The sequence below is a fragment of the Callospermophilus lateralis genome, chromosome 15 (assembly GCF_048772815.1).
Source record: "Callospermophilus lateralis isolate mCalLat2 chromosome 15, mCalLat2.hap1, whole genome shotgun sequence".
Lineage (NCBI taxonomy): Eukaryota > Metazoa > Chordata > Mammalia > Rodentia > Sciuridae > Callospermophilus > Callospermophilus lateralis.
The window spans coordinates 19,726,405-19,870,583 of record NC_135319.1 but is presented as its reverse complement, the minus strand read 5'-3'; the positions used below and the strand labels follow the sequence as shown (position 1 = coordinate 19,870,583).

Genomic DNA, 144,179 nt, shown 5'->3' with positions numbered 1-144,179 from the left:
AGCTGTTGAGGCTCCTTCCTCCAGAAGTGGCTGCTCCTTCCTACAGCTGTAAAGTCATCCTGTTTGCAGTTTTCCAAGACCTCTACAGCCAGCCTCCTTGGTGAGCCCAGTACACTCAGGCCTCTCCTCCAAGTTCCCAATTTTAATTAGCCTAGACTCTTCTTATTCTTTTCCCTAGCCTTAACATGAAAGCTACCTCCCATGTTTCATCCCTATGTGACAGTTTATTCTGTTTTTGCATCTTTGCACTCACCTAGACAACAATTTCAGAACAAGTTCATTAGTTTTTTTACACTAAATTTCCTTGAAATAACTGATGGTGTTTCTCCTTCCTGAGTGATAAAGGGCTTAACATTATTGTTACTGTTATTAGGCCTGGACAAATGGCTTATGTTTACCATGGACATGACGCCCTATGCTATAGGGATACTACCTTGTTTAATCCGCTCCAGTTGCCCATGAACTCTCTGTTATTACTGCCAAATTTCAGCCTCTTTGTGGAAAAAACCTCTTCCCCATCACACCCTCAGACCACTTGGCTAAAGAAAGGGCTGCAATGTTTTTATAAAACCCCACTTCTCCTTCACCTCCATTAAAAATCCAGCTTCTGAAACCTGGCCAGTTGGAGGCCTTTCTTTAACATTTCAAATGGGAATTGAATAAAAATAGCTCATCTTCAGTTGCAAAAGTCATGAAGTGTCCAGCTCAGGGAGAATTGGTAACCATATATGCCTTCATGGGAAATTGGCCAGTCTTTAATGAGTCCAAACTACAAGGAAGTTACTTGTGAGTGGCTCAAGAACTGCTTGTTTCTTCCCCATCGTCTCACAGTATCATTGTTCACTCATTCCGTTCCTTGGATTCTTAAATGGGCTGTGGCTCAGTACAGAGCACATGCCTCACACATGTGAGGCACTGGATTTGATCCTCAGCACCACTTTAAAATAAATTTAAAAAAAAGAAAAAGGATAAATTTTCATTACAAAGAGAATATCATTTGCTATTTGTTTTTCCAGAGAAATGAAAAGATAGGCCATGAGTACAGTTTCTGGGAGGTCAAGAATCAAAATGGTGGAATGGAGCAATTTCCAGACAAGGAGGATGCTGGGATACAGGAAGAATAATGAAGGATTAGTGTCTCTAGCTCCATATTCAGGTTATTTATATCTTGCTCTAGAAACTGTCTCTTTCCTTCTTTCATTTTAAATTTGTTTTAAAGCTATATTCTGGACAAAAGGTAGAAGAGGCCATTCCCTATTAAACATAGCAATGGGAAAAACCTAGTGGCTGGGGCCCCACTGACATGTGGCAGCACACTCCGGAACCTGGGGGAAGAGATCAGTGCTCACAGATGTCGCCTGTTATAAAGATTTAAGAGACAAACTCCCACCTGCTGAAGGGGTGAGGGTTGAAGAGATGATCAGTCCATAAAACAGAAGATACTTTAAAAAGGCCTTCTCTTGGGGCTGGGGTTGTGGCTAAGTGGTAGAGCACTGGCCTCGCATGTACGAGACCCTGGGGTCCATCCTCAGCACCACATACAAAACTAAACAAGTGAAATAAAGGTGTGGTGTCCAACTACAACTAAAAAATAAATATTAAAAAAAAACATTAAAAAAAAAAAGGCCTTCTCTTTAGGAAAGCCCAAGTAGATAAACCTCCCACACAAAACCAAGAAGGGGCTACACATGACATTTACAAGGTGGCCCAGGCAGCTGGCCATCACAAAGCAGACTACCTGTTAAGGGAGATATGGTATCTCCAGGTTTTCATCAGTGAGCTGGAGTTATTTGTTCTGAAAACGTGCCCTATTTTCAGCCTGGTTTCCTTGGCAGTCAGAAGAATAACTAATCAAATGCCTCATTCAGAGCTTTATGAATGAAAGAATATGTATTTTAAGAGCTTTGGCCTAGCACACAATTGCCCTGATAAACCTTTTCAGAGTTGGAGGGAATGAGTTTTAAATAAGTGGTGACATTTAAACCAGGAGGAACTTCCAGGCCATGATTACACAGCCACACTCCCAAGCACTCTCCTCAAGCTCCAGAAGACAGGTGAGGGGCAAATTACCTGGGTGAGAGTTCTCTAATATGGATGGACATTCAGGTTCCCCACTGATTGATCCTACACAGTTCATGGAGAATCTTCAGACTAAACAAATAAGCTTCTTTAAAATTAATTATTCACTTAGCACATGTTAGTTGAGTGCCTGCTTTATCCAAGGGCATATGGTAGGCCCTTGGATAAAGGGATGTTTTATGAGCTTCTTGGGTTTTGCCCTCAAGGAGCTTAGAGATCTGGGATGGTGGATGTGTCCCTTCAGACACATAACAGAGTAACGCTGCAGCCCATCGCTCTGTATCCATCCCCAGGACCAGTTATTACAATTACATTACATGAGTTAAATTTCCATGAAAAGTAGAATTTTTTCAGTCTTGTCTACCACGTGCCTGACACATAATAAGCTGTCACTATTTTTTGGATGAACATGGTAACAAATTGTGCTAGTGGAGCTGTGTTTTGAAGGAAGGGTAGGATTCATGGTAACATAGACAGGTGAGGGGGCATTACAGACTTGGTGGGAGATTGGGGGTGGGTGGAGTGAGGAGATAGAAATGGCAGGAGCAAATGTGCAGAGAGAATAAAGCTCAGGTATGAGGATGAACTGCAGATTCACTGTGATTAGACCCTGTGATAGGGTCAGGATGCAAAGAAACTGTAAAGGTAGGTGAGGCCAGACAATGATAGGTGCTGAATTTAATCTATATAAAGAGATTAGGTTTATCTACATAGGATGGCCTCAAGTTTCAGTTTCAGGGGTGGTTTTGCCTGTTGTTCTAGGGTGATTATTGATAGCGTGCCTTTCATACTCAAGTATCCTTGTTTAGATGATGTTTAGACCACAAGCTTGGCTTGGGAAGCTCAGTGCCCACAGTGCTTTGCGGAACTTGGGGACAGGAAACGTGACATCCCCAGTCCAAGTAATTCAGGACAGTGACTTTTACCTAATAGTAAATCCTTAAGAGTGGCCAGGGTACAATGAAATTGACATTAGGGAATGCAAATTGTTCCAGCCTCTTCAGAAATTAAAAGCCTTGAAAATGTCTATGTCTCTTAGCCTATTCCACTTTTGTAAATCACTCCTAAGTAAATCATTCCAAATGCAGAAAATGTTTTCTATGTAGACATTCATCACAGAACTACATGCAGTAGGTCTAGAAAACACTCAATCTGGCATAATGATTGATGATCAAGAACATAAGACCTATCTAGTCAATGGGCTATAATGCCTATTTTATTTACTACTGTATCTCCAGTAGATGGAATGGCATCCGACATATTTGTTTAGTAAATGAATAAACAAATAAAATGTCTTAGAGCTTGAAACAAAAAAAGCATAAAATAATTTTTAAAAATTATATATAAACGCCAACATACACACATGAGCTCAACCATATTTTTAGAAAGAGATGCATATATAATTATACATGTACAAACTTTTAAAAAATGAATCCTCAAAATGTAAATAGTGATTATTTTTGGATGGTGGAACTACTGATAATTTCCTTTTTAAAAAACTTTATTTCTGTATAAAAGCATATTTTCAAGAATGAATATGATTACTTTTATACTGGAGAGAACAAGTCAATATCATTTCTTTAAAAAGGAAGGGCTGGATTTAGGCAGATTTACACTTTCACAACCAGGATTCTGTAAGGTGATGCACTCTGAGGGTTCCCAGGCAGTCTTGTGGGTGTGGGTCTCCAATCCCAACCATGATGCTCCTCTGTAGGAAGGTTAACTCCCACTGCAGTTGGCAAGGATCAATTATCTGGCCCCTCTGGAGTTAGAGAGAGATGCTGAAAGGTACCAACCTTCACACAAGTATTTTCTAAACTTCAAAAATGATACCCAGCAAGGTGGAAAACTGTTGATATATTATTTTTAAGTGAAACAAAGCAGAATGCAAATGGGCACATTTCCTCTGCTTGGAACTACTAAAATATGCATTTGGCAAAGAATGAAAAGGCTTCACAAGCAACACATCCACATGCAACCAGAAATAACACGAACAACAAAAATTGAGTCATTTTTTTCAGTAATAACAGGTAATAACAAATCCAATAGTAGGTGTTTTCAGGTGCTCATCCAGTAACTCTAGGCTTCAGGTCAATCTGTTCTAGAGACCAAGACTCTTAAATTTAATGTGCATGAAATTAAGCTGCAGATCTTAATGAAATGTGGATTCTTATTTAGTAGGTCTGGAGTGACAACAAGAAATTGACATATCTGACAGGTTCTGAGAAAGGCAGAGGCTGCTAGTCTTCTGACCATACTTTGGATAGCAAGTGTCTATGGTCTGGTACATAAGCAACTGGGATCATTAGGAATCACGAACAGGATATAGCCATCCAGATGAGTTGTTCCACATTAAACAAGGGAAGAGGAGCACAGAAGATTCTCAGTGAGGCTTCCACCCACCACCCAATTCCAAATACCAAGCACCTTCAGATACTAAATCTGGTGCCCCTATTCCGAAGTATGTCAGCACCCTATAGTAAATTTTTTCTCAAGCATCTCGTACCATTGGGATTTATAAAGAGAAGCAAACTTCAGGCACTTGCATGGTATCTGGAGAGGACTGAGGCCTCAATTCCTTGGAGAGCTTAAACAATGATATCTTACCAGGATGGATACCAGAGTCTGGGCTTTCTGACAGATGATCACATGAAACAATCAGCAACAGATTGCACCAGAGGACAAGCACAAGCTGTGTCCAAGAGTGGCTCCAGACCTGAAATCCAGGAGTGATGGGATGCCCCGCACAGCTTACAGCATGATAATGTGAAAAAGAAAATTGAATGAGAGATGTGACCAAAGTTGAGACAAGACAAAAAGTTCCAGGAAGGGAACAGATGACTCAAACAGCCCTTGTCTCAGCAGTCAGTTGCACAGGTTCTTTGGTCAGGACAAAAGATACCGTGTGACTGCTCAGTCTGCTACTGCCTGACCCTTTTTCAGATTATCCGTGTAGTGCCAATGCTGGCCTTCTCAGAGGACCCTGGCACTGAATACCCTACCTCACAGGACCATGGTGCATCCAGCCATGTCCATTCCATTGGAGGTCTAAGTAGGAAGAGCCAGGCTGGGACATCACTTCCAAGGCAACCCAGGGGCAATTCTGATATGTCTTTCTAAGAACAGGATGTAGGTCCACATACAAGCCTTGGATGGGTTCAAGATGAAGGGAACTGGGCCTTGACCTCCATAGGGGCGATAATAGCAAGTGCTTTCTCCCTGGTCCTGTCAGTCAGGGCCTTATTAAGTGGGACTCAGGAATTCCTGCCCCTACTTCTGTCAAAGGCCACTGGGATGCTAATGTCCTGGGACCACTTTGAAAGAACCATGGTTTATCACTCAGAGCAAGTCATCTCAGTGGTCAGGGCGTGGATGAAGGAGGCTACAGACACAGCCTTAAGGACTGTAGGCCTCTGTAGTGGGTTAGCACAAGGGAGGGCCACAGAGTTTATGTCCACTTTCTTTGACAAGAGAGGTCCTGGAAGGCAGGAAGGACTATAGGTACAGCAGCCTGACCCCTGACCCCTTTCTATGCTGGACCATAGGCAAGTGACCTGAGCTATGGTCTAACCCTCAGCAGCAAGTGGCACTGTACCATTGATTTGCAATGGAAAGCTTTTCTGGAGCTGTCTCCCTATGCCAAAGCCCATCCTATGCATGGGGGATATGAGTTCTAAGGAAATAAAGATGTCATTCACAGGCTAGGGACATAGCTCAGTTGGCAGAGTGCTTGCCTCACATGCACAAGGCTCTGGTTAGATCCCCAGCACCACACACACACAAAATTGTCATTCACAATGTGCTGACAATTTCATCAGAAAGAGATGCTTTCAAGCTATTGTCCATATAAGGTAGCAGATGCAGTGAAAGAACAAAAGAATAGAGTAGATGCAAACTGTGGAACTCCTTCTGCAGAGGACCATGAGGACTTAAGACAAGATCCATCTTTTTTAGCTGGATTCGGGCTGTGCTAATTATATGACAACTCCACTGTCTTGACTCTATGGAAGTCTTACCACTTGCAAAGCATATTCACACACATCTCTCCCAGGGAGCAAAGGTTAATCAAAGTTCAGAGCTCTATCTCCAAGTGCTACTTTCCTCACTCCACAGTGGCCTCAAGGTTTATGGTTGGAAAAAATCCCTGGTTTCCCAGGACAGGCATCTGTTACAGAGTTACTATAGTGAACCCTTCCTGTTATAGCCAGACATCTCCGGCTCTGGCATCCTGCAGCTCAAGTCACAAGGTTCACTGTGATCTGTAGAGTTTAGATTCAAAATTCTTCCAAAAACAAATAGCTGAACTATCTGAATGTCATACTTCACAATGAAAAGGATGCAAAAACAGGTTCTTGCCAGACTATTGGGACCTGAAATCCAGGAATGATGGGATGCCACCCACAGCTTGCAGCATGTGCACTTAGTTAAATGGAAAGTCCTGGCAAGAAACATGGCAAAGAGAAGCCCATAACCTGGTTACATGGGGATGGACCTGCCACTTAGCCTCAGAGACCCTTTGGAGACTTCTGTGTGTACTGTGGACAGGGGCAGATTCTCAGACTCCTCTAAAGGGGAATTCTGTTGGCAGGTCAGCACCAGGGCCTTGACTTCCTTCTTGAAGTTGGTATTAAGAAAGCCATAAATGAACGGGTTGACACAGGTAGAGGCCATAGCAATCAGGTGGCACACCAAGAAGATGAGGTTGCTGTGGCAGACAGGGATGACTTCATGATGCCAGTCCTCCAGGGTATTGAATACGTGGAAGGGCAGCCAGAATATTGCAAAGGCAGCCACCATTGCCATAAGCATCAAATTGATCCTTTTCATCTGCCCAGCTTGCCAGCTGTAGGTGCCCTTACGGAACACACGCCCCTGCCTCCGCAGGCGCTGGTAGATGCGCACATAGCAGATCAGAATAAAGCCCAGAGGGATGCAGTACTGGAAGAGAAGCAAGAAGGTGGTATAGATAATGCGATGGTGGTACAGGGGCCAGGATTCAGTACAGACCACCTTGTCCACCAGAAAATCCAGAGCCTTGGAGTGGTTGTTGTGGAAGACGTTCTCCAGGATACTGTTAGTCAGAAAGGGCAAGGAAAGAAGGCAGGCAATGAGCCAGATGGCCACAATTCCCATGTAGGCCTGGGAGATGCTGGGCTTCCAGCCTGTGGGGTTGATAATGAGCTGATGCCTCTCCAGGGCCACAAGGACAAGTGAGAGGATGGAGACTGTCACTGACATACACTGGATGAAGGCTGACATCTTGCAAAGGACCTTGCCAAAGATCCAGTAGTCCATGATGGTGTAGATGACTGTGAGTGGCTGGCAGATGAGGCACATGAGGAAGTCAGAGAAGGCCAGATTGGCAATAAGAAGGTTGGTAACATTGTTCTTCTCCTTTTGCTTCAGGGTCACACATATCAGGCAAAGATTTCCTAGGACCCCCACAATGGTCTCAATGCTGTAGAAGGTGATGATGAAAGCCATCGGGTTCACAGAATCCTGGCAGTGGTCAGAGAAGTTATACAGAACTCCATTGAGTTTGCTCCTGTTTTCACCATGTGAGGATCCTGGGAAGAGCAAGGCCAGGAAGTGAGAGGTGTTCATGGTGGATTCAAGAAGATTCCAGGAGCTCTTGAACTAAGGGGCCCACTTCACAGGTGATGCCTGCAAGGAAAACAAATAGAACTCAGGGAACATGCCTCCAGAATGGAATCCAGGGAGAAGGTTCTTGCTGCTTCTCTCTCCCATGGCTATCACCTTGGGACAACAGGAGCTGTCACCTAAGGCTCAAGGGAAGAGACTGGCATCTAATAAACATTACGCTATAGGAAGCACTTTTGCATGTTGGGGATCACATGGTGTTTTGCATATGTTAGCTAGTTTATTCTGAAATGTAGGCATCAACCCATTTCAGAGATGTGAGGCAACTTGCCTCCAGCCACACAACTAATAAGTAATGGGTCCCAGATACAAAATGATGTCTGTTTGATGCCAGAGTTTATTCCACACATTCCCTCTGACCTCCGCGTTCCAATTTGTTTTGATGATAAACAAGTTAGAGAATCGTGTGCAGAGTTTTCAGAGGCAGAATTGTTCAGGGAGTAAATTCTACCCAGAAAACCCTTTGTTGCATTTTAGCCAAGTAGAGATAGCAATAAATGTTGCTGTTCATAGTGACTTTGCGAGCCTCCCCTCACACCTCATGCCCTTTAGGGTAGAACCACTCCTTGGAGCTCAACACAAAATGCACCCTCCCAGTCTCAGTCCCTACCTTCTCTGGCAGCCTCATTGCTCAGGTGACACTTGGCAAAGGTGATGACTTTCAGGTCTGCAAAGACTAGCTCACCAGCATACCAGATTCTTCCTGCTGCCACCATGTGTGCACACAGTCCTGGCCGAGGACATGAGCTGCCTATCACTCTCCCTGGAGCCCACTCCATGTGTATGCTCAAGTCACCTGATGCAGTTTGCAGTTCCTAAATACACCAAATTGTTCCACACTTCCACGCCCTGCCACAGGCTATTCATTCCCCCTGGGGCCTCCTCAGCACAAGGGACCCCTGCCAAGATTGAGTTGGAACTTGTACTCCAGAGCCTCCAGGAAGTAATGCCAATGATGGACATTTTGACATGTAGAGTCACCCACCCTATCACAACTTATATCATTACAATTTACCACACAAGTTCACAGGTTCTCTAGTTGACACAGGCTCACAGTTCTCAATCTTCGTTAAATATGAAAATGACTCTGGGGGCATACTAAAAGTACAGACTCCAGGGCCCCTCATTCTGGAATGCAGTGAGTCTGAAATGGGGCCCAGGAATCTGTAGTTTAACAAGTGCATTAAAAGATTCTGATGCACATGATTGCCAGGCCCTATTTTGAGAAACACTATTCATAGCATAAATTCCTATTTAAGATGTTCAATAATTCCCATATATTAATCGTGTTTAGTTTTGAGCATAGCGATCTTCTTCATGATCAAGTTCCAAGTTAAACATAATTCTTACAGAGTAAGGCCAGATTAACCAGAGATCAGCAATTATTTCTCAGCTGTCATAATGTTATTCAATATACATTTGACTTATAGAGTGAGTCGTGTTTGACTTACAGAAATGAGCCATTTTATAAGGTCAAGTCAGGAAGTTTCCTGACAGCTTACAGCCTGGTTATTTGGGACCCAGATCTCAAGATACATGATGGTTTTGCCAGTACCATGATTTTTTTTCTACCATAAGGGCCATTTAAAGTTAATTACGTGACAAAATAAAGTTCACAGGACCAAACACATGAAACAATCCACAGCTGCCACTGATGTACTGGCCTTAGATGCAGCAAATGGGATAGACATCCAAGGATCTGATCTGGATGACCATTAGCCAGAGCAGAGCTAGATCATCAGTGAGGGGCAACACCAGCAAATCAAAATTACCAGCTGCTCTAGCATGATCAGAAGGGAGTTATTGGGTAGAGAGGGATCCAGAAAATAGTCACTGCTTCATTTATTCATCTACTCAATTAACATGTGTGAAGCCCTAGTCTGAAGGCAGCCAAGGGCTGCAAAGATGACTCATATAGCCATGGCCATCCCAGACCAGGAAAACTGACCTCTAGGAATGCAGATGGACTCTCAAGGACACATTGCTATCACCAAAACCAGTATGAATGGGGTGCCTGTGAATTGGGAAATGAGAGAAGGAACAAAGAGATGAGAGAAGTGGCATTGATCTTAGGCTCCAAGACTGCAGACAAGTCACCCGTACAAATAGACAAAGAAGAGGAGGGAATTCAAAGAGCAGAGGCAGAAAAGAGGAGAGCCTCCAGGGGAGGAGTTCAGAATAACTGGAGCCACGGTGTGTGGAAGGGAGTGGCAAATGAAGAGGCTGGAGAGACAGAATGCTAGGTAAGACGGGGATGCTAGATAAGCCACTAAAAAGGTGCCAGCAAGCTAAATGCATTCCAGAAAGATCATTTGGATGCACAGAACAGATTGATGGAGAGGGCTATGACAGGAGAATAAAGGCTCTGAAGAAGGCAGAATTGGGAGTCAACCTGGCTTGCAACTCCTTTCTCAGAGAACTGATGAAGAGTTAACTTGCAGATGTTAACATACCATTCCAACACCACTGACTAGACTGCATGGATGCCTGAGCCCAAATCAGCTGTTAAGCCCTTTTAGCTGCTTCTGGAAACAGGACAGAGGGTTTGAGAGAGCAATAAAGTAGGATGCACGTGACTAGGGGCCAGGAAAGAAGTGAAACTATCCATTGGTCCTTGCATCTTTCCCCAGAGCTGTAGAGGCTAGGAAGAGCCATCCTGGAGCAGACTCTACAAATTTATGCAGGAGGGGCCCTGTGTGCACAGGGACTGCAGATTTCCAGAAACACACTCCAGGAGCAAGGCAGCAGCAATTCAAATCCTTGAGCCCCTGGTCAGCAAGAAAGCTGACTTTTTTTTCACAGAGTGTGCTGGGAAATGAGGGAGACTCCCACACAGAACCAGAAAAGGAGGGAAAAAGGATCCAGGTGACCCCAGGGACTTGGGAGACAATCATGGCACAGAGTGAGACCATGTGGCTATAAAGGGAGTGGGTCACCTAGCACCTGAAGCCTTTACACCAAAGAAGGGACTATGGGCCTGACTCTCAGATCACCTCAGGGTCTCTTGAATCAAGAACAAGTTCCCCTATAACATAGACACAGCCATCCTGCTATGTGAAAAAAAGGGAAGAGTATTGCCCAATGATCCTCCACGTGCCAGCAGAGTGCATAATTGCCCTGAGTTCAAGTCCCAGCTCTGCAATCTATGAGAGGGTACATATGCAAGGATTGCTTAAACTGTCTGAGCCTCAGTTTCCTCAGCTGTACAGCAGGCAAGGTGAGTAATACCCATGTTGCAGAGTTGTCTGGCTCCCTCCCAGGTCAAGGATGAAGAGACAGATGGAAATATAAATATATATATATGAATGATTTGGGGCCCCCACTTTTTGGTCCAGTCTCCATCTTGGTTCTTTGAGCAAATGGGTGTAATTGGATGGGCCAGATCTTATTAAGGAGCTTTATTAGCCACCTGACAAGAAGTATAGTTCTCCATTTTGTAACCAGAGCAACCTGGCACATAGTAGGTACAGATCAAATGTTAGTTCCCTTTCTACTCATTCCACCAACCCCACCTAAGAGACCTCAGCACCCCTAGGAAGAGCTGGACAGCAACCACACAAGTCCATTCTCCATCTTGGAAAAGAGACCACAAGGGGGGAGGGCTCTCCTCACCCTGGAGGGCTCAAGCTTTCCCAGGAGACCAAGGGCAGAGGAGACAGCAGCTTTTACTTGCCATCCCACTGCATGCTAGTTCCCACCATAGTCCTATTATGAAGGACTTTTTATGTTGATCCAGATAAAATTACCAGTATCTGACCGAGTCTGATCACTCGTAAAGTTGGCAAATTCAACTGGTTCAATCAGCCTCATGTTAAAAAGCAGAACATTGAGGCCCAGTGAAATGAAGGGTCCTGGCAGAAGCCCCACAATTTATAAGGAACAGAGCTGAAGCCGAAATCCTGGTCAGTTTGGCTCTGAAATCTTAGGTTCTTTTTCCCCCCTCCCTTTTAAATATAGATTTTGAAGGGGGAAAGGGGAGTTTGTACCAAAGCAAGAGACAAACTGTTGCACAAAAGTGACAGGGTACAACTGGAGATTGACATCTCATCCTCATGGAGCTCAGGGCCCAGCTGAGTGTCTGAAGGTACTGCCATGTGTCTTAACCCAGATCGAAAACATTCCCAAAGCCCAGGATCTCTGTTGGCCAGGTGGAATGGAAGCCTGCCCAGAGTCCATTGGCCTGTAATCCCCACACACTGGCTTAGAGCCCCGTCCACTAGGGGGCAGTCCTCTACCAGATGCCTAGGACAGCACAGCCTTCTCCATTCCCTGGTCCTTCCCCAGGGCAGACCCAAGTTTACAGTCCCCAATGTAATGACAACCTTAGAAAGAGATATCTCCCTCCTAGCAGGGCCCTGGGAAGGCTTCTGCACACGGCAAAGCCAAAGAGTGCAGCTGCCAGGGGGAGGGACACAGGAATGAAGTGATAGGAGAGCACCTCTGTTTGTTTCTTCAAAGGTCCCCACCTGTCCTTCCTTCCTTCCTCTTGCAGCCTCCAGCCTGGACACTCAATTCTTGGATCTCCTCTAGGTGATCACATACACCACTCCCCAGGGCAGCTGGGCTGGGGTGCCCCTGACCAGTGTGGACCAAAGGGCCTCAGGAACTCCTGGCACACCTCAAGGGGTGACAATTCTGGGAGAAGAGGCAGATTATTTTGCAATTGCTGAATTGTGTGGCCTGGCAGCTCTGAAGACACAGAGGGAAAGACTGCAACCTTACCTACTCTGAGAAATGCAGTGCAGCCTGTTTTCCCAAACAGAGGAGGAAAACTAATGAACAAAACCACGTCAGTCTCCCAGTGAGGTAAAGATGAAGAAGGCGGTTTGTCTTGTTTCCTGCAATCTCCGCAAACAGCTACTATCTCCTAATGCCTTACCTTCTCTGATAGCAGTCACGGGTCCAGGTACACCCCCCACACACACCACCCCCCCACCACCCCTCACCCCGCCGCCCAATTCTTCGGCCAAGAGACTGAAGCACCCCCACCACCCGCCACCCCGGGCCGCCGTCCAGGTCCACAGCGGGGCAGGATGGCGCCCCCTACCGGGGCTGTACAGCTCCGACCCCCAGGCTCTAGGAAGCCCACCTGAAGCCCAGCCCCAGGTAAGGGGGCAGGGGCGCGGGCGAGCAGCAAACTCTGCTTCCGAGAGGCTCAACGCCTCGTCCGCCCCGCCTCTGTAGCGTCCCTCTCCCTTTTCCCGCAGGATACATGGCGGGGGGCGCATACCACACCTTCTCCAAGGGCAGAAGCGCTGTCCCGGTGCGGAACTTAACCACCTTGCCTCCAGCTTGGCCACAGCCCGCCCGCACCGCCGCGGCCCGCCAGCGCTGCCACCACCGCAGCCAGCGCCCGCCCTCTCCGCCGTCTCCTGGAGCCGCACCCACCGCGAACCTCAAACTCCGGGGCTGAAGTAAGGCGCGCCAACCTCTGCTTTGCGGGACCCACCCAGCCCTTGGTGCCAGCAGACTGGAACTACAGGGCTTGCCGACACGTGCTCCTTCTCCCTCTCAACCTTAGTGTCCTCATCCGCCGCGGGCTGTGGCCAAGCTGGAGGCAAGGTGAGGAGCTGTGCAGGCGATAACTGACACTGTCATCTCCTCCTTGTAAGGTGGCTGTGAAGGACCTGAAATGACTGTTGCCTCTGAGGTTTTGCTGGGAGAGCCCTTCCAGGCAGACTGCCACAGGAATACTTCTGAGAATAATTGCCTGAGATTCATGCGGTCAGAGAACAGGGAGCTGAGAGGCTGGAGAAATCAGCAAAGGGCTCCAGCACCCGGAAGAGGTGCATTCATTCTCATGCCTACCTGGTAGGTGTGATCATCCCATTTTACAGATTAGAAAATTGAGCCTCATAGAAGTGAAGTTATTTTTCCAGTCGCCAGGCTCATAGATGGCGGAGATGGCATCTGAACTCCAAATTGAAGCTCCTTCTCCAAGATCATACTGCCCTTGAGAGGGGTAGGCATCTCCTCATCTCCTCATAACAGACGTTTTTGGTGAAACCAGCAGGCCTCACAGGGCCTGCTAGACTCTGTCTCAGTTGGGGAGGGAAACAGCACCCTCTACTGGCACTAGAGCCCGGGCACTCAGGTACGCTCAAGCCCCTGAAGCTCCCCAAGAAAGTAGTCAAGGATGAGAAACAGGGAGCCATCCTTCATCACTCTCTGGGGTTCAGGGCTAGAAATGAAGCATATGGAGCTCTGTGGGCCAGAATGCATTCCACAATCACTGGGAAAGGGGCTGGGAAGGATTTTTCCTTCTGCCATAAAAGATGGTTGGCTTCTCTGACCTTCTGGAAATTGAGATTGACCCTCTTTAATAGCTTGGTAATGGACCTCATTTCCCATCCCTCATTACTGTTTCAGAAAAATCACCTTGGAGCACTAATATCTCAGCTGTGTGCCACCTTCTCCTGCTAGTGAAGAAGTTTCATGATCCGTGACCTCTCTTTGACCTCTCCATCTTCAGCAAGGTCTGTGTCCTCCTTGATCCAAAGAGGAAGCTGACCAGAAGAATAGGGAATAGACCATGAGCACTCTCCTTGCACCCAGTTTCCTAGGATTTGGAATCAGGTCTACTCATTCTGACAGCTCATGTGGGGAGTCCTCACAAGCTTAGCCTCCACGCCATCTCCCTGAACCTCAGATTTCCATTTACAAACTGGAGCTAATACTTAAATCCACTGTGGGCATGGCTGTTAGCAGAGAAGAGATGAGAATACTTCTTAGTATGGCCATTGTCAGATTTCTGTGTGAGTCCCTTTTTGGTGTCCACTCCCTTCCCCATTCGTGCTAATGAGCAATCTCCTTCATTTCTAGTTTGAACTTTCTCCAGCCCATGTTATAACCCATGCTTCTCACCTTTAGTTCAACAAGGTCCCACAAGACTCTATAAGCTCAGCCAGGATGAATTAAAATTAGTCTGAGCCTATTTTTTTTCTTAAGCTGTTCTGCTGCTGCCTCCCCAGAGGTGTTCTGTTTAAATATCATCGAGTGGCAAGTGTCCAGGATTGTAGATGTTGCTTCACTGAGCTCATTTTCCACATGGAAAACTCCTGTTTATTCTTGGAGACCTAGCCCTCTGTGAAATGTCTCTTCACCCCCACTCCCTGCTCATTCTTTTTTTTTTTAATTAGCTCATTATACACATATATAATGTTGGCATTCACTTTGACACAATCATATGTGCATGGAATATAATTTGCTCTAATTCAGTCCCCAGTACTTCCCCTTTCCCTCCCCATCCCCAGTTCCCTTTCCTCTACTCTGCTGATCTTTCTTCTATTTATTTATAATTTTTTTCATTAGTGCATTACCAATGTACATAAAGATGAAATTCAACCTATATGTACTGAAGAAAGTCAACATATATGTATATTCACATATGTACATAGGAACGTTTAGGTCAGATTCATTCCACCACTCCTCCCTCTTCCAGGCCCTCTTGCTTTCCCCTCAATCCCTTTCCTCTATTCTACTGATCTCTCTTCTTCAAACGATTCCCACCCACTACCATTTTTCCTTCCTTCTTTCCTTCCTCCCTTCCTTCCTTTCTCTCTCTCTTTCTTTCTTATTTTGGTCTAATTTCCACCTATGAGAGAAAAAAAAAAATGACCCTAGACTTTCAGGGTCTGGATTATTTCATTTTACATGATGTTCTCCACTTCCATACATTTACCAGAAAATGCTATTCAATTCTTCTTTATGGCTGAGTAAAACTCCATTGTGTGTATATACCAAATTTTCTTTATCCATTCATCTCTTGATGGACACCTGAGCTGATTATATACCGTGGCTACTGTGATTGTGCTGCTATGCACACTGAAATTGCTGTATCACTATAGTATGCTGATTTTTAGATCTTTTAGATATATACAGGTGAGTGGGATAGCTCGGGCCATAAGATGGTTATATTCCTAGTTTTTTGAGGAATCTCTATGCTGCTTTCCAGAGTGATTGTACACATTGGCAATCTCTCCAACAATGTATGTTTACCTTTTCCCCCACCTCAACAACATTTATTATTATTTGTATTATTGGTATACATAATTCTGACTGGAGTGAGATGAAATCTCAATGTGAGTTTGATTTGCATTTCCTTAATTGCTACAGATGTTGAACATTTTTTTCATATATTTGTTAGCCATTTGTGTTTCTTCTCTATATATTTGGCCCATTTGGGTTATTTGAGGGGAGGGTTGGCATTATGTTTTCTTGAATTCTTTTTACATTCTGAATATTAATTCCCAGCTGGAGGAACAGTTGGCAAAGATCTTCTCCAATTCTGTAGGCACTTTCTTCACATTCTCAAGTGTTTTCTCTTCTGTAAAGGAATTTTTAATTTGATATCATCCCACCTGTTGACTTTGGTTTTATTTATTGTGCTTTGGGGTCCTGTTAAGGAAGTCAATGTGTGTGCCCTCTATGTTGGAATGTTGTGCCTACATTGTCTTCTAGCAGTTGCAGGGTCGAATTCCCAGGTCTTTGATCTACTCTGAGTTGACTTTTATGCAGAGTGAAAGGGATCAAGTTTCATTCTTCTACATTTGGATATCATGGTTGGCCAATTTCAAATGTTAAAAAGGCTGTCTTTTCTCCAGTGTATTGTTTTGGAATCTTCTTTAATATCAGATGACTCTATATATGTGTATTTGTTTCTGTGACTTCCGTTCCGTTGGTCTTCATGTATATTTTGGTGCCAATACCAGGTTGTTTTTGTTACTATAGTTCTGTAGTACAATGTGAAGTCCAGTATTGTGATGCTCCCAGACTATTCTTCTTGCTCAGTATTGCTTTGATTTGTCTAGGTCTCTTATTCCAAATGAATTTTAGATGTTTTTTTTTAATTTCTATGAAGAATATTATTGATATCATAATGGGATTGCATTGAATCTGTATAATGTTTTGGGTAGTATGGACATTTTGATAATATTAATTCTGCCCATCTAGGAGCATGGGAAATCTTTCCATCTTCCATGGTCTTCTTCATTCCTTTCTTTCTTTCCTTTTCTTTCTTTTTTTGTGTGTGTATGTCTCAGATACTATTTATTACAGAAAAATTTTAAAAGAGGTCTGCTGGCATAATATAAGTATGATGGATTCAGTGATGATTGTTAAAATGTACCTTTATATAATGATATCATTTCCAAGGAGCTCTTTAATACAGGAGTTTGATTGATCCTCAAACAAGTGAAGAGGAGGACATGGGAGGTATAGTACCTGGCGGGGGACTGTCTTCTTCCCCATGATACCATGGCCAGTGAATGGCAAATCCAGGACCAACACCCCAGGGCATTCTAGCATAGGTCTTATCACCATGTTCCTATTCATCACAATGACTTGTAATGTTCTGTTTTCTAGTCCTCCTTCTCCACTCCTCTGTGAAGTCTTTAATTGCGTCCACACTGCTGGAAAAATGTCTGACATAGGGAAAGAGGTAAGTGAACATTTTTTTCAGAGAATAAATAAATGAAAGGATGGATGGATAGATGCATGTGCGTATTTTCCCTCTAGAAGACAATGGTAAGCCTAGTGGTGAACTAGGCGAAGTTTGACTTGGGACACCTGGCATCGCCTTGTACCATGATCTTTGCTTATGAGTTACCCAGGGCCACAGCATATCAGGATTCACATTCTCCATTCAATTGCCATGATCCCAGTCCTTCAATCAATCCTCTCCTGTCCATCCAATCTCAGCCCGTATACAGCCCATATCTATCATTACCTGCCTTCAGTGTTTAATTATTTTCGTTATAAAGGGCTTTTGTATCCTTAGATTTATTCCTAGTTTGTTTGTTTGTTTGTTTTTTAGTTTATTATGAATGGGTTAGTTTTCCTCATTTCTTTCTCAGAGGAATCATTGTGGAGTACAGGAAAGCAGCTGATTGTGTTGATCTTGTATCCTGGTACTTTGCTAAATTTGTTTATCAGCTCTAGAAGTCTCCTGGAGAAGCATTTTGAGTCTTCTAGACAGAGAATCATGTTGTTAGCAAGCAAAAATAATTTGACTTCTTCTTTTACTACTTGTATCTCTGTAATTTCCTTCTCTTTCCTTATTTCTCTGGATAGAGTTTCAAGGACTATGTTGAATGGGATTAGTAAGAGTGAGCATCCTTCCTGTTTTTAGAGGAAATAATTTCAGTTTTCCTGTGTTTAGTATGCTGTTCACCTTGAATTTGTCATATATAGTCTTTATAATATTGAGGTAAGTTCCTCTACCACAAATTTCTCTAGTTTCTCACACAAATAGAGAAAGTGTCAAGTGCTTCTTCTGCATCTATTGAGATAATTGTGTGATTCTTGTCCTTAACTCTATTTACATGGTGAATTACATTTATTTATTTGTATATGTTGAGCCAACCTTCACCCCTTGACCATGGAATACTATTTTCTTAATGTATTATTGAATGTTCTTTGCAAATATTTTATTAAGAATTTTTTCATCTATGTTCATCAGTGTTACTAATCTCAAGTTTTTTTTTTCTTTGATGTATCTTTGCCTGATTTTAGAATCAGAGTGATACTAGTTTCATAGAATGAATTTGGCAATGTTCCCTCCTTTTTTATTTTGTGGAACGCTTTGAGGAGTATTGACATTAGTTTTTTTCCAAAGGTCTAGTAGAACTTGGCTTAGAATCCATCTGATGCATTCTTTTTTGGAAGCCTTTTAAAACCTGCTTCAATTCCACTGTTTAATAGTGGTCTGCTTATGTTTTCTTTTCACTCATAATTCAATTAGGTTAGATGGTAAGTTACTAGGAATCTGTCAACATTTTTGAGATTTTTCTAGCTTATTGGAGTATAAATTTCCAACTAATGTCTAATGATTCTCTGGATTTTGTTTTTGTCTGAAGTGATATCTCCTTTTTCATCTCTAGTTTTGTTAACTTGATTGATATGTTGAAATGTACTTTTATATGATGATATAATTTCCAAGGAGCTCTTTAATACATAAGTTTGATTTTCTCTTTTGGTTATTTTGGCTAAAGCTTTATCAACAATGTTTATCTTTTCAAGGAGTGAGCACTTGGTTTCATTGCTCCTTACTTTGTACTTTTTTTATTCTCACTTTCATTAATTTTGGCTATGATTTTAATTACTTCCTGTCTTCTACTGATTTTTGGTATTAGTTTGTTCTTCTATTCCTTAGGTTATTTATTTGGTATTTATTTTTTTAATGTAGGAACTCAATGTTAGAACTGAATCCATACTGTCCCAGAGATTTTGATATATTGTATCTCTATCCTCATTGATTTCTAAGATTTTTTTAAAATTTCTCTCCTGATTTCTTCTGTGACTATGTCCACTTAAAAGTGAATTATTTACTCTGAAGTTATTGGGATTTTTTTTAACTTGTCATTGATTTCTAATTTTATTCCACTGTGATCTGATAAGATACAAGGAATTATATACATTTTTGTATTTGTTAAAATTTTCTTTTGGTCCTAATATATGATCTATTATAGAGAATGTTCCATATGCTGCTGAAAAGAGAGTAAATTCAGTTGTCAGTTGATGAAATATTCTATAGATGTCTGTTAGGTCAATTTGGTTATTAGTATTTTTTATTTCTGAAGAGTCATTTCTTAGTTATGTCTGGGTGATCTATCTAACCATGAGAGCTGTGTGTTGAAATTACCTAATATTAGCATATTGTGGTCTATTGCATTCTTTATATTGAGAAGGGTTTGTGTACATAGAAGCACCATTGTTTGGAACATAAGTATTTACAATCTTCATATCTGGCTGTTCCCTTAACCATTATGAAATGATCTTTGTCTCATCTGATTAATTTTGGTTTGAAGTGTACTTTCTCAAACATGAGAGTAACTATCCTGCTTGCTTTGTTTTTATTTGCATGTATATCTTTTCCCATCCTTTCACCCCAAGTCTGTGGATGTCTTTGTCTACAAAATGAGTCTCTGGTAAACAACATATAGTTGAGTACTATTTTCTAACCAATCTGCCAATCTGTGTTTTTTGATTGAAGAGTTTAGGCCATTTAATTCAATATTGCTACAAATTATTTTTACTTCCTGTCATTTTGATTTATTTCTAATGTTTAAATCAACTTGACTCTCATTTAATTGAATATTCTTCTAGTGCAATTCATCCCTCTGCTGGTTTTCATTTTTATTTTTCATTTCTTCTGCATGAAACATTTCATTGTGCATGTTTTGTAATGCAGACTTAAATGATCTTTATTATAAAGTGTCTTGGAGTGGTAGTGCCTATTTGGAGTTTTATGTGCATCAGGTATTTGGATTTCTGTCTCATTCCTAATATTTGGAAAGTTTTTAAACATTATTTCATTGATGAGATTGTGCATTCCTATACTTTGTATCTTGGGGTCTTCTTAAATCACAGTTATTCTTAAATTTGATCTCTTAATGTTATCCCAGATTTCTTGAATATTCTGGACGTTGCTCAACATTTTTTCTTTATTACTGACTTTATTTTCAAGATAGTATAATTTATCTTCAAGGCCTGAAAATCTATCTTCAAAGTGGTCAGATCTATTGGTGATGCTCTCTATTGAATTCTTAGTTCCTTTTATTGAGTTTTTTCATTTCCATAGTTTCTATTTGGTTCTTTTGCAGAATCTCTATCTCTTTATTGAAATAAAGTGAAACTTCCTGTATCTTACCTTTAAGTTCATTTTTAACATCTTTCTGTAGCTCATTGAACATATCAGCATGAACTTTTAAAATTCTTTCTCCTACAGTTCCTCCACTGTGGTGTCCATGGGATCAATTATTGATATGTTGTGGGCTCTTTGGGTTGATTTATTCCCTTGCTTTTTCATACTGCTTTTATGTCCTCTCATTTATACGGATGATTTTCATTTTTTCACTTTATTTTATATAAAGTATTATTTAGTAAGCTTCTTTCTCTTAAGAGCATTGGGCTGTACAAATATCCAGGTTACTGCTACATTCACTCAATGTGTGTCTTCTGCTGTTCTCGTTCTTAGCACTATTTGAAGAGCAGACACAGAATTCTGTTTACTATAACCACTTCAGAGCAAAGTCACATATATTTAACCTTAGGAAAACCCCAAACCTTTCTGATATTGTTCTTCACAATTATTCTAATGCAGATGTAAAAAATGTAGTAAAATTCTGAAATAGGTTGAAAAATTAGTTATTAAGAATAATAAAATCGTTATTACACTATAAAGGAGTTAAAAAGAGAGAAGAGAGAATTGGACCAAAGAAGAGAGAAAAAAGAAAAAATATAAAGTGATAACACTTACCAAGATAGAAAGAAGATAAAGATAGATTGGAGGGGGATTTGAGGCTGTATCAGGTAACATAAGAGGGAAAGAGGAGGCAAGAGGAGCAAATGTAAGCCTAACCTAAGAAAACAGAATGATTCTAATTCATGCTTTTTTAAAGAAGAAACACAATCAAATGGGTTGAGGGTACAATATAAAATAGTAGGCTAGCAACTATCCAACCAAAATGAAGTCTACATTATGGCTATTTATAGTAAACCATGCCAATATGAAGAATATTCTAGAGTCTTTATTATGGTTTGGATGTGAGGTGTCCCCTAAAAGCTCCTGTGTGAGCCAAGCAAGAAGGTTCAGAGGAGAAATGATTGGGTTATAAAAGTGTTAACCTTATCAGTGAATTAACCCCAATGGGATCAACTGAATGGTAACTGAAGTCAGGTAGGGTTTAGTTGGAGAAGGTGGGCATTGGGGCATGTCTTTGGGGTATATATTTTGAATCTATAAAGAGTAGTCTCTCTCTTTCTGCTTTCTGATCATTATATAAGATGCTTCCCTCTGCTTACTCTTCTGCCAGCATGTTCTGCACCACATTGAGTCCCAAAGAATGGAGCCAGCTATCCGTGTACAGAGACCTCTGAAACCATGAGCCTCCAAATAAAATTTTCCTCCTCTAAAATTGTGTTTGTCAGGTCTTTTAGTCACAGCAGTGAAAAAGCTGACTAAAACAGTCAATTTGGATTTCATCAGGATTTGGGACGTTTAGAAGGTGACCATCAATTTTCTACTTCGGATCCCTCAGAAGTGTTGGGGCAGTGTTAGTAGGAGCCACTCCCCTAGTTGCTATGGACCTCCCATCAGCTGGTTTTTAGTTGTCAGCCCAGTGCTGTGTCTGTTGGCTTTTACTATTGGATGCAGGAGCTCAGGATGTTAGATGTTGTCACTCTGACAGCTGCAAGTCACTACATAACTGCTTCCTTTCAAAGGGTCCTCTACAAAGTAGCAGAAAGCCTGGTTGCTGTCTGCAAGCACAGAACCTGTGGCTCTGGGTTCTCTGTAGGTAGTCTGTGGTGCAGAAGCATCCTCCCTGACCAAAACTTATCACTGGGGCACTGTCCCTATTCTGTGAAATAGACTCAGTTGATTCACCTGGGTTCTAGCCCCTACTACCCATGGTTGTGAATGATGGGCACTGCTCCACTCCACCAGTGGGGAAGAAGAAAACCTGTCCTACCCGTGTGCAAAATCCTACTGGCTGCAGCCACATATCATGGGGGCTGTCCATTTCTCTTTCCCGGAACAGAGACTGCTTTCTTGTGTGGTTCTGAGCTCTCACTTCTTACTGAATTGTGAAGGTTCACTCCTTCTCTACCCAGGCTCCCACAAAGACTTTGGAGAGTGCTGGTTCAGCTGGTACTTAGAAGGATGGGTCTGCACCACTCAACTGCACTCATTCACTACAAGGTGAAGGGGTTTCAGCAACTTTTGGCTATTTACAATCCCTCTACAAATTCCTTTTATAGGGATTATTGAGACATTCCACCACAGAATTACTACCGCTGGTTATATTTGTTGCTACCTGAAGATGGGAAGATGCTGTGTTGACTCAATTTCTTCTAGGGTGGCTGGCCAACAGTAGGTTGGTTGCCAGGTCTGGCATGGCTTTCTGTCTACAATTTTGGTTAAATGTCTTGATCTCTTTCAATGACCTTCCTGGTACTCTGGATACAGGCTTTAGTTCTCTAAGACTAAATATAATGGATACAGACTGGATTGTAGGCAAAATATATACCAGATTTCAGTCTATTCCATTCCCTTGTCACCTTGTGCTTAGTTGTGTTATCCTACCAAATTTGTCTGCAACTGTGATTTATTGCTCAGCAATTGTGAAGCAGCAAACAACAACAAAATCTCAGTGACATGGAAACATCACTGCTTGTCAGCCAAAGGTTAGCTCACCCGGGCTGGCACAATGGGGCAGTTCTGCTTCCAGCTGTGAACCCAACTGAACTTGACTTCTCACTGAGATTCAGCTTTCTCTACCCATGTTCACTCTGAAGCCCAGGCTAGAGATAAAATTTAAAAGAAGTTTTACCCATGGAGATGGCAAAAGAGCAAGAGACTAAGCCCAGGCATGCAAGGTCATTTCTAGACCTACTTGAGTCATATCTGCTAGTATCATTGGCCAAAGCAAGCTGCAAGGCAGAGAACAAGGTCAACAGGCAAAGTGCTGCACCCAACCTACCCCAAGGCCAAAGCACGAAAGCAAGTCACGCTGGCCACCGGTGGTTCTTTTTAAAACTGACATATCTTTTTTCTCTAAAAATGATGTGTTCCCCACCACCTGTCTCTCTCCTTCTTTTTTCTCTTCCGCTTCTCCCCTTCTGTAACTTTGGGAGAAGCAAAATTAACTTTCTACCTACTACTGGCCAGTTTATCATGCCCTTCATTTCACTGACCACAAGAATAAAGAAACCTGTGTCAGCAAGATGTGCAGACCTGGAAAGTGGAGCCAACACCTCTAAATAATGGCCACCTTCAGGTCAGCATCTGGTCTTGAATCATGTCTTCTGACAGGTACACCAGAGCCTAGTCCCTGAATTTCCCTCTTTTCCTGCCCTTATAAGGGGTCAGTAGCTCTTTAGTCACTAGTCTGCTACTTTTTTATTTGCTAACAAGTAAATAAAACTTAGTGTTCTTTTATTCAAAATCTTATCCTCATTATTTGAATCAGGACCTGGGACAAGAGCATTTGATAACCTTAGTTCCAGGTTGTGACAGTTACATATTATATAATCAATACATTATACTGACAATATTGCAATAATTAATTAGAACTATTAGGTTTTACTGGTTCACTCTTCATATCTTTTCTTTTATGTCATCTTTCTTGGGTTCACATTTTATTTTAATGAAGTACATCCTCTAATAATTCTTTCAAATAAGATTCATAAAGTAACTAAGTTAGTTGTAAACAGAACTTTTTGCCTTATGATGTTTCATATTTTCCTCACATATGCACTTATATATTGAGTATAGAATTAAAAATTTGCGTTAGTCCATTTGTTACTAAAACAAAATTCCCAGAAGAAGGCTGATTCTATAAAGACAAGAGGTTTATTTAGCTCACAGGTTAGGAGACTTAAATTCAATGTTAGGCAGCCCCATTGATTTAATCTCTGAAGAGGGCTTAAGGGTACCATGCTGGAGTGTATGTGAGAGCAAGAGATCATGTCACTAAACAGGAATCCAGAGAGGAAGTGAGGGATCATGCTGTCTTTTATAACAACTCACTGTTGCTAGAGCTCAGAAGAGATTCCACAAGAGCTACCTCAATTCCTTCTGAGGGCAGTTTCCAGTGACTTAAGTTTCTCCTACAAGGCTCCAGCTCTTAAAAGTCTCTCTGCCTCTCAGCACCACCCCAGCAGGGACCAAGCTTCCAACATGTGTACCCTTGATATCCAGACTCAAATCGGTTTCATGCCAAGATTTCAAAGATACTGTTCCCTTGTCTTTTGAATCAGTGTTGCCAAATGAGAAATCTGTCAGTTTAATCTGCTTTTATTACTATTGTTGCTGTTGTATACAATTTTCCTCCAATTTAGACTTTTAGGATTTTCTCTCTGTGCTTGATGTTCAGAAATTTCAAAACATGGATTTAAGACTAGACTTCTTGTGTGTTGTTTTCTATCATGTTATATTAATTATACGTAGCATATTTTTAGAAGATATTTTAATTGATTTCTCTACTTTCTGATTTTGAGTTTGGATTTCCCTTTAGGCTATTGTCCCTGTCTGGTTGTATAAAGATTTTCTTTATACCCCAGGGGCCAGGAGGTAATGTTGTATTTGCAGAGTTTTTATAATCAAATGGTTTATGTTAGATTCTTGGCTCATATTTCTGACTGTTTTGAGATTAAATAAGTATTTTTCTCTTTTTTCATGCACTAAGGATGCGTTATAGTGTATTTCATTGTGGCAAATTTGTACATGCGCATATAAAATAATTTGATCAATTTCACTACTAATGTCTTCCCTTACCCTCTCCTTATTCCCTGACTATAATCTTTTTTAAAAATATATTTTTAAGATGTTGATGGCCCTTTATTTTATTCATTTATTTATATGTGGTGTTGAGGATCAAACGCATATGCCTCACATATGCTAAGCAAATGCTCTACCACTGCACAACTCCAGCCTTGTAGTCTTTTATTGAATAAAATTATCCTTTTTTATGCTTTGATTTTTCTCTAGATAGTTCTTTTCTTTCTTTCTTTCTTTCTTTCTTTCTTTCTTTCTTTCTTTCTAACAAATTCAAAAGCACAGAAAATTTCAGGATTTTAAGGAATCTTAGCAACCATTCAAAGTATCCTTTAGTACTTCAAAATGTGTTTAAAGTCCTGTCCAAATGGTTGTTATGAACAACAACCTATGACCTACAGATATTAAAGTGATTTTCTGAATATAGTAAGTTGCCACAGTAAGATCTGAATGAGCTCAGGTTCCTTAATTGAAGGCCCAAGACGATACACTACTACTATTTTGTAGGTGAGTGTTTTAATAGAGTCAGAGATCAAATCCAGTGAACCTTAATGCAGAGGATCAAAATGAAATTAGTGCATAAACCCTGTGACAGAGAACAGAATGGAACTAACAGAGGAAGAATAGGTTTGAAGAGGAACAATGCCAGGTTTTGTAGTAATGGGGAGTTTAGAAAAGAGATCAGAATATTAGGATTTACAACCAGTTTGATAAAGGCAAGACAGGGATTAAAGACATAGGATATAGGGAGCTATCTAGAAAGGCATATTAAGATAGGGAGTTCAAGGTGACTTGAACAGGTTTTTGCTTCCTTGGAGGAATTGACCAATCTCCAGATTTTAAATAATATTAAAATAATTTCAGATATTAAAATAATTTCAGCTATGGGAAGAATCTCCAGAGAACATAGAAATATGAGAATGGCTTATAAAACCTGGAGCATCAAGGAACTAGAAGTTGCTGAACCACCTCCACAACTTTTGACAACTCATTCATATCCTACGTAATGTAAGGTAGGACAGGGGGTGTGTATAGTTGGAAAAGCTATCATGGATTTTCAGTTAGGTTGTTGGTAACATGCTTATGCTGAGATCAGTGACTGCTACTCCATTTAGTTTTCCAGGAACAGGGAGAGAGAGAGTTCCCACTCTTGGTCCTCAAAACCAACCTTGTTTCAGGAAACTGAATCTTTATAGGATGAACATTAAAAGGTTGGAGACTGCCACTTGATTCTGAAGAAGAGAGATGTGGGAGTGCAAGCATTAGGAAGGAAGATATTTAGATAGTACTTAGGGAAATAGAAGTAACACTTCTAGTACTCTACTATGTAGGCAATCATTCCCATTGAGAGAGAAACTATGAAGGGATTGTTAGCTTATGTGAATAATTGGATTTTGTAATTTATATTTTTTGTCTCTGAGAAAAGTACTACCAATAACAACACATACATTTGTTCTTTGACTTTCATACATTCAAACGTTTCAAATGTTTTGGGGAAATCGCTATGCTATTTGGAGGTAAGGGAAAGCAATATGGCCTTTTTAGTAGGTGTCTTCCACCATGCTGAAGTACCAAGACTGCCATTTTTGGTACTAGATGTTAAACCGAGGGACACTTAACTACCAGGCCACATCCTTTGCCTTTTTATTTTTTTATTTTGAAATGGGTTCCATTAAGGTGCTTAGGGTCTTGCTAAATTGCTGAGGCTGGCTTTGAACTTGCCGTCCTCCTGCCTCAGCCTCCTGACTCTGGGATTACAGGTGTTTTCCACCACATACCTAGCTCCCAGCTTAGTCTTTGATCAGTGAATAGAGACTGGAGAGGGAAGAGTGTAACTTTTTTTTTTAAAGAGAGAGAGAAAGAGAGAAATTTTTTTAATATTTTATTTTTCAGTTCTCAGTGAACACAACATCTTTATTTTATTTTTATGTGGTGCTGAGGATCGAACCCAGTGCCCTGCGCATGCCAGGCGAGCACGTTACGGCTTGAGCCACATCCTCAGCCCAAGAGTGTAACTTTTATCTTGACTTGGGTCAGGTTTCTGTCAGTTCAGGTAAAAAGTTGTGTCAGCCATTAGTTGGATTTTCAGTTCAGCCTCAGGACAGGCAAGTTATGAAGATAAATTATTCTTACACTCTACCAGTATATATATCATTGCTCTTAAATAGCAAGAAGTGTGCCTTCATTGAGTATTTCACAGAAAGGGAAAAGTGGGGCAGAAATTGGTTAAAAAAACTTTCTTAAAAAAAGGTAATATTTTAAATATATCAATCAATCAAGAAATGCCATTTAATGAATGGAACTGGAGACTATCATGCTAAATGAAATAAACCAGTCCCAAAAATCCAAAGGCAGAATGTTCTCTCAGATATGCTAAATCACAATAAGGAGGAATAGGATAGACAGTAGAATAAATCAGATATAACTTTCCTATGTTCTTATATGAACACATGACCAGTGTAACTCCAAATCACGTACAGCCATAAAAGTGGGAGGTTCTGCTCCGTATATGTTTGATATGTCAAAATATATTCTACTACAATGTATAACTATAAAGACCAAATTTTTAAAAAAAATTTAAAAGAAGCATCATTTAATATACTAGTAGTATAGAGAGCTTTTTCTCTATTTTTATCTTTTTCATATTTAATTTTTCAAAACACTGAGGCTTTCCCTCTTGTTTTAATTGTCAATGGACCTTTATTTTATTTGTTTATATGTGGTGCTGAGAATCAAACCTAGTGCCTCTCACATGCTGGACAAGCACTCTACCACTGAGCCACAACCTCAGCCCCTGTTATATGATTTTGCTCTGAAAATTTTCCAACAAACTTGGCCCTGGTGATTTCTGGTCTGTATCAGATAAGGATGACAATAAATCTGATACCAAGGTCAAGTGTTCTTTCATGAAATTAATTATCTTGCTCTGAATTTTGTTTTATGAAGTGTTTACTATTAAAATTTAACAATGTTCTCCCTGTCATTTTGTATAAAAATTTGCCCAGGAGAAATAATTCTATAGGATTATGTTAAATTTTTAAAGTTTTATTTTTGTAACTACCAGTAGTCTTCAAATACTTAAGATAAGTGTGTTCTAGATAAAAGAATGGGCAGTAGCAACAACAAAAAATACATTAAGGAAAGCATTCCAATGGAGGAGGAAATATGAAATTTGGTCAAGGATTATTTGGATGAATTTATTTTATTGTGACTTTTAAATCATGCTCTCATGACTTGCAATTTGCACACCTAAATATATCTTAAATTGATTGAATTAGCTTTTATAGTAATCATGGAATTTGAAAGTTTGAAAGCTATACAGCACATTGAAGTTTTTTTCTAGAGCTTTTTATTATCTTTGGTTCTGTATTTACACTAAAATAATATTAGAAATTGTAAAAATTTAGAAATTTATGTCTGTTTCTCAACATTTCGATTACAAAGAGCTTGCCCCATGTTTTCTGAGTCTTTCCTTTTAGAGTACATTTAAATCTCTTCATGTAATTGAAGAATAGATGTTTTGTGCAAAAGTCTGTAGATACAGAGACTTTCAGTAATCATATAGTAAGATTTTTATTGAGGAATTTTTTGCATTGTGGTTTTAAAACAGCCTCTCAAAGTTCTTGTTACATTCTAAAATTCCAAGTTTTAGAAGATTCTATACATAGTTATTTAAAAATTCATTTTAAAGCTCTTCTATTACTCTAAGCTATTGGAGGTTAGGAAACATATTTGTGTGTATCATACAGGATCTAGAATAAGGTATTAGATGGAAAAAAATTCTTAATTTTTTTGAACATCAGTAAAGTTAAGGAAATATTTCTATATAATGAAGTGTTCTAAGCAATATAATATGTATGAGATAGGTAAAAATTGACTATTGAATTTCTAAAAGCATGACTTAATTTTATATTCTCTTTTAAGGTTTAGGGAGTAAAAATTCAAGTGAGTTATCTTGAAGTGATATTGTAAATAAGAGGCAAACAAATGAGAGAAATTTCATAAATATAAATATAGGTACCAGAATATCCTTAGCATCTTTCAATTATGAGCTTAAATTAGAACTTTCCATTAAAATCTCTTAAACTTCTTTTGAGCTCCACCTCACATGCTTTTAAATGCATCTTTCCAAACTGCACATCCTCTAGAATTCTGATTACTAACTCTTTCTTTCAGAGGAAAATGTATGAAACATTTATTTTACACTTTTTCTTTTTCCCTGAGGAAAATTTTACAGATTGCAGATAGTGGTGTATAACCATGTTTAATGAAATGAGTTACTCATCTTAGGGTAATAAACCAAATGCTTTATTACAGAAATAATTAGAAAAAAGCAACTGTTCTGTAATAGAAATCAGTTTTATCAGTGTTATTAGCATGAATAAAAGTTTGTGTTGTTTCTTTCCATACCTTACTCCTAATTCCTTTCCTTTTGTTCTTCTGCTTAAAGTTATACTCTCACCTCTCTCTTTTTGTTTCTACCGTCGGTCTTACCTTTTTAAAAATTATTTACCCCTAGAGTCAATATTTCCTTGCAAAAACTGTTTTTCAGCGCCTTTTATTCAAGCAATCTGTCTTCGTTGACTTATTTAGTTTCCTTTCTCGTTGCTGTGTGTCCATTCACCAATCATTGCCCAAAAGGATATATTCTTTTCTTTCTTCACTTTCTCCTGGGTGGAGCTGAATTTATTGATCTATTTTCTTTATGTATGGTGATTCCAACGCAACATATCTTATAAGATATTCCTAAAATCTCTGCTCTTGTATTTTTTCCTTTCAAGAGGTCATTCATACAAATATAAATCATGAAAACACTTTCAAATACCACAAGACATTATTTCAAATTATTAAATTTAAAATGGTAATTTTTTCCAATGTGGCCCAAACTACAGGTGGATAAAATGTGCATCCAAGGTTATTTAGGTTAAAAAATAATCTCATATATATCTTGTCTTTGTGCAATCATTAATTAGATGAAGGAAGTAATAATTTGGAGATCTATCATCTCTCATAATCCTCACCCCATAAGCAGAGGTAGGTCACTAAATGGCAAATTGAAGTTTGACTCTTCTGAATGGCTCAGAAATCTGGTTTTCTCTTAAATCATGTAGTATGTTGAATATTATAATTATTTTATCAAATTTGATGCTTATTATTATTTTTCTTTCCAAAATGTCTCAGAAGAAATAAGGAACTACGTGAATGTTCTCAGCAATTCAGGAAAGATGATAAACTACTTAAAGACTGCTTGTTCTTACGCTGCTCATTGACTTGAAAGGACAAGAACTTTTCATGTTCATTTTGTTTTTATTGTCATAGAAGCAAAATATAACAGTGGAAAATCAGAAAATTGAACCCTGCCTGACAACAGTGGTGCTAATAGTTCAAAGTGATTGAGACCACTCTTGTATGATCAGTCAAAGTAAAGAATGTTTTCATTATCTTACCTTAAAGGAAGTGGGTTTTTTTACAATTATTTTCCTATATTTTTTTCACATATCACCTTCCAAATCCACATTATGATGACAAAGATCCTACCTAATAATAATAATAATAATAGTAATACAAGGCCACAAGGTCATAATTTTAAAAATCAGGTACATAACAGGAGAAAGGTATAGATATAGGTTTGAGATTTATAGAAATTAGTGAGAGTGACCACTATGGGAGAAAGAATTAGAAAGCAAATCAAAAGAACAGCTAGATGTATAGTAAGCTGAGAATGGGCTTGAATTGGGAACAGTTTTTTTTTTTTTTAAGAATGACAATACAAACATCAAGATTGAATAAAAGGGTCAAGATGAAAGATGTTATAAAAACACAACAGAAACAGTGAAGTTAAGGAGAGTAGGAACTCTAGCATAAACTAGATTGTTCTGAAAGACTTAGAATTATTTTTAATGAAATGAAAAAAAAATGTAACCCTTACCTCTTTTGCATTTAAGGAATTTGCAGTTCCTATGGGGATAGGAGTAGAAGTGGAATTCTGGAGTCAGTATAGTGTGAGCTGACAACTAAAGGGAAAGAGTCAGACACATAATTGGTAATATTTTCTTCCTTCCTTTCTTATTGAGGTTTGTAAGAACTTTTTAAACTTAGCAATAATGTAGGATAGACTTAAAATGGTTAAGATGGTAAAAGTAAAAGTATTTACTTTCTCAATCATCTTCTTGCACACTAATGGTCTTCCTTCCGTTTTCATGAGGAACATTTTTCACCCTACTGGCTTCCACATATGGAGAAAACATATGATACTTTTGTTTCTTAGTCTGGCTTATTTTGCTTAGCATTTTGCTTTCTAGTTCCATCTATTTTCCTGTGAATGATAAAGTTTTGTTATTTTTATGGTGGAATAATGTTCCTTTGTGTGTGTGTGTGTGTGTGTGTGTGTGTGTGTATTTATCACATTTTCTTTATCCATTTATCTGTTGACATACATCTAGGCTGATTACATAACTCAGCCATTGTGACTAATGCCATGATAAACATGGATATTTATGTATTTCTAAATTATGCGGACTTCAGTTCTTCAATAAATGCCAATGAGTGGCATATGTATAATATATGGTAGCTCTATTTTCATTTTTTGAGTATCCTCCATACTTATTTCTGTAGTGGCTACAATAATTTACAGTCCCACCAGCAATGTGTAAAAATGTCTTTTCCTTACCACCTCCCCAGAATTTATTATTTGTGTCTTGATGATTGCCATTCTGAGTGGGTTAAGATGGATCTTAACTACTTAAGATGTAGTTTTGATTTGCATTTCCCTAATGGCTAAAGATAGTTGATATTTTTTCATGTAAGAGTTGGCCATTTGTACCTCTCTATTTTTTTAAAAAAGAGAGAGAGAGAATTTTTAAATTTATTTTTCAGTTTTTCGGTGGACACAACATCTTTATTTTATTTTATGTGGTGCTGAGGATCGAACCCAGGGCCCCATGCATGCCAGGCGAGCGCGTTTTCGCTTGATCCACATCCCCAGCCCCTGTACCTCTCTTTTAAAAGCTATCTATTCATTTTATTTGCCCATTAGTTGAATAGTTTTTTCTTTATTTTTTTCTGGTGTTGAGTTTTTAGTTGGTTACCTATTCAAGATATTAATCCTTTCTCAGAAAAGTAACTGGCAAACATTGTGTCTCATTCTGAAGGCTATCTCTTCACATTGTGAGTTGTTTGCTTTGCAGAAACTTTCTAATTTGATACATTCCCATTTATCTATCCTTGCTATTATTTCTTTTTTTTTTTTAGAGAGAGAGAGAGAGAGAGAGAGAGAGAGAGAGAGAGTTTAATATTTATTTTTTAGTTTTTGGCGGACACAACATCTTTGTTTGTATGTGGTGCTGAGGATGGAACCCAGGCCACACGCATGCCAGGTGAGCACGCTATCACTTGAGCCACATCCCCAGCCCTTGCTGTTATTTCTTAATTATCATCTTCCTATTGAGGAAGTCATAGTCTGTTTATATACTGGAATATATAAATATATTTCCCTTATATTTTCTCCCACCAGTTGCAAAGTTTCTGATCTTCTACCTAGATCTTTGATCCCTTTTGAATTTAATCTTGTGCACAAAGAGAAATAGAGATCTTGTTTCATTCTTCTACACGTGAGATTCAGTTTACTCAGAATCATTTTTTCCTCCAATGCCCTTTTGAGAAAGGACAATGAATGGTTTCATGCCTTGTAACTAAACTCAAACCACCAATTTTAAATGGGCAATGCCCTCAATTCTCTCCAGAATATAGACTGGCCAACCAGCAGATCACACCTCCTGCTCATCTGAATTTTCAGTAGACCTGTGTTAACTGTCTTCCTCCAGGTTCCCATTAAATTTCAGAATGGGTATCCAATGGATATGGGGAAGGAGGTGACTTCTATGTCTTGTGACATAAAACATGCAGAGATTTTGATCTCCTGCACGAGTCCCAGCAATGGATCCTTTCCAAAACTGGCCCCTGTAACTGCTCTACATGAATCTGCAAGGAATTGCTTGGCTTCACCTCAGTGGTGGAGGTAGCTATAACTCCTCCATGTGCTTTTCATCATGGTGGGTTGGCTATACCTGGGAATTCTGCTCTTAAGTGGGGAGGTGCAGGAATCAATGTTTCTACCAAACCCTACTTTGGCACTTACTGTCACTAAGCTCAAATAGTCACATTTAAATAACTGTACACTTGGCTTCTTCTGTCCCTTAGGTTGACTCCCTGAACAAGCCTCTAGTCACCCAGAGTCTTGGTGTGAACATATTTTATATACAAACAGATATATAAAAAATTGTGCTCTATATGTGTAATAAGAATTGTAATGCATTCCACTGTCATGAAGTTAAAAAATAAAATCAATTAAAAAAAAATGAGTGCCCTCAACCTAGAAGGATGTGAAAGAGAAAACCAACTAAGTAAACACAAAAAATTTACACTATGTAGATCATCTGACATCTTATTTGATACCTTTTGTAGTTATGAGCAGCGTAGTTTTCCAGGGACATGGATTTGTACATTTATTCATTTAATAAGAATGCATTTTACATTGTGCACAGGAAATACCCTAAATATTTCTGGAGTAATTAGGCCTACATAATCTTATTTTGCACTGTTGCCTTCTATGTATTCATCTCCTTCAGCTTATCTGTGTGTCTCTCATATTCATCCTACCCACGGCATTGAGACTGCAATTGTGACCAAGAACCACTCTTTAAAACATTAATATCCAAGCATTTTATATATACTTTTAAGGCTTTCACAATATGACTTCTGCATACCCTCTATTTTCAGTTTTTTTCCCTGTCTGCCTTTTCCTCTGGCATGAATCCTCACCAATACCTATATGTTTGGACAAGTACACACCCCAAGTAACACTCATCCTCCTCTCTTGCTACAGCCCGCTATGCTCTCACCCTTTCCTGCATGCTGGCTGGCTATCTTCACCCTTTAAGTCTTAGCTCACGCATTACCACTAAAGAAATCATCCCTGACACTTTTTAGTCACACTAGCACATGAGGAACTCAGTAAGTACTTATGTGAATCAAATAAACAGAAACCGTTTACACAAAGGTGATTTAAAAAATTTTCCCTTTCAATCCAGGAGTATAAGGGAATGACACATAAAGAAATGATTTACTTTTCAAGTGGTAAAGATATAGTATCAAAATTGATAAAGTTCTAAGGTAGCCCCAAAGAATGAAATACCTGTTTATCTTGGGAACAGAACAATACCCATAATCAAGGAACACTTCACATAGCAGACTGAGTCTAAAATAGAGGAAAGGAGTTTGACAAAAGTGTGGACAAAACCATTTTGAATGTAAAGAATGGGGTGTTCATTGATAAAAGTGTAGAACATATTAGTGGTTTTGGAAACCACTGATGATCAGTTACAATTGTGAGGCATGAAATAATGTACAATGTGAATTTTTAATTCTTTTACATTTCTTTCCTGAGGACTTGTTCATTTATATTGAGTGATGAATTTGTGGATGAGCCTTTGAGATGCTTGCATGCACTGAACCTGGTGACATTTAGTGTTTCTCCAAGTGGTTTGTTGCACTTTGGGGTAAGTAGAAGTATTTCCTAGAGATCAATAGCTGGGTGCAATGGAGCACAGCTATAATCCTAGCTACTTTGGAGGCTGAGGCAGGGAGATGGCAAGTTTCAGGCCAGCCTGGGAACTTTAGAGAGACCTTGTTTTTAAATAAAATTAAAAAGGTCTGGAGATGAAATTAGTGGGTAGAGTGCTTACCAAGTATGCACAAGGCCCAGTTCAATCCCTAGTAACACACACACAAATAAAATAAAATCAGATAAAATAAAAAGAAGCAAATATTCACCTAAAGACTAAGCTTAATTTAAATTCTTAATTGGAAAACAACAAAAATTATTATTATTATTGCTTTTTTATTTCTGTTTTGTTTGGCTATTCCTTTCTCTAGCTATTATAAGAAGTTTTAGTAAATATTAGCATTTGTCAGCAGAACCCCATTTAGAAGTGAAATCAGAAGATAGACAAAAGAAGGCTTTATGTCACAGAAAATAACCAGCCACAGTTATGTAAACATGTACATTTAAATTCCTGGTTTTATATTGTTTACCTTGCTTTAGTAAGGTAGATTAGGCCAGATATAATCACCTTTCAGTATAGGCTTTTAGAATCAACAAAACATCCTGAAATATTTAATTTTGTTTTCAGGGCCAAGGACTGCATGTGCTAGGCAGGCCCTCTGCCACAGAGCTAAATCTCAATCCCTAATTAAAAAATAAAATAAAATAAAAATATTTTTAACTGGCCTATTATTTGTACTTTCATTTGCATAAACTCTTTAATTGATAAATACAGTAAGATCAGATTTGAGTCTTATAAATAAGCAGTTGAAATTATGACAGCTGTTGCCACTAAATTGAATTCATATGGTCATTCCAGTGGCTCAAAAGTTTTAGCCTCAGATTACATGCCATTAATGCCATAGTTAGAGATTTCATTCTGCCTTGGCTTCAGTGTTTATGTCGAGATAGATTATAAGGTCATAATAGAACCCACCTGCCTATTAGGGGAATGATACCTTCCAAAATGGGACCTTTCATGTTTGGGTACAACAATAATTTTCCAACTTATTACCTTTCAATGTAGGAGATCAATAAATATCATTAAACATTTTTATCTACTGATTTTACTGGCATTAGAATATATTAGAACTGATTTAATATAGATAGTGTATACAGATGCATATTACTATCACAATATATATTTCAATAAAACTTTTAAAATTTTTCTTTTTATTTCTGATTGACATGATTTGATTTTGGCTTTTCATGATTTAAAGTGTGCCTTTTCTCTGGATATTGATATTTAGAAAAAAAGAACTTATTTGCACTGTAAGGGCTCCCTATTTAAGGTATAGGGGGGTAAAATTTTTTGTGTGAGGAAGAATTTTTATTGTTAAAAGTTATCTAATTAATTTTTGGTAAATTTTACACATAATGAATTAAGTTTGATCTAAACAGACAGTGACCAAATTAAGTTTTCCAGTTCTCATTTTTCTGCAAGTCATGCTGCAAACCCTGCTGCGGAAGAAAATCAGCACCCAACTCTAAAGTCAATGCCTGGAACCTGTCAGTCCTACCAGGGAGACAAGAAAGTAATTTAGTGTGGTTCTCTTATGTCAGCCCCAGAGCACAGATATAGACAAGGTGCTCTGCTTCTTAGGGTGTAAACACACAGGAGGACGACAACACAGTCACACAAAGCCCTGGGGAGAGACGGGCTCTGTCTGAGCAGTGGAGGATGTCTTCCCAGAGGTGATGGCATTTGGGATGTGTTCTGAAGAAAGAGTGAGAGCAGTCTGGGAAAAGAAGAGGAAGAAAACACCTCCCTTTCATATAGACCTGGGGGGGCAGGCTTTTGCCCACATAGAATCACAGAGAACATAGTGCAGGCACACATGTATGCATGAGGCGGAGGTGGTGCCAGAGGTGGGGGTAAGTGAACTGTTTGGAGTGACTGGAATATATCATGTGGAACAAAACCTGTTTTAAATAAGAACTTTATTTTTATGGCCACCAATTCTTAATTCATTCAACAAGAAGTTATTTGGGCACGTAGTAGTTAGGTGCAAGAAATTAAACTAAGTAGCACAGAAATTCCCCATCTCCAAAAAGAACAGGCATAGGTTATTCTGATTTGCTGTCACTCTTAGCGTGGAAGGACTCAGCTGAGCATGGGCAGGAGTCTCTGCGGTCCTCTATACAGGAGGGTCCCTGGAATAACGTATGGGATTCTCTAAAGGTGAAGGGATAAACACAAAAATGCACTGAAGCTTTGGTACAACCTGATCCATCCTGGAGGAGACTTTGGTTTGTAGCCAGCTCATCAGAAAACCAGAACACACTTGCTGGGCTCCATGGAAGAGAGGTGAGCTGCCAGGAGGCCAGAGCCTGCCACATGAGCTGGAGTCTGGCTGGCCAAAGCAGCTCGGGAGACTGCCACAGGCAAGGTTCAGATGGCCACACTGTTTGGTATCCGGTCTGGGGACAAGTAGTAATAGGGCAGCTTTTTGTTCTTGTTGCGCTCAGCAATGACGCTGACAATGGCCTCCAGGTTCTTGCGGAATCGGGCCATGGCCTCCTTCACAGGCTTCTCAATGAAGTGCTCTTCTGGGTACATGCCTAGGAACAGCTGAGGGCACAGACATGGGCAGAAAGCTTAATCTAAGATAGGACCACACAAAGTGACAGGCCTTGTGCCACCCCTGTGGACCATCACTTGAGAGGACAGAGAGGGAGCATCTGCTCACCTCCCCTTTTCCTCTACCTTCTGCCACCTGCTCTGATGCAGATGTAGCATATGTAATCAGTAAAATACTATTTAGTCATAATGAAGAATGAGATTTTGTCACTTACAATAACATGGATGAAGCTGGAGGACACCATGTTAAATAAAATAAACCAGGCACAGAAATTCTAATAGTGTATGATCTCACTAATGTGTGAAGCCTCAAACAGTTGATCTCATAGAAGTTGACAGAGAATGGTGGTTAACAGAGGGGAGGGAAGGGGAGAAGGAGAAAAGAGGAGAGGATGGTCAGTGGGTACATAGCTACATACAGTTAGGAAGAACAAGTCATAGCCTGCGCCCTCACTAGCCCCACCCACTCTGAGATCTCTCTAGGCTTCGCTTGAAGATTTGGTAGCACCTGCAGCTGATTCTGGGCCCTCCAGTCTTGGAGGTCAGGATTCCTTGCTGTAGGTTCCATTCCCTCCTTCATGGTCCCCACCGCCCCACCCCCCTTTGTAACAAATAAAACCTTGAACTTGAGAAATGGGTTAAACCTTGGGTGATCTGCCAGTTTCCTGTCTTCTCACCTCATTCTCCTGAAACTGGCTCAGCGCCCACACTGCACCCAGATGCCAGCAAGAGCGGCCGCGGTCCGGCAGAGTATCCACAATCTGTTCTATGTTCACCACTCCCTTGGCCGTGGGCGGTGGGGCACGCATGGTTGGGGGAGCATTGGGGATCCAGGAACACCAGTCGTACTGCAGAGACAGTACCCACAAAAGTGGGCAACCTGGAAGTCCGGCCACCTGCCCACCTGCAACCCACCATATCTGCAACTTCCTGACCCACAGAGCACTGCCCATTGGCCTTTGCTCCTCCTCTTGGGTGTCACCATCCCTCCTAGGGTACTGCACCTGCTCTCCAAGGTTCCATTCCCTCCTTCCTGATCCCCACCCTATTCTCCCTCTAGCAGCCCACAGCCGGATCCTCCTTCACTGAACTGGTAGAATAGGTGCCTGTAAACACTGATTCCAGGTCCAGAGTCTGTCAAGGGAAAGGCTGTTAAGGCCAGGAGGAAAAGACGGTGCCCAGAGCAGAGGAGGAGGCAAAGGTGGGCCCAGCTTCACCAGCCAGCAGTGGATGAAGGGATTCTGAGCGAGTTCCCGCCCTGAGGGTTCCCCTTGTCCAGCTTACCTGGCCAAAGTTCACCGCTGCGTGCTGGGCTGAGGCCGTAAAGATCACTACAGTCAGGTACTCAGACAGCTTCTCCCGGGTCTTGATTGACTTGGGGAAGCCTGAGGAGAAACCAAGGCTGAGCTCTTCCCCCCCGCCCGGGGAGGGACCCCTGACACTGCCTCTCACCTTGCCCCCTGCCCCACAGCCCACTGCTCTCAGCGTCTCTGCAAGTGCTGGGGAAATTGTTGTGCAAAATACTCTAGCAGGGGACAACCTTTCCAAGCACACCACTGAGAGGGATCCCACCAAGTCCCCCAGGGCAGTCAGAGACACAGAAGAGCTGCTGTGACCCACCTGAAGCCTTCTTGCCCCGCATGCCATACATGTAAACATCCTTCACGAAGTCCTGAAGCTCCTGGTCCTCTTCTACCACCTGGTCACTCTCATAGTAGATGCTCACCACTTCGGATGTGAACCTGGCTCAGAAGGGAGCCGGCAGGAATAAATGTCCCATCGTTGACCTTCATGTCACTCCTTAATGCCAGGACTCCGGATCCCCTCAGCCCCTCCCTCCATCAGCGCCTAACCACTGAGCCAGATCACTCCCCACTGACTTGTCCTGGGGCCTCCTTCCCAAAGACACCTGCCATTACTCACGTCTGAATGGCATCCCACACCAGCAGCCCATCATCTCGGTAGAAGTAGTAGGGGATGTCTTCAGTGCTCTCCATGCCCCGGGCTTTGATGGCCGCAGGAAAGCACAGGGAAGCATAGGTCAGGTCCTTCATGGCCTTCTGTACCATCTGCACGTGCCCGCCACCTCCGGTGGCATTGGCCTGGATAGGAGGAGAGAGCCCCTGATGGAGGGTGGCTTTCCTCCTGCCCAGCTGCCCAGCCCAGGAGTTCATCCCTGCATCCACGAGAAGGTGGGAGGGCAATGGGGTGGCAGAGCAAGAAGGGCAAACCTTTTGCCTGCGAGGTGGGGAAAATGAGTGATGTCTAATTTGTAGAAGGCCTAGCCTTCCAAACCCCATGATGAGGTAACAGTGAGAAACCCCTCCCCACCCATTGAAAGCGACTGAATACTGTGTATTGCAGTGCTGCAGGAGGGAGGGATAGGCTGCCACCTGCAGGAAGTCAGCCAGGCAGCTGGCAGATGCGTAGGCACCTACCAGTGGGGGACCGGCTTTCCTGATGCCTTGCTTGGGGGAGACTGGGTTATGGGTCAGGTACATTAAGGGCATGGAAGGAAAGAGGGTGGGAGGCTGTGCTCAGAATGTTAGGCAGGTCCCAGGCAGAATGGTAGGGGTGTGCAATGTGGGAAGGGGACACAGATATTTGGTGTGTATGAGGTCAGTCGTCTATGAGGAATGAGGCTCTGGGGCCTGGAGAGGGGAGGGGTGATAAGAGGTGACAAAGAGACATCACAAGGAGGAAGACCTGGTGATATCCTGAGAAGAGGAGAGGGTGCCTTGACTGGTGGAAAGGCCTGGAGGTTAGTCTTAGAAGCTGGGAGTTAGCTTCAAGTACAGCCTCCAGTCTTCTGCCTTTTCCAAGCCTCCACCCAGTGGCCCAGTCTCATTAAAGGGCATCTAACTTCAGATGGGTTGTAGAGACCAAGCAGGGATACCACAAGTACCAAGCGTGTCGGAGAGCATCTACCTTGTCAAAAAGGCCATACTCGCAGATGAGCTGTTCGCGGGCCTTGGTGTTGATGGCGATGGTGAACCTCACGTGTGCCACCAACAGCTGGGCAGGGAAAGAGGAAAGACCTCAGAAAGGGCCTCCTGGGTGCTGAGCATCCCCACCCCAGCTCATGATCCAAGGGGTGATGCCGAATACAGTGAGGAAGTGAAGGTCTGGGTGCCCATCTTCTTGCTAAGTAATTGCTAGAGGCCTGGAGGACACAGCTTAATGCTTAATGGCAATGGCAATGACAACGATGATAAAAAGGATAATAGTCAACACTTTTTTCTTTTTTAAAAAAACATTTATTTTTTAGTTATAGGTGGACACAATGCCTTTATTTTATTTTTATGTGCTACAGTGCCTCATGCATGCTAGGCAAGTGCTCTTCCTCTAAGCCACAACCCCAGACCCAATAGTCAACACTTTTCTAGTGCTAAACTATGTGCTAGGCATGGCTTAAGCTCTCTGAATTTATTAATTCTTTTAATCCTGACCGTCATCCTAAGAGGCAGGGATGTTAACTTTAACTTTATAGATGAGGAAACTGAGGCATAGAGGTACTCTTTAGCCTTCCGTTTCTCTAGCAATCATGCTGGCAGGTTTCAGGAAGATGGAAGGAAGATTTTCAACCTCTACTTCCCAGCCAGCCAGGCTCTGTGTCAGGTCTAGGCCCTGGGCCCTGTCCTAACTTTACATCTGAAGGACCCCTCAGGATCCCAGCTGCTTTCTTCCATGTGAGGCATTGCTGCCTCCCTGAGCATGTCTCCCTGCGTTCCTTTCTGCTACTCACCCCCAGCCACAGACCCCCTGAGGGGTTGTCAGCTACCCTCCCCAGTGCTCTTCCTCTTCCGGTGGGGCAGTAACTGGCATACCTTGAAAATGGGGTGCACAGCAGGCAGCTGGCGATACATGGCGATACCAAAAACCTCAGATATCAGGTGTGTGCGCAGAAGGTGGGTGATGGTCTGGTGGACGTGGAAGTCACTGGAACGCACCCAGATTTTGGCTAAAAGCCAGTCATATTTGGCATCCGAAGGGAGAAAAATAGGATTCTCCTCTCCTGGGGTTTGGTTGAGCTGATATGTTGAAGAAAGACATCACATTGTATATTTTGCTCTAGACTACAAAAGAATCTAAATGTCCTCAGTAGTGACTTTCAAATCACAACACAAGCATGGAGGGCCTCCAGGGACCCAGGGTCATGTTTCATGTCCTAGCGATGACACCTATAACCTGGACAATCCTAGATGACCAAGTCTCTCTGCACCCCAGGGACAGTAATTCCTCATGGAGTTGTTATTAGGCCATATGGAGACATCGAAAGAAGAGGGAGGTGCAGATGGATGTGACCTCTGCTCTTGACCTTTTCCCTCCTGGCTTCCTACTAGTCTCCCACTGCTGTTTCTTGAACTTCCATACCCTTCTCTCTGGGTCCGGGGCTCTGGGGCCCTCACGCTGCCCAATCTCTTAAGATTGAGCAGTTTGAGCCCTGCCCTGGGCTCTAGACCTATAAGTGGATGTAGCCTGTAGTACAGGCCCAGCTCACCTTCTCCTTCCAGTTTGAACTCCACACTGGGGCCAAGGTGATTTTTCTCTAAAGGACAAGTCATGTTATATGGATCTCCTCTTGAAAAAAAATTCAGTCATCTCTTAATGCCAGAAAAATGAAATCCCCAAACTCCTTAGTGACGTGGCCTCCAATGTCTCCACATTCTGGTCTTTCCACCCTTTCTGCCTGGCCCACCACTGATCCCTAGCTTCACCTGTGACAGCATTCATCCTCAATCATCCCTGTTTTTTTTTTTGTTGTTGTTTGTTTGTTTGTTTTTTGGCTTTTTGTGGGGGGAGAGGTGGGGAGGTAGGGAGAGCGAAAGAGACAGAGAGAGAAAGAGAGGGGGTGGGTGGTGCTGGGGTTCAAACTCAGGGCCTAATGCATGCTAGGCAAGTACTCTAACACTGAGCCACACCCTAACTCCACACTTCACTCATGAAATACCAGCCTCACTTCAGCACCCAACAGTGAGATCTCTGGGGAGTCTGGATGGCAGATATTAGGGCTACCCCATCTCTTAAATGAGGACAGGGAATCATGGAGAGGCTGGCATTTAAAGTGACTTGGGGGAACAGTGTGGCCAGCAGCAGCTGCCGAGGCTAAGAGCAGGCTGGGAAGAGACTTGGCTGGGCTTTGTGCAGTTGGAGAGACCAGTGTGGTTCCAGCAGAGATAGGGAACTGACCCAGCTGAGGGAGGGACTCAACTGTGTCCCACTATTTTGGAAAGTGACTTCCTTGTCCGTTTCTTCCTCTAAAACAGGACTATCCTGTAGAATTATAATGCGAACCACATGAGGAGTTTCAAATTTTCAGGAAACCACATTTTAAAATATAAAAGGAAACAGGTGAAATTTAAGTTAATGACATAATTTTATTTTACCCAATATATTCAAAACATGAAACCAATCTACAACTATTAAATATTTCATTCCCTGTCCCATTTTAAGTCTTTGAAATCTGGCATGTACTTTGCACCTATAGCAGTTCTTGGTTTGGACTAGTTGAGTTTCAAGTGCTCCAGAGCCATGCAAGGTCAGTGGCTTCTGTACAGGCTAAGGGACAGAGCTCCTCTAACATCTACTCCAGCTGCCTCTGGTGGAGAGAGACAGGTGGAAGGAGAGGAGAGCAGAGGTTGACCTTGCATAGTATTCTTGTTTTTTTTTTTTTTTTTTTAAATGGGATCCATTGTCCGTCTTTATTAGATAATTTCAGCTAAAATTCAGGTTTTCTAGAAAATTAGGAGGTTGGGAGAATCTTGTGCCGAACAAATTCTTGCCTTTTGAAATAACCTCCAGGGCTCAAAGTCCTCAGGATCTCCACCTCTCTGATGATTTACTCATTTGCATTAGCTGCCTTGGCAACAGGCACCTGCCACTGTGCCCTGCCTCCTAGATGTCCTCTGATAAAGTCCTGACATTCTCTAAAACATTCCTAATATGCTCCCTCATAGGCTTAGGTACCTGGAGACTCTCTGCTGTGTGGAACGGGTTTTACCTGTACTATCTCACTTAATCTTCATCGTGACTCTGCAAAGCAGGTATTCCTTATTATTTCCATTTTACATAGGGAGAAACTGAGGCTCTGAGTGGAAACAGTAGCTCTCCCAAGTCACATAGGAGGTAAAGAGCTGATCTGGGACAGTTCCACTTTCTGCCCATTTCAGATCTACCACACCACTTTCTCCCTTCTCTCCTCTCTCTGCAAATCGGCACTGTATTTGCATTTCTTCAATGAGTTCTTAGGCCCACTTTGTACTTTCTCCTCTCACATATACTTCACAGCCTCCCACTCCAGTCCAGGGTCTTAGTTCACCATGGTACTCCAGAATGTCCCCTGGGCAATTTGCTTGTGTTTTTCAAATTTGGGGGGTGGGGGAGTGGGAAGTGATAAGGAAGTAGCTGTTTGTTTTTGACTACAAAATCTTATTTTCTTATTGTAAAAAATAAATTGGTTATTAAAGAAGAGCTCAAGAAAGAGAACATTTCATGATCCATATCTAAGAGCTGACCACTACTTTCTGGTAAGCCTTATTCATTAGGTCTTTGCATATGTTCATATTTATCTGTTGAATTTTCCATAAACAGAATTTTATTAGAAGAAATATCTGTCTCTTCTTCCTTTGCTCAACTGACTCCTAGCACACTTATCCCCAATGTTCCCAAGTGGGTGAGCAGGAACCCAAGTATACGGTGTCTTGTGTCTTTGTATTCATTTTATATAAATGAATTCATAGTATCTATACAGTTTTGTTTTGCTTTTCCACTTTGCTAATGCATTTCAGAACCCCACCCCCCACTCCCAGGACATCTGGGACATATCTAATATGCATTGTTAACTTTAATTAGCATCCCTAACTGCTGGTGAAGCTGGGAATTTTTCCATATGATATTTGTCCACTTACATCTCCTTTTCTGTGAATAGCCTATTCATATTCTCTGCCCATTTTTTTTTTAATTGTGGGATTTGTCTTTTCCTTATCTCTTTGAAGGAGCTCTTTGTATACTATAGATTTTCATCCTTTATCTGCGATTGGTGTGGCAGCTATCTCACCTACTTTATTTGCCTTTTGACTTTGTTTATGGTGTGTTTTACTATTCAGTTTTTAAATATTACATAATCAAATATGTCAGTCTTTCCCCTTATAAATTCTTGGTTTCTTGTTTTCACTTTAAAAGACTCAATCCTCACAGTATCCATTGTTTTTCTACATTCTCTTTTACTTTTTTTTAATTTTATTTTTTATTTTATTTTGAGTTTTATTTTTGTAAATAGCACAAAGGAGGGGTCCAGTTTGTTTTCTCCCTATGCAATGGCAGTATGATAATACCATAAAAATGCCATTCCCTTCCCCTGAGTTGAAAACCCATCTTAAATTCCTCTACATGGGGGGCCTATTTCTAGACTCTGCACTGTCCTCCCACCCCCAATCTGTCCTCATGCATAGCATCTGCTTTAACCAGTGACCTTAAAATATTTCTTCATATCCATCAGGGAAAGGTCTCTCTCTGTTTTTCTTTTTTCAAAAATTTGTTCCTGACCTTGAAGATTTCCTTTCCTATATGAATATTTAAGTTATTTTATTTAGTTGTCCTGTGTGCTTTTTTAGTCTCCCCACACTACGCCCAATAAAGAACTTGATTAAGATTTTAATTGGAAGCACATTAAGTTTATATAATACAATTTGATAGAATTGGCCTTTTCTTAAATGTTTATATTAGTGCATTATAATTATACATAATAGTAGCTTCTTTGTATCATACAAGTTGGATAGAAATTCAATGTCAAGGGGCTGGGGATGTGGCTCAAATGGTAACGCTCTCGCCTGGCATGCACAGGGCATTGGGTTGGATCCTCAGCACCACATAAAAATAAAATAAAAATGTTGTGTTCACCAAAAATTGAAAAATAAATATTAAAAAAAAATTCTCTCTTTCTCTCTCTCTCTTCTCTCTCTCTTTAAAAAAAAAAAAAGAAATTCAATGTCAAATCATTGTTAAGATTTATTTATATACCCTTTAAAATGATCGCAGTTTTTCTTGATATTGGCATTCCATTTTGTTGTTAGCATGAAGAAAGGCTATTTAATTTATTGGGAATATATCTGTCTGGACACTGAGCTAAACAAACTTATTTACTCAAGTAGATTTTTAAAAACTGAACATCTCTTGTGTTTTCTAGATTCACTGTCATACCATTATTTGCAAAGATAATATTCCCAGTTCTCTTACAATTTATTCATTATGCTTTATTGAATGTGATAGAACTTCTAAAATAATGTTGAATAACAATGGTGATATCAGTATTTTTGTTTGTTTGGTTTGGTTGGTTTTGAGGTGCTGAGGATGAATTCAGGGCTTCGAGTATGCTAGGTAAGCACTCTGATTTAACTATATCCCAGCCCCATAATCGACATTCCTGTTTATGATTTTAGTGGGAATACCTTTAGGGTTGTATCTTTTTGAATGATACTTGTTGTCTAGGTTCTACATAAGTAATTTCATTCTATTACTATTTAATTTTGTTGTTGTTGTTGTTACTGGGGATTGAACTTGGGGGCTTTAACCACTGAGCCACATCCCCAGCCCTATTTTGTATTTTATTTAGAGACAGGATCTCTCTGACTTGCTTAGCACCTCACCATTGCTGAGGATGGCTTTGAATTCTCTATCCTCTGAGCCACTGGGATTACAGGTGTGTACCACCAAGTCTGGCCTATTTTAACTTTTACTAGTTATGATTACAACATGTTATTAAATTCCTTTTTGGATCAATTGACATAAGCTTTCTCCTTATTGCTATAATGCATTGTTCTGGGAGCTCTATTGATACTGAAATACCTTAAATAAACCCTACATGGTTGTAACATATTAGTCATCATTACACTACCGCAATCACTTCGCTAGTATCATTTTTAAAAGTTTCTTTTTCAATCTTGATTACTAACTTGGATTAAATTTTCTTTCGTAGCTTACTTATATCCAGTCTCAGAACTAAGGTTATGCCAGTTGTGAAGAATGAATTTGAGGACATACCAATACCTCAAAGAGCTTTGTAAACATTTGTTGTTTAAAGATTTGTTAAACCCTAGGTGCTCAGCATACTAACCTTGCACCAGTCTAGACATTTAATCTAATTCCTATTGATATATGGAAACTGGGGTGTTTTCTAGTTTCTTCTAATTTATATTTCCCAAGCTTTCTATGAATTTTCTGTAGTTTTTCTTTCCAGATTTGTTGTCATACAATTACTCTTTCTAAAAAAAAATCTATAATGACAAATATTCTTTATTTTATCTCCTTTCTTATTTCTACTCTTGTATATTTTGCTTTCTCTCTTTTCTTTTTGTTTTTTGGGGTGGGATAGAAGCCAGGAGCTCTACTACTGTGCTAGCCCCTCTCCACTTTTTTTCCATCAGTCTAATGATAAGGTCTTTAAAAAGAAAAAAAAACTCTCAGAAAACCAGATTTCATATTTATCGTTCTTTGGCATTCATTTACATGGTTTGTTTTAGAGCATTATAAGTATACATAGTATTTAGGTTCATTTTGACAAATCATTCACACGTACAAAGAATTTTATTTCAATCCCATTTCCCATTCTCCTTTTTTCCCCTCCTGTCTCCCCATATTTTCCCTCCTTTATTCCATGAAACTTTCTTTCTTCTACATTTACATAAAGGTGGAATTCCCTTTGGTACTTTTATGTATCACTTGAGTCTTTATAGTTTGCAAAGTTTGCAATTTTCAGGAGAGGAGAGAAACTCAGAAGCTCCTGTGACTTGCCCAAGGTCCCAGGGTCTGCAGTCAAGTGGCAGAGCTGGGATTTAAGCCACTCCTCTGACTGGACAGGCTCATCTGGAGGTGTATGTCAGTGGCACCCAGCCCCTCTTCTGGCTTCTCCCAGTGATGATTTCTTCCCTATGTCACCTGTCCCTTCATTTTCTGCCTCTCTTCCTCAGGCATAGAGCTTCTCTCTGATAATACACTGGGGGCTTCTTGGGGTGGAGGTTGTGCCCCTGGGAGACTGGGGGAGCATGGCTTGAATCCCAGCACTCTGATTGACAGTGTGCATCTGTGCCTCAGTTTCCTTATTTGAGGAAAATGATTGATATGGATGAAGACAATTCCCTATCTGAAACCCCAGCGGCCAAAGTGTCTTAGAATTCAGAAGATTTTAGGATTTTAGCAGTGTGTATATTTCATTAGGTGACTTGCCCCACTTTCCTGGGTCTGGGGCAACATAATAGTTTATATTACAATTCAATTTCTGTAGTGATCCATTTGCATATCACGATGAATGGGAGGAACTCTAAATAGCTTTTCTTTTTGCAGCCAATGAATTTGCTATAAGGTTTTGAAATACATGCAGCTTCAGGATGTTTTAGATTTCTAAATTGAGGGTAAGGGTTTGAGGACTGGGCAGGTAACCCCTAGATAGTCTTGGAGTGTGGTTAGTGCATGACAAATCCAACTGCCATAATGCTCTCAGCATCCAGTGTCCAGTGCTCAGGCATTGTTTGCTGAATGTGCATCTTCCCATCCCCATATAGGGCCCTGTACAGTCCCTCCCCCAGCTCCCAGTGGCCAACATTTAGTCCTGTCCTGCATGTGCTGGGCCTGATCCCTGCTGTCTATGTACTTGCTCCCATTATGCAGGGCAGGTGAAACCGTGTGCAGAACTGCCTCTTCCCCAGACTGTTTCCCCCATCCTTCACTATCTTTGAGAATGCAAGAACCCATAGGCATCAAGGAAAGTGTCCCAGGGCTGTCCCATTTCCTAAAAGTCGTGCCCATGGTGCCTATTGGTGGCCTCAATCTCCAGATCAATTCACAACTTCACCTACATGACCCCCATGGGCATCTTGATTTGGGGGCCCTGGCTAGGGGCTGTCATTCCAGGGCAGATCCTCAACAGCATATCTCACCCTGCCAGAGATTTCTCAAGTATACCTGAGAGAATGGAGCCCTCTCTCTTCCTCCCTGGAGGAGGCAAAAAGTTCTAATGTCTTATTTTTCCTTCAGCTTCAGCACCTTCCTTAGACCACAAGGCATAGCTGTCTTCCACTCTGGAGATGCACAGGAAGCTGCTTAGGAAATCCCTTCCCCAGGTCCCGCATCCCCACATCCACCTCCGAGGGCAGAGAGGTCCAAAAAAGCTAGAGATAAGCTGCCTACCTGGATGGCAATGGGGACAATCTTGTTGGCCAGGTTCTTATACAGCAGGCAGACGGGCGCAGCCAGGAACTGGTGTGTGCAGGGGTCAGTTTTGTTGGCATCAATTCCATCCAGCAGCTCATAGTCCACAATGAAAATGTTCCCTTGCTGCGGGAGGCAGAGGAGTTCAAATCACTATCAGCAGAGTTGAACACAAGAGTCAGATTGGATTAGGGGTAGGAAATGATGGTCTTTGGGAGCCCTTTCTCTTCCCCGAAACTCGGTGGAGTTCACAATTTATATTTCTTTTGACCTCTAATTCAAAGGTTGATGCACATGGAGCATATTCCCAGGTAAGATAAAGGACTGGCAGCAGCTAATTATGCACTCGTTCTACCTGAAACCAGCTTGATCCTCATGAAAGTGGGTCAAAGAGCACCCAGAATGGCAGGTAATAAAAAAAAAAAAAAAAAAAAAAAGGTAAAGTTTAGATAAAATAGATGAGAGAAGTCATATACCAAAAAGTGGCACATAAAGTTCAAAACTGGGCAAAGTAGTAATTGTGGGAGCCCTCCCCCACCTTGCCACCCATCTCCCTCCTGCCTCCCTGCCCCGCAAGGGTCCCCCTAGAGAGGGAGAAGTAGGTAGGAAATGGAAAAAAGGGGTTGATGCGGTGGGAGGGTCTGCAGGGTTGACATGTTTTGTGACATCCTGGTCTGAGGCTGGCGACATGGTGAGTACTTGGTGGAAATTCATAGGGCTTCCTGACTCCAGATGCGTACCCTTTTCGGGCAGTTCTGAACACACCCCAGTACAAAACTAGCGTTCCTGTGTTCTGGGTGGTGGACAGCCGTTCTGCACCAGGAGTCCTCTAGAGGGAGCCAGACGACAGCGCAGAGGCCAGGTGCAACGGGTTGTTGTCCGCAACAGTTGCAAGGCGGAGTTCAGCTGGCGGCAAGGGCGTTCGTTGCAGGTGGGAAACGGTTCAGGGCCTGAGACGTCTGGAGACATCAACCAAAGGCCACCGCCTGCTCTGGAGGCTCGGCGGATCCACAGCTCAGCCACAGAAGAAGCTGCGCCAACTGCGCATGCACCCAACACCCAGGCTGAGGTACCTTAATTAGGCACCAGAAGGTGCCCCAGAGCCAGCCACTTCCATTGCCGCTGCCCTTCTTTTCTCGTCTGACATTAGGAATGCGCTCTGGGCATCCCAGCCTAGTATTCGCAAAATGGGGAGGGTTGGTTTTGGAGGTCGTCTTCCAGGACCATCCGGACATCTCGTCAAGGAGTTGGGCCCAAGGAACTGTGGGGAGCAGGGCTGGCTGGGCTACCAGGACGGGCTGGACACTTTAATGACTGCCCAGAAGGAATAGTTGCAAATCCAACCTTGAGACAGATAACCCAATAAGATACCCAAAGGGAGGTCCCAGGAACTCAGGTCTGGGAACCAGCAGTTCCTGGAATCTGGGACATTTCTGTTAACCCAAGACATCCTTTTGGAAAACAAGGCCCATCTCAGTTCTGAAACACCAGCATTTTTCCAGAGACATAGATATTCTGGCCTCCCTAGGTTTTGAGTCCTCTTTTGGTCAGCAAATTCCATTTTGCTGGCAGTGGTGATTGACTCAGGGGATTAGCTTAGCATTCAAGCTTGGACATTGGGACTGTTGGGAAACGGGGCCTTTGTGGGTGAGGTTGGGAGGGGTGTATGTACTAAGTTGGAAAAAGCCAAGTCTGAAGCTGTGATCATTTTTAATCCAGCTAAGGAGACCATTCTAAGAAAAAACTCCACCAGAGGCAGAGAGTTGAAAAATGTACATCACCTGAGCTTGGTCCAGCTATGCCTGAGCCCATTAGCTCTGCTTTGAGCCAGTACAATTTTTGGAAAAAAACAGATTGAGTTGATTTTTGTGACTGATATGAAGTCCAAAAATTAATGCAATCTTGAAGAATAATGAATCAGAACCAACAGCAGGAAAACACATAAACACACACACACACACACACACACACACACACACATTATTATCAGAAAACCAACCAAAACAAAAAACCCCAACAACAGGATAATATTTCTATTTATGTTCCAAAAATAAATTTCACGGAAGATTCTTAAAAAGAAAGAATTCAGGAGTTTTCATAGTTCACAAGCTTACCATAGATCATTAAGAGTCTGTCAAAGAAAGGTGGCATGAATGTGGGAATTAACAATTGTGTTGCTTTGTGGAAGATGAGGACAGTGTAAAAAACAGAGGAGTGAGTATACATAAGAGTCTAGTTGCTGGTGGCTATTAGATTATTGTCTCATAATTCAAAACACAGCTGAGTGACCAGCTCAAAGGAAAGATGTCGTGTAACCACCTGACCTGGAGGCAGCAGTGGGAGGCTGTGACCTTATTTGGCAGGTCACAAAGTGTCTCTTCTTAAGTGGCCAGGGGCCACAGTGGCTGCTGAATCCGTTTCAATTTTAGGATTTTCTGACTTTTAGAAATGTATGACTTTCTGATTTAAGGTGTGAGAACTATAGCCTGAGTCAACATTACCACATCTGGCAATTAAATCTACAGAGAAGTAATGTGCTGGTGTATGTGGTGGATTGTGTGTTGTTATTGTTGTTCATATGACCAGGTAAGTGAGACAGTCAGCACCACCGTAGGAACAAAGGGAAAATGCACTCCTAGACTTTGGCTTATGACAACCAATAAAAGATCCAAACTTAACCCACATTTTATCAGTTTCCAAGCAAGCCTCATTTATCCACCCTCAAACAGTACCAGGTGCATCGTTAGAGCCAGGTGCTTTCACCAAACTCATCTTTATCACAAGGCAGAGATGGTTGAATTGAAGCACCATCACAGGTCACACCTAAAGGCCATTAATGTCCTATTCCTCAGCCCACTGGTGCAAGCAGCCATTAAAATCAGCTCCCTTCTTTTGTTCCAGGGAACAGCCTGACACTTTCTTATTAAAGTTGTGTCTCCCTTCTCACGCAGAAGCCCTGTAAAGGCTTTGCCTATTTGTACTTGTGTGACTCAATTTTGTTTTTATCATCATCATATCAAAGTTCTCAGAGTCCAGAATCAGTAATGTCTGGGGGCTCAAGCAAATCCAGGAGGAGGGGGCTGGAACTGTTTGCACTGGGGCCAGGGCCTGCCCAGGGACTTTGGCAGGGTAGGTGGCCCTCCAGAGTAAGGTGGGCAGGATATTGGGGATGAAAGATTTGTTTGTCTAGATCTCCAAAGGGAGACAGGCACACAAGACAGGGTAACCACAAGCAGCAAAGGCCAAATTGACAGCTGGGGACAGGTAGCAGGGGCTGGTGGTAGGAAACCCCAGTGTGCCAGAAAGAGGCAAAGGATGAGATTGTTGTGACCAGCAACCCACCTCATACAAGGTGCCTGATGCTAAATTCCACCAGATTCAGGTGGAGTGGTTTGAAACCTTTCTGTCTCAAGACTATGTCAGCCTCTTGGAGCCTAAGGTGGGGAACTGAGCCTTCACCTCCTCTCCTGAGGACCTGGAGAAGACTGGGGAAGGATGAGGCAGGAGCAGATGGCACTAAAATTTCTAATTAGAATGTAAAGAATTATTTCAGCCCCCACCTTGTTCTTAAACACAGCATGCTTCTTTCTCCAGTTTTTTTCACTTTGCAAGGTGGGTGATCATTTGAGTAAAAACATCTGTCACAATGCTTGGCCTAGCACAGGCCCCTAGTCAGTGGTAGGTTTTGTAATTATTGGTATCAAAGTTGACAATATACTCCCAAATGTGAGCATCCTGGAGAAACATCACCTTCGATTCCTCTTTTGATCTTACCCAAAACAGTGAGCACAATGGCCAGGACTCTCATTAGTGCTGCTTCCAGGAAAAGGAAGAAGCCATTGGCTGACCAGACAGGTCTGGAGATTATGGTCCGGGTACCAGTGAGCACTGGTCAGCAGGAAGTGACTTCTGCCTGACAAAGTGTGGCCTTGACAGCCTGTCCCTACCTGCACCTCCTGCTCCAAGCTGAGCTGCCGCTCTAAGCTGCACTCCACCATCTCTGTGGTCACTGGGAGCTTCTCAGGCAGCTCCGAGCAGCGCCTGATGAGCACAGGGTTGCATCCATTTAGAAACTGGTAGCCAAACATGAGGTCTTCTTGCCAGTGTTTCATGACCCGTTCTGGGAAGAGAAATGAGGCCCAACATGAGCCTTGTGCGGAAGGCCGCGAGGGCTGTGGTCCTCATGACCCTGACCTAGAGCAGAGTATCTGCTGGGTCCCCTCTCCTGGGCACGACTGAACAGCTTGTTGGCCACAGGCATCACTAGCCACACCCAATGTGTGCCCCTGCCAGCCACTGGGTCAGACTATGATGCCATCCTGTCTTCCCTGAGCTGGCTCTTAGTGTGGCTCACACACCTCCCAGAATACCCACCCCTCTCTAAAAGAACTCAGGTCCTTCAGCCCATCATGGAGGGAGATGAGGGGAGTAGAGGGTAGTCCTGGGGTGATGTTAACGCAGTGCTGATTTCAACTGTTCTTTATCCAACCACTCTTGTCTCCTTAATTTTCTGTGACTGTTTCCTTCCCATGTCATTATTGCCAATTACCATGACCAGTGTTCCAACAAAAATGCATCTTGGTTCAAAGGACCTAACTTCACTCTTTTTTTTTCTCCTTCCAACTAGCTTTGCTTTTATGTAAATGCTTAAAAAAACAAAGCTAAGTCTTGACTTCATTGAGTCCAGACGCACCATGAATTATTGATTTCTGTAAAGAAAAAGTTATATATCAGATAAAGAAAAATATCATTTTTTTGAGACTTTGGATGACAAAATGAGGTTGAGGGTATAGAAGCTTGAATGTTTAAGCAGGATATGGGTAACCACAAGTGAGGCAAGTGGTGTGGGACAAAGCAGGTGGCTAGCCTGAATGATTGGTGGCAAGTCCCCTTGACCTGCTGAGCTACGACCCTTGTTAACTTCCTGGTACATCTTGAACAGAAAAACAGCATCCCCCTCCCCAGTACTGCAAAATCCCCAAAGGTACACTCACCAGAAATAGTGTTGCTGATCTTGACAAAGATTTTCTCGAAGTCAGCAAAGTCACTCCAGGATGACTGGAACATGTGCATGAAGCGGTTGATGAACAAATTCTCCATTCTGCAGACCAGGAGACAGGTCATCCTCACACATGCCACTGCACATACCTTTCAGGATCTTATGATACCCCCAATCAGCTCCCAGCAGCAGGATATGGTTTTGTGGAACCAGAACAGAAACTGGCCCCCAGACCTGATGCTCTTCCTACTGTACCTCACCTATAGAAGAGACCAGACCAGCTCCCTCCTGAACAGCCTAGTGCCTTACATCTCATCCATGAATGTGTTCATGCATTCATTCATCAGGCATTGGCTGCTCCCAACTCAGTGAGTCAGTTTCTGAGCAAGTTTTCAGGGACAAAATGTTCTACCTACTATGCAGCTACTCAATCTAACAGTCTGGATTTGGAGGGATGAGTTCAATTGAGATGATCCTTATTTACCTTCTGCCTAACACTGGCTCTGTGCATGGTACTGAGAAGGACACAAGTTCAAATGCTCAATACACAAGACAATAAAATAAAAACCCAAGACAAGAGCTTAACTAAACTCAAAATGCAAATTTTAGGTAAAAGAAGGGAGATGTGAGTGGCTGGAGCAATCCCAGAGGCATTAGTGAGGAGGCAGTGTGTGGAAAGCATCCAGAAAGGTGAAGAAGAAGAAAAAATCTTCCCTGCCTTCCTGTATGACCTAAGCAGGGTGCAGGACCGAGCCTGGGCGTTTTGTATGCTTCTCACTGTGACACACTCTGCCTCAGTTACTCTGGCACACACGGCTCAGAGTAATGAGGGCTTTCTTCAGCATGACTCTGGCTGCCTCTCAGGGGTCAGGTCTCTCTACCTGCTTTGTCCTTTACTTGAAGGGTTCCCCCTGCCTGGAATGGTCTGCACTTCTCTTTATTCTCTACTATGGACTGAACTGTGCCCTTCCTATTCCTTTGTTGCGCCCCTAACTATCAGTTTGATAGTATTAAGAGATAAGTATATATTCACAAGACAGGGGTCTTAATTAGAATAAAAAATATTCCATGCTTGTATAATTATATCAAAACGGTCTCTACTGTCATGTGTAACTAAAACAAACCATAAAATAATTTTAAAAAGAGATGAGTGAGACCTTAGAGAGGTAATTACATTTGGATGGGGTACTTATAGGAGATTAGTGCCCTTATATAAGGACACAACAGAGACTTTGCTGGCTTTCTCTCTCCCTTATCCATACCATGTGAAGGTTATTATCTGTAAGCCAGAAAGCAAGCCTTTGACAGAACCCATGTCTGTTGGCATCTTCATCTTAGACTTCCAGCCTCTGGAATTGTGAGTGCCGTGCTCTCTCCCCTGTGCTAAGCAGCATTCCTCACAGTTTAGCTGCAAACTCAAGACCATTAATATTTGCCTTAGGCACCCCAAGGGTGAGGACATGTCTGCATTGCTCAGCACAGATCCCATGCCTTCCGCATGCAGAGGGGCTCAGGGCACATTGCCTCATAAACTGAAAAGTGCCCTAGATGCCTGGTGGAGGGAGCCATGCAGTGGAGCTCTCCTAGTGGGTTTTCCTACCCACCACCCTCTGTGGATGATGGGTAGAGCCAAGTCCATCCAGAGCAGCAGCCCTGAGCACCAAGAGCCCAGCACCATGCTTGGACTCAGCCCTTGGGTAGTAATTTCTCTAGGGCTGAGCTATCAACATATAAGGTGTTTTTGTCAGGGGCAAGGTTAGGAGTCTAGCAGCCTCCTTGAGCCTCCTGATCCAGCAAAACCCAAGAACTGAGGTTGGAGTATTCTGTCCAGGGTGAACCTGGTTGATGGGATAGAAGATTCAGGGATGTCAAGCTCTGCTTTCCCAAGGGAGACAACCTATGGACATGCATGAGGCAGTCAGTTTCAGAACCACAGAAGGAAAGAACCCTATGGACCAGCAGGGGATGCTAGGGACTCTCCTGGCCTTACCAGACCCAGGAAAGCCATGTGAGGGCTTTTTGAATCCTTCTGCAGTTCAGCAAATGCTCTGCTCCTTTGTACTGGTCATTCTGTCCCCTAGGAGGGGATCCTTGGGCTGCTCAGGAGAGGTTCATGGGACCATGAAGGCTAGAGACCGTTGTGAGAGTCAGGTTATTTAGGGGATGTGTTGGTGCACGTTGCTGGAGCACAGCCTGGGTAGTGTGGCTGGCTTTGTGGTGACTACACACCTTGGAGCTGTAGAAAGATACTCTCCTTGTCTTTTCCTTGCCCTTCCATTGTGGAAAGCAGATCTTTTCCACCCATGCTGAAGGGCAGGCTCCTGAAGCCCCATCAGCACTATGGTGATACAGTCAAGATCAAAGAATGCCCCAGCTCAGCTCTTCTCAACCTCACTATCTCCATCCTCATCCACGATTAGTCAGTCAGTGCCTTGGGCAGAAACCCTTGTGAAGCTAGAGGAGTATACCCCACTGTGGCATCTGGAATCAGTCTGGATATGGAAAGTGACTTATTTCTGGAAGGGAGAGGCTTTTTAAGGCTCCTAAGATCCTGTTGGGGCTCAAGGATGGCTCAGCACTAGATGGTTCCCAGGAATAAGGTCCTATGCCTGGTGGGAAGGTGTGGGGAACTGGCGGTGAGTCATGTCTCCCCAGCTGGGTCTTTTTGACCTCAAAACAGAAGGTCAGCACTGAAATAGGGAGGGGTGTGGCAGTAATCAGAGGAAGCCACATATTCAGAAGAAGTGGGGTTGAGAGGAAAAATATTTACATATATCCTAGAGGCAAAATATTTCTATATGGTTGTAGACACCTGGAATTTTGGAACTTTAAAGATCTGTTTTTGTACAAAAGAAAACCCACATCCCAGATGTGGCTTCTGGCTTGTTCAAAGTCACATAGTTAGGTAAGGGCATAGCAGGTAAAGGCATAGCCAGATAATAACAGGAGTAGGAAATGACACCACAAGGTAGTGACACAGCCAGGGGAAGATGTGGATTCATACAGATAAAACCAGATAGGAACCCAGACTGACTCCATGGCTTTCTCCTATGCTGAGCTGCTGGCCTGGGCTGGACACGAGCTGTTAGTGCTGAGAGGCAGGAACTCTTGCCTCCTCTGCTTCTCCCTGCTCCTTTGCTCCTAACAGCTTCTCCATTTTTTCATTTTAGTTTTGCTGCTTGGGGTGGGGGACGAAGCTTACAGAGGAGAGCTGGCCTCCTTCCAGGCACAGCAGGTGGCTTAGAGGAAACAGTTCAGCTACCCAGAAGTAGGGAGGAAACCAAGCTGTGCAGAGCCAGTGGCTCAATGGGGAAGGCCTCCTGGGTGACCTCAGCCACAAGTTTCAGTCTTCTACCATGGGGGCTAGTTAATCGTGGACAGAGAAGTACTTCCAAAGCATGATCCATGGGGGACAAGGATATGTGCTTTCCAGCACACTATCCTCGGGATCCACGAATGCTGAGAGGATCTTCCTTTCAATCCACCAGGGGCTGCATCAGAGGGTCTCAGACTCTACAACACCCCCACCATGTGCTGAGGGTCTGGACACAAGAATCCTGCATGGGGCTCGCAGTTTCCCCAAGCCCAGGAGAGAGGGCAACTGAGGGGTACAGATCAGCCCAAGCACTTCCTAGCCACACAGGCTTGATAAGTCCCTTACCTTCATAGTGCCTTAGTTATCTCATCTCTGAAAAGGACCTAAAGATAGCCACTGTCTCACAGGGCTGCCATGATGTACAAAAGCATTGCTAGGTAAAGAGTTTAACAGATATTAGAGACTACTACCATGGTTATCTCTTATTGTTCATATTAATGTCTACAGCCCAGGTCCTTGTGTTCTAGGGGACCTGTTCACAAAGTTGGTCTGCAGCTAGCAAGTGGTTCTTTCCCTTCCCCTTGTCCCTCTATCTAATTTCTTTGACCCTTTTCTTCCCTTCCCCCGCAATAAACTTTCCATAGAAAAGTAACCTTTACCCCTCTGTTCTCTGTCCCTGGTGCTAATACTTCAAAGTGGCCACAGCCAAAGGACCCTAATCATCTCTGATCTCCTCTGATCTCTGGAAACTTCTGACAAGTGATCTTGATTCTAAATGTCTGCCCTCAGTGTCTGTCCCTTGGATCTTGCCCCTGCTTCCAACCCCCATGATCAGGCTGCCCAGGTACAGGAGAGACTCCTTGTCCATCTCCTGCCTTGGCATCCTTAGTCCCACTTCCCTGCACAAGCATCCACCCTGCTCCTCCTAAGTTGCTGTGACTCTTACTTCCACAAAGTGGCCATCTCTTCCCACTCCTTCCATCCAATCAGCATGGCTAATGCCTATATGCCCTTCAACACTCAGCTTGGGCATCTTCTCTTCCAGGAGCCTTTATTTTTATTCATTTATTTATTTATTTATTTAGTCTGATTCCTCACTCTAGTCTACATATCCAACAGGAATACAGGATCAAGAATTTAGTCTTCTTTGTTGGCCTGCTCCACCCACCCAGGATATGAATCATTCTTTTGTCCAGCGTATCCACCCATTGGTCGTTTTGTAGCCATCTCATCTCAGATAACTGATCAGTTATCAGATTGACTGTGGTGGTATCACAATGATAATTTTAATATGTCAAAGAGAAGCTGCAATGTGTCCCATTTAAGTGACAAGGTAAAAGTTCATCATACTTGTGTATGCTCAGGAGAAAACCCAGTGTGTGTATGGTTCAGTACTGTCTACAGTTTCAGGTTTCTACTGGGGCTCTTGGAAAATATCCTCCACAGATAATGGGGGGCTACCCCGGCATGAGAGGCACTGCTAAAGAATTTTCAATGTTTAGGGGTAGCATTAGTGAAGCTAAGGAACTAACACTCTAAGAGTACTTCAGTGGCATGGGGCCATCTGGTTTTTGAGGTGGGGTGGCGATAACAGGGTAGGGGGTCTTCTTCTCATGCAAAACTCATAGCTCTGCTTTCCAGAGTTATGTGAATGAGTTTCCTCAGCCACCCTCCTTTCCATCCCTTTGTGGTCACTTCTCTTGCCCCAGCCTCTGTGCTTTCCCTCTGCCCCATATTGGCTCTGAATTTTACTTCCCCACTAAAAATCTGCTCCCTCTATGGTTCTCTGTCTCTATTCCCCAGGTTCTTGCCCTTCTGAAGCCTCCCTCTTCTCAAAGGACTGCTCCATTCTCCCCTTTTGAGCAGCTGCCACATAGTTGTCCCTCAATATCTGTGGGAATTGGTTCCAAGATCCAGGACCTGGTGGTCTTCAGATGCTTAAGTGCATTACATAAAATGACTTGGTAATTTGCAAATAACCTATGCACACCCAAGAGCACAGCCCCACAAGCAAAAAGGCGAGGAAATGGTGGCTCAGGCAGAATGGATCCTGGTCTTCAATGCTCTTGAGTTGAGATCCCCTAACAATTGCCTGGGTGGTTGCAGGTTTTGTGGAGAAGCCTGTCTGAATGGCCACACCAAAGGCCAAGCGAGATGTTTGCAATACTAATACTTTAAATCATCCCCAAATTATTTACAATCACTGATACACTGTCAATGCTATTGAAGCAGGCATTGTTCTATATTGTTAAGGGAATAATGACCAGAAGAAAAAGTTTGGTTTTATGGTTTATTTTTTGGGAAAAATTTCAATTTGCATGTAGTTAGGAATAGGAGGATCAGCTGTATATAAGTGTCCTCCTTGAACAAGCAGCAGATGGCTGTCTAGGGACTGTGGGCAGGAGCAGTGGGATTGTTGCTCTCAGGCCACATTCCTCTCCTCCCTTCCAAACCTCTGCCTGGTCTTGGCCTCCCTCCCCTGTCCCTCACAGGGCTGCCATCTACTGCCATGGCCTTAAAGCCGGCTGCACTCTCTCGGCTTATCTTTTTTAATGACAACAAGCCCAGTGTCTTCAGTTCTCCCCTCAGCATCTTCCCATTGTGAGCCAAACTCTGACTAGACCCTACACCACATCCTGCATCTGCTCTGTTCCCTGGCCCCTGTGTTCATGGGGCCTCTTCCCCACCTGGGCTTCCCTGGCCCATAAAAGCTGTCAAGGTCAAGCTTCTACAGCGCAGCTCTAACTCCATCACTGCTTGTTTCAAACACTCACACATCTCCCCATTTCCCTGGATGCAGAAGATTCATTCTATTGATGGCAAAAATGACGACTGTGGCTTGTGGTAGTGCATTGGATGCTGCCTTCCTGGGAAGATAGCTGTGGTGTGGGTTGGGTGCCTTATGGGCCCTGAACAAGGATGCTTCACACAAGGCCCTTTAAGGAACTGTCCTCCACCAGTCACGTCTGTTGCAAATTGCACAGAGGGTATATGGTTGAGCTTCTCAGTCACCATTCTCCGGGACTCATGCACATTCTGTACCGTCTGCTCTATCAAGAAGGAAGCTCTCTTTCTCAATTTCCTTTAAAGAGGCCATTCCCTTATCAGCCTCACCAGTCCTGCAATTGAGTTCCATACTTCAAACAGTGAGTGCATAGATGATAAACACACAGGCTGTTCTTCCCTTAAAGCCACCAGGAAGTTTCATAACCCCCTGGGTTCCCCAGCAGGCCTGATCTGGCCACAACACACCTTTGTAAATGGTGCTGTCCCCATCATAACATCCTGTCCTGTTGTCAGACCCCCATGTGTGTCTGCTTGGCCTGCAACAAAGCCAGACCAAATGTCCCTTGGCTTTGAAGAACTCCTGGGTCCTATCATTAAGAGAATGCCCGGGTGGAGAGTCTCTTTATGTACTTCTGTCTGAGGGTGCACCTGCTCAATGGCCAGGTGGTTCTGGAGGAGCATCCAGTGAGTCTCACTCCATTATTAAGAATGGGTGAAGACTAGCACTGTCTTTAGGGGTACCCTTCAATGTATCAGCTTGGATGGCTTCCATGGCCCCAAATCAGTTTCATAATCCTGAGTAGGAGCTGGGTCTTCTTTTCCAGAGGACAACATCTAGTCTCAGAGAAACTAGACAACATCCTAGGATTGCCCGCACCAGCCAGAGCCCCTCCCCATGTGTGCTCGTAGAGTGAGTTCCTCTGAGTTGCCTTTACCTCCCTAAGATTCAGCCCACATGGCTCAGAGGAAGGTCCTCTTGTCTCTTGGATCTCATATGCCTGGGTCCAGTGTGCCAACACAGAGTCAGTGCTCAGTTGACTGCCCCAGCTGTGCTGTGTTAGGAGGAGCTGAAGGGCCCATCCCAGGATTTCTTTGCTTTTATTCCTGTCAAACATTCCCTCATTCAAGAGGCTAAGTGACCAAGATGATGTGGAGCAAGATGGGCTGCAGCAGTACTGAAGGGATGGTGGCCAGTGTGGGCGGGGGGTGTCAGAGCACAGGGGAGGAGACCTCACTAGGCCCAGGGACTGGCAGGAGCTTCTTGGAGAAGGGTCTGTCACCCACATACTGGCAAAGAAGAGGGGAAGGGTGTTTGTGGCAGAGGAAACAACATGGGAAAAGACAGGGGGCCACGAAGATGCCCTATAGATAACTCTGGATTCACGTGGGCTGGAGCAGCCTGGGCAGGTGCGGAGGAGAAAAGGCTGGGGATGGCAGGTCCACTTGAATGGATCTTAAAACCCGGGATCTCACCTGAAATCGGGACAATCACTGAAGGACTTCAGGGAGGAGAGTGAAAGAATTATATTTGCTTTTTTATAAGCAGCCTCCCAACAACTCATGAGCCATCCAAATGCTGTGGAAGCTTAGGGGAGTAGGTGGATGGATTATTCCCAAGAACACTGGTACCAGGGAGAGATGATGAAGCTTAGAGAGCAGGACGAGCTCCCTGAGACCCCAGCACGTGGACTTGATCTTACATACAACTGGTTTGGGAGGGTGGGTGAGGCCCATAGAGGCATGTAGGCCAGTGTTTTCAACTCTGGTTGCACACTTGAGTCACCCAGGAAAATTTAAAAGATGCCCCAGCAGCAATGCAAAGACCACAGTTCAGTGGTCTATATGGGGAGGGGTGGAACAGCATGGAATCTATAATATTAAATGTAGTCGGGAGTGAGAACCTCTGGTCTTCGCTGCTGTGAGCCATGAAGGAGATGCATGAGGAGAAGGTACCTGTATCTTGTGTGTGTGTCCTTTCTCCACAGTGAGGGGAAGTCCTGGGAGGTAGCAATACTGGCCCCTGAGTGGCCAGGTGGGTTACATTCAATTCATTCTTTGACAGAGTTGTCTGAGCACCTATTCTGTGGCAGCTGCTGTGCCAGGCTCCCCGGATACAAAGTTGACAATGACCTGAAGAATCACTGAGTAGCCATAAGAAAGGCACTGCCTGGCCTTCACGCCACCTCCCTCTTTGCTTCCCTTCCTTTCTTTCATCCTCCACCCAGTGCCTAGACACTGTCCGCCTTGATTTGGCCTTTGAGGAGATACGATGTGGGTGGCAACTGCACGTTCCAAACAATAATGCCCACCCACAGTGAAAACACAGCCGTGCTTGGTGCCTAGAGTCCTCAGGTTACGACTGTGTTAGTATACACGCTGACCTGGGTTGGAGGTTATCTGTGGTAGTACCCTGAGAATTCACTCTATGGACAGAATATGATCAAATGCTTTGAGTGCTGCTCATCCAACCCAAAGCCCCCATGAGGAAAAGAGTAAGGGTCCCATGCCCAACCCTGGCTTCCGAGGGGCCACCCAGCATCCTTAAGTTCTCAGAAACTCACGCTTTGGAGTAGTTCAGGACAAAGTCCACTCCTTTCTCACTATCAAATTGGATATCCCGGGGCAGATCCTTATGGCATCTGGCATCGATACTCAAGGGGAAGCCAGGGTTCCACTCCATCCATCTAGCACGAGAAGGGAGAAAACTGGGTTAAAGGCTAACCTTTGGTCCCATCGGCTGGAGGCTGCCTGTGTTGTCTGCTATGTAAAGGTGGTGCCTGACATGCCCACTCTACTGACTCTGCATAGACTGAACCTGCATCCAGCAAGATACTGGGACTCCTTTCCAAAGTCCTGTGGCTCTGACCGTATCAGGGGGAGACCTGAGACTGGCTTACAGCCAAGGAATAGTGAATGGAATAGATGTGCACAAGTACATCAAAAACAACGAAGGAAGCCTCAGGAGAACTCATGTATTAGAGGCAACTTCAAACAACAATATTTCCCATAGCAGATGCCTGCCTTGCTGGTCACAGGACGCAGAAGTGGTTAAGGCTGCCAAGCCACACCCAACGTGGATGTTCAGTGTCCTCATAGCTTGGTCAGTGTGCACCCTTGGACTGTGTGCATGTTTTTCATGTGGTGGCCAAGGAATATGGGACAGTTCTGATGCCTTCAGAACAGGACTGCAAGGCAGTGAGAAAAATGGTGAGGACCCCAGGCACAGACTGTGGAGGGGCTGCTCTTTCCAATCTATGAGCCAACAGCAGGTTTAGAGATTATTATAATTAAAATTATTCCCTCCCAAAGTGAACCATGCACTAAATCCAGTAAGAATTTTGAGCTCCTGGTGCCCTTGAAACTATCTTTTAGCACTGGACACTTGTGTTTTATTTTCCTACTCTACTTTTCTTTTGTTTATTTATTCACCAACCTGGACTGTGAAAACAAGATAAAAAAAATGGTGTTCATTTGTGGGGAGTAAGAATAATAAACTAGTATTTGTTTAAAAAACAAAATTCGCTCTTTTTTTTTTTTTTTGTACCAGGGATTGAACGAAGGGGCACTTAACTACTAAGCTACAACTCCAGGCTTTTATATTTTTTATTTGGGACAGGTTCTCCCTAAGCTGTTTAGGGCTTCACTACATTCACTACATTGCTGAGGCTGGCTTACAATTTACAACAGGCATGTGCCACCATATCCAGTCAAAATTTACTTTCTGAGATTTCAGATTTTTTTCACTTGAACTCCTGACTTTCCTTTTTAATCTGCTGAGGGAAAAACTTGAGAGCATTAAAAAGTCTAGGCTGAGGCAAGAGGATCATGAGTTCAAAGCCAGCTTCAGCAAAAGCGAGGTACTAAGCAACTCAGTGAGACCCTGTCTCTAAATAAAATACAAAATAGGGCTGGGGATGTGGCTCAGTGGAGTGCCCCTGAGTTCAATCCCCAATATACCCGCCCCCCCACAGAAAAAGCCTAAAATACTTTTAATAAAATCTTCTGTTTTACTGTTATGAAACTCCTCATGTTTTTCATGGTATTCTGAGCCCACGGTCTCTCTCTAGGATCATAAGAAGTGACCAGGAACCAGACAGAGTCCCTCCGACAACAAAGGCATTGTGAAAAGTGATTTCTGTTACATGGTGCCTTGCATTTCTAACTGTTGGCTTACTTACATAGCATCATTCTAGTTTCTTCGATTTGATAACATTCTTCTTCCTTAAATTTATTTTTTTAATGATTTGTATGCTGATGCTAGTAAGAGAAAAATGTGGACAAGTACGCAAATAATTTTCTTTTGTTTTGGAAAATCATTCAAGGTATCACCAATATAGTTAAAATTGAGCCAGTCATTTGGGAGTCCCACTGGTAGAAACTACTTATTAGATAATTATCATTACTCATGCCAACTTAAATTACTAATGACTTCCTCCTTGCCACTGGGTAGCTTATGAGCTCTAATCAACACTAAGAGCTTATTGGACCTATATTTTTCAGTGATCCCCAAAATAACATACATGCCAGCAGACGGCATTTACATTTTAAGTTGAGAGTTTACTTAGAAGAGAAATTGGGAACATTTACTCAATAGACAAAACATTTTCTCTGCCTGTCCTTCCTCATTCTCCTTGGGATGCAGCATCAATGGGCAGAAATACCCTACCTGAAAAGTTAAGAGACAATGGGGCCCAGCGTATAGAGATGGGACAGTTTGCTAGCAAGTTTGCTACTGCCCACTTGAAATCAAACCCCTATGCTCCTTCTGCTATGGCCTGAGACATCCTGACAGGTTGACCCACAGGAACCAAAGGCCTCACACTCAGACAAAAATAGGCAAAGAAAAAAAAATTATACTTCACTAAGGAAGATCAAGAGGAACAACTAGGCAGAAGTAAGGAAGAAGCAGGAAAGACATTTGTGTGTGTGTGTGTGTGTGTGTGTGTGTGTGTGTGGAGAGAGAGAGAGAGAGACAGAGAGAGACAGAGACAAAAAGAGAGAATAACTTAAGGAGATGCAAATAGTATAATTCAATGTAAAAAGACTTTTCCAGACACAAATATGGTTTCTAAGTTAAGAATTTAATATGGAAATAGAAAAAGAGAATAGTCACTCTAAGTATGATCGGTCTCCTAGAAGACAAAATCAATTCATTCTAGAATTATTGAGCACCTCTTAGGGCAAGAAATGTTACATGCACAAATAGAAGGAAATGTAACAAATGCAGAGCAGAACCACAAAGAAATTGAAATCAAGAGTGAAACTATGAGAGAAATGAAGCCCAAACACAGAAAATTTAAAATGCAAACAATAAGAAGTCCAGAATGAGAGAGGAACACATGGAGAAGTTTTTTTTAAGAAATAAAAGAAATTGAAGAAAACATCCTTAAACTGAAAAATGATTTAAATATTCTCAGTTCCAGGAAAAAATATACGATTACTATATTTCTCATGTATCACACTGAAGTTAGGAAGGCAGTGTCATTTGGGAGTCCCACTGGTAGTAACTTCCTATTAGATAATTATCATTAGTCATGCCAATTTAAATTACTAATGTCTTCCTCCTTGCCACTGGGTAGCTTATGAGCTCTAATCAACATTAAGAGCCAAAAGTTTACCAACATTGCTTTTAGATCATCTTCTAACAAGTCAAGTGATAGGTAGGGACAGGTGAGGCACAGACTCAGATATACTACCCTGTGCCCTTCTGAGGAAATTAACTGAACAAGTATAACTACATAAAAATTAAATTCCAATGAAGCACAAAACTCCTGAACATTATACTAAAGATATTTTTCTCATCATTTGTACATTGGCCTTTAAATCATTTTATATTCAATATGAGGTATATCCATTGAACCCCATGTTCAAAAATCTGTAATCATTTGGTTGTCTTGACACCCATTCCTGTTTCAGAACACATATATTCACACCTGTTGTCCTACTCATTAAGAAGTGAACATTCTTTTAATCATACATAATTTTTGATAAACATATAGGATCTCTTAGCAATACCCAAACACACTCATTATGCAATACTAAACCTAATATTACCACAATACTTAGAGCTATTTGGAATCCATGCCTATACATGAATATACAATGCCTTGAATATTTAAAACATCATTTAAATTTTCCTTTTTAAATTCACAGGAAATACATTGTGTATTCTTCCTTGATATATATTCAAGCATCATCTAGGGAAAAAATTGGTACACATAAAATACATCGTATATCTTTCCCTCTCCAAAACACTATAGTTTTCCAACATTAGAAGAGGTATGGTGAAAAATTATCTGATATACATATTCATTTCATAACAATAAAATTCTGAAAAAAAACAACAAATGTAATCTTAAATAAATAAAAATTACTTTTTTGGAGATTCCATCTATTCAATATGAAGAATAACAGTGGTGTAAATAATGAAAAATAAAAGACAAAATTATTGTTCTAATAATGTGGCCAAGGTAACTAAGTAACTACAAAGACTCACTAAAAGTAATCGAGATTAGAACCAACAAAATAGTTCAGTAAAGTGTCAATACAAGGTAAATATCATTCAACCTATTTAGTTATTTCAAAAACTTCTGAGGTGTTTATAGCAGCACAATTCACAATAGTCAAATTATGGAACCATATAGGTGTCCACCGATGGATATACGGATAAAGAACATGTGATATATATAAAATGTGGTTTTATTCAGCGAAAAAGATAAACGAAGCTATGTCATTTTTGAGAACATGGATACAATTGGAGAATGTTGTGCTAAGTAAAATTAGTCAGACTTCAAAAATGAAGAGTCTTAAGTTTTCTCTCATATATAGAAGCAAGAGAGGGAAAAGGAAAGAAGAGGAACCTCATGAAAATAGAAGAGAGACCAGTAGACGAGAGGAAGGGGATCAGGGGAGGGAAGAACAGGGAGGAAAGGAGGGCATGGGGGAATGAAATTGACCAAATTATGCTTTTGCATGTATGGATATATCACAATGAATCCCATTATTATGTGTAGTTAAAATTACAAGAAAACAAAAAAACTTACAAGGTCGTGCTGTGACATGGTTCATTCCCCAAAGGTTCACATGTTCAAGCTTACCCCAGTGTGCTTTAAGAAGTGGGGCCCAGTGGAAAGTCCTTAGGTCAGTGGGGGCTCTGCTTTCATAACTGGATTAATGCTGTTTCCAGGGAGTGGGTCAGGTCTCATGGGATCAGATTAGTTCTAAAGAGAGCTGGTTTTGTTGTAAAGTGAGGCCATTCACACTTTGGTCCTTTCTGCTCATGGTTGTTTTCCTTTCTGCTTCTCTGCCATGTTGCGATACAAAGGTTTCTCACCAGGATGCTGGTGCCATGTGGTTTAGGCACACCAGCTACCAAAATTATGAGCCAAATAAACCTCTTCATAAGTTAACTGGCCTCAGATAGCTTATCATAAAAACATAAAATGAACTAATATAGGTAACTATATTATTTCCTCCATCTTAAAGATGAGAGAATTGAGGCCCACAGGACCCAATTGTGGGAGCTGAGCCCCACACTCTATTCCAGGCCCATGCACCCAACCGCCATCCTGTGCCAGCTGTGTGCCACGGGTGCCATTCCCAGTGAGCAGCAAAGAATGTATTATCTAATAAATGATGCTGGGAAAGTTTGACTCCTACTTGACATCATGTACAAAGACCCAGGGTAGATGAATTAAGAGTCTAAACTAAAAACAAAACTATAAGAATATCAGGCAAATACATAGAAGTATTTGGGTAATATTGGCGTGTGGAAGATTTTATTAAGCAAAGTAGAAAGCTCAAAGGTTATAAAGGATAAACAGTACATATTAGTTTAACTCTAGATAGGGCAGAGGGGTGGGAGGGGAAGGGAGGGGGCAGAGGGTTAGCAAGGATGGTGGAATGTGATAGACATCATTATCCAAAGTACATATATGAAGACAAAATTGGTGTAAACATAGTTTATATACAACCAGAGATCTGAAAAATTATGCTGTATATGTGTAATAAGAATTATAATGCATTCTGCTGTCATTTATTATTTAAAAATCAATTAAAAAAGAAAATTTTAAAAAATTAAAATATTTTGTGACAAAAACAAACAAACAAATAAAAAATGCTATGCATATAGAAAAGAGAAACTACACTTATATATAAGAGCTTCTATAGATATTAAGACAAGAACTCACAGAGAAATAAAACATACAAACAGGCAATTTAAATAACAGGCAATGGACAGGGGAATGCAGATTAAAAACAACACTAAGGTCTCAGGGATTTTTCAATTGTCAAATATTGAAAGAATAGGTGTCATAAGTTATTGGCAAAGTTATGAGAAAAAGTTATCTTTTTTAACACAATCAATGGGACTGAAAACATTATAATATTTTGTAAAAAGAATTTTTGTCAGTATTTCTTAAAATAAAAAGTGCTAACTTGACCCATCAATGGAAGTTTTGGAAATGAACCTGCTAGTGAAGCACCAGTGCATAAAAATGTTTGTACAAGTTGCCTCTTTGCAGCACTGTTTGCAATGTCCAAAACCAACATACACACAAAAGGGAAATCTGCTGAATGTCTGTCATTAGGGGGATGGTTGGTTGAGTTTACGGTACATCCACATGAAGCAAGAAATATGTGGCAATTTACAAAGAGGAAAACAATGAGATAGTATTTCACACCTGCGTAAGATGAACAAGAATTAAAATGTCTCAAGATGGGAAGTGTGTTGATGATGTAGGTAAACAGCAACCATCAGGGACATCTTCCAAAGGTATAATTTGGCAGAACCTCTTGGAAAAACCAGTCTTCGATATCTAGAACACTTAAAACATGTGCAGTTTGCAAACCTGCATGTTTACTTCTAGGAAAATTCCCTAGAGTAACTCTCCCAGGAGAACACAGAAATATATGAAAGAAATAGCAGGAAAGTTAAAGACAGCCCACATTCTCACCATCTGAAGAGCCAATGAGCATAGAGGATTATGCATACAATGGTACGAGGCTGGGAATGCATCTTGGTAGGAAAGCCCTTGCCTAGCCTGAGAGAGAGCCTGGGTTCACTTCCTAGCACTGCCAAGGCACAAATCATACAATGGTTGGCTATACAGAAGTCGAAATTAAGGAATGACATCTGTGTCCGCTGGATGCTCTTCAAAACATAGAGGTGAGTGAAAATGAGAGGCAACAGATAGATTAGGTTAAATGATGTGGATGGCAGAACACACAAACTGCTGCTGGGGGTGTGCTTGGGCGTCACACTCACAGTCGTGGGCCGCAGGGGTACAAATTGGCTCAGCTGCTCTCTCTCCCTGCATTATTGAGCCAGGGAGGCAGGCCAGCTGGGTATGTGGCTTTCTGATTTATTGGGGACTATTCTGTGTCATCCCTTTACTTCCAAACTCTAATATGGAAGCCTGAGAATTCATGTGAAAGAGGAACTCCAGGATTGTGCAGATCACACAAAGTTCAGTGTTTCCTGAAGGGAAGAGAAGGAAGGAGTCTGAGAAAGTAGAAGGAGAAAGAAATGTAGAAGGAGAAAGAAAAATGACAGTTAGGTCTAAGAAAGGGACAAAATATCTCTCACAAACACACACACACACACACACACACACACACACACACACACACACACACAAATCCTCTAGTCCTTGCCACAAATCCAAGATTGTGATGATGTTAAACAGCTTCCAAAGAATCTTGGTAGGTGAGTGGAGAGCAAATCTACTCAGGTTCCCACTAACTATGACTCAGGTACTAAGGCTGATAACAAATTAAATTAATCTATAGACATTTTATCTTAACCCAGTTCCACAAGCTAGAAGTGCTTGGAGAATTGGCTATAAGGACTTTGTGCAGATACTTGAAGTTTGGAAATGAAACCAAAGAAGAAACATAAAACTAAAAAAGCCCTCTGTGATGGGAGCAGCATTATAAGACAACACCCTGGGCACTGTACCAACTGCAAGTGCCTCAAAACACCGTGTGATCCCCAAGCAATGAGACTTGCACATGAGTCTCTAAAGCAATTGGAAATTTCATATATCCTAAACACAACCCACAGTAAAGTCAGATCACAGTGTCACACCTGACACTACAGGCATATCAGTTTTATTTGTGATTTTTTTGTGTGAAATAGAATATATTAATCTATGTATGCATGTATATGTGTATATATGCACACACGTGCAGAAATATGCACAAAATACCTGTCTAGCCACCTCCCAATGAGAACATTACCGTTACCCTCAACCCCTAGCCCTTGTAACTATCATGTTTACTTTTTAATATGCTTGTTTTTGAGACAAGACTGGCTTTGAACTCCTGGGCACAATCTTCCCATAACGGCTTCCCAGGTACCTGGGACTATAGACATGTGCCACTACATCTTTACTATTATGAGAATCACTTCTTGTTACTCTTTTGTTCTTTCCACTACTATACATTACCCTAAACAATATAATTCAAACTTTATGGATTGGTTAAACATGTTGTATCTGACTTCTTTCCTTCAACATTGCATTTGTGAAGTTCATCCCCATTGCTCTCTAAAATTATGACAGTTTTTTAATCTGCTCTACTGTTGATAGGCATTTGGTTGTTTCCATTTGTTGGCTATCATGAATAATGTTGTTGTTTACATCCAGGTGCACATGCATATGTATTTGGATCTAGGAATAGAACGTCTGGGTCACAGAGTGTACAAAAACTGCATTTCCTAGAGATTGTATTCTGCCAGCAGTTATATGAGTGTTGCCATCTCTTCACATCTTTTTAATACTTGGGTATTGTCTAACTATTGGCATTTTGCCCACCTGGATTTTGAAGTAGGAATTCATTGTGGTCACACTTCTGATTTCTGTGATCAGCACTAAAGCAAAGCACATTTTTATATATTTGGTTTCATATTTTGTGCAGGACTGGTTCCACTGCTTGCACATGTTTCACTAGATCAACAGTCTCATTCTTATAGATTTATAGGAATGCTTTATGTACTAGATGTTCTAGGAATAATTGCCCTTGTCAATCACTCCATGACTAGTCTTCACCTTCATTCTCTCCTGTTTTGTGTTTGCTTGCTTTTTGAGACAAGGTATTGCTATGTTGCCCTGACTAGTTTTGAACTCCTGGGCTCAAGGAATTTTCCCACTTCAACCTTGAAAATATCTGGGACCACAATTTTGCACCACTATGCCTGGTGTGGTGTCTGTCAATAAATAGAAGTTCTTCATTTTGAGACAAGTGAACTTGCCAATTCTTTCCTTTACAGTTAATATGTTTTTGAGTCTTATTTGAAAAAATAAATTTAACCTGGAGACTATGAAGAAGAATCTAACAGTCTAAAAGTTTTATAGTTTTGCCTTTAACCTTTTAAGTCTAATCAATCCCCAAGTTGAATTTTCTGAATGACAAGAGGTGCAAACAAAGTTCTTCCTCTACATTTCCTCCTCTCTTTTTCCTCCACATTGGCCTCTCTCCTTCTTCCAGATGGACATGCAGCACCCAGGAACATTTATCAACAGTGCCCTCTTTACCATATCAAGTGTCCATGGATGTATGGCTCTGTTTCTCATTTCTTTATTCTGTATTGTGGAAATCTTTCTGACATAAAGGGGATGCAGCTAAAGGTTTTGAGGTTGGGGCAATCACATTCTCAGTGGAGTGGCTGCTCAAGCAAAGGATGAAGGAGGAAGAGCTAGGAGATGAGATGCTTTTACAAATTGGGAAAGTTGAAAGAAAAATGCGGGGGATGGTATTCAGAGATTAAAAGTATTTGTTGAAACGGGAACACCAGCCAGGCTGGTGATTAAGTTAATAGTGCTGCATTCATGCAATGGAATATACTAACATGAACACTAGAAGGATTTTAAAAATATGGGGAAATGATTCTGCTGTACTGCTAAAATAAAGAGAAGGATGTAATGTCATCTGTACAGCACAATCCCAACTCCCCTCACCCCCAAAAAATAAATGAATAAGAAGAGGTGAAAACACCTGACAGTGAATTATAGATATTTTTCTGTTTCTATATTATTCCCCTTCTTTTGCTTTATTGAATTGAAAACAAATCTCTGATATACTGTACATTCCTTGAAGGAAGTATTGAGGAATTTGTAAAAAGGTATAACACTCAAGGCTGCAAGAGTCCTGGTGACCATGCTCTCACTAGAATGTTCAGAATGATTCCTTCCACTTCATTCTCTTGGAAGGAATCATACATTGAAATGTTTCCAGGAACCAAAGCAGGAAGTAAAATGTGAGAAGCCTTGGTACATAAGAAAGAAAGGTGTAGCCTAGGAAAGGCTGGAGCACAGAAGCCCAGCTGACTCAAAGCTCCATAACAGCCCACCCAACACAGAGACCGGAGACAGCCCACAGTGAACTGCTTCCAGAGGAGCAGTCTTGATCATGTGCTATTATTGCTTAAATAGTTTTACTGAGATACAATTTTACACTGTAAAATTCATCCCTCAAATTTACACAATTAGGAGGGGTTTTTTAGTGTATTTACAGAGCTGTGCAACCATCATTATCATCTAATTTTGGAATATTCTTACTCCATAAAGAAGTCTTGTCAGCATTAATAGTAACTCCTCATTCCCCATCCCCAAATCAGCTTTAGGCAATCACTAACAACTAATATGTTACTATAGGATTGCTTCTTCTGGGCATTTCATAAAGATAAAATCAAACCAACACTGAACATGGTATGGTGTGTATGCCTGTAATTCCACCAACTGGAAGGCTAAGGCAGAAAGATCACAAGTTCCAGTCCACCTTATGTGATTAAGCAAGACCCCATTTCAAAATAAGAAATAAAAATGGCTGGGATGTAACTCAGCAAACTCAGTAGTAAAATACTTCAGGGTTCAACCTCAGAATCACCACCAAAAAAAAAAAAAAAAAAATACGATCACAATATGTGTTTCTTGTGAATAACCCTTTCATTCAGCATATTGATTTTTGAGATTCATTCATTTTTAATGCTAGATTATGTCCTACTTTATATATATATATATATATTATCTTTGGTCAGTTAATGGAATTCAAGTTGCCCCCACTTAATTCAAGTCCCTTGTTAAATATATGGTTTGCATATATTTTGTCCTGTGGATGGAACACAGACCCATGCATGCTAGGTTAAGTGTTCTACCACTGAGCTGCACCCCAATCCCTGATTCATTATTCTTGAGTAGACATCTAGGAATAAAATCACTGGACCAAAGCTCAGCTTAAGATTCTGAGGAACTTCCCGACTGTTTCCCCCAAGTGGCTACATTGCTTTCCATTCTACCAGTGGTGTATCAGGGCTCCCATTTCCCCACATCTCCATCCACACTTGTTATTTTCTTAATTATTATTTTACCCATCCTAGAGGGTGTGACTTGCTATCTTGTGCATTTGATTTTCATTTTCCTGATGACTAACAATGTTGAACATTTTTCATGTTTTTATTTACCATTAACAAATTTTGTCTGGAGAAATGACTCCTTAAAGTCTTTGCTGATTTTTAAATTGAATTATTTCTATTTTTAAAAATTGAATTGTTAGAGTTCTTGATATATTCTGCATCCAAGTCCCTTGTTAAATAAATGATTTGCAGAGATTTTTCCATTCTGTGAGTTGTCTTTTTCACTTTCATGATGTTTCTTTAAAATATAGAAGTTTGAAATTTTGATAAACTGGGTTATTTTTTTCTCTCTGTGCTCTTGGTGAGATACAATTTTCTACTGTAAAATTCATCCCTCAAATAGCTCCAACTGAGCTATTTTTTTTTTCTATCTGTGCTCTTGGTGTCTTATCTAAGAGGTTTTGCTGAACCCAAGAGTAAAAAGACTTACTCCTATGTTTTCTAAGAGTTTTATAGTTTTAGCTTTTCCATTCAGTTTGATGATCTATTTTGAGTTGATTTTTAATTTTTCCAGAATTATTGAAATATTATTCCAATACCATAAAATTCACCTATTTCAAGTGTACAATTCGAGGCTTTTTAGTATATTTACAGATGCGTGAAGCCATCACAATAGTCAATTTTAGAACATTTTCATTACCCATAAAAAAACCCTATATCTTTTAGCAGCTATATCTTTTATCACCACTCCTGCTCCTCCCCAGGTTACTGCTATATTTTAGGTAAGCGTTCCCCAAAGATCTACGGGTTAAGGCTTGGTCCCTAGCTGTGGCATTATTTGGAATTAGTGGAAACTTTAAGGAGTGGGATCTAGTGGAAGAAAGTTGGTCATTGGATGTGTGTCTTTGAAGGACATACTGGGACCCTGGGCCCTTTTTGCTTCCCAACTGCTCTGAGGTGAGAACCTTTGCTCCTCCATCCCCTCTGTTCCCTGATGTGCTGCTTTGCCATAGGACCAGAAACAGAGAGGTCTCCTGACTGTAGGCTGAAACCTCCAAAACAGTGAGCCAAAGCAAACCTTTCTTAGGTTGATTATCTCAGGTATTTGGTTGCAGTGATGGAAAGCTAACTGACAATCACTGGTCTGCTTTCTGTCTTTAAAGATTTCCTTGTTCTGGATATTTCATATAAAAGGAATAATATAACAGATGGCATTTTTGTGGCTGGTTTCTTTCACTTAACAAAATGTTTTCAAGGTTTTATTATGCTGTAATGTAAACCATGTTGTATCATCTGTTGGTATTTTATTCTTTTTTATGATCAAATGATATAGATATGTTAGTTAATGGGCATTTGGTTTGTGCATACCTTTTGGCTATTATGAATAATACTGTAATAAACATGCACCTACAAGTTTTTATGTGGACATAAGCTTTCATTTCTTTCTTACCCCTATTTTTATGATGTTCATTTTTTATTGGTTCTTTTTAGTTAAACACAACAGTAGAATCCATTTTGATGTAGTTATGCAAGCATGGAACATATCTTATTCTAATTAGAACCTCGTTCTTATAGACATACATGACGGTGAGATTCACTGGGTATATGCCTAGCAGTGGAATTGCTGGGTCATATGGATACTCTCTGTTAAAACAGTTTGAGGAACTATCAGATTGTTTTCTGAAGCAGCTGTACCATATTACATTCCTACAAGCAACATGTGAGAGTTCTGATTTTTCACATCCTCATCAACCATTGTTATTGGACTTTTTGATTTTCCCCATCCTAGTGGGTGTGAAGTGTTTACTCAATGTGGTGCTGATTTCCCAGATGACTAACCTGTCAAGCATCTTTTCATGTGTTCATAGTCCATTTGTATATTCTCCTTGGAGAAATAGGTATTCAGATCCTTGCCTACTTTTTAACTGGGCCACATGTCTTATATCAAGTTTAAGTCTATTATAAAATATATGACTTATAAATATTCTTTCTCATTCTGCACTATTTTCTTAAGTGTCCTTTGAAAAATAAATATTTTAAAATGTGACAATATCAATTTTCTTTTATTGCTTATGCTTTGGATGTTATTTCAAAGAACCCTTTGGTAAATTTAAATTCACAAATGGTTTCTTCACAGAGTTTTATAGTTTTAGCTCTTACAGTTACTAATTGATGCATTTTGAGTTGATTTATGTATATGTGTATGTGGTGTTAGGTAAAGGTTCAACATCTTTCTTTCTTTCTTTCTTTTTTTGAATATTGGCTGTCCAGTTTTCCCAGCACCATTTGTTGAAAAGACTATTCCATTGAATTTTCTTGCTGCTTTTGTAAAAAAAAAATCAATTTACCATAAGTATAAAGGATTATTTCTGAACTTTCAATTCTAGTTCATTGAACTTTCAGTTCTATTCTATTGATCAATATATTTATCCTATGTCTGCAACATATTCTTCTTTTCTTTTTTCTTCTTCTGTTCTTCTGTTTCTTTTCTTCTTTCTTTTTTCCAGGACTGGGGATTGAACTCAGGGGCATTCTACTATTGAACTACATCTGAAGTTCTTTATTTCTATTTTTAAATTTTGAGACAGACTATTGCTAAGTTGTCCAGGTTGACCTGGAACTTGTGCCTCCTGCCTCAGCTTCCAAGTAGCTGGGATTACAAGCATGTGCCACCTCATCAGGCCAATATCACATTTTCTTGAGTACCATGGCTATATAGTAATTTTGGTATTGGGAAGTGTAAGTCCTACAACTTTGTTTTCTTTTAGCTTTTTAATTGCTTAGGGTATCTGGAGTCTTTTGCATTTCCATCTGAATTCAAGCTGGCATTTTGATAGAAATTGCACTGGATATGTATATCATTTGGGGTAATAGTGCCATTTTAACTAAAATTAAGTCCTTTGATGAACACGAAATATATTTCACCTTATTAAGGTCTTTTTCAATTATTTGCAGCATTGTTTTAGAGTTTTATTGTATAAGTCTTGAACTTCTTTTGTTAAATTCATTCATAAATAGTTTACTCATTTTGACATGGAAATATTTTCTTTATTTTTATTTCCAGATTGTTGGTTGCTAGAATATAGAAACAAATGATTTATTTGTCTATATTTATCTTTCAGCTTTTAACTTTGCAGTGTTAATTACTTCTAACCATTTTTTTCTTTCTTTCTCTTTTGGTAATTTTCTTAGGGTTTTCTATATGAACAATTGTGTCATCTATGAATGATTTTTACTTATTGTATTTATTGTACTCCAGTATATGTTGTATATATTGTATATACTGTATATATTGTACTCCAGTATATATTGTATATATTGTACTCCAGTATCTTTATTTCTTATTTTTCTTCAGTTACTAACCTGGATAGACCCACCACCTAGTGCAAGATTGTACAGAAATGGCAAACATGCACATCACTATCTTGTTCCTGAATCTTAGGGTGAACACATTCAGTCTTACCCAAGAACACTGATGTTAACTATGAGTTTCATGTAGATGTCATTTGTCATGTTAAGGGAATTCTTTTTAATTACTACTTAGTATTTTTATCATGAAAACTTTTTAAAAAATTTTTAAATGCTTTTTGACTATCTATAAAATGGGGTTGTAAAGTGGTTTTTTGTTGTTGTTGTTCTTTGGTTTTTCTTTATTGATACATATATTATTAGAACAATTGATTTTGGGGTGTTAAACCAAACTTGTTTACCTGGGCAAAGGACCATCTATTCATATTGAATAGTTCCTTTTATATACGGATAAATTTGGTTTGGTAGTATTTTGTTGAAAATATCTACACCGATATTCATATGAGATTTTCGTATATTATTGATCATTTCTTATGCTTTGTTTGTCCGATTTGATATGATACTATGAATGGTATTTACTTATTGTAAAAACCACGATGAGTTTATGCAAGATTGGTATTAATTTCTTAAATGTGCGACAGAATTCAACCAGTGGAGCCTTCTGAATCTGGGTTGTTATTTGTAGAAATTTGTAAAATTATTAAACTCTTTCCTTATGAGTTATTTATTCAAATTATCTAGTTCTTTCTAAGTCAGTTTGACAGTTTGATATTTATCTAGGATTTCAACTAAGTTGACTAATTTGTTGGCATACAGATATTCATGCTCTTCCCCCCTCCTTTTATCTTGCAGTACTAGGGATTAAATTCAGGGGTGTACCACCGAGCTATACCCCCAGGATTTCATCATTTTTTATTTTTATTTTAAGACAGGGTCTTGCTAATTTACTGAGGCTGGCCTTGAACTTGTCAACCTTCTGACTCAGTTTTCCAAGAAGCTGAAATTACAGGCATGTACCACCATGCCTGGCAGTATTCTTTTATTATTATTATTATTAAATCTAATCTCTGTGACTATTGATTTTTCCTCTCATTTTGAATCTTACTAATTTCAGCCCTCTCTTTTTCTTAGTCAGGGAAATAAGGTTTGTAGTTTCATTACAGATCATGCATCACTGACATGTATGATGTATTATTAGAAGACACAAAAGCTGAGGGCAACCCCTACCACAGCAGGTGGGAGAACTTCAGTCAAACCGGAGCTTTTGCTACCATCTTTCTGCTACAGACAACATGGTTGGTCTCACGATTTTTCCACAAGTCTCTTCCTCTTCACCATTTCTGCCTGAAATAGTAGGTAATGTGAAGCTTGGTGATTGTGGCATCACCATGGAGAGCTGGTGCCTTCATGACTTACCTGCAGATTAGGTCATAAGCTTTGATCAGGGTTTATCTAACACCATGCACCTGAGAGGGAAGAAACCATGGCGCATGGCCAACTTGATCTAATGCTATAACTCACCGGTACTGTTTTTGCCGCGTTTCCAATTCTTTACGTCTGTGCTGCTTGAGAATGTGAATTTGGTCATCTCGGGCCAACTTTGCTGTGAAAGAAGAATAAGTATAAAAGGATTCGCAGAAAAAAAGGATAACAATGTCCAGTGTCCATGTTTTCTTCAGACTCCATCCCACACTGCGTGTTTTACTTATGCCATCGAATTTATGCCTGATAACACACCCTCATTTTATGGTTAAGAAATGGAGCCTTAAGGGAGAGAAGATGGCGGCGAATAGAGTGTATCACCCCCCGTGTACCGCGTCAATGCGCAGGTGAATAACGAGTTAGAACGACCAAAAGCTATCTTGTTAGGAATTTCCAGCAAAATTGGGGTGCACCAAAACCTAGAGGAAGGATTTCCATCACTGAGGACCAGTTACTGGGTCTCAACTGCGAGTGAACTGTGCGCCCGGAGATCCAGGCTGATTGATCCGCGGCCCGCCCCGCGGCTAGAGATGGGGGCACCGAGAAGCAGCCAGCAACGCACAGAAATGGCGCTTTGGATTCTGTGGAGTCCTGCCGGCTGTGCCCTCACTGAGCTCTGGGCTGAGTTCGGGGTTTGAGACAGGGGAAGGAAGCGGTCCAGTTCTGTCCCCCACACGGGACAGTCCACCAAGGAAGCCAGCGGCCACCATCTTGGAGAGCTGACATCACCATCGCCAGTTTCCGACAGATTGCAGCAATAGAACAGTTGTGTGTTATTCAGCCCATCTCCCATACATCGGGGAATTCGCATAAAATCTTTCCCTAGCTTTCCGGGGGAGGGACGTCAGGTGCCTTTACCTTTCCCCACGCCTCTATTCATAAAACAAACTCTCCTCAAGTTCAAGAGTCAAATAGACCACAGCACAATACTTTTGGGTGACTTCAACACACCGCTGTCTCCATTGAACAGATCCTCCAGACAAAAGCTGAATAAAGAAACTACAGAACTCAATAACACAATCAATAACCTAGACTTAACCAACATATATAGAATATATCAACCATCATCAAGTGGATACACGTTCTTCTCAGCAGCACATGGATCCTTCTCAAAGATAGACCATATATTATGCCATAGGGCAACTCTTAGTAAATATAAAGGTGTGGAGATAATACCATGCATTTTATCTGATCATAATGGAATGAAATGGGAAATCAATGATAAAAGAAGGAAGGAAAAATCCTGCATCACCTGGAAAATGAACAATATGTTACTGAATGATCAATGGGTTACAGAATACATAAAGGAGGAAATCAAAAAATTCTTAAAGATAAATGAAAATACAGACACAACATATCGGAATCTATGGGACACAATGAAAGCAGTTTTAAGAGGGAAATTTATTTCCTGGAGTTCATTTCTCAAAAAAAGAAAAAACCAACAAATAAATGAACTCACACTTCATCTCAAAACCCTAGAAAAGGAAGAGCAAAACAACAGCAAATGTAGTAGAAGGCAAGAAATAATTAAAATCAGAGCAGAAATCAATGAAATTGAAACAAAAAAAACATTGAAAAAATTGATAAAACTAAAAGTTGTTTTTTTGAAAAAATAAATAAGATCAACAGACCCTTAGCCATGCTAAGGAAGAGAAGAAGAGAGAGAGCTCAAATTACTAACATAAGGGATGAAAAAGGCAATATCACAATGGACATTACAGAAATACAGAAGATAATTAGGAATTATTTTGAAACCCTATATTCCAATAAAATAGAAGATAGCGAAGATATCGATAAATTTCTTAAGTCATATGATTTGCCCAGTTTGAGTCAGGAAGATACACACAATTTAAACAGACCAATAACAAAGGAGGAAATAGAAGAAGCCATCAAAAGACTACCAACCAAGAAAAGCCCTGGACCGGATGGATATACAGCAGAGTTATACAAAACCTTCAAAGAAGTATTAGTACCAATACTTTTCAAGTTATTTCAAGAAATAGAAAAAGAAGGAGCTCTTCCAAATTCATTCTATGAGACCAACATCACCCTGATCCCGAAACCAGACAAAGACACTTCAAAGAAAGAAAACTACAGACCAATATCTCTAATGAACTTAGATGCAAAAATCCTCAATAAAATCCTGGCAAATAGAATACAAAAGCATATCAAAAAAATTGTGCACCATGATCAAGTAGGATTCATCCCTGGGATGCAAGGCTGGTTCAATATACAGAAATTAATAAATGTTATTCACCACATCAATAGACTTAGCCATAAGAACCATATGATCATCTCGATAGATGCAGGAAAAGCATTGGACAAAGTTCAGCATCCCTTTATGTTCAAAATACTAGAAAAACTAGGGATAACAGGAACTTACCTCAACATTGTAAAAGCTATATATGCTAAGCCTCAGGCTAGCATCATTCTGAATGGAGAAAAACTGAAGGCATTCCCTCTAAAATCTGGAACAAGACAGGGATGCCCTCTCTCACCACTTCTATTCAATTTAGTCCTCGAAATACTAGCCAGAGCAATTAGACAGACAAAAGAAATTAAAGGCATAAAAATAGGAAAAGAAGAACTTAAATTATCACTATTTGCAGATGATATGATACTATATCTAACAGACCCAAAAGGGTCTACAAAGAAACTACTAGAGCTAATAAGTGAATTCAGCAAAGTGGCAGGATATAAAATCAACATGCATAAATCAAAGGCATTCCTGTATATCAGGGATAAATCTTCTGAAATGGAAATGAGGACAACCACTCCATTCACAATATCCTCAAAAAAAATAAAATACTTGGGAATCAACCTAACAAAAGAGGTGAAAGATTTATACAATGAAAACTACAGAACCCTAAAGAGAGAAATAGAAGAAGACCTTAGAAGATGGAAAAATATACCCTGTTCATGGATAGGCAGAACTAACATCATCAAAATGGCAATATTACCCAAAGTTCTCTATAGGTTTAATGCAATACCAATCAAAATCCCAACAGCATTTCTTGCAGAAATAGATAAAGCAATCATGAAATTCATATGGAAAAACAAGACTCAGAATAGCAAAAGCAATTCTAAGCAGGAAGTGTGAATCTGGAGGTATAGCGATACCAGATTTCAAACTGTACTACAGAGCAATAGTAACAAAAACAGCATGGTACTGGTACCAAAACAGGCAGGTGGACCAATGGTACAGAATAGAGGACACAGAGACCAATCCACAAAATTACAACTTTCTTATATTTGATAAAGGGGCTAAAAGCATGCAATGGAGGAAGGATAGCATCTTCAACAAATGGTGCTGGGAAAACTGGAAATCCATATGCAACAAAATGAAACTGAATCCCTTTCTCTCGCCATGCACAAAAGTTAACTCAAAATGGATCAAAGAGCTTGATATCAAATCAGAGACTCTACGTCTGATAGAAGAAAAAGTTGGCTCTGAGCTACATATTGTGGGGTCAGCCTCCAAATTCCTTAATAGGACACCCATAGCAAAAAAGTTAATAACAAGAATCAACAAATGGGACTTACTCAAACTAAAAAGTTTTTTCTCAGCAAGAGAAACAATAAGAGAGGTAAATAGGGAGCCTTCATCATGGGAACAAATTTTTACTCCTCACACTTCAGATAGAGCCCTAATATCCAGAGTACACAAAGAACTCAAAAAATTAAACAATAAGAAAACAAATAACCCAATCAACAAATGGGCCAAAGACCTGAACAGACACTTCTCAGAGGATGACATACAATCAATCAACAAATACATGAAAAAATGCTCACCATCTCTAGCAGTCAGAGAAATGCAAATCAAAACCACCTTAAGATACCATCTCACTCCAGAAAGATTAGCAGCCATTATGAAATCAAACAACAACAAATGCTGGCGAGGATGTGGGGAAAAGGGTACTCTTGTACATTGCTGGTGGGACTGAAAATTGGTGCGACCAATTTGGAAAGCAGTATGGAGATTCCTGGGAAAGCTGGGAATGGAACCACCATTTGACCCAGCTATTGCCCTTCTCGGACTATTCCCTGAAGACCTTAAAAGAGCGTACTCCAAGGATACTGCCACATCGATGTTCATAGCAGCACAATTCACAATAGCTAGACTGTGGAACCAACCCAGATGCCCTTCAATAGATGAATGGATAAAAAAACATGTGGCATTTATACACAATGGAGTATTGTGCAGCACTAAAAAATGACAAAATCATGGAATTTGCAGGGAAATGGATGGCATTAGAGCAGATTATGCTAAGTGAAGCTAGCCAATCCTTAAAAAACAAATGCCAAATGTCTTCTTTGGTATAATGAGAGCAACTAAGAACAGAGCAGGGAGGAAGAGCAGGAGGAAAAGATTAACATTAAACAGAGACATGAGGTGGGAGGGAAAGGGAGAGAAAAGGGAAATTGCATGGAAATGGAAGGAGACCCTCATTGTTATACAAAATTACATATAAGAGGTTGTGAGGGGGAAGGGAAAAAAAGGGAAAGAATTAAATTACAACAGATGGGGTAGAGAGAGAAGATGGGAGGGGAGGGGAGGGGGGAAAGTAGAGGATAGGAAAGGTAGCAGAATACCATAGTTACTAATATGGCATTATGTAAAAATGTGGATGTGTAATCGATGTGATTCTGCAATCTGTATTTGGGGTAAAAATGGGAGTTTATAACCCACTTGAAGCTAATGTATGAAATATGATATGTCAAGAGTTTTGTAATGTTTTGAATAACCAATAAAAATAAATTAAAAAAAAGAAATGGAGCCTTGGGGAGGTTGAATAGCTTTCTACCCAAGATCACGCACTTCAATAATGAATTTGCAATGCTAGACTCAAATCTCGTGCTCTTAGTCATTCCCTTTACAAAAGGCAATTCCATTTCTTCATCCTCCTGCCCAAACACTCAGCAAAACTTTGGATGATCATAGAATCAAACTAATGCATGAGTCAGACTTGGTTCTCATTGGTCTCTGTAGGGCTGGGACAATGATTCTCTGCATCTCTGTGGCAGGTGCAACGTATGCCATTTCTGGCTTGCTGTGTATTTCCACCTGGGGATGCTCACCTTCCACTGGGCCCCTCAGCACATTGCCTCTGCAGGAATCCTGGGGCTCCTGGCACAGAGCTGCCTGCTCACATCGGGGAAGACATTTTCTGGTCTTTGGTAGATATTTTTAAAACACAGAATAGCCCTGAAATTCTTATGCTGAACCAAAATGGCAGCTGATATAGAGATTTATTATTGCCCTAGAGAAAGCAGACCCACAGTTCTTAAATCCATTTATTTTCTTCATGAAGAAATGTATAATTTAAAACCCAACATTCAGATGAGGACCCCGTCTCATTCCCTGGGTTGCCTGAACACCGGGGACTGGGGAGGAAGCTCCCTCCTAAAACACTGCTGTGTCTTAGGCTGTGGGCATTAAAGGGAACCCTCCCCAACTTGGACTTACTTCTTTATACTTAAAGCCGTGTGACCCAGAGTAAGTTGTCTTGGCTTCCTCGCATGAAGAATGGAGATAAAAATGCCCAATTCCCAGGGTGCTGGTGGGGATTTAGTGAGAGAACACAGTAAAGCATGCTACAGTGTTGGCACCTGGTAAATGCCCAATAAATGGGAATTATAATTTTTTTCACCATGCTAATAACCAAAATGGGTCTGAGGTTTTCCTTCCTGCCTCTAAGTCTAGGCATCAAAGGTGGCTCATCTCTTGGCCTGGCCTGCTGTCATCTCATTTCAGGAGTTTGGAAGTTGGCTAAAGGCAATTCACTTCCTAGGTCCTTTAGAGCACATTAGATCATATCATGATTGTGTCTGATACCATTGTTTAAGGTAAAGATGGTGAACAGAGTCAATAGAACCCTGAGAATGAGGAGCCCAGATTTCTTGAAAAGGATATGATCATGTATAATATAATTAGCACACTAAAATGCAATATACTCTGTGGTGAAGCATCCAGTTTAATCAACTTCCATTCGACCAAACACTGATATTTTTGTAATACACACTAAAAACTAGGGGCTGGGGTTGTGGCTCAGTGGTAGAGTGCTCGCCTAGCATGTGTGAGGCACTAGGTTCTATCCTCAGCACCACATAAAAATAAATAAAGGTATTGTGTTCACCTACAATTAAAATATATATTAAAAAAAACTAATTACTAGAAAAATGAAATTGAAAAACAAACCAAATGTGAGAGAAGAATAGGAAAAGACTGAACAATGGGCACCAAGGTACAATTAGAAGAAAGCAGCTCTGGAGTGCTATTGCACAGTATGTTGACTACAGATGACAATCATGTATTGTATATTTCAAAAAGCTAAATGAAGGGATTTGGAAGTCTTCACCACAAAAAAAAAAAAGTGATAAATATTTGAGGAGGTAAATATGTTTAACCTGACTTAAACATTGCACAACATTACATGATGACACAATGATTAAAGGACATATTATACATGAAACATATATACATATATCAAACATTACATGATATCCCATCAATATGTACAACTTTTATTTTTTGTGTAGCAGTAAAATTTAAAAAAATGAACCAAAGACATTCAAAAATCAAGTCCTGTTTTCTATTATTCGATGAGACAGTCATAAAACTACTCTGCCAAGTTGCTATAAAAGTTTCCAAAACATAACTGGGTGCAGTGGCACCTGCCTGTAATCCCAGCAGCTCAGGAGGCTGAGGCAGGATAATCACAAGTTCAAAACCAGTCGCAGCAACTTAGCAAGGCGCTGAGAAATTTAGCAAGACCCTGTCTCAAAATGCAAAATAAAAAGGACTGGGGATGTGGCTCATGGTTACAAGCCACTGGGTTCAATCTCCAGTATTAAAAAAAAAAAAAATCCAAAATGCCTACTCTCAGCCTCTATCCTTACCACATTGCAAACCTGGACCCAACAGTTCTGAGATCACTCCAAGAACTCTCTGGCTCATTTCACCTCATTTCAGGCTGAGGACTCTCCATTATAGAGCCTGAAACCAGGGCTCAGAGAGGAAGATTATGGGGACACCCCAATCCCTGGGGAAGTAGAGGCAGCCAACATGGAAGGCTCCAGACCACTGAAGGGGAGATGACATGAATTGTAACAATGACTGCTCTCACGGGCTACAGGAAGCACTGCTGGGGTTCCTCTTTGCTAATCTACTTCAAAGAACCAGCCTATCTCTTGGTTGCCTCAGCTCTGAAGAGTTTCACTTCTTCGACTTCATGATATGAATAAATCAGAACATTTGCAGGTACAACATGGCAAGTTGAAAGAGAATGGCTATTCCTCCAGGCCCTGAGAGTCTTGGAAACTCCACGACTGCTGGGACTTCTGGGGGTATGGCAGTATGACGCACCCTGGATGACTGTAGCAGGGTTCAGGGGGAGTACCCAAGCACTGATACGACTGCCTGGAGGAAGCTGCCTCTTCACACTGATGTCTGGATGCTTGAGATAACCGAGACAGTGCTCTGACTTTTGTTTGTTGCAGAGGTGAAATGTTAGATTTAAGAGGCTATCATGTGGCAAGTGACAGAAGTACTTGTGGGGTGTGCCCCATTCTTCCCAGGTTGTTCAAAGGTTTGGCTGTTGTGCCACATGGTATATTAATGAAACCCACCAATTCTTTGATGTTCCTTCCACTGGGTGTTGACAACTCTTCCCTTTGAGTCTAGGTGGGCTTTATGACTACCCAGAACACCATGCTACTTTCGAGGTCTGGGACAGAAGATATTGACAGCTTTTACTTCCTGTCCCTTGTAATACTTGCTCTTGGAAAGCTATCATGTAAGAAGTAAAGCTACTCTGAGGCTACCAGGCTATGAGATGACTCAAAGAATAAATTTGCCATGTTTAGATAGAGGCCATGGAGCTCTGAAGTGCTAGACAATGTAAGAAAGAACCTTCTGAGAAGTGAATCTTCCAGCTCCCACACTGTCAGCTGATGCCGCAGAGGCAACAGAAGAATTGCCCCATGAAGCTTTTCCCAAATGCCAGACCCACAAGATTATGAGCAAAATTTATTGGCTGTTTAAAGCTGCTAAGATGGTTTGTTACCTAGAAATAAAGTAGAACTCCAGAGACAGCTTCTCTTTGCCACTCGAGACCCACCCTCCACCCTGTCCTGTCCTTGAATTTGAAAGAAATAGATTGCATCAATGGGCTTCCCTTTGGGCTCAGCCACTGAGACCCTGAGCAGAGTGGAGGACTTGGAGGGAATAAGGAATGGCTGTGTCCTCCCTGCTTTCCTCTGTGGTATCTCCCAGGGTGTCGGCCTTTCTGCTGTGGGCCACAGCTTCTCCACAGGAGCTGCCTCCTGGATACTCCTCTTCTGCATTATTCCCTGATTCTTTCCCTCCCCCACCCTCTTAGGATTGTTATGCTGATGCCCCCCCCACAGATGTGGCCCCTCTGCACACTGTCCCACACTTTTCTAAAGTCCCTTTCTTAAACACTCCTTAATCTGACAGTTACCTCTGTTTCTTCTTGGGAATAGGTACAAGATCTGAGGGAAGAAAGACTTCACAACCAAAAAGAAGCACCTTGTCTACAAATTTCCACATTCAGGTCACACACACAAAAAAAATAATTTTGTGACATAAAGGACAAAAATCCTCCTATTCCAAAACCTCCAAGACATTTTCTTGGTATATCAAATTCCATATGAGAAGCAACAGGATATGGTCTGATAGTAAAAATGCATCAAGTGGAGAACATTTCTTTTTTCGCCTCCATTTACATATCAACAAGCTGGGTAATAATCTTCCCTGTCTCACCTACCAAACCAAACTTGCATGAAGGAAAAATGAACCACTGATAGGGAATGTCAATGAGAATTGTTACATGTGGTCACAGGTAGAAGCAACTGTCCTCTTCCCTTTCTTACAGTGCCTATCTGGCATTTGCAGGTTTATCATTTCAACTTTTAGATTGTGATGATTTAACAAACCAAAGAACTATGACAGGAAATGAGGTAGAAGCTTGCCTACACGTGGATTTAACTCATACACACCAAGAGGCTGGTTTTCGAAGGACAGTCATCTAGGGAGAGAGTGACCTTAGATGACCTCTGACATCTGCTTCTCTTTTTGATCCTTTGTACCAGGCCAGCTGTATATCCCTAAAAAAGTATGATCTTAGCTCTAGATTGGGGTATGTACACCTAGAGGTCTTGCTGCAGATGAGTGCAGATTTTAGGTTCTCTCTGAGTAAAAAGTAAGACTGTGGGTATAAGATCTGATGGCGTTGAACCCCAGGCTTGCCCATAGCCTTTCACAGTTGGTATTCTGGGTGCTCCAGCCCTTCCCTCCCTAGGCCTGCTTAGAATACTGAACCCCAAGTTCTGCTGTGATCTCACCAACCTTGACACTTGGAGACCTGCCCAGAGGTAAGTCCCAAAGACACTTGTTACTAGGGGCCCTAGTTACCCATCCCCCACAGGGCTATAATGCAGAGGGAGGTCACAGTTGGCCAGGTGTCCTGGGCCCACTCAATTCACCCTGAAGCTTATTAGTACCTGAAGAAGATAATATCTGCTGCAGGTATATCAGGGCACAGAGCAGGAGCTCCACCCAGTACAGCAGATGATCTCTCCAAGAATACAGTTTTTTGAGAAGACCTTTCAGTTCTCAGCCCAGGGGTGGCAGGAGCCAGTGCTGCTCACCTCGTCCATCTCTCAGAATGATCTCACCATCACCAGTGATCCAGCGGTAGCAGGGGAACTCAATGTAATCCCCATGGGGTGTCTTCAGTGTGATGTACTTTAAGTACCAGTCATCATGAATCCAGTACTTGCGCTTCTCAATTCTGATTAGTTGGATATCCCCCAATTCTTCATCCACAGTCACATCATAAGAATCAACCTAAGCAAAAGAAAGAATTAGCCCATTTGAGCCTGAGATCTGAAGAAGTTAAGTATATGTCACCACAAACATTTTGTTTTGGCATATTAAATATTTTGGGTTAAAGGTGCTTAAAAAATGGCACATATAGGAAGATGACTCTGCCCCCCCTTTGTTTCCTAAAAGCAAAAGATAAAAGTCTGAGGTGATTTTACTTTTTGCACTTTAGAAGTCTTGTAGAGGAAGTTTGTTCCTAAGTTCACATGTTGGAGGATTAGGTCTAACTTTTCTTCTGCTAGGTGCAGGGTCTTTGATCCACTTTGAGTTGAATTTTATGCAGTGAGAGATAGGGGTTAAATTTCATTCTATTACATATGGATTTCCAGTTTCCCAGAACCATTTGTTGAGGCTATTGTTTCTCCAATGTTTTTGGCACCTTTGTCTAGTATGAGATAACTGTATTTATGTGGGTTTGTCTCTGTGCCTTCTATTCTATTCCATTAATCTTTAATGGGTTTTTTTTTATTCCAATATCATGCTGCTTTTGTTACTATAGCTCTGTAGTATAATTTAAGGTCTAGTATTATGATGCTACCTGCTTCACTTTTCACTTTTTTAATTGTTTTGGTCACTCTGTTCCTCTTATTTTTCCAAATGAATTTCATGACTGCTTTTTCTATGTCTATGAAGAATGTCATTGGAATTTAGGTATTGCACTAAATCTGTTCAGTGCTTTTGCTAGTATGGCCATTTTAACAATACTAATTCTGCCCATCCAAGAAATGGGAGATCTTTCCATTTCTAAGGTCTTCAATTTTTTTCATTAGTGTTCTGTAGTTTCCATTGTAGAGGAAATGTTAGATTGATTCTCAAGTTCTCAAGGTTGTTTTTTTTTTTTTCTTTTTGAGGCTATTGTAAATGGGATAGTTTTCCTAATTTCTCTTTCAGCAGATTCATGACTGATGAATCACGCAACTAATTTATGGGTGTTAATTTTATATCCTGCTACTTTGCTGAATTCATTTATGAGTTCTAGATACTTTTCAGTAGAATTTTTGGGGTCTTATTAATATAAAATCATGTCATAGGCAAATAGGGATAGTTTGAGTTCTTTTTCTATTTGTAACCCTTTAATTTTTTTCTTTTGTTTAATGGCTCTAGCTAGAGTTTCGAGGACTGTGTTGAATACAAGTGGTAAAAGAGTGCATCCTTATCTTGTTGCAGTTTTTAGAGGGAATGCTTTCAATTTTTCCCCATTTAAAATGATGTTGGCCTTGGGTTTAGCATATATAGCTTTTTATAATATTGAGGTATGTTCCTACTATCCCTACTATTTGAGCATGAATGTATACTAAATTTTTCCAAATGTTTTTTATACATCTCTTGAGATAATCATGTGATTCTCTTCTTTAAGTCTATTGATGTGATGAATTACATTTATCGATTTCTGTGTATTATACCAGCCTGCATCCCTGGAATTAACCCCACTTGATCATGGTGCCTATCTTTTTAATATGTTTTTATGCAATTTGCCAGAAATTTATTAAGAATTTTTACATGTATGTTCATCAAGGATATTGATATGAAGTTTTCTTTCCTTAATGTGTCTCCCTGGTTTTGGTATCAGGGTAATTCTAGCTTCAAAGAATTAGTTTGAAATTGTTTCCTCTTTTGCTATTTCATGGAATAATTTAAGGAGGATGGTGTTAGTTCTTTGTAAAGCAAAATAAATGAAATTTAAAAAATTTAATCAATCAAATAAATCAGCCAAGGACCTGAACAGACACCTCTCAGAAGATGATATACAATCAATCAACAAATACATGAAAAAATGTTAATCATCGCTAGCAATTAGAGACATGCAAATCAAAACTACTATAAGATTTCATCTCATTCCAGTCTGAACGGCAGCTATTATGAGAACTAACAACAATAAGTGTTGGTGAGAATGTGGGGAAAAGGTACACTCATACATTGCTGGTGGGACTGAAAATTGGTGCAGCCAATATGGAAAGCAATATGGAGATTTCTTGGAAAATTGGGAATGGAACCACCATTTGACCCAGCTACCCTTCTCCTCAATCTATACTCAAAGGACTTAAAAAACAGCATACTACAGGGACACAGCCACATCACTGTTTATAGCAGCACAATTCACAATAGCTAAACTGTGGAGCCAACCTAGATGCCCTTCAGTGGATGAATGAATAAAAAAAATGTGGCATATATTCACAATGGAATATTACTCAGCAAAAAAATAGAATAAAATCATGGCATTTGCAGATAAATGGATGGAGTTAGATAATAAAGTTAGCCAATCCCAAAAAAACAAATGCCAAATGTTGTCTCTGATATATGGAGGCTGATTCATAGTGGGGTAGGGAGGAGGAACATGGGAAGAATAGATGAACTGTAGATAGGGCAGAGGGGTGGGAAGGGAAGAGAGGGGGCATGGGGTTAGAAATGATGGTAGATTGTGATAGACATTATTACCCAAAGCACATGTATGAGGACATGAATTGGTGTGAATATACTTTGTACACAACCAGAGATATGAAAAATTGTGCTCTATATGTGTAATAAGAATTGTAATTCATTCATATATAAATAAAAAATAGTTAAAATTTAAAAATTAATAAAAGGAATAAAATCAAAGTTAAAAGCTTCTTCACAGCAAAGGAAACAATCAAGAGTGTGAAAAGAGAGCCTAGAAAGTGGTGAAAAAATTTTTGCTATTCACACCTTAAATAAGATGTTAATTTCCAGGATACACAAAGAGTTCAAAAAGCTTAACACAAAACGAACTAACAAACAAATAACCCAATCAATAAATGGGTGAAGGAACTAAACAGACACTTATTAAAAAAAGAAAGAATGGTCAACAAACATATGGAAAAAATGGTTAACATCTCTAGCAATTAGAGAAATGCAAGTTTAAATTATACTGAGATTCTACTTCACTTTAACCAGAATGGCAATTATCAAGAACATAAATAACAATAAATGTTGGCAAGGATGTGGGGAAGAGGATAGGCTCATACATTGTTTCTGGGACTTCAAATTAGTGCAGCCACTTTGGAAATCAGAGTTTTGAGATTTCTCAAATCTAGCAATGGAACCACGATTTAACCCAGTTTTCCCACTCCTTGGTATATGTCCAAAGGAATTAAAACCAGCACACTACAGCGATACAGCAACATAAATGTTTTTAGCAGCAAAATTCACAATATTTAAGCTGTGAAATCAACCTAGATTCTCATCAAGGGATGAGTGGATAAAGAAATTGTGGTATATACATATATAATGCAATATTACTCATCCACTAAAGAAGAATGACTTTGAGACATTTGCTGGTGAATGGATGTATCTGGAGACTATCATGCTAAGTGAAATAAGCCAATCCCCAAAAGCAAAGGTCAAATGTCCTCTCTGAGATGTGGATGCTAACCCACAACAGGGGGCAAGGGTAGTGACTAGAAATTCAGTGGATTAGACAAAGGGTAATAAAGGAAAGGGAGGAGGGATAGGAATAGGAAAGACAGTGGAATGAATCTGACATAATTTTCCTATGTCCATGTATGAATATACCACAGTGAATCTCAACATCATGTACATCCACAAGACTGGGATCCTAATTAGAATAAGATATATCCTATGTTTGGATAAATATATCAAATAGATTCTACTGTCATGCATAACTAAAAAGAACTAACAATAATTCTAAAAATAAAAAAGAAAGTTTCAGGTGATAGACATTCCTCCTATAATAAAAGGAAAGTAGAATTCTTTTAATCAAGAATAGGATATTGAAATAGAAGAAAATCTGTACAAATAGACCTTATTAACCTAACCCTTATTGAGACAGGGACTGTGACAAAGGCTGGGACCATGCAATAAATTATTACCCTTTGCAGGCTTCTCTACCTTTGTGCTGTTTTCAACAGACTTCTTACAAGACCCTGATAAAACCACAGAAACAGCATGTTTGCACAAGATGAAATTGTTACCAAGACAAAACCTAAATAAACTCTCCAGCTTCACTAGTTCATAGTGAACTTAGAAATCACTCATTCTGAAGGTCACACAGCTAGGCAATATATTAGTAGTTTCCCACTAGCTTTGCTGTAGATAGCACCTCTAATGTGTGGGTTAGGATGATAATGGTTGCCTAGGTTACTTTTCAGCGACCTGAAGCCTGCTTTTACTGAAAACAAAGACCCTTTCCTTGGTCCTGCAGATGTCTGATAGGGAGTGAAATGGGATGGAAAGGCTTGGCATTTCTGTCTTCATAATTTAGCTGTGCCTTTTACCACCTTAACTTTTGGATCAGATTCTGTTCAGCCCTGCATGCAACGATGACTACTCATTAGAACTGGTCTGTGTGTACTCTTAGCAGCAAGAGCTACCCAAACACCTAAAGTCCTTCAGCCCTATCATAAGGCCCAGATCCAGCCACAAGATCAGTTTGTGTCCACATGATGATGGCACCAGCTGCAAGAGGAACTCAGCAGTTGCTGGGACAGTTGACCATAACTGTTCAGTTATCTGAGTCCCAAGCAAGAAGAAACATCTTTTGCAACTGTACCCTTCTCCAGTAAAAAATTACTAGATCCACCTCACCCCAGCAAATAAAAGCTGACACCCCACTTTTGTTTGGGAAGCAGCCTGGTCTCTCAATCAGTGCCGTTTTCCTTCAGTAGAAGTCCCAATTAAAGCTTTGCATTGGGCACACTTGACTTGATTACATTTCTACTATCACAAAGTTTAAAGCTCCCTTCTCTGGCATCACTATCTTTCTAGTTACTTTTTTCATTTAACTACCCTTGACCAAAGCCCATATTACATTCAACAACTTACTATTCTTTGCATAATTCAATATATAAATTATTGACTTAGATTTTGTAGGGTCTTCATTTCTTTTTGAGGACTACAGTGTCATGTAAAACTTGAATTAAATACATTTGTATACTTTTCTCCTTTCAATTTTTCCTCAGGTCACTTTAACTCTCAGACTCAGCCAAAAATTGGAAGAGGTAAGTTTTGCTCCTTCATAGTTTATTTAGTCAAGATTTTTATTTTTAAAAAGTTGAAATTGACATAATAATTGTACATAATTATGGAGTATGGAAGATACTTTGATACATGTATACAAATTTTAATGATCAAACTAGGGTAATGAGCATTTTCATTACCTTAAATATTTATTTCTGTTTCATAGAAACATTAAAAATTCCCTCTTCTAGCTTTTTAAAATATGAAATAAATTATTATTATTTATTATTATTATTTTAACTATGGTCACACTGTTGTGTTGTAAAAAACTAGAACACCTATCTGCATTTTGATATCAATTATCCAACTTCTTTCTATCCCCACTACTATTCCCAACATCATATTGACCACTACTTTTCTGTCTAATTCTATGTTATCAAAATTTTTAGCTCCCCCATATGAATGTGACATGGAGAGAAACAGAATACAGAGTTTGCTTTTTTGTACTTGGCCTATTTCACTTAACATGATGTCCTTCAGACTCATTAATATTGCTACAAAAGACAAAATTTCATTCTCTGTTTATGATATATATATATATATATATATATATATATATATATATATATTCATTATATCCATATATATGAAATGCCACATTTTCTTTATTCATTCTTCTGTTGATAGACTCCTTAGTTGATTATATATCTTTAGCCAAGATTCTTAATGATCTCCTTAAATGAACCCTTTAATTCATTTAGTCAAGATATATACCAAATGCTTCCTTAGACAAATCTCTGTGCTGTACCTGGAGTGGCAGAGATGGTCAAGTCCCGTGCTCTGCCTTCATACAAATGAACTCCAGTGGCCCAGGAACCTCTTTGGTCTACACATGGCTCATATTGGAGTAAGGGTATATGCCAAGGCAAAGGCTGGCACCTACCAGGCCAAACTCCATAAGGGTCCTCTTTAGCTGCTTCTGTGGGCCAGAAAAAAAAAGCTGGCCCTCACTCAGGGTCACTCTGCAATGCTCAAAAGGCTTGATAACAATGCCTGTGACATAGACATAATACTTTGGGGAGGCAGGGAGATATCATGACTTTTTTTCTCAGAGGAGGATGCTGAGGCCCAATATGACCAAATTCAGCCATTAATGGAGCTGGAATTCCATTCCAGGCTTTCCTGCCACAGTCACTTCATCTTTATTAGTTTTCAATAAGGTCAATAAATGAATAAAATGGAAAGGCTCAGAGACAAATGAGATCATAAAGATTCAAGTCCTCTTGAATAGCCATATAATGATGCCAAGAACAATCAGACAGCATTCTCCAAGCATCCATGGCACTGGTGCTAGATGGGGACCTCCTTGCCACTAGAATGTGTCACTCTCCAGGCTGTGAGTAACACTGCCACCCAGGTCCCTGGGACCTAGATGCTGGGTGACCTCAGCATGCCTAACTCCTTTATCCTGGGCACGGATGAGCACAGCAGCAGTGACCACAGCTTCTGCAAAGCTTGTGTCTGCAACAATCAGTAGATGAGGAAGAAAGATGCGAATTCAAACATTGCATCTTTGTTCCAGTGACCAGCAGATTTGAGAAGGTCCAGACTCAATGCTCTCAGAGATAATTTCTAAGCCAGATTTCTTTGACTTTTCCCCTTGGCAGTAGAAACTAGAGTTCTTGGAGTGATAGTGAAGCAATCAAAGGGACTAGGAATGTTCATTTAACATGTGATTTTATTCATTCCTATCTCCATTCCCCTCTCTCCAAGCTGCCAGGATAACCTCTGAAGAACTTTCTAAGAGGAAGGGAAGTTGGTGTTTCAAGCAAACCTCTTGGCTCTGAACACAATGAACAGTTTTGCATGTGGGACAAGGCCAGACGCTGTGGTCAGAAAGCAGAAGCTTCCTCCTGAGGCCCTGTGGTCTAGGCCAGGGTCCTCAGTTAGGAACAGTTTTGTGAGCCAGGCCCATGTGCTGGGATGACAAGTCCTATGTAGGCTCCTGTTTTGGGATCAAGTCTAAGGTATTCCACTTGTATGTGATCCTCTGTCCCACGAGAATGCCTTTCTGAGGAGAGGGGACAGGTCTTGCCTGGTCAACTCTAAGAAAGACCACTTCAGCCCCACAGTTTGTTCTATGGGAAACCAGGGGGTTCTGGCAAGGCTATATAGATACAGCATTGACCTCAGAGTCTGCAGAATCTCAGGCAGGGGCCCTGTCCTACTGCAGGGTGGTGACCCACTGAGAGAAGTCAGAAGGCACCATGATAATGTCAAGTTAGGGACAAAAACCCAAAAGAGGGGTGGGGAGGAATGACTTGGAATAAGATGAGAGAGAAAAGGATGCATCTCTTGAAGGGAGTTTCTAGTGGTGGGAGAGCAGGAAACTTCTTCACACACATCAGCAGGTAAGGGTAGCCTCTAATGGAATGAGAGGTCCAATTTCCAGGGCCTTGGGGGCATCTAGAAGAACATAGGATGGGATGGCCCAGAACGAGCTGCCTGCAGATCATCTATCCACCCATTCCAGGACCCACATACCCCAAGGATCTGCAGAGGCCTCAACCCTCCTGTGGGCCAAGATGGAGATTCCTGGTCCTACTAATAGGAAGGGCAATGAGGAGCACATGTCTAGAGGACAAGTGAGCTCTGGTGTCTGGAGCTCTGAGTTCACATTCCAGTTCCAAAGCGACTGGCCACGTGGCCTGGGCAAACTGCTACACTTTCTGAGACGGCCTCTTCATTTTCATGTGGAGATTACACCTTGTTAGCAGGACCATTGAGAATTCTAAATGATAAGATGCCTGTATTACCTTTCTACAAGGGCACAGGCCTCTGGCTGTGTGCATCAGAACCACCTGGCTCCGCTCCCTGACTCCAGGAGGTTATAACACTACCTGTGAGTAATAACAACATAGAACAGGTCCTGAACTGTGGTCTATCTGGGTCCACATGGGCCCAGCAGAGCAGCCAGGAGTACGTATTGGAGGAAACCCCATGTGCTTAAACTCCTGCCTCAAAACCTGGAGAGAATTCTTGTGAGGGTCGAGAAGTGGCTGTGAGGACACAGGAGAACCAGAGGCATTTTGCTCTGCAAGCAGAGCAGAGGGAAGTCAGAGTGTGGTCAGGACTAAACAGCGGCTGCCAAGAGGTCTGGACCCTGTCCCAGGGCAACTCCTGCAGGGGAAGTGGCTTTCCTGTGGCTCTCAGGGGCAAGAGGGGGTGGTGGATATCCCAATGTATAGAGGACAACCGTTCTAAAGTAACAGGTATCAAGAGGACCTGAGGAGGACACTATCATGGGAGGAAAATGTCCAGGACCTTGGAATAAAATAGACATTTTTTTTTGCTGGGAGTGGTAACCCATAGAAGAAACTGAGCAGCTTCTCTGAGGGTGGGAATGGCAGGATGACCCTTCAACACACTTTGGTACAGTCACTGTACAATGGGACTCTTCTGGAATCCTGCCCCATCCATGCCTGCAGTCATCTAGCAGAGAACCCTGAAGTAGTTGCACCTGGGATGATATCATTGAAAAGTCTTACAAGGATTCAATCTGCCATCTGACTGGGTCATCCATAGGAAAAGCAGGTCAGGCCCACACTGTGACTTGTCTCTGGCCAGCCCAGAGGCTTTTTTGGCCTGGTTTTGGACATACCAGGAGATGAACAGGGCCTCAGAGATTCAGCCAGGACCAACTCTGAAAATCTTAGGGGTCAAAGCCAGGTGGCTGTAGCTCTAGCATCCCAGGGGGCAGTTACTAGAAGTGTCACAGACAACAGAGAAAACCATACCTCTAGAAAAATACCAAGGTCACATAGCAAAATAAGGCCTTAGGAAGTTATGTAGAACCACCAGATGTGCTGAACTTCCTCCCTCCTCTCTGAGGGCCAGAAATGCTATGATAATGCTCTATTTGTTGTCCATGTGCTGTAACACACAGAATTCTGCATGGTGGACACTATAAGCACCAATTAGCACACAATGGGTACTCAATGAATGCTGTGCATGTGAATAGCTAAGTGAGTATCATTTCATCTTATAGATGGATAGAGATGTCAGAGAGGTAAGGCCACTACACTGCGAGTGAGCCCCTGTGGCTCCATGATTAGCAAGCACACCTACAATGAGTGGTAGTCTACAACGAGTTCCTCCCACTGGTCCTCACAGACATGTCTTTAAAGAAGCCTGACTTGGAAATCAGACTCAGCATTGAGCCCTGGTTCATCCATTCCACAGTATTAAGGAAGACCAAAGGTGGGAGGACACAGAGACTTTCCTAAGAAAGTGTTTGAGCAGCTATTTGGAGCCGGTCAGATTCAGAGGTGAGTTAAGTGGAGAGGAGGAGTGGGCAGGGCATTTCAGATACCGGAAACTGGGAGAGAAATATTCCTAAGGCAGGGAATTTGCATGCAGAGGGAGGAAGACTGAGACACAGAGTTTCTGCAGAGGGAGGTAGATGGTACAGTGGTTGAGATGCTAAAAAGACAAGAGAAACCTATATAATTCACTAGCCTCAGGTCAGTAAGTCCAATTGGCTGATATTAGTAGTTGTTTTCAACTCTGAATTTGTTATATGATTTTAAGGCTTTTGAATACAATCATACTTTGCTTAATGACAGGGATAGGTTCTGAGAAATCATTATGAGGCAATTTTGTCATTGTACAGCAATTATAGTGTGTATGTACATAAACCTATATAGTATAGCTTACTACATGCCTAGGCTATATGGCATAGCCTATTGCTCCTAGATTAGAAACCTGTACAACACATAACTGTATTCAATACCAGAGGTCCTGTAACACAATGGTAAGTATTCGTGCATCTAAACATCTAAACATAGAAAAATGCCAGGCAATCACAAATTTTTAGCTCCATTGTATATTCTTATGGGACCACTATAAAATATGCAGCCGTTGTTGATCAAAACATCATTATGTGGTGCACGACTGTATTTCAGTGAAGTGTTAGTTAATCGGTTTCCATTTGAGCTATCTTTTAGCATTTTAAGAAAGGCCATTCATTAATTCAATTGTCTCTACTTCAGATCTCAGCTGTTTCTAGGTGGGATGGGGAAAAGGATCTCTCTGCTGGAGAAAGGACATGGCTCACCAGGGCTGCACATCTTGGAGCGGGACTGATGAGAGGCTGGTGGGGGGAGACTCTGTGGAACAGAGAGGAAAGGATACTGGGAGAAGACAAAAGAGAGACTAGGACAAAGAGAAAGGGAGACCAGGAGAAAGAGATCAGGAGACCAAAGGGCTGAGAGGGGGTGGAAGGACAATGGGTGGGAAGACTTAGAGCTGAAGGAGAGAGAATGTGGGGCAGAGAGCCGGGAATTGAGGGAGCAGAGAGGGGCCTTCTAGGGGAAGCTGAATATGAGGAGGAAAGGAAATATTGGAGCAGAATAGAAGGGAGAGTTGTAGGATGGAGGGAGGAAATGGGGCCCTTGAGGGAACAGGTAGCCCAAGAAGAAGAGGCAGAATGTAGGGAAGAAATGGGGCAGGCAGGAAGTATTGGGATATAAAGAAAGAGAATTACATGAAAGAAATATTTTTCTCTACTAATATATTCTTCTTGAGAAGGAGGTACTCTAGAATTTATTCTTAATGAATATAAGAATATTTACTGTATTTAAGAATATATCATTAATAATTTAAATTTCCTGAATATATTAAAAAATCATACATGGAACCTCATCCTATAGCCATTAGCTAAGTGTGCGTGTGTGTGTGTGTGTGTGTGTGTGTCTGTGTGTTTGCTGGGAACTAAACCCAGTGCCTTTAGCATGCTAGGCCAGCACTCTCCCACAGAGCTACACTCCCTACCCTCTGATGTCATTGAAAGTACTACAGTAGAGTGAAATGGGCCAACTAAATTTCTCCAGTAATCTTCAGAATGTTAAGGTCATCCCATTTGAGTTAAATTACTTTAAGTTTACAGAGGTAAAGACACAATCAATTTTTCACTTTTGCCAAGAGGCTGGCTAGCCCCTACGAACAAGGTCATTTGGTGTCACCCCAGCTTTGTCCAGCAGACAGCGGGGAATAAATGAAGATATAATGCTTATAGGAGAATTCTACCTGAGAAAAACTTCATTCCTGGTCTTGAGATGAATCACCATCTGATGACAATAATCAGAAATCTGTAACTCAGTTTATTGAAAAAATAAACAATCAGTCCTATTCCTGGACTGAATGTGCATTAGGGGAGGGGATTGTTGACCTGCTACAACCTGGAAATGGTCAAATTGGAAATTATTGAACTGGTTGTGTGGAAATATTATTATTGTTGTTGTTGTTGTTGTTAATGGTAACCACTGCAACACTTTTCCAAGTAAAATGGAATAGCCTTATCTTTTTAGTAATTACTTCTGCTAAGATTTCTTTTCTACCTTTACACAAAAGGGACAGCTGTCTTTAAAGATATACTGCCTAGAGAATGAGGAAGCAGTTCTGGGCTGTGCAAGATAAAGTATGAAGTAATTTTGCATCAACAGGAACTTTCTCAAAATCTGATATATTTTTTTTTTTTCAAAGGACCTTTCTCACCCAGCTGGTTCCTGATAGTGCAGCTGCCCCTCTTGGCAGCTGCTCTCAATCCAATGGAAATGTGGCATGCAAATCTCTCCTGAAATTTGCCTCTGGAATTTTCACTGAGGTGTTCAATCACAATGCCATTTGAATGACTTCTCAGGATAGAAAGTCAAAACAGAGGGAAATAATGAACAGAGCTGCACTCTCACCTTTTGTCCAAGGACTACATGATGGCTCTGTCCCTGTGTCCTCTCCTGGGAGGAAACACACATGGGTTGTATGAACTATGCTGCAGAGCCTATGCTCTGAAGGCCTCGTGCTCCTAGAATCTTGCAGCGTGTAGAGAATGGGGTCCACTGTATTTCCCTTATAACGGGGAAGTAATCTGTTCTCTGTTTTCCTGCCCCAAGTACTGGGGTCGGGGGGATCCATGATATAATGGAGACAAATGAAGGTGCTTCAGAGATGGCAAAAGATGCCAACAACCCAAATGGATGACACATTAACTCCACTGCATCATGATCCTCAGGGCCAGTTCCTTGACTGGGAACCAAGCAACAGAAGTTCTCACACTCAACATCTAAATTTCTGTGAAGGGAGCTCAAGCCAGGTTAAAAGTGTGCTAAACTTAGCTAAGTGCCAAGTCAGGTTACAGCATGTTTCTGAGGCTGCAGGATAGGAATTCACCCCATTTGGGTTTTGGAGTCCAGAAAAAGAGTAGACTTATTTTCTTACTTATGTTCTGCAAGCCAGAACAGTGTGACAATTATCCAAAAAGCATTCAATTGAAACATGAAAATTACAAGTTGTGTCTGTTGTAAATAGTTCTGACAAGTTTCATGTGGGTTGACCTAATAAACTATATGGTGAGAAAGCGCTTGATAAAGTCTCAATCTTTTTGGTTGTGGGATAGTAGAAGGAAATGTGGTTTTCCTATGCATTTGCAGTATGTCTGGAACTATTATCAGTTATTTGCTGGGCACTTCCTATGCACCAGGTGCTAGATGAGGCACTGAAAACTAACTTACCCATGCTCACCAGAGAAAGCCATGGAATGAAATCCACACCCCAGTCAGCATCAGGAGTGTTGCTGCTAAATGAGATCACCTGTGCATGGCTTCTCACAGTGTCTGGCATCATAGACTAGAGGTTCAATAAATGTGGGATGCTTTTGCTCCTCAAATTCCCAGGTTCCAGGGAACCTCTACCAAAGAGGAAGAAATGAAGGGAAGCCCTTTTCCTCTTCTACGTTTCTAAAGGATTCTCTGGTATACTTTTGCCAGAAGTGGCAAGTACCCCTATGTCTCTCAAAGGTCTCTCCTCACCTGGGTTTGCTTTATCCTTACTTGTAAACTCTGAAGCTGTCTTGATGTAAAAGACACTTGTGAAAGCCACTCTCAGCCACCAGGTGGGACCATGACTCATAGACCAGACAGAAGCCAACCTATTTTACAGTGGGCCTAAGTGAGGTCCACAGGGAGGTCAGAGGATCAAACTAGTGGTCAAGCCAAGGTTGGACTAGGACTTCTGAACTCTCTGACTTTCACCTTCTTCCCATAGCTCATGTCTGTCTGAAATGGTGTCTGTGCTTCACAACAAGACAAAGGACTTAAAGAAAAGGACTTCTCTCATCCCCTTTGCTAGCACCTCTAAGAAGCAAGGACAAAAGAAATAGGACCTACAACACTTGCCCAAAGAAGGGGCTCAGAGCTCCATTTCATAAAATAGAGAGGAAACATTGTTCCTTTTCCCAGGGAAGAAGCAATGGCACCCTGCAGAGGGCACGCAGGTAACTCAAGGTCCTCTACCAGATCCCTGTGGCCAGGAAATTCAGGACGTTCCCTCACCATAGTCCAGCCCACACTGACAGGGACTGAGATGCCCCCTAGCCTAGACCTGGCTGCCGCCACTGCTGAATCCTGAACGTGCCCCCAACCATATCCCAACTGCCCTGAGGGTCCTTGTAGTAGACTGGAGGTGGTCCCTAATCCCACTTCCAGTCTACGACATCCCAATCCAGGCCAGCCCTCCCTGCCCTGCCCTGTTTGCCCTCAGGCCCGCCCCTCCTCCCGCGTCCAGGTCTCTGCTGCACAGCCGCGCTCCCCTGCCCCAGCCGCGCGCGTCCTCACCGCGCCCCGCTCGAAGTCGTTGTAGAAAGCCTTGTCCAGCAGGTGCTTCTCGCTGCAGCCCGTGGAGCCCACGAGGCTGAGGTATATGTAGTCGTCGGTACCGGCGAACCATTGGCTACCAGTGGCCACGGTGACCGTGTAGGAGGGCATGGTTGCAGACTGTGAGCACCGCTGGCAGTGGGCTCAGGGGACGCGGGTAACTTCCGCACGGCTGTCGGCGCCCGTCTGTACCTGGTCTGTGGCTTCGGTTCGCAGAGAGCAGCAGTCGCCGGGTCCCGCCCCCTGGTCCCAGCCCCGCCTCTAACAATAGCCCCCGCGTTCCCCCACTTATTACCCCACTGTGCGGTCCTGCGGTGCTGGTGGTGTCTGATTGCTAGTTTCTAACTGGAGAGGGGTCATCCATTCCTACTACTGGCCTCCGCAAGGTAGACGCCTGTTCTAACAGCTACGGAAGGGAGACTATTAGGTGCCACCCGCTCATTCATTCAGTTTCTCATCGTTTCCACGCTTCACCCTTCCTTCCCTGCCTCTGCTTCCCTTCGTGCCATGGTCCCTTAAATCAATGGAGTTGGGCTCCCAGGATCCCTAGAGAACGAGCCATAGTCCCTCCCCTTATCAAGTTCCCAGTGTGAGTCGGGGGCGTCCCGACAGAGGCTGTTACTCATGCAGTGGTGACTTAGATCAGAGGCGCTCTGCAAGTCCCCAGGGGAAAGGGGAACCCACCTGCTGAGTTAGGAAGGCTTCCTGCAGGAGACGACCCCTGAGCTGATACTGAGGGTAGAATTTATGTCCTAGAGATTTCTGTCAGCCCTGACTTCTTCACATTGTAGAATGAGCGTCTCGCTCTACCTGGCACCCGCAGGCATGCAGGGAAGCCGACCACCACTGTCAGTGAATAGGGCGAGGATTGGGGCAGCCAGGACAGGAGAGCCCCAATCTGTTCCTCTAGGGGCTGTCTGGAGGAGGTCGACTCGCTTTGGGGAGGCAGGGGCTTGTGGTGGGAAAGGAGATAGTCTTTATTGAAGGTAGTTCAGGGAGTGGAGTGGACCAATGACTGGAGGGACAGTCTAGAGAAAGTAAATTCTACATCAAGAATGTTCCAGGAGTTAAGGGGAAGCGCTGCCTTGTGGGGGTAGTGGGTCCTAGATTGTGCTGCGCAGAGCCCCACAAGAGGTGTGGTAGGAGGCTTTGTACACTGAAAGGAAGTTTTCCAGGTCTATAGCCCTACCTGAAATGTATCCCCACCCCACTCCCTCCATCAGTCCCCTTATCCTCCAGCCTGGTCTTCAGCCCTGGGTCTGTCTGGGCATGATTCAGTAATCGCAAACCCAGTAACGTTAAATGTGATAACATATTTCAAAGATCAACTTTGGGTTTCATAGATTTTATCAATTTTGTCCTCTGTTCATTTCCTTCATTTCCACTTTGACCCTTATGTCCTTCTTTCTGTTGTTTAGGCTTAGTTCTCTCTAGGATAAATAATTTATTTGAGCTCTTTTGTTTTTTTTTTAGTGGAGTCATTTGCAGATATAAATTTATTTATAAAATTAAAGTGCTGTTTTTAGTGACATTCACAATAGCCAAGATATAGAACTAGTCTAGGTGCCTGCCAGCAGATGAATGGATCAAGAAAATGTGGTATATATACAATGGAGTTGTACTCAGCCATGAAGAGGAATAGAATGATGGCATTTGCTGGCAAATGGATGGAATTGGAGAACATCATGCTAAGCAAAATAAGCCAAATTCAGAAAGTCAAAGGTTAAATGCTTTCTCTCATAAGCAGAAGCTAGACCAAGGAGTAACCAGGAGGTTGGAGGAATCCGGTGAAAATTGTAGAGAGATCAGTGACACACAGGAAGAGGAGGGAGGAGGAAAGGGGGAAAGGGAGAAATTGCAGAATGAAATTGAACAAATTATGCTATGTACATATATGAATGTACCTTAGTAAATACCACCTAATGTATATACATAAAGCACTAATTTTTAAAAAAAACAATACATAAATAGAAGGCCAGAGGGAGGGAAAGGGCAAGTACTGGGGACTGAAGTGGAACAAATTATATTCCATGCATGTATGATTATGTCAAAGTGAATTCCAATATTATTTATAAATATAATGCACTAATAATACATAAAATAAAATGGTAAGTGCTAATTTAGCAATATCTTCTAAGTTTTTGTATGTTGTATCATTTTAATTAAGCTCAAAGTAGCTTCTAATTTCTCTTGTGATTTCATCTTTAACTCATTGATTATTTTGGAGTATATTCTTTTATTTTCACATAGTTGTGAATTATCCAATTTTCTAATTATTATTAATTCCTAATTTCATTCCATTTTGATTGGAGATCATACTCTCCCTCCCTCCCTCCCTCCCAGTTCTGGGGGTTGAATCCATGACCTTGCACATACCAGGCAAGTACTCTACCTCTGAGTTACATTCCAAACCCAGAGAACATACTTTGTATGGTCTCATCCACTTAAATTAAGTAAGGTAAAGTTTAAGGCCTAGAATATGATCTATCTTGGAGACTACTTCATGTGCTCTTAGGATAATTTGTATGCTGTGTTTTTAGGTTTAGTTGTTTTGTTCCATTTTCCAGTTCTTAGTATTTGTTGGTCTATTCCCCAGGTGTTTTATCCATTATTGAAAGTGGTGTAATTTTCAAATTTTGCTGTTAATTACTCATTTCTCTCTTTAATGATTTCAGATCTTGCTTCATATATTTGGGGATTCTGTGGCAAGATGTATACATGCTTATAATTGTTATGTCTTCCTAATGGATTAAATGTATCATAAAATATCCATTTTTATCTTTAATAACATATTTCTCTTCCAGAGTCTATTTTGTTTGATAGCATCACTATTTTAGCTGCCATATGGTTGCTATTTCCATCTTTTTACTTTCAATCTATTTGTATTTTTAATGTAAATTTTGTATTTTATGGAAAGCTTATTTCTACAAGTTTGATCTTATTTTATCTAATCTGATGATTTCTTCACTTTGAATTTTCAATCACTATTTTTTTTTTTTTTTGGTACTAGCAGTAAAACAGGAACTTGTACACTGAGCTACATCCTCAGCCAGCCCTTTTTATTTTTATTCTGAGACAGGGTTTTGTCTAATGCCCAGGCTGGTCTCAAACTTGTGATCCTCTTGCCTCACTCTCCCAACTAGCTGCTATTGCATGTGTGTACCACCACACCCACCTAATTCATTAATCTTCAATGTCATCACTGATGTGGTTGGATTTTTTCTGCCATTTTTGATATTTGTTTCTGTAAATTACATGTTCCTCTGTTGCTTCTTTATTTTTTTTGCATAAATGAATTTTTAAAGTATGATTTAAATTTCTTTAATGCTTTTTAGGGTAGAATTTTAATTATTTTCTTAGTGGATGCCCTAGGACCTATAATATCACAATCTACCTTGGATTTATACTAAGCTTAATTCTAGTGAGGTATAAAAATGTTACCCCGACATAGGTCTATCCCTGTTCTCTTTATTCAATACTATTACTGTTACACTATACATATATAAACACAAAAATAGAGTAACATAATTATTGCTTAATTTAATTTTGCCTTTTAAAGAAACTGAGAGAAGAAAAACATATGTATATTTATAAATTTTGTTATCTCAATCTTTCATTTGTTATTTTTTGTTCTTTTCATTTCTTTCGCCATTTTGTGACATTTCCTTAATCCACTTGAACTTTGCTCTCTCTTAGCTCCTTTATGCTCTTAAAGTGTGCTATATTTTTGTATGTGATAGATTCAGTGATACAATTATATACTTATTGTTTTATACAATTGTTTTTTGAATTATTTAAGAGAAGGAAGAAAAATATTGAAGTATAATGCCTTTTGTAATTATATACATAATTACCTCTACAAATATTTTTGTTTATTAGAGAAGGTTCAAAATTATTGTCTCGGATTACTTGTTTTCAGTCTAAAGAAGTTCCTTTAGTATTTCTTTTAAGATGAGTCTACTAGTAATGAATTATCTCAATTTTATTTGTTATCTGGGAATGTTATCATCATGTGTAAAATCTGAGTTTGCTAGACACAAGGTTTCTTTTTTAAGAAAAGAAAGGGGATGTAGATTTCATCAAAATAGGAGAAAGATCAGTAGAATAGAGAAAGGGTATTGAAGGGTAAGGCGGGACAGGATAAGGGAAGAACTGTGGAATAAATTTGATCTAACTTTCCTATGTACATATATGAGTAAGCCACATGAATCTTACCATCATATACATCTATAAGACACTAATTTTTAAAAACTATAAATAAATAGCAGAAAGACCAGTACAGTAGGAGGAAGGGAACAAGAGAGGAAGGACAGGAAGGAAAGAGGAAGTTCTGGGGTCTGAAATAGAGCAAATTACATGCCATACTTTTATAAAATTATGTCAAAATAAATACTAATGTTATGCACAACTAAAAAAGAACCAATGAAAATAGATTCCTTTTTATTGTGATAAAATACGTGTAACTTTATATTTACCTTTATTTCTTATTTCTTTCATGTTTCTAGTAATTCTATTTTATCACTTTTTAAAATGTGTAAAATATACATTATATGAAATTTACCATTTCAGCTGGTTTAGATGTATAGCTCAGTGGCATTAAGTACATTTGTAGTGTTGTGTTACCAACATCATTATTCGTCTCCAGAACGATCTTATTTTTCCAAACTGAAATTATGTACCCATTAAAACTATCTCCCTGAATACCACCATTTTATATTCTGTCTCTTATTTGACTCCTCCAGGCATCTCCTACAAATGAATCATACAATGTTTGTTCTTTTGTGCTTGGCCTATTTCACCTAGCATAATGCCCTCTAAGATCGCCCTTGTAGTATGTGGCAGAATTTCCACCCATTTTAAAGCTCATCCATCTATTGATAAACACATGGGTTTTTTTTCTATCTCTTGGCTGGTGTAAGTGATGACATTAAGAAAATGAGTATATAAATATCTCTTTGAGACCCTGATTTGGGGTATAAACCCACAAGTGTAATTGTTGGATCATATGGTCATATTGGTAATTCTCTCTTTCTTCCATGAGGTGACCTATAGACTCATTTTTATGGCCTGTCTTTTCCCCTAGGAAGATTCTCTGTGACACTGCTTTGCACAGCTGGGTGTCTTGTTTTTATCAGATATCTTCCTATCTCCAGGGTTAAGTACTGGGAGAGGAAGTGTTCCCTATTTCTGCCTTTCCAGAAACCGCCTTTTCTATCAAGGAATCTCTGCCCTATGAGTAACATGGGTGAGCTCATTCAGAGTCCAGTATTCTTGGCCTGATATATTTTGGATAGAGCTTGTGTCATAAGAGTAGAACTTGAATAGATAAAGAAAGCTTTGGGTCTCTTGATCCAGCTTTCCTAAAGCTTCTGTAGCATGAAGTCAGGGAGGGAATAAGAAGTGCTGGTGATCTGCTCCTACACTGGGAGGTGGAGGAAAAGGGTATTCTCTTTGTTTGCACATCCCTGTAGTGTTTCATCTAACTGAGCTGATTGCAGTGGAGACAGGGAATGGGTCATGGTTTACACACTTGCAGATTCTCGCCGTTCTCTCTGAGGGTGGTAGATTCTTTGGGTTGAGTGTTTCTTCACTTGAAGTATGTCATTAGTATGATTTCCAAATATTTAACATTTTTTGATTTGTTTGTTTTTAATTTTCACCAATTGTAGTTGTATCATTGGGTTATGTCTGTAGAACTCCTCCTTCCGTGTCATTCTGGAAGTGCTTCTCCCATCATTGATCTCTAACTCCTGAATAAAAAAATCCCTCTTCCAAATGATCCTATAAGGAATCAGATAAAAATGGAGATGTTCTGGTTGAACATAAAGTGAACTAATGCTGCAGTTTGGATCTCAAGTGTTCCTTGAATGTCCACATACTAGAGGCTTACTCCCCATGTCAGCAATGTAGTGAGATGGTGTAACCTTTAAAATTTGGGGTCTAGATGCAGGTATTTAGGTAATTGGAGGTATGCTCTTGAAGGGGGGAATAGGACCCTGGCCCTCTCCTTGCTCTTTTTCACTCCCTGGGCTTCAGATGACTGGTTCTGCCATGAGGTGCTTTCTCACCACAGCCCTAAAAACAATTGGCCAACAGATCATGGACTGAAAACTTTCAAACTCAGTCAAAACAAACACTTTCTTTTATATAAATTGATTATCTCAGGTATTTGTTACCACAATACCAAGCTCATAGAAATGAAATCCTACAACGAAGTAAATGAAAATGGAGAAGCTCTGGTTAAAAATAAAGTGAACTAATAAAAGGGTTGGAAGTTCTCAATGGTTGGCTCTTTTCTTTTTCCATACGGCACCCCTTCCTCCCCATTCTCCATGCCCTTGATGTAGGTGGAGACTCTCTGGGAGAATCATTTGCCCTTAGGATGAAGCACCCAATCCATTGCTGGCTCTTCACGCTCTCGCCCTGCATGTTCTTATCCACTCCCTGCTCCAACCTTCCCATGTGTATCAGTCCGGGTTCCGTTGGAAATGGATGTGTGTACACAGGATAAATGTAAAGATACATGTATCCTGAGGAACTGTCGTATGTGATTGTGGGAGCTGGCTAGTCAAGTTTGAAATCTGTGAGCCAAACCATCCAGAAGGACAAACTGGAACTTCTCAGGCAGGAGTCAATGCTGCTGTGCACAGGATGAATATCTCCCTCCCCAGAGAGACCTCAGTTCTAATCTTACCACCTTTCGGTTATGGGGTCAGGCCCACCTAGATATTCTGAGATGGTGTGTAATTAATAGCATCTAAAAAGTACCTTCACAGCAACACCTAAATCGGTGTTTGATTAGATAATTATGTACTCTAGGGTGGCCATGTTGACCTCTAAAACAGACCGTGTTTCGACTGTGCTTTCTCCTGAGCAGTTTACATCTTCTCGTTTCCATGCAGTCTTTACACATTTCCTTCCTTCAGGCTGGAGTACTCCTACAATCTTCTTTCTCTGTCTCCTGAACTTCTCCCAGACTTGCATAAACATTGCTTCTCCAGGGCAACCCTCCCAGGAAAAACAAGTTGCTTCTCACTGAGCTCCTGCAGACTTTGCTCAAACTCATATTTTAGCACATTTTTACTCTGCTCCACCAGCATTTTCTTCTGTCTCCAGCTCTCCCATTATCCTCTGAGGTGCCCAAGGACTGGGTCTGTGTTTTATTCATTTCTTGATCTCCAGCAAGATGCTAGGTGCAAAAAAAAAAAAAAATCTGTAAGGAAATCCTAGTAGGTCAAATTTTTGGAGAGCCTGCGACTAGCCTTGCTAGAAAACCATGAGTTTTGTGATTGGCAAAAGAGACGGGCAGCCTAAGGCTCTAACTTCCCCCTAGCTGGTCTTGTGATCCCCTGACTCATGGAGTGGAAATTGTGGCATTGCCACAGGAAACCACTGCATCTGTCATTGCAACAGAACAAGTGACCTTCCAGCAGGACAAAATGGCCCTGGCTCTCTTCTCTGCCCTGGTCAGGGAAGTGATCGGGAACCTGCCTGTGTAAGTAGTCACTCTTCTCTGGAAGTTATGGTATAGAACACACCTTCTTTGGGTCCACTCTAAACATTTATAGCCTATTTTAATTTCTCATGGCCCATTGACATAGTTAAGATCTGTTTAATACTGAGCATTATAAAGAAAGCGAACTCATTTGAGATTTACAGAAAGAAAATCATCAACTCCCTGATCTCAATCCCGTGAGGATCAGTCAGAATTCCATCAGAGGAGCAGAACCCCCAAAATATATGTACCCAGTAAGCAATTTATTGTAGGGACTTAGCTTGTGTGATTCTGGGGCTAGGCAAGTCTGAAATCTGTAAGGAAAACCACCCAGAAGGGCAACCCTGGGAAATCTTAGGCAGGAGCTCATGCTACTATGCACAGGATGAATTTCTTGATCCTCAGAGAAAACTCAGGTCTATTCTTAAGACCTTTAAATAACCCAGACCCCATCTCCCACCCCTGCCCTAGGATGAAGGTTACTCACTATCCTGGAAGACTTTCTCTTAAGATGGTGGTTAGCAGCTTCTCCCAGACCATTGCTTATTTATTCTATCCCAGGAAGAATCAGAGAGAGAGGGTTTAAATTCTAAGATGTCTCTGTAGCTTTATAAAGACAATGTTGGGAAGATAATAACAAAAGGCCTGTTACAGGTTCTTTATTTTGAGGTCAGAGCTCAATCATTTTTAGGTGAGCATGCTCCAGCCTTCTTCCCCTTTGTGACTTTCAGAACAAGACCAATCTTTCATCCATTGGTACCTTTCCTTTCCTCAAGGCTGGGTCATAGGAGTGGGTGGGCCACCCCCCGACAGTACCTTACCTCAGCTTCTGCTCTCCTAAGACCCAAGTAAGATTACCATCAATGGCTCAACTCAGTCACTCTGTTTTATTTAGTGTCACAAAATTAATAAATGTTCCTCTTTGGAACTTTTTGACTAAAGATATCTTTCAACCCTATACTTAAATGGATATATCTGAGTTTAATGTGACTGTGATTCCCATTTTTTTTTTCAGAAGGTAGAACACTTCTCATACCAAGACTATGTTCATTCCAAGATTAAATATCACAATGGATTAGCTCTATGAAGATGGATGTGGGGTTAACCAACCTTTACTGGACTTCATGCTGATAAACACCATATTGGGCATTTTATTGGGTTAGGTATCATTCTATTAAGTATTTCCATCTTATAAATAGCAATACTGTATGTGGTAGTCAGCTTTCACATCACTATGTTGAAATACCTGAGAAAATCAAGTTATAAATAGAAAAGGTTTATTTTTACTCAAAGTTTTAGAATTTTCAATCTATTATCAATTGGTCCTATTTCTTGGGTCTGTAGTGAGTTAGCACATCATGGCTAGAATGTTTGGTAGAGCAAAACTGCTCATCTCACATCAAGGAAGCAAAAGAGAATAAGGTAAGGTAAGAACTGGGGTCCAGCATTCCCTTCAAAGTCATGCCCCAAATCACCTAGAACCTCCCACCTCTTAAAAGTTCCACCACCTTCTGATAGCACCACCATGGGGACTAAGTCTTTTACACATGCCTTTGTGGGACATTCAGGATCTAAAGTAGAGCACTTCATATATAAAAAGGAATCCCTTGTTATATATAAAGTAACTTTCCCAAGTTTACATAGGCAGTTAAGTGATGGAACAGGGATTTGAATACTGGTGGTCTAACTTCAGGGTACTACTTCTTACCCAAAACTGTGGGCAAGAAGGGAGGTGACATTTGTAAAATGAATGAAAAAAAACAATCTTCTTACAGGAGTTATATTTAGATATAAAGAATTTTTGATCCATGAGACTAATGATAATAGTATCCACTAGCATTTGCATAGCACCTTGTACATTGCAAAGCATCACAATGATTTTGAGATAGGAGATAAGAGTATTAGTTTTTATTCTCAGTTGACAGTTGGGAAAGAGAAACTCAGAAGGGCAACACAGCTCGGCCAGTATTCACACAGCCAGTCTATTCCCGAGGTTCACCTATTCAGGATTGTAGACTGGTAGGATTTTCCCACAAGGGTAAAGAGGCATGCCTGAAGTAGGTTAAGAATTGACATAACTGTGGGGACCAGTACTTTACATCTTTGGACTTGGAAGGTTGGTATGACTGGGGCATTAAGGTGCTGGACTGATAGCAATTAGGAGATGCTCTCAAGGAAATAGGGCAAAGGGAGGTTATCAGTCTTTCTTGCTTTTATCTCAACAGCAGGCTCTCAAATGATGGTAACAAAAGGGGCAGAACATGGAGGACGAATGCAGGTGTGGCTGTCTTTGCTATGAACCACGAGGTCTCCTCACTAACCCAGGTCTTTTTCTGAGGTGTCACAAAGGTCTTTGAGGCTTCCTGGTTTTGAGAAGAGGCTGACTTCATCACCAACTCCTCAGGGCTTAGCATAGGGATTTGTACTTGGGAGATGCTCAATACTCAATGTAGAACTAATGAGTTTGCTTCTTGCTTGAATTCTGCTTTTTGTAATCATGAAAAATCACTCTGTACTTTGATTTTTTTTCATTCTATTCCCTCTTTCTTAATCTTGTCCAATAAACCAGGGATTGGTGGACTTTTAGAGGTATTTACAGGTTGATGCCATTCATAGATCGTGAGACTGCTGCTGATTGCTTGGCACTCATGTGTATTGCTAACTCATTAGTCCCTGATTGACTGACTTTCAGAAGTGAGAGGCTGACCCTGATGAATTGTAATAGTGTATTTACTGAAGCAAGCTGTTCTGGATTTATTGAACAGGTTTAAAATGTGTGCTAGCGGATATTTATCTCCCAGGTTATGAGAAAATCAATCTATTTATGATAATATTGCTTTCATAATATTGCTTTGAATGACTACACACCAAGATACTGTTCCTTCCCCACTTGATTGTTTTTATTATTGCTATGTTGATTAGTACTGCTGTATTTTTGTTCAAGTTTCCTGGTACATGCATGCAAGAAATCCTGAAGGCATACATCTAGAAGTGACTTGCAGGGTCAAAGATTATGTGTGCCTTTAACTTCATGGGGTGTTGATAATTGTGACACAACAGTAGTGTGTGAGTCTGATTGTTCTACATTTTCAATAATATTAGATTGTCAGATTTAATCCTCCCCTCAATCTGGTGAGTATAAAACTATATCACCCTTTGGTGTGAATTTTCATTTAATATTACTAATGAAACAGAAACTATACATTTGGTGGTAATTTTAATTTCCTCCTTGAAGTTGTACCTAATCAATTCTTTTTACTGATATTTCTGCTTTCTTTTCTTTAAAAAATAATTTTTAGGGTTTATAAATTCATTCCAGATACAAATGCTCTGATGGCAAGATGTACTTTAAAGAGATTCTTCCTATTTGAGACTTTATATTTTTACTCTTTATGTGGTATTTTGTTTCTTCAGTAAGATAATTTCTCAGTTTTATTGTCATTAGATTCATTGATCTTTTTTTCTATGATTTTGACTATTTTTATTTTGTTTCAGATATCCTCTGCTACCACATAAAGATGCTATCCTACATTGTCTTATAAACATAATAGTTTTGATTATTTCAAAATTTTAAATTGAAATTGATTTTTATATGGTGTGAATAAGGATCTGATTTAATTTCCATCTATATGGATGTCAGCTATTTCATTATAATATGTGCAAAAGAGTCTTCCTTTTCTTGTTGATAGGTCATGCCAAATCTGTAATATATACAGTTATATAGTCTCTTTTTCCAAAGAAGGAGAAAGAAAAAAAAGGAGAAGGATAAAGAAAAGGAGGCAAAGCAACCTAGGTGACACAAAGATTAGGCCAAGTTTTTTTATGTATGACACCAAAAGCATAATACATAGAGAAACAAAATTGGACATTGTCAAATCAAAAATATTGGTTGTGCACAGGAAATTATTAAAAGAATGAAAAGACAAGCCATGGACTGAAATATAACATTATTTGCAAATCATATGTGAAAACAGAACTTTTATACATATGTAAACCTTAATAAGAAAATAAACAATCACAATTTTAAAAAAAGATACAACTTGAACAGACACCTCACCAACATGGTATGTGGATAAGATCATGAAAAGATTCTCAGTACCATAAGTCACTATAGAAGGGCATTTTAACACCATAATGAGATACCACCTCAGACTTACTGGAATGGCGTAAAGAAAAAGATAAACCATACCAAGTGTTGGCAAGCCCATGAAACAACTGGAACATCTATGCTGCTGGCAGAAAGATAAAATTAGACAATCACTTTGGAAGACAGTTTACCAGTTTCTTAACTGAACCCATCTAATCCACCCATTCTAAGTATTTATTTAGTCAAGAGAAATGAAAACATTAATTCATACAAAGATAATACACAAATGTTCATAAGACCTTTATTTTCAATGGCTGAAAAAAATCCTGAGCATAAACACACATGCATGCACACACACATATGCATACACACACAGAGTCATTAGTGCATTAGTGATGAGAATATGTTCTTAGAAATGCATCATTAGGTGATTTTGTTGTACAAATATCATAGAATGTGCATACACAAACCAAGATGGCTCAAACATCACTAGACAATATCATCATATGGGATAACCATCTTATATGTGGTGCATCATTGACCAAAATATTATTGTGCAATAATATTATGCAACTCATGACTATATATGACTATAAACACATACACACAACATGAATCTCTCAAAACTTTTGTCAATTTTTAATTTATTTGAAATGTCATATTCATGCTTATAGCTATTACATTTTTCTGGACCTCCAATTTAAACTTAATAGTGTCTTGAGATAATCAAATTTCTCTCCTTGGTTTCTTTTCTCTGAGTTATTTTGTCCAGCTGAAAGGATTTGTTGTGTGATGCCTTAATGTAGAGCTTAATTAATTGGTTACAGCCACTGCTTGATTTGGCACTTCACATGATATTGGGTTTTAAGAAGACTTTGCTGTTTGCAGTTCTTCTAAATTTCAACTTTTGGTGGTTGCAGAAGAGAAATTGTTGCAACTTTACATACTATAAGTCCTGCAATTTCTAGATTCCCTCTACTGCTTCCAGTCAATTACTTCCTGAGTGCCTTTGTTTCATGGCAAAACTCATCCTAGCCATCAAAGCACATTCTTAATATTCTATTTTACCAATTCTTCACTTGAAAGCACAAAGCCCGTAAGTACATTATTTGCTTTCCAATTATCACAGGTGACATTTTACTAGTGCTTTACTATTACATATCAGAGGATGTCAACACTCCAGTTTCCTCACTATCCTCCCCAGAGATGACCTCTTATAGGTCAATGACTTCTTGTTGTCATTAAGTCAGAATTCTCTTTCTAGGTAAGAATTTCAATATTAGTCAGCTTCGGTTTGTTATGCTGCAGTAACAGACAAGCCTAAAATCTCAATGGCATGTAGTAAAGTACTATTTCTCACTCATTTTACACATTGACAGCATATTGGCTACTTTTGGACTCTACATTCTTTTTGCTTTGGAAATAGACTGTAAGGGCAGCCTTTATCAGGACCACAAATGTGCCTGTGAAAAAAGTTATGGCAGACACACATGGTATCACCAAATATTATATAAGTTATATAATTTTATAATATATGATTGGCATATAGTATACATAACATACTCACACTTTCAGTTTAGAAATATTAATTCAGGACTGAATATTAACTATTACTAAATATCTTTTGAAAAATTAATGATTACATTTTCTTTAGTTGATAAATATGAATTTTTAAATTATTAATCTTATTAATAGATGGTCTTATTTTAAGTTTTCTTGTAATCTTGTAATGAAACTCTTTTTGTTAATTTTTATTGGGTTTTTTTTGCATTCATATCTGTTAGTGTGTAAGTGAATATGTCTAATATGAAATTTTTGTTATTTTTACCTGGAAATCTCTTGACCCCTTCTAATTCATTATTCCAACTGCAGCTAGATTGGCTTTCTAGAAAAGAAGAAAATCATGATATTTTCCCATTATTACCACTTGAAAGACTTCAAATTTCCATCATTCTTTTGGTATAATGATTGCTTTTATTAAAGTTTGCCTACTTAAAATGCTAGATGCTTCTGTCATTCATTTAGGATAAAATTCAAAATATTTAAAATGATTTTACTAGACAATGATCTGTTCTCTGTCTGTGTATCTAGTGTTGTTTCATGTCACTCTTTCTAATGACCTATATTCTAGTCACATATTTTTCAGTTTCTCAAATTATTGTTTGTTTTCTGACTCAGAGTATTCTCTATGCCTACAACAGTCTTTTCTATATTATCACTCTACCCAGTTAACACTACTCAAGATCTTTAGGCCCCTGTCTGAATATTTCTTCCTATAATTTTCATTATATCAACGTCAAGAGCTTTATCTATTGATTACACCACATAAAGATGAAGAAATTAGCAACATTATCTAACAAACCTCACACATTCCATAACCCATGGCTTTATTTCTCTGGATATATTCTTGCATTTTTGAGTCAGTTTATTATACTGCTTTAATTATGAAATATTCTCATCAAGAATTATCACAATTACATTTTGAATTTTAACTGTCATTTAAACATAAATCCATGTCTAAATGAACTTAGACCCTTGGCCAGTTCTGTCACATTATATTTATCCTTTCAAGGTGACTTATTTTAGCAAGCATAATGTCTTTCGGGTTTATTCATGCTGTAGGGTGAGTCAGAATTTCTCTATTTTAAGGTTGAGTTCTACTGTATGGCTATACCACATTTTATTTTTTATCTATCCATTCATTGATCAACACTTGGGTTGCTTTAATATTTTAGCTGTTGTGAATAGTGCTGCTCTGAACATGGATGTGCAAATATCTGTTTGAGTTCCTGTTTTCAATCATTTTTATTCTCAATTGAACCAGCCTGGGAATCAAGACTTTAATATATGGGGCTTTCAAGATCACACACCCACAGTACAGCAGGTATGTTCCCAGAAGATGGATCCACGAATTATGTAGCAATTGTGTGTCAACTTTTTGAGGAACAGTTGCCTCATAGTTTTAGTTATAAATTACTAGACCTTTTAAAAAACTAAGTAAAAATTAATATTTTTAATATCTTGGCATTTTTCACCAAGAAAGAAAAATGAAAATCCATGACAGGAAAGGGCTATAAATTAGATTACATAAAAAACGGAAATTTTTCACATAGGCTCACACACATATATACACAAACCAAGCTAAAGCTGTTTGAAATGTGTGGTAGGTGAACAAATAATTTACTAATGTAGCAAGAGCCCATGCAAGAACGTGTGAAAAACAACAACCATGCAAATTAAATGTGTGACAAATTGTCCAACCTCTAATTAATTGAATAAATATATGAAACAAGATCATAGTATTTCTTACCTAGAAATGAAATACCAATATAGATGGGTGTCATCATAGAAAACATTTTCTTGGTTTGCAGTTACGCAATATCTACCAGGATCCCTTGCCACAGTAATTTCAGTCCTAGACATTATTTTACACTACTATGTTTTTTCTGTCCTGAAACCACAAATTTCACAGTTTCTTGGTGATAGCTCTAGATTCAGATGGATTTAGTGCTTATTAGCAATATTTTTGTTAACCACAGCTGCTTTCTTCTGAGTTCTTTGTTTTGGTTCAATCTTAAATAGCTACTATTTGCTGTCATGGAGGGCTAAAAAAATTTTTGTGCATATTTAAGGTATTTTAACATGATGAAGCAATTTAACTTCTTCCTTTCAAACATATATGTCTTCTAAGGTCTTTTTCTTGTCTATGTGGTTTGGCTGGAACTTCTAGTAAAAATGTTGAGTGGCAATGGTAGAAATAAGCATCCTAGCCTGGTTCTTTCACTATTTTTTATGACACTAGCTTTGAGTTTTTCATGAATGACCCTTATGTTTATGTGTGAATTCTATCCCTAGTTAGTTGAGTAAAGATTTTATGATGAAAATGTGTCAAGGGCTTTTTCTGCACCAATAGAAATGATCATGTGATTTTTGTCCTTTCATTCTATGAATGTGGTCTGTTACACTGATTGTTTTTTGTAGGTCGAATCATTCTTGTGTTCCAGGAAGAAATCCCACTTGGTCATTAGGGATAGTGATTTGTAGTGTTCTTTGCATATATTATCTGTCTTTAGTATAAGAGTAAGTTGACCTCATAGAGTGAATGTTAGACAATATTTTTTTCAATGGCAGGGGTCCAACCCAGGGTCTTCACACGCAGTCAAGTGCCTTACCACTGAGCTATATCTGCAGCTAAAATGAGTTTTAAAGCATTGCCTTATCTTCATTTTGGGGGGATGAATTTGCAGACATTGGCTTTAATTCTTTAAATGTTTGTTAGAATTCTCCTGTGTAAGTTATCTGGTTCTGGGCTGATCTTTGTTAGGAAGTTCTTGATACCAATTAAATTTCCTTTGCAGTTATCAGTCTGTTCACATTTTGTATTTCTTTATAATCAGTCTTAGCAGGTTTGTTGATTTTAGGAATCTATCCACTTCTTCTAGGTCGTCCAATTGGTTGGCATACAGTTGTTCAGTATTTTCTTACAGGTCCAACCGGTCTATAATGTTTTTGAGATCTTCTGTTTCCTTATTGATCTTCTGTCTTGTTCATCTGTTATTCAAGGGGAGATACAGAAATCACTATCATGATTGTTGCTGTTTTTCCTTTCAGATCTGTCAATGTTTGCTTCAGATATTTCCTTTTAATATTTTTGGTATAGGTTATAATAAACTCCTTTTAATTTAAGTTAGCCAATTCCTTTAGGTATTTGTCAATTTTGGTGTTACTTTAAAAAATTTAACTCTTATTTCTGCTGATTTTTTTCTGATGTTTTTCTCTTCATATATTATTTATCATTAATCATTAGCATCTTCTTCTTGCCGCTAAACTTGAGTATAGTTCTTCTTTTCCTAATTTCCTGAAGTACAAATTTTAGATTTTTATATGAGACCTTTTTCATTTCAAATATATATTCTATAGCTACAAACTTCCCTCTTAGCACTGCTTTTGTGCATCTTCTGCTTTTGGGTACGTTGCATTTTCATTTTCATTCACCTCAAGATAGTTTATATTTTCCATGTCATTTACTTTTTTACTTCATTGATTGTTTGTGGTGTGTGTGTGTGTGTGTGTGTGTTTGTGTGTGTGTGTTCCTGATGCTGTTGGTGCCTAGTTCTAGGTCATTTCATTCACAAAAGATTCTTTTGGATGATTTCAATCTTCTGAAAATTTTTAAGACTTGTTCTGAGACCTTTCATGTGATCTGTCTTTGAGAATGTTCTTAAGAAGAATGCATATTCTAAACTGATTGTGTTGAGTGGAATGTATTGTCTCCTAGGTCCAACTGGTCTATAGTGTTGTTCAGATTTTCTATTTCCTTATTGATCTTCTGTCTTGTTCATCTGTTATTCAAGGGAAGATACAGAAGTCACTACCATGATAGTGTTGCTGTTTTTCCTTTCAGATCTATCAATGTTTGCTTCAGATATTTAGGATCTCTGATATTGGCTGCATATATATTTTTCTGTTGAACTGACATTTTTATACATGATATCCTTGTCTCCTGTGACTGAAAAGTTTATTTGGGGCTCACAGTTTCAGTTTGTCTGATGTTAGTGTAGCCATCACGACTCTCTTGTCTTTGCCATTTGCATAGATATATTTTTCTATTCTTCCTTCTTCAGCCTATGTGTTTCCTTAGAACTAGCTGGTATAAAATGGATCTATTTCCAATTGTCTTTTGCCACCACATTCAGTATTCCTGATAGTTTTTGAAGCCTTAAATTTGTTCACATGATGCTTAACAATATTTTAGTTAGTGACAGTGACCACAATAGTCATCCTATAAGACTTTACAGTTCAGTGACATGGTAGATATCTTAGTTTCAGTATGTTATAATGTTCACACAACAAGAAAATCACATAATGATATTTCTCAGACATATCCCTATCATTGAATATGATTATTCAAATGATCATACTCAAATACACCATCTTGTTATTTGTGTTCTCTTTGTCTCATCTATTCTTTATCTATTATTTTTATTTTCTGCCTTCTTTTCAACTATACTAGTATATTTTTGTGATTTCATTTTGTTTCAGTCAGCTTTGTTGTTGCTTTAACAAATACCTGACAACAACAACCTAAAGGAATAAAATTTGATCTGGGCTGATGGTTTCAGAGGTCTTACTCCATGTATGGCAGACTCCATTCCCCTGGACTGAAGGTGAAGCAGCATAACATGGGAGAAGGGCCCAGTGTAGTAAAGCTGCTCAGCACATGGTGGGACCAGGAAACAGGGGGAGGGGGCCAGAGGGAAGCTAATCCCCTCCTAGGGCACAACCCCAGTGACCCACATCCTCCAGCCAGGCCCCTCTGCTTAGCACAAGGTCCATTCAAACTAGGATAGTCTGAGTAGGTTACAGGTCTCACAATCCAATCATTTTACTTCTGAAATTTCTGCATTGTCAAGGATCTTTGCGGGGATCTTTTGGACCTTATATACAAACCATACATATATGATTTCCAATTTGGGCTTCTTCATTATAAATGTATGTTTAAGGTATCATAGTGATTACTTTAGGGTTTATAGTATTCATCTTTAATTTGTCTCAGATTAACTCAGTAGTACCATACCATTTAATATATAGAATAAGAACATTACAACAGTATAATTTCACTTCTTCAGAAGTCATTATTATTCATTTTACTTTTTCATATGGTATTAAAACCTACCATACTTTGTTACTATTTTCTTTTCTTTTTTTAGTTTTATTGATTTTATTTTTTTAAATACATGACAGCAGAATGTATTACGATTTTTATTGCACACATAGAGCACAGTTTTTCATATCTTTGTATATAGAATATGTTCATGCCAATTCATGCCTTTATACATGTACTTTATTTTTTGCATTACAATTCTTATTATACATATATTTCACATTTTTTCATATCTCTGTTTATATATAAAATATGTTGACACTCAATTTGAGTCTTCATACATATACTTTGGATAATGATGTCCATCACATTCCACTGCCCTTGCTAATCCCACATCACAGTCCACTGCCCTTCCTTCCCCTCCCACCCCACTAGAATTCATTATTCCTCCCATGCTCCCTGTCCCTAACCCACTACGAGTCAGCCTCCTTACATGAGAGAAAACATTCGGCATTTGTTTTTTGGGGATTGGCTAACTTCACTTAGCATTATCGTCTCCAACGCCATCCATTTACCTTCCAATGCCATGATTTCATTCTCTGTGAGCTGCTGGGATTACAGGTGTGTGCCACCACGCCTGTCTAAGATTATTTTTTTAAAGATACTTTTAGTCCTGACTTCATTATGCTATTCCATTCCATGTAGAGATGTCACAGGCATTGCCACCTTTGTGTTTTAAAGCATATAAGGGTCTGCTGTCAATCAACGTCACAGAATTCCTACAATCCAGATATTCAACAGAAATTGTTTTTTAATTAATTGGCTGATGACAAACTCTTGCCCAAATCCTGATTGATATGATGGTTCAAAGGAATGTGCTAACCATTCTTTCCTCTAGATTTTACAAGCTCTCTTCCTAAATCAAAATAGATTATCTATGGGGCTGGGGATATAGCTTGTTACTATTTTGCTATAAGTAGTTGGATTTTTTTCAGGATATTTAAATAATAAAAAATAAAACAATACATGAAACTCCTGTTATAGTTTCGATATGAGGCATCCCCCAAAAGCTCATGTGTGAAATAATGTAAGAAAGTATGGAGGTGAAATCATTGGGTTATGAGAGCCTTAACTTAATCAGTGCATTAATACTTGTCAGGAATTAACTATCAGGTGGTAATTGGAGGCAGTTAGGGTGTGGCTGGAGGAGGTGGGTCATTGAGGGTGTGTTTGGGGTGTAGATTATGTCCCTTTGGAGAGTGCAGCACCTGCACCCCCATTTGTTCTCCCCCTGTTTTCTGTTACCACGTCCCCAGCTTCTTTCTTCTTCCACATACTTCCGCCATGATGTTCTGTCTCCCCTTACGCCCTGAGGAATGGTGTCAGACCACTATGAACTGAGAACTCTGAAACTCTGAGTTCCAAAATAAACTTTTCCTTTTTAAAAATTGTTCTTGCCAGGTCTTTTGGCCACAACACCAAAAAAAAAAAAAAACTAACTAAAATGGACCCAGAGTTACAAGTTTTTATCTATTTTTCAATTCTTTTAGAAAATCCAGATTTCCATGATACAACTTTCCTTCTTGCTAAAGGGTAATATTTCTTGTTATGTATGTATTCTGGTGATGGATTTCTTTAGTTTATGTTTCCAAAATATTTTTATCTTTATTTCTGACAATTACTTTTACTGGATATAAATTTTACATTGACATTTTTCTTTCAGTTCTTTAAGGATGTTTTCCCACTGTTCTTGCCTGCATTGATTTTATAGAATTCTGTAAGGCCTTTCTTGGTCTCTGTGTTTTTAGTCATTTCTTTTTCACTTTATTTCCAAGATTTTCTTTTTATTGCTGATTTTAAAGCATGTGTCTTAGTCTGATTTCTTCACGCTTATAGTGTTCAGTGTTCATAGAACTTATTAAGCTTATAGATTTATATTTTTCTTTAATGAAAAGTGTTAGCTATTATTCATTCAAAATTTTTTTTATGTTTTTCCACTCTGAGTAAAGTCTAATTACATATTTATATATCAGGCTATTTGAAAATGCTTTACAGCCCACTAATGCACTGTTCTTATGTTTTTGTTTTTCCAATCTGTGTTTTGATTGGGCAGACTTGTTGTTGCTTTTAAATTCAAATTTACTTATCTTTTTTCTGCAATTTCTAATATGCTATTAGTCTCATCCAGTGTATTATTAATTTCAAACTTTGTAGATCACATCTCGAGAGATTCAATATCTTTTTTTTAAATTTATTTTTAGTTGTAAATGAATACAATACTTTGTTTTATTTATTTATTTTATGTGGTGTTGGGATCCAACCCAGTGCCTCACACATGTGAGTCAAGTGCTCAACCACTAAGTTACAACACCAGCCCTGAGATTCAATATCTTTTTGTACCTTCTTTGCCTCTATTTAATGTAGTCAATCTAACATATGGAATATAGTTATAACTATTTTAATATCCTGAGCATGTATGGCCTGCAAATTATGCCATGGTTGGGAATGATAAGATTTGGAGGTGATGTGGAAATGTAGAGAAAGTAACAATGCTCACCACTTTTGTTTCTGGAGAAAAATGAGTCTTTCCTAGATCTCTTGATGGTTTCTCAGAGAATCTGCTTAGAGAATAGGGTTCCACAAAATCGTAGAAAAAAGATGTATAAGGACTGAGGTGGGAACAATCAAGTTGAGAATCTGAGAGGATGGTATTTCTCTTCTCAGGAATGTAGGAGGTAAAGCCAATGGTTGAGTGGGTGCTGGGGAGGAAAAAGGAGACTTGAAGAATTTGAAAGGTACTCAGAGCTATGGCTGGGTAATGAGAAATCAGCTTAAAAGTTTTGAGGGCCATGTTTAAGAGCTAGCCTCCTTTGAGGCCTAGGAAAAGCAGGCATTGAAACTGTCTAGTCAGGATTTCTCATCATAATTCTCTATATCCCTATTTCCCCAATCATGTCTTTGGCCAGAAGCCTCCCTGTCAGCTGAGTCAGGTCCTCCTCTCTTGTTCAGTCAAACCACAACTTTGCTTAGCACCTTTTGCTTTGGGACTCTTTCTGAATATTGCTTAAGGAGATTAGAACTCTTACATTCATTTCCTTGATTTTCATTCTTACCTTGAGGTGTTGATCATTTGTCAACTTTCTGTTTCTTTCACCTTTTCTTCATTTCCCCCTTCCTTACAATGTAGTAATTTCTCTTTTCTTTTTTGAAGTTCAATTCTTAAGAACAGCATTTAAAGTTCACTTTTACACCCAGGCTTTTTTTTTTTTTCCTAATCCCATATCTCTAATTTCCTCTTTCATGTTTGTAGCAATTATTATTTTTTTCCAAAAATTAATTTCCCCTTTTTTCTGTATATGTATCTTCCCAGATTGGCTACATCTACCAGCCTCCCTTGCAGCGAAGTAAGGCAACATAACTATATTTTTGCCAAGCAAATGTAGACAGAGTTCTGTGTGTAATATAGGTCTCATTTGTCAGACTTTTCTGTGTGTTCACTTCTTTTACAGGCTGAAATGTACAGCTTGTGGCGACTTTATTATGCCAAACATAATAACAACCTAGGAGATCAAGAATCATCATCTTGGAAGGAACCCAGGACCCTTAATGATTAAAAGGATCCAGGCTACCCCATGGGTCTGTAAATTTTCCCTTAATTCATGAGCACTTTAGATTGCTGGGTGAGAGAAAAAAAATTAAGACACTATATATCTGGGTCTCTTTGTTATAACAGTTTGTCCTTTAACTTAATTAATCTGTACACATTTATTCTTTCTTTAAAAGTATTTTTTTAAAGGGGAGAGAGAGAGAGAGAGAGAGAGAGAGAGAGAGAGAGAGAGAGAGAGAGAATCTTCTTTTGTAGATGGACACGACACAATGCCTTTATTTATTTATTTATTTGTATGTGGTGCTGAGAATCAATCCCGGGTCCCGCCCCTGCTAGGCGAGTGCTCCACCACTGAGCCACAATCCCAGCCCAACATTTATTCTTGAATGGCAACATATTCTCAACATTTCAGGAAGGAAATTCCTTTTTTACATATATTTTATTTTGTTGAAAAAAGAATTTTTGTTTGAGTTTCACAACTACAAGTAGAATTTTTCTGTGTAATTATTTCTCCTAATGACCTGTCTACAATGACAACTAGCACAGTTTCTAAAATGGATTTATATAAATTATCCTATTAAAAATAAAAATCATAAAGATAGGTATTATTATTCTAATTCTACCAAATGAAAACAGCAATTGGTATTCGAAGAGATAATGAGACTTACACAAATTTATACAGCTATTACATAACAAGAGTCAGACCTCAAAGCCATTAGTGAAGTATTTAGTTTATCTATTGTTCTGAGGATATCAACTCAGTAAAATTAAACTGCTTGACATGCCTATTAATATCAAATCCACTTAACTCTCCAGTCAAACAAATCAGCCAGTGAATCCACAAATATGTGTTAAATTATGTGTTAAGTACTAATTTATTTAGCCACTTTCCTAGGATGATAGATAATATTTAGCCTTTTCTCTGCTTGCTAATATATATATTCATTCACATAGATATTACATATGTGTGTAGGTTTTATACACATGCATGTGTGTGTTAGAACATTGACCAGCTCTTTTCATGTATTAGACGTTGTGATATTACTATTATTATTATTGTTGTTGGAATGTTTACATTGAAGGCAAAGTTGTTCTGATCTTAAAAAGCATTTTACCTAGAGTCTCAGAAAAAAAGGGAAACAGAAACAAAAGTTCATGTTATAATCAGAAGCTAATCATTCTTATTGTTTAGTTCTGTAGAGGTTGAGAGACTCATCCAAAATCACACAACCATTAGCTTTAAAGTTGAGATTTGACCCTGGGTCTGTAAAGACTCTGAAGCTCACGTTGCCTCCAAAGCTTGGTGGGGACTCCTGAATGTGACAGAGGCTCAGCAGGCAGAGTACCCATTTTCCTCAGAGAATCCGGGGTGATGTGGCTGAGGAGATGCTGTTAGGTCTGGATGGAATTTGCACAGAGGGAGAAGATACTGAGATAGGGAAAAAGAAGAAGTCAGGAGGTAAGGAAGCCAAGGTGTGAGTGAGGTCCAGCCAGAGGGCAGCTCTGTGATCAGGGGTGGGTTTTGCTGAGGAGCACCTTGCCCCTCATCTTCCATGGAAGGCAGCCAGGAGTCCTAGCTTCTGATCCACCACTCTCTCCCCAAGCCCTTGGTGTGAACACATTCCTCTGAGCACCAGAGCCCTGCTCTGGTTACCCTGAGTTGGAACAAGAGTGTGTCCTGTGTCTCCCCACTGCAGCTTATACCCTTTTCCCCCACGTTGGATCAAAGTTTGAACTGGCCTTTGGGTGAGCATCAATGACAGCCAACTCCCCAGGAAAAAGGGACTTATTTTAATTACCCCTTCAGGGTCCACTTAGAATAATGGCTGTGAACATCTCTCCCAAGTGTCTCCCACAGATAGGGAAAGATGTTGCTAAAGATAAGTCAAAATTTCACGGCAAGATCAGCTTAAATGTGAGAAGGAAAGCTATATCTGTCTAGACTGTGTCCCAGATCGTACACACTGAAAACCCCATTGTGGATGACAGAGAGAGGAAAGCCATATACAGAATCTTATTTAGCTCCACAAAGGTGAAATGATTTTTTCAAGATAGTTATGAATGTTCTGAAGATGACTCATTTTATTTGGTGTTTCAAAAAATAGAAAAAGTTCTACTAGTAACTGTGTCTGCTTAGTATAGGCTCTTAACCGTATAAAAGAACTGCTGGTTTTATTTTGCTAACCTAGAGCCAGGAATATTTGAATACTTTTCTATGACTATCATTACTGTTTGATGAAGGAAATAACAAGAGGCAATGAGATGCTCAAACTGGCTGAGAATTTAGGGTTTTCAATCCATATAAGTATAATCCACTATAATAATAATCATATTTTGTTTGCTATTTCTTTTTCTTAGCTCTTTTTATTATTATTATTTATTTTGACAGAGTTGGTTTTAGAGGGGCAATGGACAAATTATACAACAAATAATTTTTGGCCTGGAATCCCAAAGGCTTGGGATTAGATACTAGCTCCATAACAAATACTCTGTGTGACCAGGGTTAAGTCACTTATATTTGCTTTGACTTTCTAGTAAATAGGTTGCATAAGTTCAGCTTCAAAATACCTTTTAGATCTAAAAATGCACATTTAAAATTTTGAAATATTCTGAACTTCAATTTTCTGCTTCGTTTACAATGGAAATATATATCTTCATTATATAATAAAAAGGCAATGGATTTTACATGGTATTTGTGGGAATCTTTGAATCCTTTTAGAGATAAAAATAATGAAGTAATCAATTTTTCTTCATTAATTAAGTACATTGAAACAGTAATAATTCTCTAGTTGTGGAACCATGGAAAATAAATTGAAACTAACATAAAATTCCATGAAAATAAATTTTAGTCCATGTAAAATTCAATCTATTTTTAGGAAAAACTCAATTAAATAAATATTTTAAATTCAGGGATTTTGAGGGCACCTATTGTTTTTCTAAAGTGATAGAAAATCATCTATGATATATTTTTATTTTCTAGGAAGCTCGACCACCAAAATGTTTGATAAGTATAGAAAATAACCACTGCTTAAATATTCTGTGGCCTTGACTCTGGGGAGTCATTGTGTTTTTTGGATTTGAACATATACTTGTTGATTGTTTTCTAAATTATTTTTCTTTCCCTTCAGATCCTTGGTAATAACTTAGTGATGCTGGATGAGAATTAAAGCCAATGCCATAGGAACCTCAAGGGAGAAAGTCTTTGTTATTTTCAGCAGAAGGAATGACCGCCTGAGGTCAGCAGAGACTTCATGGTCACTCTCATGGAAGGAGGCTCGGTGTCCTGATTCTTTGACCTCCCTATTGACCAACTGGAGGAGGAGACCGTCTACCTTTCCTAGAAATCACAGTGAGTGGGTAATTCTCTGAGGGCTAGTTTGTTTCCTGAATGTGAATGGGTTTTTGAAACTTCCTTGTGCCCAGCACCTGTTAAAATCCTTCATTTATGCAGCAGATTCATTTAGTTTTTTTTCTAAGCTCACTCTAGAACTGAGTTAAAAGAAAACACTTGGTTTAAAGTTTTCTGTATATAATAGGTCTTCCGTGCCCAGGGATGGCATACAGCAGACCTGGCCCATGAATGCTCTTTAGATTTAGGTTGGAGGCATTTGTCTTCTACAGGAACTACTTTTGCACTACGACTCTGGTTTGTCCATGATATGTGTTGTGGGAGTGCACCATGGTAACTGGGGGACTCAGATGCTTAACATCCTACAGAGGATATTAGTGGGAAGTGGAGAAACATCAATGGAGTGAAGCCAAGTCTTCCTTTCTAGCTGAACTCTGCTGTTTGGCCTCAAGGTGGTCCCTGGTGATAAACAGGAATCACGCCCTGGGTCTTTGGTAAACAGCAAAAAAAAAAAAAAAAAAAAAAAAAAGTTATTTCTCTAGATCCAAAACTCAAACTGAGCAAAAGTAATTATCCAGTTTTGTTTTGTTTTGTTTTTTGTCTGTATGTGTTTTGCCAAACAAAAATGAAATCAGCTAAAGCATTTTGTGTTTATTTTTATTCAACAATTTTTTTGAGCTGTCCTGACACCTTGCTCCTGGGGAGACACACAGATGGAACCCTGGTGTCTCCAACAGTTGTTCTAGGTCATAATAATTCTATGCTTTTCTATTGAAAGAACAATTTATATCTTATAAAAAGTGATGTGACCCAAATTGTAGGTGATGATTCTATAAGCCTCTTAATGTTTTAGCAGTAAAAGCATTTTTTGAAGTTTGACCAAAATTGGAATTCTGAATTTAAAATGAAAACTTTCTTGACTCTTAATGAGTAGAGTTGAAAAGGGGAAAGCAGATGTGGTACCATGCTGATTTTATCTTAACACAAAGTGTGCACTGTCTTGAGAATAGAACTCAGAATAGAAATACACTGTTCTTTAGCATTATTTCAGCAAACATATTTGAATGCCAGGCACAGTTTTGGGGTCCATGAAGACTGCTAAGAGACAGATGGACACCCCCAACAACCTGAGAGAAAGAGCTGGGTAACTTGACCAAGCAGTGCAGTTTAATGCATCCTAGGAGACAAGTCAGTCTAGAATTCTGAGAGGACACAAAGGAGACAAGTCAGTCTAGAATTCTGAGAGGACACAAAGGAGGGAAAAGTCCTTTCTCCCCAGGAAGGAATGCTTTTAAAGGAAGGGACCTATGATCCACCTGGTTAATGAGAAGGAGGACATTTCTGATTAAGAGACTACAAGAACAGATCCAAGAAAGCCCACTGTGGCTAAGTGCTGTCAGCTGTGGTTTTGTGGGGTTAAAGATGGGTGGGAAGAGAGGCTGAGAGGGAGGTATCTCCAAAAGGACCTGAGGGGAGCATTTACTCTGTCAGCACTGAGGAGTCTCAGAAGAATTGTTAGAAGGCTTAAATGACACACCTGCTTTTCAGAACGGTCATTAATAGAAAAATAAGAAAACAAGTCGACAAAAGCAAGGAAGGTCAATCATAGTCCATTCCTATGAATCAAGCTCTGGTCTATCACTCACTTGATTTGTGTGTGTGTGTGTGTGTGTGTGTGTGTGTGTGTGTGTGTCTGTTTTGTGTGTGTAATCATTTTAATAATATTCATGCAAAAAAGTTATATATGATATAGATTTTACCTATATATTATTCTTAAACCCAAAATGCAATCCCATTGTGCACATTTTTTCACTCTGTTTTTAAAAGTATCAGTAAAACACTTCTTAAGTGCCATTTTATAACTGCAGAGCATTATATTGTGTCAATGTATCATAATAAACTTCCCTTTAAGAGTATAGATTGCTTTCAAATTTTCAATCATAAACAGTGCTGCTCTCACAGCTTGAAGGTGTTTTATATTATTTCCCTAGGATAAATTTTCAGAGAGAAAAATTCTGATTCAAATGGAACTTTATTTTTGTATGTTACTATTGAAATACAGTCTTTTTTATTTTGAATTGTGTCATTGGAATTTTTTTTATTTCCTCATTTTTATTGGTGCATTATAGTCATACATATTCATGGGATTTGTTGATACACATTCATACATGCACACATTATAACAATATAATTTGGCCAATATCACTCCCAAGCATTTCCTCCTTCTCTCCCCGCCTCCCACCCCTTGATCCCTTTCCTCTACTGATCTCCCTTTGATTTTTAGGAGATCTACCCCCACTCTTGTTTTCTTTTTGCTGTCTAGCTTCTGCATATGATAGAAAACATACAGCCCTTAACCTTCTGAGTTTATTTCACTTAACATGATGTTTTCTAGTTCCATCCATTTTCTTGCAAATGCTATAATTTCATTTTAAAGGCTTTTTTCTTGCACCCTTACATGCTAGTCAGTGTCTTCTTTTTCTAACTTTGTGAATTCATAGATGATAAGAGATGGATCATTGCTTTAATATGCATCACTTTCAGGTAGAATGATGCTTTATGAGTAAACTTCATTAAGATCTCTCACATCTCTCTGTCTTTCTCTAGTCCTGAAATCACATGAAACTGTGGATGAAGATTCTCCTGATAGTCCAGAAAACCCTCTCAACCCAGGGACCATGAGCAACAAGACAATGGTAACGGAGTTTATCCTGCAGGGCTTTTCAGAGCACCCACAATACCACGGACTCTTATTCAGTTGTTTCCTCTCCCTCTACTCAGTGGCCCTCACAGGGAATGTCCTCATCATCTTGGCCATCACCTTCAACCCTGGGCTGCACACCCCCATGTACTTTTTCCTGTTCAACTTGGCTACTATGGACATTATCTGTACCACCTCCATCATACCCAAGGCACTGAAGGGTCTGGTGTCAGAGAAGAACTTCATATCCTTTGGAGGCTGCATGGCACAGCTTTATTTCCTCACATGGTCTGCATCCTCAGAGCTGCTGCTCCTCACGGTCATGGCCTATGACCGGTATGCAGCCATCTGCCACCCACTGCATTACAGCACCATGATGAGCAAGGCATTCTGCAGCATGCTGGCCACTGGAGTGTGGGTGCTCTGTGCCTTCAACACTGCCATCCACACAGGGCTGATGATGCGTTTGAGTTTCTGTGGCCCTAACATCATTACCCATTTCTTCTGTGAGGTTCCTCCACTGCTGCTTCTCTCCTGCAGCTCCACCTATGTGAACAGTGTCATGATTGTCCTGGCTGATGCCTTTTATGGCATCTTAAACTTCCTGATGACCATTGTGTCATATGGGTTCATCATTTCTAGCATCCTGAAGATGAGGACTTCAGAAGGGAAGCAGAAAGCCTTCTCCACCTGTTCATCCCACCTCATTGTGGTGTGCATGTACTACACTGCTGTCTTTTATGCCTACATAAGCCCTGTGTCCAGCTACAGTGCAGAGAAAAGCAAGGTGGCTGGGGTGCTATACACCATGTTGAGTCCTACCCTCAACCCCCTCATCTATACTTTGAGAAACAAGGAGGTCAAAGCAGCTCTTGCGAAGTTCTTCCCCTTCTTCAGATGTTAATTTGTGTTTTCAGAATTTCTTTTTCATGGAGGCTATAGTTTTAGTGAGAATTGACCTTCCTGTGTGTGTGTGTGGCGGGGGGCGGGGGGGTCCTATGAGGAAGTTTCTGGACTGAGGGTAAGCAAGCCCGTCTCTTTCACCCCTGCAGAATGTCTGCATAGATGGGCTCAGAATTCTTTGTCCCTAGATTGGCTGATGGAAGACTGGCTGGGTTTGTGCCCCCAAATTTGTGAGACATGGGGTCTCATGGTCTGACTCCAAGGTGCTTAGTTTGCAGGGAAACAAATCTTCTTGGGAGAGAAAAAATGCTCCTAGTGTTTTAGGATTATAGAGTATGAAAATCTTTTTTTTCTTTTCTTTCAAATGTACTATGTTCAAAGTGTAAATTCTGAAATCACACCTAGAATATAGGTGTATGTGCCTAAGCAGAGTTAGCAGGAAATAAAAAGTCCGTAGCAAAACTGTCAGACTGAAGAATTGCTTTAGAGTGACCACTAATCTCTAAGAAAACTTCTACTATCTTACATCAAGTGCTTCCTCTTGAGACCCTTCAACTTAAAAAAAAAAAAATAGAAGAATTAGTTTCTTACTGTAACATGAACTTTTGTTTCTGTTTTCTCTTTTTTTTCTCACTGAGACTCAAGGTAAAACTGATTTGTAAGATCAGAACTTTGCCTTCAATGTAAAAATTCCAATTTCAATATCTGATGTGTGGTTCATATAACTGGAAAATTGCCCAAGATTTCTCACACCTTGACTTTGTTCTCAGACCTTGAGGATCTGACCTACTTCATTGGCCTGGAGTACAGACAGCGGATATGATTTAGCTGTAAAAGGAACATCTTAAGAAGGCACTGTTTTCCTCAAATCATTTCTCAATAAAACGGAGTGGACAAATTCTCTGTGCTCTGTTCTATTAAAAAAAAAAAAACTTTCCTTAAAAAATCTATCCTTTTTATTATGATGACAGAAGCAAAATGTGAATGTTAAGCTGTATTTCTGGGATTGAACAAAAACATACTGTTGCCTGTTTTAGGTTGAAGCTGAGAGAAAAGTTACCTATTTGACTTGGAAGGGATAAGTTGTCTTTGATCCTTCAACCAGTATTCTCATTATCTTTTATAAGATGCATATTGACAGGGGGCATGAAATTCAAGAATTTAATGAACTGTGACTGATAAATAGTTCATCCTACCTCATTGTGGGATTTTCCCCAATTACGTGATGAAGCCTCGGCTGAATTTCCAGTTACCATAGCTTTGAAAAATATCAGCAAGGATTCACTTACTAATACCTTACTAATAGATTTTCAACATGCCACAAGGAATATTTGTTGCTTTATTCCTCTAAGTTTCTTACAATTTTTATGGTTTCTACATTGAACTATTGATTTTTAAAAGTAAGGAAGTACTTGGATAAATACTGAGAGTTTAAGAGAGATAAATAAAAATATGACAAAACAGAAATATGAGATTTGATCTATATTCTTAGAAAGCGGTTTGCCCAGTTAAACAGATACCAGCACCCACATTATCAAGTATGCAAAGAAAACACACAGAGAGTACTGCAATTCAGTCATGGAGCAATGGTGCTCTAGACGCTCAGAGAGGAAGTATGAGTGTGGAAAGAGTCCTGATCTGGAAGGAGGAAGACCTGTGTTGGAGTCCAGACTCAGCCCTTTTGAGCCCTAGTTTCCTTATAAGTTTGATGACAAAAACCAACCAATGCTGCCTGAAGAAAAAGATTTAAAGTGTTATCAAGACATTACTGTTGGTGAATGATCACTGAAGGTGGGAGTGGCTAAGGAAGCCTTAGTGTCACAGGCTGTGTGCCCTGCTGACTCAGAGTGTCTACAGTGGCTGGCTGGGAAGGGTAAGAGAGGAAAAGCATGTGGGACCTTACAGACAGGGGATGTTGACCGCTGTAGACCTGGATCTCGAAAAATGATCCTTTGATGAGACGCCATTAGGGTGCATAAAGGAGAAAACATTCCAGTAACTGTAAAAAGTAGATCTTATGTATCTTAGGAGTCGTTGGGCTGATGAATGACCCAACTCTACTCAGAGTCCAAATGGGGATCTTCCCCTGCAGAGATGGACCGTCAGCCTTTCATCCTGAGTGCTCTACTGGTTCCCCAAGGCCCACCTTCTTTCAGACCCAACACTTTTTTTCTCACTTCTCCAAATAGGTTCATTTGAGTCTTTCGATTACTCCCTCTTTGCTCTGCTTCTTTTGTTCTTTGAAGCCCTATATGAGCAGCAGGCATCTCTGTAAGCTATCTTTGTACAGGTACATCCCTCACCACTGGATTGCTGCTTTGCTCAGTGTCTGCTTCTTAGAAACATGTGTGTCCTTTTCCTCCAAATGGACCTAACAACTAAGACCATTGTTTTTTACACATCCTTTTCTAGGAACTGGCTCCAATAACCTACCCAAGACACAAACTTCCTTTAACTGAGACAGAAATGAGCTCTGTCTCATTTCTTAAAACTTATCCTGTGACAATGCAGACAAACTCATGGCTGGTTGCCATTGACTTCATATTAAGTCTTCAAAAGGCACATAAAGGAGGTGACAGAACTTCCATTTCACCCATATCTATACTTTTTGTCTTTGATAAGTACATATCAGTCAAGGAAAGCACATCCTTTCTTGGAAAGAATCCCCAACCTCAAACCTTGTTTTGGTCTTCCTCACCAGCAGAAGTCTCTGAGTGGTGGAAATAAGATTGGTTTTCCAGAACCAGCAACCACACAGTGATGGGCCTGGCTGATGCAGACAGGATATGGTCTGCACTGTACCCAGCTCCCTGTCTCTAAGCATGGAATAAGAAAAGGTTCTGGACTCTTGAAGGCAATATGTCCTTATGCTGACTCCATGTCACATTCAAGAATCAAAGTGTGACTAGGCAAGCACCTTACCACTGAGCTACATGCCCCAACCCTTTCTTTTTTGTTGTTATTTTTAGATATATATGACAGTACATTGTAATTTGACATTTTATACATACATGGTCTATAACTTCTCATTCTTGTGGTTGACATGCTGTGGAGTTTACTGGTTTCGTATTTATATATGAACATAGGAAAGTTATGTCCAATTAATTCACTGTCTTTCCTATTACTCTTCCCCTGCCCTTCATTCATTCTCCTTTGTCTAATCCAATGAGCTTCTATTCTTTCCACCCCATCTCCATTATTGTATGTTAGCATCATCCATGTATCAGAGAGAACAATCAGCCTTTAGTTTTACGGGATTGGCTTATTTCACTTAGCCTGATAACTCTCCAGTTCGATGGATTTACCAGCAAATGTCATAACTTCAGTCTTCTTTATGACTGACTAATATTCCATTGTGTATATATATATATCACCTGCGTAGGCTGTGGATTGGATTCCCAGAACCACAAAAACAAACTAACTAACAATAACAAATGAAATCTCATTTTCAGCCTATAAAAATCTTATATTTGGAGTGAACCCTTATACAAAGTCATAACAGTATATTATGACATCTAGCATTCTATTTGTTATTATTTGAAAAAATAAAAATATCAGCACTCTTAAAGTGTGACTAGGTCCTGTTTGGGAGTGAGCCAGCCCCATGTCTTTGGCAGACCAGGATTCACCATGTATCTGATTCTAAACTTCTTACTACTGAGTTGTGTGTTCCCATATTCTGTCTTTTCCCCCTTTAACACTTAGACTATGAGAGATGAATCAAAAGAATGAGACAAATCAGAAAGCTTCTTTTTTTCTGATTTATAATCAACATATGTGATGAGATAGTACTATAAAAGTTTGTTTTCCAAAATGGAGCTTTCACCTATATTTACTCTATTAGACAGTAGAAAAACTCAGAGCTCAAATTGCAATACACCATCCACTTAGCCGTTCTTGATGCTAACTCACCTTCTCACCATAACGTTTTTATGCCTCATTCTGAAAGCTCTTCACATTGTTGATCATTTCCTTTGCTATGCAGAAGATTTTTAATTTAAAACTATCCCATTTATTGATTCTTGTTATTATTTCTTGAGCTATAGGAATCCTATTCAGGGAGTCAATTTTTGTGCCTGTATGTTGAAGTGATTCCTCTATATATTTTTTGTTTTTCTTTTCTTTTCTTTCTTTTTTTTTAATATCATATTTCACACTTTGATTCAAGTGGGATATGAACTCCCATTTTTACCCCGTATACAGATTGCAGAATCACTTCAGTTGCACATCCATTGATTTACATATTGCCATACTAGTGTCTGTTGTATTCTGCTGCCTTTCCTATCCTCTACTATCCCCCTCCCCCCCTCCCCTCCCCTCTTCTCTCTCTACCCCCTCTACTGTAATTCATTTCTCCCCCTTATATTTTTCCTCCTTTCCCCTCACTTCCTCTTGTATGTAATTTTGTATACCCCTGAGGGTCTCCTTCCATTTACATGCAATTTCCCTTCTCTCTCCCTTTCCCTCCCACTTCTCATCCCTGTTTAATGTTAATCTTCTTCTCATGCTCTTCATCCCTACTCTGTTCTTAATTACTCTCCTTATATCAAAGAAGACATTTGGCATTTGTTTTTAGGGATTGGCTAGCTTCACTTAGCATAATCTGCTCTAATGCCATCCATTTCCCTGCAAATTCTATGATTTTGTCAGTTTTTAATGCAGAGTAATACTCCATTGTGTATAAATGCCACATTTTTTTTATCCATTCGTCTATTGAAGGGCATCTAGGTTGGTTCCACAGTCTTGATATTGTGAATTGTGCTGCTGTGAACATGGATGTAGCAGTGTCCCTATAGTGTGCTTTTTTTAGGTCTTTAGGGAATACACCAAGTAGGGAAATAGCTGGGTCAAATGGTGGTTCCATTCCGAGCTTTCCAAGAAATCTCCATACTGCTATCTTATATTTGATAAAGGGGCTAAAAGCATGCAATGGAGGAAGGATAGCATCTTCAACAAATGGTGCTGGGAAAACTGGAAATCCATACGCAACAAAATGAAACTGAATCCCTTTCTCTCGCCGTGCACAAAAGATTACTCACGTTTTGAACCTTCATTCATGAAGCCAGTGCTGGTAACTGGCTAAACAATATTAAGCCAGAAAAGCAATGCCTATCTTTAAATTATTTAACAGAGCTAGAGTAACAAAAAGTGCATGCATGCTACTGGCATAAAAACAGACACATTGACCAACCATACTGAAGACACAGAGACAAACCCACACATACACAGTCGTCTCATCCTTGACAAAGGTCCCAAACACATACTTTGGAGAAAAGACAGCCTTTTAAACAAATGATGCTGGGACAACTGGTTGACCAAATATAGAAGAATGAAACTAGTACCTTGTCTCTCATCCTGCACAAAAGTCAACTCAAAATGGATCCAGGACCTTGACATAGACCAGAAACTATGCAACTTCTAGAAGAAAATGTGAGGTCAATGCTCCAACTTTTCAATACAGACAACAACCATCTTAATTGGGCCCCAAAAGCTCACTAAATAATGCTAAGAGTTAATAAATTATATACAATTAAATTAAAAATCTCATCCACAGCAAAGAAAATAATTAGAAACGTGAAAAGAGAACCCAAGGAATGGGAGAAAGTCTCAGGTGGCTACTCTTCTCACAGAGGATTAAATATCTAGAATACATAAAGAGCTCAAAAATCTTTACATCAAAAATTCAAATAACACAATTAATAAATGGGCAAATGAATTGAACATCCACTTCTCAAAATAAGGCATACAAATGACAAACAAATACATAAAAAATAGTTCAACATCATTAATAGTTAAAGAAATGCAAATCAAAAGAACACTGAGATTTCTTCTCACACCAGTCAGAATAGAGGTCATTTTTAAGACTTGTTCTGAGACCTTTCATTGATCTGTCTTTGAGAATGTTCTTAAGAAGAATGCATATTCTAAACTGAATATGTTGAGTGGAATGTATTGTCTCCTAGATCCAATTGTCTATAATGTTGTTCAGATTTTCTATTTCCTTATCGATCTTCTGTCTTGTTCATCTGTTATTCAAAGGAAGATACAGAAGTCACTACCATGATAGTGTTGCTGTTTTTCCTTTCAGATCTATCAATGTTTGCTTCAGATATTTAGGATCTCTGATATTGGCTGCATATATATTTTTTCTGTTGAACTGACATTTTTATACATGATATCCTTGTCTCCTGTGACTGAAAAGTTTATTTAGGGCTCACAGTTTCAGTTTGTCTGATGTTAGTATAGCCACCACCACTCTCTTGTCTTTGCCATTTGCATAAGATATATTTTTCTATTCTTCCTTCTTCAGCCTATGTGTTTCCTTAGAACTAGCTGGTATAAAATGGATCTATTTCCCATTGCCTTTTGCCACCACATTCAGTATTCCTGATAGTTTTTGAAGCCTTAAATTTGATCACATGATGCATAACAATATTTTAGTTAGTGACAGTGACCACAACAGTCATCCTATAAGACTTTACAGTTCAGTGACATGGTAGATATCTTAGTTTCAGTATGTTATAATGTTCACACAACAAGAAAATCACATAATGATATTTCTCAGACATATCCCTATCATTGAATATGATTATTCAAATGATCATACTCAAATACACCATCTTGTTATTTGTGTTCTCTTTGTCTCATCTATTCTTTATCTATTATTTTTATTTCCTGCCTTCTTTTCAACTATACTAGTATATTTTTGTGATTTCATTTTGTTTCAGTCAGCTTTGTTGTTGCTTTAACAAATACCTGACAACAACAACCTAAAGGAGTAAAATTTGATCTGGGCTGATGGTTTCAGAGGTCTTAGTCCATGTATGGCAGACTCCATTCCCCTGGACTGAAGGTGAAGCAGCATAACATGGGAGAAGGGCCCAGTGTAGTAAAGCTGCTCAGCACATGGTGGGGTCAGGAAATGGGGGAGGGGGCCAGAGGGAAGCTAATCCCCTTCTAGGGCACAACCCCAGTGACCCACATCCTCCAGCCAGGCCCCTCTGCTTAGCACAAGGTCCATTCAAACTAGGATAGTCTGAGTAGGTTACAGGTCTCACAATCCAATCATGTTACTTCTGATATTTCTGCATTAACAAGGATCTTTGTGGGGATCTTTTGGACCTTATATACAAACCATACATATATGATTTCCAATTTGGGCTTCTTAATTATAACTGTATGTTTAGGGTATCATAGTGATTACTTTAGGGTTTATAGTATTCATCTTTAATTTGTCTCAGATTAACTCAGTAGTACCATACCATTTAATATATAGAATAAGAACATTACAACAGTATAATTTCACTTCTTCAGAAGTCATTATTATTCATTTTACTTTTTCATATGGTATTAAAGCCTACCATACTTTGTTACTATTTTTCTTTTCTTTTTTTAGTTTTATTGATTTTATTTTTTAAAATACACGACAGCAGAATGCATTACGATTTTTATTGCACACATAGAGCACAGTTTTTCATATCTTTGTATATAGAATATGTTCATGCCAATTCATGCCTTTATACATGTACTTTATTTTTTGCATTACAATCCTTATTATACATATATTTCACATTTTTTCATATCTCTGTTTATATATAAAATATGTTGACACCCAATTTGATTCTTCATACATGTACTTTGGATAATGATGTCCATCACATTCGACTGCCCTTGCTAATCCCACATCACAATCCACTGCCTTTCCTTCCCCTCCCACCCCACTAGAATTCATCTATTCCTCCCATGCTCCCTGTCCCTACCCCACTACGAGTCAGCCTCCTTACATGAGAGAAAACATTCGGCATTTGTTTTTTGGGGATTGGCTAACTTCACTTAGCATTATCTTCTCCAACGCCATCCATTTACCTTCCAATGCCATGGTTTCATTCTCTTTTGAGCTGCTGGGATTACAGGTGTGTGCAACCACGCCTGTCTAAGATTATTTCTTTAAAGATAGTTTTAGTCCTGCCTTCACTATGCTATTCCATTCCATGTAGAGATGTCACAGGCATTGCCACCTTTGTGTTTTAAAGCATATAAGGGTCTGCTGTCAATCAACGTCACAGAATTCCTACAATCCAGATATTCACCAGAAGTTGTTTTTTAATTAATTGGCTGATGACAAACTCTTGCCCAAATCCTGATTGTTATGATGGTTCAAAGGAATGTGCTGACCATTCTTTCCTCTAGATTTTACAAGCTCTCTTCCTAAATCAAAATAGATCATCTATGGGGCTGGGGATATAGCTTGTTACTATTTTTCTATAAGTAGTTGGAATTTTTTCAGAATATTTAAATAATAAAAAATAAAGCAATACATGAAACTCCTGTTATAGTTTCGATATGAGGCATCCCCCAAAAGCTCATGTGAGAAATAACGTAAGAAAGTATGGAGGTCAAATCATTGGGTTATGAGAGCCTTAACTTAATCAGTGCATTAATACTTGTCAGGAATTAACTATCAGGTGGTAATTGGAGGCAGTTAGGGTGTGGCTGGAGGAGGTGGGTCATTGAGGGTGTGTTTGGGGTGTAGATTATGTCCCTTTGGAGAGTGCAGCACCTGCACCCCCATTTGTTCTCCCCCTGTTTTCTGTTGCCATGTCCCCAGCTTCTTTCTTCTTCCACATATTTCTGCCATGATGTTCTGTCTTCCTTTACGCCCTGAGGAATGGCGTCAAACCACTATGAACTGAGACCTCTGAAACTCTGAGTCCCAAGATAAACTTTTCCTTTTTAAAAATTGTTCTTGCCAGGTCTTTTGGCCACAACAGCAAAAAAACTAACAAAAATGGACCCCGAGTTACAAGTTTTTATCTATTTTTCAATTCTTTTAGAAAATCCAGATTTCCATGATACAACTTTCCTTCTTGCTAAAGGGTAATATTTCTTGTTATGTATGTATTCTGGTGATGGATTTCTTTAGTTTATGTTTCCAAAATATTTTTATCTTTATTTCTGATATTACTTTTACTGAATATAAATTTTACATTGACATTTTTCACAATCAATAACCTAGACTTAACTGACATATATAGAATATATCAAACATCATTAAGTGGATATACTTTTTTCTCAGCAGCACATGGATCCTTCTCAAAAATAGACCATATATTATGCCATAGGGCAACCCTCAGTAAATATAAAGGGATGGAGATAATACCATGCATTTTATCTGATCATAATGGATTGAAACTTGAAATCAATGATAAAAGAAGGAAGGAAAAATCCTATATCACTTGGAAAATGATCAATATGTTACTGAATGATCAATGGGTTACAGAAGACATAAAGGAGGAAATCAAAAAATTCTTAGAGATAAATGAAAATACAGACACAACATATCGGAATCTATGGGACACAATGAAAGCAGTTTTAAGAGGGAAATTGATTGCCTGGAGGTCATTCCTCAAAAAAAAGAAAAAAACAACAAATAAATGAGCTCACACTTCATCTCAAAGCCCGAGAATAGGAAGAGCAAAACAACAGCAAATGTAGCAGAAGGCAAGAAATAATTAAAATCAGAGCAGAAATCAACGAAATTGGAACAAAAGAAACTATTAAAAAAATTAACAAAACTAAAAGTTGGTTCTTTGAAAAAATAAATAAGATCGACAGACTCTTAGCCATGCTAACGAAGAGAAGAAGAGAGAGAACTCAAATTACTAACATACGGGATGAAAAAGACAGTATCACAACAGATGCTACAGAAATACAGAAGACAATTAGAAATTATTTTGAAAACCTATATTCCAATAAAATAGAAGATAGTGAAGACATCGATAAATTTCTTCAGTCATATAATTTGCCCGGACTGAGTCAGGAGGATACACACAATTTGAACAGACCAATATCAATGGATGAAATTGAAGAAGCAATCAAAAGACTACCAACCAAGAAAAGCCAGGACCCGATGGGTATACAGCAGAGTTTTACAAAACCTTTAAAGAAGAATTAATACCAATACTTTTCAAGTTATTTCAGGAAATAGAAAAAGAAGGAGAACTTCCAAATTCATTCTATGAGGCCAACATCACCCTGATTCCGAAACCAGACAAAGATACTTCAAAGAAAGAAAACTACAGACCAATATCTCTGATGAACCTAGATGCAAAAATCCTCAATAAAATTCTGGCGAATCCGATACAAAAACACATCAAAAAAATTGTGCACCATGATCAAGTAGGATTCATCCCTGGGATGCAAGGATGGTTCAATATATGGAAATCAATAAATGTTACTCACCACATCAATAGACTTAAAGATAAGAACCATATGATTATTTCGATAGATGCAGAAAAAGCATTTGACAAAGGACAGCATCCCTTTATGTTCAAAACATTAGAAAAACTAGGGATAACAGGAACTTACCTCAACATTGTAAAAGCTATCTATGCTAAGCCTCAGGCTAGCATCATTCTGAATGGAGAAAAATTGAAGGCATTCCCTCTAAAATCTGGAACAAGACAGGGATGCCCTCTATCACCACTTCTATTCAATATAGTTCTTGAAACACTGGCCAAAGCAATTAGACAGACGAAAGAAATTAAAGGCATTAAAATAGGAAAAGAAGAACTTAAATTATCACTATTTGCGAACGACATGATTCTATACCTAGAAGACCCAAAAGGGTCTACCAAATAACTACTAGAACTAATAAATGAATTCAGCAAAGTGGCAGGATATAACATCAACATGCAAAAATCAAAGGCATTTCTGTATATCAGCGACAAAACTTCTGAAATGGAAATGAGGAAAAACACTCCATTCACAATATCCTCAAAAAAATAAATAAATAAAATACTTGGGAATCAACCTAACAAAAGAGGTGAAAGATTTATACAATGAAAACTACAGAACCCTAAAAAAGAAGTAGATGAAGATCTTAGAAGATGGAAAAATATACCCTGTTCATGGATAGGCAGAACTAACATCATCAAAATGGCGATGTTACCAAAAGTTCTCTATAGGTTTAATGCAATGCCAATCAAAATCCCAACGGCATTTCTTGTAGAAATAGATAAAGCAATCATGAAATTCATATGGAAAAATAAAAGACCCAGAATAGCAAAAACAATTCTAAGCAGGAAGTGTGAATCAGGCGGTATAGCGATACCAGATTTCAAACTATATTACAGAGCAATAGTAACAAAAACAGCATGGTACTGGTACAAAAACAGGCAGGTGGACCAATGGGACATCTTTCTTTCAGTTCTTTAAGGATGTTTTCCCACTGTTCTTGCCTGCATTGATTTTATAGAATTCTGTAAGGCCTTTCTTAGTCTCTGTGTTTTTAGTGATTTCTTTTTCATTTTATTTCCAAGATTTTCTTTTTATTGCTGATTTTAAAGCATGTGACTTAGTCTGATTTCTCCACGCTTATAGTTCATAGAACTTATTAAGCTTATAGATTTATATTTTTCTTTAATGAAAAGTGTTAGCTATTATTCATTCAAAATTTTTTTTATGTTTTTCCACTCTCTGAGTAAAGTCCAATTACATATTTATATATCAGGCTATTTGAAAATGCTTTACAGCCCACTAATGCACTGTTCTTATGTTTTTGTTTTTCCAATCTGTGTTTTGTTTGGGCAGACTTGTTGTTGTTTTTAAATTCATATTTACTTATCTTTTTTCTGCAATGTCTAATATGCTATTAGTCTCATCCAGTGTATTATTAATTTCAAACTTTGTAGATCACATCTCAAGAGATTCAATATGTTTTTAAATTTATTTTTAGTTATAAATGAACACAATACTTTGTTTTATTTATTTATTTTATGTGGTGTTGGGATCCAACCCAGTGCCTCACACATGTGAGTCAAGTGCTCAACCACTAAGTTACAACACCAGCCCTGAGATTCAATATCTTTTTGTACCTTCTTTGCCTCTATTTAAAGTAGTCAATCTAACATATGGAATATGGTTATAACTATTTTAATATCCTGAGCATGTATGGCCTGCAAATTATGCCATGGTTGGGAATGATGAGATTCTGAGGTGATGTGGAAATGTAGAGAAAGTAACAATGCTCACCACTTTTGTTTCTGGAGAAAAATGAGTCTTTTCTAGATCTCTTGATGGTTTCTCAGAGAATCTGCTTAGAGAATAGGGTTCCACAGAACAGTAGAAAAAAGATGTATAAGGACTGAGGTGGGAACAATCAAGTTGAGAGTCTGAGAGGATGGTATTTCTCTTCTCAGGAATGTAGGAGGTAAAGCCAATGGTTGAGTGGGTGCTGGGGAGGAAAAAGGAGACTTGAAGAATTTGAAAGGTACTCAGAGCTATGGCTGGGTAATGAGAAATCAGCTTAAAAGTTTTGAGGGCCATGTTTAAGAGCTAGCCTCCATTGAGGCCTAGGAAAAGCAGGCATTGAAACTGTCTAGTCAGGATTTCTCATCATAATTCTCTATATCCCTATTTCCCCAATCTTGTCTTTGGCCAGAAGTCTCCCTGTCAGCTGAGTCAGATCCTCCTCTCTTGTTCAGTCAAACCACACCTTTGCTTAGCACCTTTTGCTTTGGGACTCTTTCTGAATATTGCTTAAGGAGATTAGAACTCTTACATTCATTTCCTTGATTTTCATTCTTACCTTGAGGTGTTGATCATTTGTCAACTTTCTGTTTCTTTCACCTTTTCTTCATTTCCCCCTTCCTTACAATATAGTAATTTCTCTTTTCTTTTTTGAAGTTCAATTCTTAAGAACAGCATTTAAAGTTCACTTTTACACCCAGGCTTTTTTTTTTCCTAATCCCATATCTCTAATATCCTCTTTCATGTTTGTTGCAATTATTATTTTCTTCCAAAAATTAATTTCCCCTTTTTTCTGTATATGTATCTTCCCAGATTGGCTACATCTACCAGCCTCCCTTGCAGCGAAGTAAGGCAACATAACTATATTTTGCCAAGCAAATGTAGACAGAGTTCTGTGTGTAATATCGGTCTCATTTGTCAAGAAATTGCTTTTCTTGACTTTTCTGTGTGTTCACTTCTTTTACAGGCTGAAATGTACAGCTTGTGGCGACTTTATTATGCCAAACATAACAACAACCTAGGAGATCAAGAATCATCATCTTGGAAGGAACCCAGGACCCTTAATGATTAAAAGGATCAAGGCTACCCCATGGGTCTGTAAAATTTCCCTTAATTCATGAGCACTTTAGATTGCTGGGTGAGAGAAAAAAAATTAAGACTCTATATATCTGGGTCTCTTTGTTATAACAGTTTGTCCTTTAACTTAATTAATCTGTACACATTTATTCTTTTTTAAGTATTTTTTAAAGGGAAGAGAGAGAGAGAGAGAGAGAGAGAGAGAGAGAGAGAATCTTTTTTTGTAGATGGACACGACACAATGCCTTTATTTATTTATTTATTTCTATGTGGTGCTGAGAATCAATCCCGGGTCCGGCCCGTGCTAGGCGAGTGCTCCACCACTCAGCCACAATCCCAGCCCAACATTTATTCTTGAATGGCAACATATTCTCAACATTTCAGGAAGGAAATTCCTTGTTTACATATATTTTATTTTGTTGAAAAAAGAATTTTTGTTTGAGTTTCACAACTACAAGTAGAATTTTTCTGTGTAATTATTTCTCCTAATGACCTGTCTACAATGACAACTAGCACAGTTTCTAAAATGGATTTATATAAATTATCCTATTAAAAATAAAAATCATAAAGATAGGTATTATTATTCTAATTCTACCAAATGAAAACAGCAATTGGTATTCGAAGAGATTATGAGACTTACACAAATTTATACAGCTATTACATAACAAGAGTCAGACCTCAAAGCCATTAGTGAAGTATTTAGTTTACCTCTTGTTCTGAGGATGTCAACTCAGTAAAATTAAACTGCTTGAAATGCCTATTAATATCAAATTCACTTAACTCTCCGGCCAAACAAATCAGCCAGTGAATCCACAAATATGTGTTAAATTATGTGTTAAGTACTAATTATGTTTAGCCACTTTCCTAGGATGATAGATAATATTTAGCCTTTTCTCTGCTTGCTAATATACATATTCATTCACATAGATATTACATATGTGTGCGGGTTTTACACACATGCATGTGTCTGTTAGAACATTGACCAGCTCTTTTCATGTATTAGACGTTGTGATATTACTATTATTATTATTGTTGTTGGAATGTTTACATTGAAGGCAAAGTTGTTCTGATCTTAAAAAGCATTTTACCTAGAGTCTCAGAAAAAAAGGGAAACAGAAACAAAAGTTCAT

At 39.9% G+C, this 144,179-nt stretch overlaps 3 protein-coding genes across 3 annotated transcripts; 1 reads left to right on the top strand and 2 right to left on the bottom strand.

The window, feature by feature from the left end:
• Nucleotides 1-6,555: 6,555 nt before the first annotated feature.
• On the bottom strand, nucleotides 6,556-7,683 carry LOC143381421 (neuropeptide Y receptor type 4-2). Its single transcript, XM_076835035.1, has one exon. The coding sequence runs from the start codon at nucleotides 7,681-7,683 to the stop codon at nucleotides 6,556-6,558; it is 1,128 nt and encodes a 375-aa protein (XP_076691150.1).
• Nucleotides 7,684-36,620: 28,937 nt separating this feature from the next.
• On the bottom strand, nucleotides 36,621-101,379 carry Alox5 (arachidonate 5-lipoxygenase). Its single transcript, XM_076834566.1, has 14 exons — nucleotides 101,158-101,379; nucleotides 87,319-87,517; nucleotides 77,686-77,767; nucleotides 62,066-62,188; nucleotides 53,397-53,503; nucleotides 52,350-52,522; nucleotides 48,382-48,528; nucleotides 41,028-41,231; nucleotides 40,129-40,215; nucleotides 39,124-39,302; nucleotides 38,821-38,942; nucleotides 38,485-38,585; nucleotides 37,878-38,048; nucleotides 36,621-37,191 (listed from the first exon to the last, which is right to left on the bottom strand). Exons 1-14 carry the CDS (start codon nucleotides 101,305-101,307, stop codon nucleotides 37,012-37,014), a joined length of 2,025 nt encoding a protein of 674 aa, XP_076690681.1. The 5' UTR covers nucleotides 101,308-101,379; the 3' UTR covers nucleotides 36,621-37,011.
• A 27,637-nt stretch (nucleotides 101,380-129,016) lies between these two features.
• On the top strand, nucleotides 129,017-129,943 carry LOC143638055 (olfactory receptor 13A1-like). The gene has a single exon (XM_077105509.1). It carries the CDS (start codon nucleotides 129,017-129,019, stop codon nucleotides 129,941-129,943), a length of 927 nt encoding a protein of 308 aa, XP_076961624.1.
• The last annotated feature ends 14,236 nt before the right edge of the window (nucleotides 129,944-144,179 follow it).

What these genes read in the sequence shown, in the direction of transcription:
- Alox5 (XM_076834566.1), bottom strand. Translation starts at nt 101,307, where the DNA reads ATGCCCTCCTACACGGTCACCGTGGCCACTGGTAGCCAATGGTTCGCC. An exon ending in CATTCTGAGAGATGGACGAG is followed by an intron (nt 77,768 to 87,318) that starts GTGAGCAGCACT and finishes CTTCTTTCACAG; the next exon opens with CAAAGTTGGCCCGAGATGAC. An exon ending in GTCCTGAACTACTCCAAAGC is followed by an intron (nt 53,504 to 62,065) that starts GTGAGTTTCTGA and finishes CCTGGTCTGCAG; the next exon opens with AATGGAGAATTTGTTCATCA.
- LOC143638055 (XM_077105509.1), top strand. Translation starts at nt 129,017, where the DNA reads ATGAGCAACAAGACAATGGTAACGGAGTTTATCCTGCAGGGCTTTTCA.
- LOC143381421 (XM_076835035.1), bottom strand. Translation starts at nt 7,683, where the DNA reads ATGAACACCTCTCACTTCCTGGCCTTGCTCTTCCCAGGATCCTCACAT.